The sequence below is a fragment of the Lacerta agilis genome, chromosome 4 (assembly GCF_009819535.1).
Source record: "Lacerta agilis isolate rLacAgi1 chromosome 4, rLacAgi1.pri, whole genome shotgun sequence".
Lineage (NCBI taxonomy): Eukaryota > Metazoa > Chordata > Lepidosauria > Squamata > Lacertidae > Lacerta > Lacerta agilis.
The window spans coordinates 22,634,613-22,771,352 of NC_046315.1; the positions used below are offsets into that span (position 1 = coordinate 22,634,613).

Here is a 136,740-nt window from a genome sequence, read left to right on the forward strand (position 1 = left end):
TGAGTGATCAAGCAGCCAATGCAATGATGTCACAGCAGCATGTGATCAATAGTTTCTGGCTGTGTGACATCATCGAAGGTAAATAAAGCACTCTTGTTGTCTTTCCTTCTAACAGGAAAGAAGAGGAGCATGTCCACAATACCAAGGTGGTTTCTTTGGCCACCAGCACAGTGTGGCCAAACAGGGACCATCCACGCTGTTTCTTTCATCTGCTCTTGGTGATTTCTCCATGCAATAAAATCTGATTCACTAAAATGGAAATCACTGAGGGCAAGTGAAATCCTCGCATCCCCTTCACTCTGAATGGAGGGCAGAAAGACTATGAGAAAGACAGTGAACATGGAAGATCCCAGCTGCCTAAGCAATAAGCAGGTGTTCCATTTTCCTCTTCCACGGCCTCTCAGCCTAGCCTACTTCACAAGATTGTTGTGGGGATTAACTGAAGAGGGGGAGAACTATGGATGCCACATTGATTTATGCAATAAATAAACAATAAAGTGAGGAATACTTTTTGAGAAGTGCTGCTGTAAATATTTGTAGAAAACGGCCCTCCCCTTCAATTCACAACTTACTCGTCTCTGAAAATCTGTATTTAGGTTTGTAAGACAACGGGAAACTTTTGCATTATATATTTGTCCCACTGAAAATTTCAATATGAAACCTGGTATTTTTGTGTTTGTTTGTTTGTTTGTTGTTTTAAAAAATAAACTGCCACTCCCCACCTTTAGAACAAAGCCCATCCATCTATATGACACAATATAATTATTGAAGAAACAAAATTTGACTTCATCACCACCAGAGAGCACCAGTGTTCTATTTCAACATCCAAATATTTTCAGCATATTTAAAACATCTAAACTATTCCTCCTATACTGTATCTTCTCCTGGGTGGAAGATATTTCAAAAGACTGGTGATAATGACATTCAGCCCAACAGCTGTGTGTGCTCTTTTTTTCAAGAGAAATGAATATAGAATGGGGGGGGGGGGACTTATTAAAAGCAAACTTCATCCGCCTCTGAATGCTTTCAACAGAGAATGATTTTATCAGTGCCTTCGTCATACTCTTCTAGGCTCCTGCTTAAAATATTTTGGTTTAGGCAAATCTATCTAGACAGGTGGATGTTGACATATCTTAATCTCTTTTTAGTCTATACTATTAATGTTAATTACCTTTTAAGTTTTTAATGACTGTTTCCAGCTTCCAAAGCCTTGTTTAGGGTCAGAGTTTTCCTTCTCCTAGATGGGCTGAATTCCCAGGTGGACAAGCCCCATCCACCCATCATCTCCCTCTACAGCCACCGTGCAGTAACCACCTTCTTGACCATGGGAGCCACTCACCGGGGGTTTAAGACCCATTGACTACTACCTTCACCTGGTTCAACCAGCCTGTTTGAAAGATACTCGGAGTCCAGTGTGATTTTCATGCTCTTTATTCAGCTCATAGTAGTGAGGAATGTAGTTCCCCCAAAACGTTTGCTTTATATACACTATTTACACAATGGGCCCCACGTGATTGGCTAATTCCGGGATACTCCTGTATGCCAATCAGAGTGCGGATTCACTTCCACCTGGAGCTGGATTGGGTGGCTCCTGCAGACCAATCAGACTCCTACAATCTCAATCCTATTGTTCTGGGACCAGTCAGACTGCTGCAATCTCAATCCTATTGTTCTGAGACCAGTCAGACTGCTGCAATCTCAATCCTATTGTTCTAGGACCAATCAGACTGCTGCAGTTTGGATCCTATTCAACTCAGTACATAACACTGTTGAAGCTGGTCAGGAGTAAACCTCACTGATCTGGTGAGGGAATGGCAGAAGGAGTTGAGGGTGGGGAGGGTTTGCATATGGCAGAGTTTAAAAGCTCACAGTGCAAACCCAACTTTGAAGCAAATCTCGCTGGGTTCAGTGACATTTACTGCCAGGTAAGCACTTTTAGGAACCTGTGGAAAGAGAGGAAACAGCTCTTACTTTGAAGTAAATCCCACTGAGTTTAATGGAGCTTGCTCCTGAGTAAGGATGGAACAGTACCCCCCAAAAAAAATACATAAATTGATTCCCTCCCATTAATTATTAGAAATTTTATCGATAAATACTACGGTAGCTATAATAAACTTATTAAGTGTTTGATGTGTCGTGGGATTTTTTTTTCATTGTTGTTTTCTGTTACAGCGTAACAGTGCTACCCTTTGGAATAATAAAACGATAGCAGTAATAAGGCTTAAATCCAAGGGTGGGTGCCCTGGATTTTAGCCATAAATTCCACGCTTCAGTAAATCTATAAATCATGGGCGTGATTCTTGCATTGCAGCTTAACAATTCTGTGAGGAGGCAAAACCTAGTTGTTATATGACTTCTTGCAGGATATCCCTTTCAGTTGTTGTTGTTGTTGTTGTTGTTGTTGTTGTTGTTCTATAAGAGACTACCGGTCTATCTAACTAATGGAGAATTGGCATGTTTAATGTAAGGAAGGTTTGGGGTGGGGATGTTCTCCAGATCTGAATGCAACCGCTAAATTACTTCTGACAGCCATCATAATGAAAGATGGTGGGAATGGGTTGATATAGGTAATGGTGGACTGCTGCATTAACTAATGGCCAGAAAATGTTCAAACTAGAAGGGATAGTGATCACTGCATATTTCCGTAAATGTCAGGGTAACCCACGGCTGTGAAGCAACTAATAGGTTACAACAGAGTTGAGCAGAAATTGGCATGCTCGTCCTTTCTTTCCATTTTAGATATTAAAAAGAGGGGCACATTTTCTTTCCTTCCGTTTTCATTTGTAAGAATACCACGCTATGCTAACCTTAAACAGTGTGCCATTAAACTCAAAAGGGCAGCACTAGGCCTCATCTTCACTATACTTTAAAAGCAATAATATACCGCTTTTAACAGCTATGCAAACTGTCGTTTGTTAAGGGGTCTAAGAGTTATTAGGAGACCCATTCCCAGAGTTCCCTGAGAAGAGGATTTGACAGTTACACCACACAGGGAACTGGAGCTCTGTGAGGGAAACAGGAGTCTCATATAAAAAACCCACTTGCTTTTTCTGTTCCCACACCAAGAGCAAAAATAAGTCTTTTTAGCACCATCCATGGCTGGTTTGTTGAACATCGGGAGTCTGGTTAAAGATGGTTGATACCTCCTCTTTAACTTGCTTGTGAAATACCTTGTCGCAAGGGACTGAAAAGAAAGACGCTTGCTTATTTACATCTGCTGTTGTGTCATTTGCCAAGACATTATGGGCTCCAGAAATCATGGCTGTGAACAAAACCACTGAAGCTGAAAGGCATTGTTGTTTTTAATTAGTAGCAGCCAATTACATCCAACACCTCTGTTGAAAATAAACATTCATTTGATCCTTCCTTTGCCAGCTACCTTTTTAAAACTGCATGATGGCCTTTGTTCAGAAAACAGTCTATATTTTTTTGATATCAAGTAATAGAGAAACAACACAGGCTCCCTCATTCGTAGTGATTATTTCAGAGTCCAACCAGGTTTGGATATTGCTCTAGTCAGTGTTCACAGCAGGCTTTGAACTGCTGAGGTAAATATTACTCCATGCTTCTGGCAATGAAATAGCCCCCTGCCTACAAGATTTTAGAATGTACATGGTCAACAGTGTCCTAGCAATATCCAACTGTTTCTCTGTGTGTGTGTGTGTGTGTGTGTGTGTGTGTGTGTGTGTTTGTGTGTGTGTGTGTGTGTGTGTGTGTGTGTGTGTGTGTTTTAAAAAGCTTTCCCACTTAACTAAGTTCCAAAACTTTTAATCTTTAAAACTTGGACTTGCCATGAAAATTCAGCCAAGGACAGAGGTGCCAGGTTGCTCCCAAAATTAAGGGGGCCTGCCCCCTTCCAATAAATCTTGAGGGGGCCAAAGACACCTCAGCCCTATAGAGTTGGTGCACCTGGCCAAGGAGCATTCTAATAAATCCAAAGGTTGAGCTGGATTTCACCACCATGTTTTTAGCAAATTATCCATGGAATTACACTATACCAGGAAGTTTCATTGCCGTTCACCATTTACACTGATGACAATTATGCATTCTTGTGGCATGTGCATTCTCACAATAGCTTATCCTTTTCACATCAAGGCATGCACACCGCTGCAAGATGTTAACCATTTCACACCAAATCCTGTATATCATCCTGCCCAGAGTGGCTGGGGATGGGCGGCAGAGCTCCTATAGTGGTGGTGGGAGATTTTATGGCAGAGCTTACTGCAGCTTCTTAAGCCCTGACAGCCCCCAAAATATATTCCAGAGGGTTTGGGGAGCCACCAGAGGAGATTGGTGGCATGGAGAATACAAGAGGGAGGTGAGGATGGGAAGTCGCATTGCATCCGATGATGTGATGTTGGATCTCACCCTAAATGAATATTATAGAGAGAAAAATTGCATGGATATTTTGGATAAAAGCATTAAGACAAGGTGAGAAGTCCTTAGGTGCCATAATGATTACTAGTACTGAAGCAACCAGACAATTCTACCATGACTTTTGATACAATCAGCTAAGGAGGACACTTACAACACAACATTTCCCTGTACTGAGATTCATCGTATTTTACTGATAGAATATTTTCTCTTCTAATGAGTGAATACGAACAGATGTGTTTATCTTTCCTGGTTAATTATGGCTTTGTTTGCTGTTTTAACCCCCGACTATTAGACTAATGGATTCAAATTACCACAGTGTTCAGGAACCCATTAGGATACTTTATTGGGGAACAGGATACTAATGGAATGTCATTTCAATATATTGGATCCTTTACTGAAATATCTTTCAGCACGAAACACTGGAAAAAACTCATATTTCAAAACATATTTCAAAACACAAACATGGCAATCTAATCGCCATCCCTGCATTCCAATTATCTATTTCATTAATTCACAGAAATATTACGATTTATGCAAACGTATAATCTCTGTACACCGTCTGCCACAGCAGGCTAACATTCAAACAGAAATTGAACTAAGACTGGGACCAATGCCCAGTCAATTTCCTAAGATAAAGTGGAGCAAAAACACTGCCGTCATCATAACATATGTTTATTACCCAAAACTGAGCAGCTTGAAAATCTGGGAGATGACAATTACAGCTGTGCAAACCCAGAATAAATCAATTAAGGGCCACTGTACATGGAATTATTTGCCACTGAGAGGCCAGTATTCAAAAAGGTCACAGACAAATTCATTAGAGAATGTCATATTATCGTTTGTTTCTTAGTGAAAATAATTAAAGCATTAATCCCTCAGATTCCCAGCCTGAACTCTTAGTTTTGGCTGAATGTGTGGAAGTTCAGAGTGGGACCAGCAGGTTCATTCTTCTTCCTTCTCCATGAATTTTGTGTAGAAGCAAATGTTATTTGGAAAAAAAGAAAATAAAAACCTACTTTTGGCAGCCAATGAGGCAACTGCTTCTGTATTGCATAGGTGGGGGGCACGCACACGCACACACACACACACACACACACAAAGACACCTATAATAATAATAATAATTTATTATTTATACACCAGATGGGCGGGGTATAAATTATTATTATTATTATTATTATTATTATTATTATTATTATTATTATAAATGTGTCTCCTTTGAAATGAAATAAAAAATGTCCTGACATATACAGCAACAGGGGGAGGATTAACTTCCAGACTTTTCTTTGGAATTGCCATCTTTTTTTAACTCTTTTTTTCCAATGGAGCATCCAGACACAGCATTGTCAGCCCATTGCATTGTACAGTAGTGTTTTATGTATTATCTACCTAGCAGTTCGAAAGCATGTCAAGTGCAAGTAGATAAATAGGTACCACTCTGGCGGGAAGGTAAATGGCGTTTCCATGCGCTGCTCTGGTTCACCAGAAGCAGCTTAGTCATGCTGGCCACATGACCTGGAAGCTGTCTGTGGACAAACGCTGGCTCCCTCGGCCTATAGAGCGAGATGAGCGCTGCAACCCCAGAGTCGTCTGTGACTGGACCTAATGGTCAGGAGTACCTTTACCTTTACCTAAGGCCAGTGGGAATGGAACATGTTTGGTGGGTATGAGATCCTGCCAGAGTCCGAGCCTTCCCCCCCCCCCCGGTGAAGGGTGCCTTGCTGGCTGGCTGCAGAGGGCGGGGCTAAACTGCTTCTCTCTCGGAGGCAGTGCCACTGCCTCCTGTCAGCTTTTCTCATTGTCTTTGTGGGTGCCCGAACCCCACTATTATATTATCAGGGGTGCCCAAGCACCCACAGCCCCCTGGAGTTTGCTCCTATGCAATCGTATGCCAATGAAGGAGGCATTGCCAAAATGGAAATAACCAATGCTGAACTATTCCATTTCACTACAAATACAGTATATGTATAGCGAAAAGACTCTGGATATAACATTGCATCCCCACTCCTTTTTATTTGAACACGCGTAACTGAAAACATTTGCAATGCTATGGCTCCTCTTTCTTATCTCGCCCCAACAGCGATAGCAGAATGAATCATTTGTTTATAATATTTGAGAATCATTGCACTGATTTCCTTTCCTGTCCTTTGGCTGATGCATTCTTAAATCGCAATACAAAATCGAAAATTCTTTCTAGTAGCACCTTAGAGACCAACTGAGTTTGTTCCTGGTATGAGCTTTCCTGTGCATGCACACTTCTTCAGATACGTATCTGAAGAAGTGTGCATGCACACGAAAGCTCATACCAGGAACAAACTCAGTTGGTCTCTAAGGTGCCAGTAGAAAGAATTTTCGATTTTGTTTTGACTATGGCAGACCAACACGGCTACCCACCTGTAACTTAAATCGCAATGTCACTCAAAAGAACCAATTAGAAGGCAACAATCCCACAAATTGCACTCCGCCACTGTAGCTTAGCTTGGGCAACCATAGATTGCTAGTGCTGTCAATAAGCATTCCTAAAGGGTTGTTTGGTTCCATATTGCCCATTGTAGCATGTCTTAAGGTGAATTGCTATCTTCAGAATAACCCCACAAAGCTAAGGCTAGTCCTTACATTTTCAGGGGGGCTGGATGGCACAAATCCTGAAATGAAAAGGACATTTTCAGAATTTTGAACCAGATGAGAGAAGCAGTACAATGAAGTATCCTGACAGAGGGCGTGTTGGCTGGCAGGGCTGGTGAACACGGGCACATTGTAACTTTTTTTTTAAACAAACAAACAGGTCCTATTTCTGTGTACTTACAGCAAACAATTCAGCATGTCCAAAATGGAATGAACTTGAATGAATGAATTTATTTTTACGGTCACGGACCAACTTACTAAATCAATAATACAAAAATAATACATTAAAATTTACACAACAAATACAATACACACATATATACGTATACAGCAGCATTTAAAATATATAGATTAGAATTGGGGCAGTAAAATATGGCCAAAAAATTGCCATTTAGGGTCCTGTTCATAGCGATAACACCGCTTGTTCTCTGGGCTTTGTGGCTGCTACACAGTATTTAGCTACTTTCAGGGTAATCTCAGGGTCCATATCTTCTACAAGGCATTTAAGGCATAGGAATTCATTTAAAGGATTTTGTATGACCGGGGAAATAAAAATCCGGCGTATGTCTTTGTAAAAGCGACAGCATAATAAAACATGAGAAACAGATTCTACCTCCAGCAGGCCACAGGGGCAGAGTCGTTCCGCATATGGTTTACCTGCAAATCTTCCCTGCAATAAGGCAGATTGTAATACATTAAATCTTGTAAGGGTAAATGCCCGTCTATATTTGGGTATTTGTAATTTTGTCAAATACTTTGCTGGAGAAAATCAGTTGTGCTAGTATTTTTGCAACAAACACCTGAGTGGCTGCCGGGATATATTGGCCTCCTCTCCCACAGAAAAATCTTATGGTAGCTTTAGTAGTTCTTTGGACATTTGCAATGATGTTTTTGACCTGATAAATCCATGTGGAATGAACTTCAGTTCATGCCCATCCATTTCCAAAATAAACTAGTTCATTTCATGTTCAACTCAAGTTCACCCAAATGATATTCGGCAACTGAGCATGTGAAAGAGTGGGTAATTTATGAGGAAGGGGATTGCAGGATTGGGTGGTCTGGGGCTGAGAGCTAAATTCTAAGTTAAAGAATAGCTGAGTCGGCAGGTATCTTGTAAGTGAGTGTAACCTAGACATCAGACTAAGCAGGCTATACCATCAGGTGCCACAGAAAGGCATTAGACATATCAAGAGACCCATCGCACCCTGGTCACCGTTTCTTTGAGCTTCTGCCATCAGGACGGAGATCCAGAACAATGAAGGCGAGAATGAGCCGTCTCAAGAACAGTTTCTTTCCTAGAGCAATTTTGGCCTTAAATGGAAACTCTGGACTCTGAAGTCATCTTATTTTATTTGTTATGTTGTTGTTGTTCAGTCGTTCAGTCGTGTCCGACTCTTCATGACCCCATGGACCACAGCACGCCAGGCACGCCTATCCTTCACTGCCTCTCGCAGTTTGGCCAAACTCATGTTAGTAGCTTCGAGAACACTGTCCAACCATCTCACCCTCTGTCGTCCCCTTCTCCTTGTGCCCTCCATCTTTCCCAACATCAGGGTCTTTTCTAGGGAGTCTTCTCTTCTCATGAGGTGGCCAAAGTACTGGAGCCTCAACTTCAGGATCTGTCCTTCTAGTGAGCACTCAGGGCTTATTTGTTATATTGTCCTGTATTGTCCTGTGTTTATTAGTATTTTTAAATTATGTGGTGTGCCTTATTTGACTTGATATAGCAACTGAGGAATTTCGTTGTTTCCCGCAAGGGGACAATGACAATAAAGATCTATTCTATTCTATTCTATATAGTTCCATTCTCCTCACTCAAATCCCAGGGGTCGGGGGGGGGGGTTCCTTGCTTTATTTTAACACACACACACACACACACACACACACACACAAAATCATCACACACAAAAATGTATTTTAACACAAAAAAATCGCATTGTTTTCTTCCCACTAATATTTCCCCACTCTAGTACATTGAAATCTCTATGCTGTCATTTTGAACAATGGAGGCCTTTATGTGCCTCTCTGTGTATTTAATATAATTTATCCCCCCCCAACCCCAGTTCTGTATCCTAACAATCTGTGGTTATTCTCTTGTTTTCCACTTTGCTATGTGAAACAGTTTATTTTACTCAGTCCCTCTCTGCTTGTTTTATATGGTTATAAACCATATAAACACACGTTCTATACAAACCAAGCATCTCTATTTTATCGTTTGTCTGCAAATAGGCTTCCATTATTTTACTTTATGCACACATAAGGATGCAGATTCCGCCCCCCCCCCACTTAATGTTCCACAGCACTTTTTTATATCTTTGCCATATTCATTTTACATCAGTTGCTATACTATATATGTCTCAGTTAATTTTCAAAAGAGCTCTGAAAGCTACAAAGGTAGTTAAAGAACAAATCCATTAACTGAGGCAGGATTATTGCATTAACCATGAAAGGGTAATATAAAATTGTTAATGTGAACAGGGTAGTATATATATCCTGAAATGGAACTGTTACAGGTGCCACAAAATGCCAATTGATATCAGGCGGACACATTCACTGTAATCTTTTGAGCACCCGCTAATAACTTAATTGTTTGGTCAAGCTGAACCAGGGGGCGTGGCGCCCGGCACGGTGAGGGGTGCACAGCGCATGTCCGGGGGCGGCCGTGATGGTACCCCCCTCCCCAATGGTTCTGGGTGTGGTGCACCCCCTCCCCTTCCTCCGCCAGTGCCTGTGGTAGTTGTTTTTACTGATAATTTCATTGTTTTGTTCTTTTTGTTAAACCACTTTGTGGTTTGTTTTGTTCATAATCAAGCAGTACATAAATGTTGTAAATAAATCAATGGCTCCAGTAGTGGCTGAATGGAGGAAATGTATGGAGACGAAGTAGCTGTTAATGTTAGCCATGTGATAATGGCGGTCAATACGACAAGGGTTTTCTCTGCCCAGGCCACACATGTCTCTGTCACTGAACTCACACCCTCCTGGATCACTTTTGCCTGGTTGTGATGTGTCCACACACTTAAGTGGCCATAGTATGATGGTGATCAACCTGGGACTGTCTTCCTCAAACCAGTCACACCCATGCCCAAAAGACCTGTCTCACTAGGGTGCTAACACAAAGAAGGTAGCTCCAGTGCTTCTTTGCAGCTCCTATGGAAGGACAGGAAAAGATCTCCTTGGGACTGGCTGGAAAGTAAGCCATCTCCTTCCTCCCATTTTTCCTCACCAAGTTTCTCATGCAGCTGCTGAAGTTATGGGCAACCCACAGGGAGCAAGGTGGTGGAGAGGTCAGAGAGCCTGGCTGCCCAGAGAATACTGAGATGGGAGATGTGGTAGAGTATCTGTGAAAACGGTCATTTAAGTGGCCAAGGAGAGGTGGAAGATCTTGTTCATTATGTATTCAGAAGTTGTTGGCTGGGCGGGGCAATGGCATTTCCCTGACTTCCTGTCACTGGCACCACTGCAGTTTACCAGGAGGAGGAAAGCGGAGTTAATTAACAGGGCCGATCTGTGAGGAAACAGAGCACACAGATCAAGGATTGTCTTCTCATACTTGTCTCCAACCTTCACAGGTGCCCTGTGCAAGAGAGAATATTGGTGATCAACCTGTGGAGCTCCTGCAGAAGTTCATCCTAGCCACCCTCTGGAGCCAGCCATCATCCAAATATATCACACCAAATTCTCAGATCAGTATGCTACATTTGATGCATGGCTGACTCTGAAAGCAGCAGCCCATGTCTCCTCCTCCCTTGGGTCACTTTCTCTGCCCGCTGCTGAAGTGCGGCTAATGAAATGGGGCAGGAGCAGGGAATGCGGTAACACATTGAGTGCTCTTAAAGGAAGCAGAAGAGACACACAGCTGCTATTTTCAATAGCAGACCTGCGTCCAATGTAACATCTAATCCTGGCTCAGAATGATTGCATTGCTCACTGTGACATTCCTGTTAACCAGCTCTGTATTCTTTTCTTTCTCTCCCTATTGACAAATCTTGGTTCACTTTCAAAAGAACTAACATTTCAGGTCAAGGAAGAAATGTCATTTAGCTCACGACCTTGCTCTGCTCTTGCTCCCTCTCCTACAATCATAAGGAAACTGATGTCAAACTGTGAAAAAGGCCTTTTCCTTAAATTGCATTTAGTTCTGCAGAATCCTGCTTCTGCTACTGGGGTCACCTACATTTTTGTCACTTAAAAACTGGGTTTTATTTTACTTTTGTCTCCTTGGACATCAGCATGCATAAGGTTGCGTGGATGCGTTTAGCTTTGCAAAGGGCTGTTCATTCCTTTTGTAAATTCTGGGCTGGCTGTTTTATATTATAATGGATTGTTTCCCAATGCAGTGCAAATTTGAGTCATAAATCTGTAAGTTGATGTGTATCAGCTTCCTTGTTCTTCTGGTGGGGGTGGGGAGGAAATGGAGTACATCTATGAGAGATATCTACTAGAAACTGTGCTACACAGTCAATCAACTAATGAAGTATTTTCCTGAGAAAGCTATTAAGTGAATGACTGCATGACTGGACACAATACTGTGTCAATCCTAGCATCAAAGACTGATGAGAGTTGAAGCTAGGAGGGAAAGAGTAGGTAATCTTCTGCACTGTATTTTTTGTTTTATAGTGAATGTATTTAAAGAAACCAGTTGCCGCATTTCACCGCATAATCGTTGCACCCCATTTTTGCAGCCCTAAAATTGGTTCCATACCTTTCACGGCATAATAGTTGCAGAGTATAATTTGACAGCAGGAGGATCCGCAGTAGCCTTGATTCAAACCTATTACACTTCTTTGGTGCGTGTACATCTTGGGACGTGGGTGGCACTGTGGTCTAAACCACTGAGCCTCTTGCGCTTGCCGATCGGAAGGTTGGTGGTTCAAATGTCCGTGACGGAGTGAGCTCCCGTTGCTGTGTCCCAGCTCCTGCCAACCTAGCAGTTCAAAAGCACACCAGTACAAGTAGATAAATAGGTACCATTGCGGTGGGAAGGTAAACGGCATTTCCATGCGTTCTGGTTTCTGTCACAGTGTTCTGTTGTGCCAGAAGCAGTTTAGTCATGCTGGCCCACATGACACAGAAAGCTGTTTGTGGACAAACGCTGGCTCCCTTGGCCTGAAAGCAAGATGAGCGCCGCAACCCCATAATCGCCTTTGACTGGATTTAACCCACAACTGCTAACCCATGACGCAGCTGACAGTCCTCCGAATCTTCCTTTGTTGATTTATAGTTTCCAATTCCTAACACTGGTGTGAACTCGAAAAGCTGCAAGGTTGGGATGATCCCTGCCTCCAGCAGAGCCAGCCACTTCCATTTGCACCCCAGAGCCGCCAGAGGCCTGCACAAACTTGAACTCCAGCATGCTATGGCTTGGCTTGCACCCACCGCCAAGGCCTGCCATCTCCTCTTGGGCCTTAAAAAAATCTATTGCTTTGAAAGAATGGCATGTTAAACATATGACCTTGCTATGATGAATAAATTTACATGGTGTATCCATCTTGAGGATGGGAATGAGAATTGAAACGCTTTAAAGATTGTCAGACAAGGAACAAAAGTCTACACAACTTGGTCCAGTTTTACCGGTATTTCTCATGCACTTAAAAAAATAATAATCTGTAATTCTAGGAGACTTATGGAATGGTATTTTTGTTTGAACTGGGGAAGTCTTGACAAAATTTTGAATATCTGCTTGACATGACATTGTACTATGGGGGACATTTCCCTTTTTTATTTCTTTTTCTTTTGGGGGTGGGTTATATCTGAAAATTGAGAGAGAGTGGGCCCAGCCCCACATGATGTACTGGCTCCGAGGCAGGAAAAAGGGGAACAGAGAGGAGAGCAAGGAGTCTATAGATAGATAGATGATAGATAGATAGATAGATAGATAGATAGATAGATAGATAGATAGATAGATAGATATAGATATTGATGTGCATTTTTCTTTTTGTAAATCTACCAAATAATAAAATAAAATTGGGATTAATGGGTTTTCTCAGGACGGTGGAGGGGGGTGTTCTTTGGAACTTAGGTTAAGTGGTGGTGGCACTCACCCTTCTTCTGATAAGAAATGTTTTGTGGGGAAGATGACAAAAATGGAGGGGGGTTAGTTGGGGAGGGGAGTGAGATCCATCTGAGGAATGTTGGGGGAGTATGGGCTGTTTGCCTGTGAGTGACTGAACACAACCACTGCTGGTATGTGGCTCCCAGAGGGTTGGCTAACAGGGAATGCAACCCTTGAACCTAGAGATTAGTCACCCTTGCGCTACCACCATGGTTGAAGCAAACAAATGGAAATAGGAAATGTCCTGAGCGAGGAAGGATGGAGGGGCATGGGTGTGTACTAGAACACTGGGGGGAAATCCCTATTTCCTAACCATGTTCTGCCTGCACTGACTCTGTGGCTATGATTAGCTTGTTGGCATCCATCTGCCTTGAGAGACAATGAAGTGCACCTTGGGGGTCAAACTCTGTTGTTTTTGCTGCATTAGCAGCACCGAAGTGACCTCTCCGGGGACAAAACCTGGGCAGTGTGTATGGAGGTCCTGGGCTGCCCAGATGACAACATCCCCTCCTGGTCTCACTGACAGTGGTCCAAAGGAAAGGAGAGCAATATGTTTGGCACCAGCCTGGCTTCAGGAATTCCTGAAAGGAGGCACACAAGGTGCCATCCAATTGTCTTAGGGACTCCACTCTGGATTTGTGTAGGGTTTCTTTTTTACTCCCTAGCTGTTTCTTCTCCTGAAGATGTCCCACAAGACAGCAGAGGTCTGGGATCAGATATTTCCTTCTCCTGGATGGGCTACCTTCCCATCTGCGCCCCACTTTCCTCTACAGCACTTGCAGAAACCGCCATTGAACTCACTGTTGGTCTCACCAGAGCCTCACTGAGGGTTTGTGACCCATTGGCTACCCTCGGCTGGTTTATCCAGCCAGCAAAAGCCGCTTCCCAGGGTGTGGCTGCTGTCGCATGCAGCCAGCTTCTAGGAGCCACAGATGAGAGCTGAGTGCAGGTGGGGACAAAGTTGGACAAGCTACCCCAGAAGAGAGTGAGAGATTTCACTTTCTTGGGTTCCATGATCACTGCAGATGGTGACAGCAGTCACGAAATTAGAAGACGCCTGCTTCTTGGGAGAAAAGCAATGACAAACCTAGACAGCATCTTAAAAAGCAAAGACATCACCTTGCCAACAAAGGTCCGTATAGTTAAAGCTATGGTTTTCCCAGTAGTAATGTACGGAAGTGAGAGCTGGACCATCAAGAAGGCTGATCGCCGAAGAATTGATGCTTTTGAATTATGGTGCTGGAGGAGACTCTTGAGAGTCCCATGGACTGCAAGAAGATCAAACCTATCCATTCTCAAGGAAATCGGCCCTGAGTGCTCACTAGAAGGACAGATCCTGAAGTTGAGGCTCCAGTACTTTGGCCACCTCATGAGAAGAGAAGACTCCCTGGAAAAGACCCTGATGTTGGGAAAGATGGAGGGCACAAGGAGAAGGGGACGACAAAGGATGAGATGGTTGGACAGTATTCTCGAAGCTACTAACATGAGTTTGGCCAAACTGCAGGAGGCGGTGAAGGATAGGCGTGCCTGGCGTGCTCTGGTCCATGGGGTCACGAAGAGTCGGACACGACTGAACGACTGAACAACAAAAACCCCAGAAGAATCCCAACATATCCGCCACCAGGAGTACTATCTCTACCCTTAGACTCAAATCATAGCTTCTTTTTTCAGGGGCTTTTTGGCTTAGCATTGAAAGAGAGCAGCAGAGTTATGACCTGGGTAATTCCCCCCTTAGAAGTGCTGGCTGCCTTCTGGGTTCTATCTAATTGCTAACGAGTCACCACAGGGAAACTAAGGTAATAAGACCCTGCTGCCAGTCACCTTGGCCAGTGGAGCAATATGAAGTTATAGCTGTGTGAAGATATAAGGGTTTTTTTCAGTGCATGCTATGAAGCTATTGAATATTGCAAGGAATGCCCTACAGAGAAGACGTGCTTATTCCACAGTGCCTCCCAAACTTTCGGAAAACATGCCCTCCTTGATTCCTTTGAAGACAATAGTAATTACCCGGCAAGTCAGAATATTGCTATGATTCTGTTAGATTTGCCAATTTGGGGCTAATAGCTTAGCAGGTTGCTGTCTGACAGGTGCTAACAAGAGTATGCAAATCCTTTCATTCCTCACTTGCTTAGCTATCATCAGAGTAAGAGGAAATTGAGCTTCTGAAATACCTATAAACTTTGATTGAACGAAATTATTTAAATACTGGGATTTTATAGGCTATTTTTAGCCTAGGACTTGTTGAATCTTCCAACCAACCTCCCTGTGTCTGTAGCAGCAGCGATCAAGGCACCAGTTTAGCCAAATCCATATGTAATGCAAGTGTCTAATGCAGATATGGTTCAAAGAGGCACTTTGCAGAGGGCAAACCCATCTGTGTCTCAAGCTGATCTTAACACAGCCACCCAGGTGCTCTGGTGTGGAATGCAAAACTTGCATTTTGAGTACAGTAGAGCTTCTCTAGTACTTCCTGGTTTATACAGAGCAACCCAAAGCAGCAGAGGAGCCAACTCCTAGGGCCAAGGAATGTTCAACACACATCCCCTAAAGTTGATGGACTTTGCCATTCAAATGGTGTGCGTGCACCGCATCATGCGATCAATAATGCAGGGCAGGGCTTACCTGGGCCCTGCAGTATTTTATTCAAGTTGGCACCCTGCAAAGCAGGATGGGTAGGGAAGCAATGGATGAGTGACTACTTCCCAAGCCCTGATGGCTTGCGCCGGCCATGATGGGAAAGGAGCGTTTACTTCTTTTTGTAACCAATGCTCCAGAATGTCATGGGTAAAATGCCTCTAAGGGAAATGGAGTGGATATTAAACTGGTTGGATCCAATGCTGCAGCTGCTCTGTCCCCAAAATGCCCCATTTGGGGCTTCACACTGGCTAGGTAAAAGGTAAAGGGACCCCTGACCATTAGGTCCAGTCGTGTCCGACTCTGGGGTTGCGGCGCTCATCTCGCTCTATAAGCCAAGGGAGCCGGCGTTTGTCTGCAGACAGCTTCCGGGTCATGTGGCCAGGATGACAAAGCCGCTTTCTGGTGAACCAGAGCAGCACACGGAAACGCCATTTACCTTCCCGCCGGATGTGCTTTCGAACTGCTAGGTGGGCAGAAGCTGGGACCGAACAATGGGAGCTCACCCCATCCCAGGGATTCGAACTGCCAACCTTCTGATCGGCAAGCCCTAGACTCTGTGATTTAACCCACAGCGCCACCTGGGTCCCTTTCTCACACTGGCTACCAATTGCCTAACCCCCACCAGAAGTAGAACTGCACCCACAGCCCCATCCACAGACATGGTGGGGGCTTCTACAATGGACATGGCTCCTCTGTCCCAACCTAAATCCCTCCACATGCTACAAGGGATGGAAGAAGCTGCACCTAGTTCATGGGTAGGCAAACTAAGGCCCGAGGGCCGGATCCGGCCCAATCACCTTCTCAATCCAGCCCATGGACAGTCCAGAAATCAGCATGTTTTTACATGAGTAGAATGTGCCCTTTTATTTAAAATGCATCTTTGGGTTGTTTGTGGGGCATAGGAATTCGTTCATTTCCCCCCCCCCAAAAAAAAATATAGTCCGGCCCCCCCACAAGGTCTGATGGACAGTGGACCGGCCCCCTGCTGAAAAAGTTTGTTGATCCCTGATCTAGCTACAGCTATACATTATTGCCAAGACCTAGTAGAATGCACAGTGATGATGGATTAGTGGTGGATTTATTCCGCTTTATTCTCCAATGCTTCCCCCAAGTTATCGCCGTCTGGAGGGGTATAGCACAAGAAAAGCAAGACAAAAGAAAAAAGAAAAGACCATTTGTGGGTAGAAAGTCGTGGGATTTCATCAGGAAGTTATAGGATGTGTGCTGATTGGAAATGAAGCAGTAGGACTGCCCCCAAAACCTTTGCAGGTACAAACAGTATTAAAAGTGGGGCTTGCTTATGACCACTCCAATAGCATCACAAGCACAAATTATCATGCATGCACAATAAAAAAGGATGTCTGAAGGGTCTCTATATTAAGAAAAGCAGTCTGCAAAAAGGGAGGAATGCAACTATTTCGCTAATATTGAATTCTGTGTTCATATTGGCTGGATATTTGAGGAGAGATGATAGGCAAAACCATTAGCGCCCATGAATCATAATCGAGTGAAATAGAAGCCCTGCAAGGGAGCACTCAAGAGAAACTTTAATATTGCCTGAAGCTATTGTGCCCAATCATGGATCATTTATATCATGGCAAAAAAAAAAAATCTGCATTTTTTGTATTCCTGTTCCTTTCTGCTGGTTTCCCCTGTGAAATACTAATTTATTTTGCAGATAACAGAATTTAGCTCACAGTTCTGCAGCTGAATAGCATATACAGTACAGTGATCTGAGATTCAGACAGTAGAGAAGGAAGTTGCATCTAAGCTTCATGAAAATACTAGTCAGGACAACTGGAGAGAAAGGAGTCAGGTTGTGACAGAAACAAAGCCGAGTGAAACTATTTGACCAACTGTAATGATTTTTAGAGAGCAAAAAGTTGCTGACTCACACCTCAGGGTGCTGAAGGAACCAGCAGTGAAAATATCCATTTAGCATTTGGAAATCTGTGCAAAACAGTACTGTATAAAAATCTCCAGTGAAGGTGAAATAAATGAACTTTTTCTTTTTTTCAACAAAAAAGAAGATGTGAGGATTTACAAATCAATGCCCACAACTCATTTCGAAAGTAATTTGATTTTTTTTAAAAGAAAAAAAATCTAATAGCATCTAGAAGAAAAACAGGTAATCACTAGAAACTCAGGGAAGTTTGAAATACAGTTAGGAGATCAGGGCAGAAAGCATTGACTACTCATTTACACATTGATCTTTCTCCAGGACTTATATCTTAAAAGTGTATTGATGACTAGCCCCTGGGCATGGTCTAAAAGCACATGCAACAAGCTGAACTGAAGCTTAAGTCTGGGACAATATTGTTGCATGCCACCCCAATCTCCAAGCGGCGCATGATTCCAGGGTTTGGTTTCCTCAAAATGAGGAACAGCGGAGACTGTGGTGTCTTTAGGATATATGGTTTATTTACACATATATACAACCTGAGCCTAAGATTGTTGTTTCTCCCATACACCCAGCCTTGGATTCAAGCAGAAATCAAGCATGCCGCTCACGCTCAGGCTGCTGCCTGCTTCTTGCTTCTGTTGTTGTTGTTGTTGTTCAGTCGTTCAGTCGTGTCCGACTCTTCGTGACCCCATGGACCAGAGCACGCCAGGCACGCCTATCCTTCACTGCCTCTCGCAGTTTGGCCAAACTCATGTTAGTAGCTTCGAGAACACTGTCCAACCATCTCATCCTCTGTCGTCCTCTTCTCCTTGTGCCCTCCATTTTTCCCAACATCAGGGTCTTTTCTAGGGAGTCTTCTCTTCTCATGAGGTGGCCAAAGTACTGGAGCCTCAACTTCAGGATCTGTCCTTCTAGTGAGCACTCAGGGCTGATTTCCTTCAGAATGGATAGGTTTGATCTTCTTGCAGTCCATGGGACTCTCAAGAGTCTCCTCCAGCACCATAATTCAAAAGCATCAATTCTACGGCGATCAGCCTTCTTTATGGTCCAGCTCTCACTTCCATACATTACTACTGGGAAAACCATAGCTTTAACTATACGGACCTTTGTCGGCAAGGTGATGTCTTTGCTTTTTAAGATGCTGTCTAGGTTTGTCATTGCTTTTCTCCCAAGAAGCAGGCGTCTTCTAATTTCGTGACTGCTGTCACCATCTGCAGTGATTGTGGAACCCAAAAAAGTGAAATCTCTCACTGCCTCCATTTCTTCCCCTTCTATTTGCCAGGAGGTGATGGGACCAGTGGCCATGATCTTAGTTTTTTTGATGTTGAGCTTCAGACCATATTTTGCGCTCTCCTCTTTCACCCTCATTAAAAGGTTCTTTAATTCCTCCTCACTTTCTGCCATCAAGGTAGTGTCATCAGCATATCTGAGGTTGTTGATATTTTTTCCGGCAATCTTAATTCCGGTTTGGGATTCATCCAGTCCAGCCTTTCACATGATGAATTCTGCATATAAATTAAATAAGCAGGGAGACAATATACAGCCTTGTCGTACTCCTTTCCCAATTTTGAACCAATCAGTTGTTCCATATCCAGTTCTAACTGTAGCTTCTTGTCCCACATAGAGATTTCTCAGGAGACAAATGAGGTGATCCGGCACTCCCATTTCTTTAAGAACTTGCCATAGCCCAGCCCAAACACACATTCTTGCTTCTAGCCCAGCCCAAACACACATTCTGTGGCTATTGTCCTTCTCATTACCAGCCAGGTGAGAGAGGAAGCACAGAGCCACTTCCTCTCTTACACTAAGGACCATAGCTGTCAACTTTTCCATTTTTTTAAGGGAAATTCCCTTATTCTGAATAGGATTCCTCGCAAGAAAAGGGAAAAGTTGACAGCTATGCTAAGGACCCATAATTAGGGGCCGTTAAACAGTGGGATGATCCATTAGGTTTTAACTCTTGCTGGATCCAAGAATTAGAAAGAACTCCAGCATCATTCAGCCTAACCCCCACCCAAACTCAATGGGATCTTCCATTAGATTTTAACCCTTGCTGGATCCAGGAATTAGAAAGTACTCAGGCACATGGACATAGCCAGAATTTTTGTTGGGGGATGGGAAAGAACCTCAGTTTGCTATGTATTTTTATTGAATTTTATTGATTTAGGGGAGGGCAGCTGCCTCCCCTGCCCCCCCCCCTGGCTACGACCATGCTCAGGCATCATTCAGCCTAACCCCCACCCAAACTTACAACACTATGATGTATACAGTAATAATCAGCAGTGCAGATTTATGCAACCTATTGACTTCAATTACATTCGTAATAGGAATAAGGGGAGAGTGCTGATTGAAACATTTCTAATACTTACTTTTGTCCATATCTAAATCATGCAAAGCTACATACAGAGATTCTGTTTAGAAACAGTGGGTTCAAACTCCCAGTACAGTGGTACCTTGGTTTTCAAAAACCTTGGTACTCAAACAACTTGGAACCCAAATCTTACTGGTTTCAAGGGTTATACAATTTATATCAACAGTAGACAATAAACAAAGAGCGGGTTATCCAAATATTTTCTGTTTACTCTTTACCTTGGATGATGGTCTCTCACAAAGGTCTATTGGAGATTTTTAAAATATCATGAACACTTTGAGTGCAATTTTCAGTTGCATTCTTCTGGAAATCCTGATATGGCAACAACAGAGTGAATCAACAGGGATGTACCCTCTTGTAGCCCTGCAGGTTTTGTATGTATTTCATATATGCAAAGTGTTTCTTATCATATATTTGTTATAATATATGTAATAAAGATAAAGGGTAAAAGGGCCCCTGACCGTTAGGTCCAGTCGCAAATGACTCTGGGGTTGTGGTGCTCATCTCGCTTTATTGGCCGAGGGAGCCGGCGTACAGCTTCCGGGTCATATGACCAGCATGACTAAGCCGCTTCTGGTGAACCAGAGCAGTGCACGGAAACACTGTTTACCTTCCTGCCAGAGCGGTACCTATTTATCTACTTGCACTTTGATGTGCTTTCGAACTGCTAGGTTGGCAGGAGCAGGGACTGAGCAACAGGAGCTCACCCTGTCATGGGGATTCAAACCGTCAACCTTCTGATCAGCAAGCCTTAGGCTCTGTGGTTTAGACCACAGCACAGCACCACCTGCATCCCATAAATATATGTCATAGGTGTATGCATTTTACAAATGTGAAACATTGCTTATTGCATATATGTATATATTAAACATACCCTATTGTGTGTCAATTGTTAATCATCCTCTGGTGGACCAGCTGAAATCAATGGATGAATTTTCAAGTTTTAAAACACCTGCTGAAAAGGTTTCTATTTCGTCAGGCTTAACAGCTGGTTTTAGTTATTCATTTCGTTCCATAATAGCTGATTAGTTCTGATTAAAACGCTTTTATGTGTGTGTGCTTTAATTCTACAATTGCTGTGAACCACTCTGATGCTGCTGCAGTATATAAATCTCTCCCTTTTTATAATAAAACAAACTTGCATCGCTTAATTTTAATGTGTCTGCTGCTATTAGGACTTAGTTGACTTATCACCGTGTATGTAATATCCATTGCACACACCCACAAACACACCCCTCCTGATTAAAAGCCCACCTTCCTTATCAACACAGGTTAAGTTTATTGAAACTTGGGTTTTACAGCTCTGCGACCAAAGAATAGGACCCTCCTTCCCCCCAAACTCGCCTTCGGCTTATGGAACTGGCGGCCTGGGAGCGAGCAGATGCGCGCACTGCTCCTCGGCGCCCCCACAGGCCGGCGGAGGCTGCGCGGGGTTCGCTCTCCTGAAATGCAGAGGCGCGCGCGCCGGGGCGCAGCTGGGAGGCGAGCAGCCGCCAGCTCGGTCTACTAGCAGCTGCGTGACGGACGCTGCGTGTCTGCCCGGTCGTCTTTGCCCTGCTCCGAAGTGGCGGGAAGGCGCCGCAGGTCGCAAGGCGGGCAGAAGAGACGCTGCCTGTGGTGTTTCTGTGTTGTTTTTTTGGCGCCGCTTCCGACGGGGAGACGGGATGAAAGAAGGAGACTCGTGTCCCCGCCGGGTCGCCCTCGTGCCAGCCTCCCAGAGAAGGAAGGAAGGGACTCTTCTGCCCGTCGTCGCCCTTGTAGGAAGGATTCAGGAGGAGCGGCAGGTAACAACACCCCCCACTTCTTGTGTCCCCCGAGGCACATTTCACTCTCCTTATAACAGGGCAGTCCCAAACATGGAATACCAGAGAGCAAGCCCCGCTGGGTTTAGAGGAGGCTTACTTCTGAGTAAACGTGTTTATAGGGTTGCACCGCACGCCTTCTCTCCTCTGCACCCTCCGTCTCTTTCAACCCCCCCCCCCCATATATCTCAGCAGCATACACAGCTATCCCTCCTTATTCAGCAATCCCACAGATGGTTTATTTTATATTACAGAGCCATAGCTACGGGGCTAGCTGTGTTTTATGCCCCATGTGAAGCTTCCAGAGGGGGCACCATTGAGGCTCCTAGCCTCTGTTTGCACAAATGTCAAACTGGTTCTTTGACCTGGGTGAAATAGTTTCGCCCCTGTTTATTCTATATATATATATCCCACCCTTCTTCTGGGGAGCTTATTATATTTTACTTTCCCCACCTTCCTATTTTATCCTTCATGTTGAGGTATATGGACTATTTCTAAACATTCAGATGATGCTTCTCAGGCATACTATATGCCGAGTTCTCCCCACTCCACTTCCCAGTATCCCTTGACCATTCACACTGATCACTGTAGAAGTATCGTTTTTTCCCATGGCTTATAATCTAAACATTCATCTTTCCTTTGGAAGCATCATGCCTTAAGTGTGCGGTATTTCTACACCATGTCCGTAATATGAGGAGACACAGAATCTGAATGCCTGATTCCATTGATTGAAATAATTTGACAGAAGAGCACCTTGAGTTTAGCAGATCACTTGGCGCAAGTATTGTGTGGCCCCCCATCCTCGCATTTGTTGCACCCAGCAACAAATCACGCACTCAAGCTGATTCCCACAACATGCATTCTGCCATTTGTTACATGCATGCAGCTTGTTTCCCTTCACTCATCAACTGAATATGGTTTGGGTGTTCTATAACATGCATTTTAGTGAATTTAGTAAATTTTCTTTGCTGTTGTTTTTTTTAAGTGTCCTACATTTTGCCCAGCAGAGTTAGGTAAAGTGAAATTTGTGCCCGTGGTATTTGAATCATGAATGTAATGGTTAGAAGTAATCACTGGACATTGCAGCCTTTTGAGTAATGACATGTGGGAACTCGCCCATACTGCCAGAGCAAGAGGAAATCAAATGTCATTGGGGGCAATAGCTAAAATCAGCACTGGTATGTCTGTTCTGAGGCAGTGGCAAAGAGCTCTTGCAGAATTTTTGAATTTAAGGAATGCTGTTTTTAAGCACTACTTTTATAAGTATTTGAACTTTTGTGTGTGTGTGTGTGTGTGTGTGTGTGCTTTCCATTGTCATATTCTCACAGCTCCAATATATTAGAATGTTGAGATTTATTGCTAGGCAAGCATGTCATAAAGATTTGATCCTTACAGGTAATCTGGATATATTTCAGTGGTGTTGCTTTGAGTGAACTACTTTGCATATCCTAATAAGCATCTCTTTCACCTTTTTTTTTAGGACTGAGTCATCAATCAAAAAATTTTTTGCCTGGTTCAAGTTGTGAACTGTTCACCCATCCACAATGCTCACAGATTACGATTCAATCCCAGCTCTAGCGTTTTCTTGGACAGACTAGGTAAATTCAGCTGCAAATATATTGCATTCAAAAGTGCTTTTCCAGCCTTGTCTCATATCCATCACTTCTTTCTAAATCATGTTTTTAGACTCACATTGCCTATGTTTTATGCATAGGGCTGAATATCTGGTCGCATACCATGAGCAAAGAGATTGTGGTGCGGGGATAGACTTGCCTTGGTAAAACTAGCCTAAAATTGTCAAGCCATGCCAGAAAATAATGTGGGGTCCTATTGACCTCACATCTCCACTCAAACAGTCATGAAGTTAGCATGTGTCCTAGCTTTAATTTATTTTTGCCACAAATTCTTATACTGAACACACTTCAAATAGTAATTTAAAGATTATCTACCATAGGTAGGTGGCACAAACTGGCATGGTTTCTATTCGCGGGTGATATTTAGCCAGAATATAACCTCAAGCCATTCAAAACAAAAACAGGAATTACCCAGAAATTCAACTTTTCTTAAATTTACTGTTGCATTTTTCAATGCTTCGTAACAATGTATAATCACCCCATTGTTACCTGAATTGCAGGGGAGCAATTATCCTCATATTTTTAGCAGTCTATAATGAGACATTTAATTGTATCAGAAAAAGCTGACTATTCTGCAGCACACAGATGCATATTAACACTCACTGAAAGACAGTTTTAATCGGCAACAACAAACTGGTACATTTTATTAATTTATCTTTCATATCCATTTTTTGTGAGCACTTCATGAAATCATCAAACTAAGGAAATATGGGTGTAAAATTAACTCTTCTGTTCAAATCAATGGGATTTACATTGTGCCTATTCAGAAGTTAGCCTTATTGAGTTCAGTGGTGCTTACTCCCAGGTAAGTAGGTATAGGACTGCAGCTTCCAATGCTCTTAATGGTGGTTTCAGTGAACGTTATCATAGAGAACAGTTGGATTTAGAACTATGCCCAGTGACAATAAAATCATTCCATGTGATTCAAATTTTTAATCCAGTAGAGGTCACTGTATCTCAAGAGGTAAAACATCCAGTTAATTTTTTTTTTTAAAGCAACCTCAGACTTTATATCTGTTGTACTTATATTAACCTAATATTTCACTTCTGCCACCTTTTATTTTAATCAGATTATTTAAACTGTGGGGGGGGGGTGTCTGCTTCAGAGCCACACCTCCCTGTCATTTCACTCTCTCTCTAGGTTAGGCTGCCAGTGCTGCTTCTGCTAAGGAAATCTGGATGCTAAGGGGCCAATTGCAGGTGGGCACAGCTTTCTATAATGTGCCAGAGGCCTTCACCCCAGCTGGTGTGTAGCGGGGACTATTTGTGAATCCCCAGCATAGTACATCACTTTGTAAAATGTAATAATATTTTTTTAAGTATATATGTTAAGTTTAACCACTTAATCCTGTCTCCCTGATTATTTACTGGGTTGTAAAAAAAAAATTAATTCATATATACCATATATGTTAAAGTGGATAAAGGATCAGTGGCAGTGAAAGCAAAGAAGTATCTCAGATTTTTGTATTTAATTGGGAATGTGCCAGTCCTCAATTTATGATCTAGAACTATTAGCAAGAAGCTTCATCTCATCCTGCTAGTCTTGTAGTTCTAGGCTTCAGCAAAAGAAGCACAAAAATATTATTGGGGGGGGGGGTTAGTAGGTAGAAGTGAGCAATGCTTGGTAGGGTTCCCACGCCAAGTTTATGTTGTTGTTTCCCACTTACACACACACACATTTAAACATAAGCAGTTTTCATCATCAAATGTGTAACATTAATGAAAAGCAAAATTTAGGGCTACTGTGGAGTGAGATGATGTGCTCCCGAGCTGTTCAGTGTGTGGATGAGTGTACAGTGTGCAGGATGGGGAGAGCATGGCTAGTGTCCACTGTATGCAGAGCATTAACAGTTCCAGCCTCTAGGCATGTTACTTCATGCACAGAGAGCCAGCCCGGTTGGAAGCAGCACTTGGATCTCTATTGTGCTGTGTGTGTTCTGGGCAATGCTATACTCTGGGCAAATTACTCGGAGTGATGCTGGTGAACCCCAAACCAGACAATTGATACTGCTGATCTCCAAGAGAGGCAGTCCATTTTAGCGCTTTGTATACAAAGCCACTGGAAGCCGTCACCAGGAATAATGGAGTGAAGTGTCACCAATATGCAGAAGACATGCAACTCGTGTATTTGTTCGATCTGAATCGGGAGATACAGCCCAGGTTCTAGACAGGTGTTTGCAGACAGTGAAGGACTGGATGTGCACCAGCAAACTGAAATCCTGAATCTTGAAAACAATTGTGAAAAGAAAGCAGTGTCATGTGTTCAAAGTTCTGACGTTCAGGAGGTGAGAAGATGGCTTGTTTTGCCTCCTAAAAGCTTCTTTTATTTATCAACAAATATTTGTATAGCTAATGTAGCATAGAATCTGAAGCTCCAACCCTAATACCACAGAGTGCAAGATATTTAACGACACACCCGTCTTCAAGTTTGCCTCTTTCTCTGTACCAAATCTTAATTTCTGCAAGTAGCTGAGAATGGCTGTCACACAGTGTCCCTCCTCCTTCCAAGTCTGCATAATGAAGCCATGTGCACAGACATTCTCAGAGAGGAATGTTATGCTTGACATAAGGCTGCTTCTAAAAATAATGGCATATCTGCACTGAGACTTTCTGTAACACTCTTCGGCACTGCCAATCCTGGGTGGGCATTTCCATATGGATTACATCATACGAAAGCTTGGGAATCTAGATAAATTTCAATATGTAAGCTCACTTGCCACATTTTTTGATATAATCCCATAGGCTCCACAAACAGCAGCCAATGACGTGGTGCAAGGGAATGCCTAGTATTATGATGTCATCACACAGGATTACTCATCCTGCATATTACCAGGGGAGAGGCAAGAAATGAACACGGGAGTCCCATTTTAGGTTGCAGCCATATGTTGTATATAATGCATAGTTCTTTCTGCCTTTGCGGATTCCCAGACTTTGAAACTCTCTTCTCCCAGGGATAGAAAAAAAAACGTGCATTTTTTTTTATCAAAGCAAGCAAGAGATAGGCAAGGGGTTCTTAGAGGTTACTGGTAGTTAACTGTTAGATTCCCTTCAGTGTAGTGCTAATGGATCTGCTCATGTTCTATCTGCATGTCCACATGAACTTGTACCTTACATGTATGTTTATGTAAGTACCACTTTGGGAGTCTTTAATCTGGGCACAGTTAATGCCACAGAGGCTCTTGTGTTATGCTGCTCCTAATTTAATATTGCCAATACAAGTCTTGTTAATATGGCGAAAAATAGCAAGAGCCACACACATTATTCTACTTGAATACTGAATTTACATCAAATTTTGGGCCATAAGTAAAATGGCTTTGTGGCTTAAAGGGCCATGACAAAAATGCAAAATAGCAGGATGATTAGTTATTACCCAAAATCCACATTGCCTGGACCTTAAGCTTAGTTACTGATGTAGAGATACAAATAGATGCAGAGGAGAGATTTGCCTTTTAGGGGCTGGGAGGGCACTAGGGAACCGAAAGGGCCGCAGTGGAGGCTTAAATGCATAAGAGGAACACACTCCAGTGCAAATAACCAGAGTTGGGATAACACAATGGTTGAAAAACAGTGAGACTGGGGAAATGAGAGATAGAGGTCAGAAAGAGATGGTAATAATAACTTACCTGAAGGAAGAGGGTGCAGAGATACGCTTATTCCTGAGTTTCAGCATGCAGGTACAAAGTCATGACTTCAGTCTTGATAAAAAAAAATATTATCTGGTGATTTGAGTCTTTCAAAGAGTCAGCCAGCTGCCTCTGTTTTCTGAAACTTTTGGTTCAGTTGTGGATGGGGTGGCCAATAAACGTGGCCTTTAGCCGGATCTGTCCCCCAGTGTTTCTGAACAGGGACATAGCTGTTTTCCTTTATCCACTGGAGGAATTCACCCTGCTTTCTATAAATCCTTCTAACAACGCTCCAAAAACAGAGTAAACTCTGGCTTATGCGTCTCACAAGGATCCTGAATAAACCCAAAGAAATCAGCAAACATGACTAAGAGAAGGAGATGGTAAAGATGGGGAAAGGATCTAGCTAAAGCTGAAGAAGTTCAGCTCCTGCAGCCATCCTTGGGGAAAAGAGAAGCATGGAGAAGCCTAGCAAGCATTATACCCATGAAACCAAAGAGGTTAGGGATTTGATGAATGCCCAGTTATAGGCAAGGGACTTCCTGTCAGGCATCTTCTCTAATGCAAAGGGTGATCTTGTTATAGACAGGGCTAGACAAAGGACACAGGTCTATCTGCTGGCATCAAAATACAGTTTTCCCACTACATGGTCATGAGAAGATTCCTGGGCCACTCGCAGCATCCTTCTCAAGTGACCAGCCACTCAGGAAACAGTGGAATGCAAAAGGGTGTTTAATGTAATTACCAGCTTACTGGAGGAAACAATTGGAGAAAAGTAATGGCCAAATAAGGGGACGCGGGTGGCCCTGTGGGTTAAACCACAGAGCCTAGGGCTTGCTGATCAGAAGGTTGGCGGTTCGAATCCCCGCGACGGGGTGAGCTTCTGTTGCTCGGTCCCAGCTCCTGCCCACCTAGCAGTTCAAAAGCACATCAAAGTGCAAGTAGATACATAGGTACCACTCCGGCGGGAAGGTAAACAGCATTTCTGTGCACTGCTCTGGTTCGGCAGAAGCGGCTTTGTCATGCTGGCCACATGACCCGGAAGCTGTACGCCCGCTCCCTCGGCCAGTAACACAAGATGAGCGCCGCAACCCCAGAGTCGGACACAACTGGACCTAATGGCCAGGGGTCCCTTTACCTAATGGTCAAATAAGAGTGTATACTTGCATTTGTTGTTGTTGTTCAGTCATTTACTTGTGTCCGACCAGAGCACGCCAGGCACTCCTGTCTTCCATTGCCTCCCGCAGCTTGGTCAGACTCATGTTGGTAGCTTCAAGAACACTGTCCAACCATCTTGTCTTCTGTCGCCCCCTTCTCCTTGTGCCCTCAATCTTTCCCAACATCAGGGTCTTTTCTAGGGAGTCTTCTCTGCTCATGAGGTCGCCAAAGTATTGGTGCCTCAGCTTCAGGATTTGTCCTTCCAGTAAGCACTCAGGGCTGATTTCCTTAAGAATGGATAGGTTTGATCTTCTTGCAGTACATTAGATACAGCAAAAAATGCATCTAGCCACCATATGCTTGATGACACACCTATTTTAACCTAGGATTTGACACCTGGACTTGCCCTGTTCTTCTGAATAATAATAATAATAATAATAATAATGTTTGCAACTATGTTGTTTGTGTGACTGCTCACTCCCATGCACTGCTTGCTGCTCTGAGATGTGATTCTCAACAATATAGCTTTGTTACTTTGCAATTGCACTGCACTCCACTCACTGCTCATAGCAAAGCCAGAATAGACACACAATTTCAGGGCACCTGCATTGTTCCAGCTGAACTGAGCTTCTCAGTAACAGTGGGATGAACAGAAGTCAAAGAAACCACTGTAAATTCCCCTGCAAATAATAATTTTAAGTTTTTCGCCCCTCGTGAAGCATTAGTACAGTACTAGCTGGTTTGTCATAGATTAAAATTAGCCCTGCCTGGGTTGCCAGTGAAAGACAGTGGAATGTGAGATGTGGCCAACCATGTAAACAAGTCCAGCCACGCCTCAAATATCTTCCACTCCAGATTCAAGTGGAGAAAATCATTCTATAAGGCAGAGAGAGTCTGGTCCTAGTTAGTTCAGCAAATTGTACTGCTTTAAAATCTTCTAAGGTAAGTATTTTACATATGCTTGGATGTATATATGTTATGAGCTGTAACTAAATTGTATGTGTCCTTTTCTTGTTACACTGCTTGCAGTTCTGTTAATCTTCCCTTTGGGCCTGTTGCCTTAACTTCAAGCACCAAACTTAACGTTTAATGTTTTGTATATTATTACTGATTATTAATAACTATCTAAACATTGGTAGAGCTTTAGCTTAGCAAAGCAAGTTTTCTTCATTGCATTCAATTGCATAATAGATTAGCAATGTTATTATTATTTTTTAAATAAATAAATGTTACTCTTTTCTTTTGGGGACAGTCTGATTTACACAGGTTGAATGGTCTCTGCACGCTCCAAGTAAACTCTGGCTTATTTTGCCTGGTAGTTGTCCTGTCTCCCCTGCCCACCTCCTCCCCATCTCCCAAACAAATGGCTGCAACCAGGGCCGTCTTAGGGAGATCGGCCGCTGTGGCGTGGCGATCCCTCCGGCGCCCCCGGCGTGCCGCCTCTCCGCCGCCTCCCATGCTTTCCGCCCCTTGGGAGGGGGGGTGGGCGAGCGGGGGATGAGGGGCGTGGCACTGGAGCGGCGCGGGGCTCTGTGCGCCCTTCCAGTGCTCCCGGGACGGGAGGCGAGGGCAGCCAGCTCGCAGCCCGCCTGGGAGCGGCATGGGCGGCAGCAGCTGCGCTGCCGGCGTGCGAGCGCCCGGCCGCCAGTCCACCCATGGGGGCAGGGGTGGGTTGGGAGGGGGGCGCCCGGTATGCCGGCGGGCTTGCGGGGGTGCCCCTGGGGGGGGCGGCGCCCTGGCGCGCCACGCCACTAGCCCCTATGGATGAGACGACCCTGGCTGCAACTACATGGATAATTTTCTAACTGAGAAAAATATTATTGTTTTTATTTAATAACGGAATTTCACTTGTTCTTGTCACATATAGATGTGAATATCAAATCTTGTGCTTCAGTTATATGCTTTTTGAATCCAGTGGTGTTATATACAAATATTTATCAGCAAGGTTCATTCTGTTGTATGTGATGCATCAGCCACAGTTGAGCTCCACTGACCTAAACTGTTTCCACAAATGACATACAAATTCTCCCAGGCATTTAAGCAAGGAGCCTTTTGTATTCATGCAGGATTTTTGTGCCTCTGGAGGTGGGGCTAAACATGCTTCTGCAGCCAGTCAGGATCTTGTTCTCCCTTAGTTCAGTAATTCCTGAATAGTATGGCCAAGATTCTGCTTCAGTTTACTTCTCTGCGTGTTAGCTTTTGTGCATTGAGCTATTTGCAGGAGATCAGGTGAGCACAGACCCTGGCTCTTTGTTAGGGTTAAGCTTATTACATTATGTCCAGCAGTTGGACAATGGAAAATCTCTCTCCATTTGCTTCCCCCAAATCTGTGTCAGAGGGTTCCCCAACCCTGTGGAGCAGATTTTGAGGATAGGCGGGCTGCAAGGGCCTGGAGAGGAGGAGGAGGAGGAGGAAGTTCCATTGCACAAGCAAAAGTTTTGTACCACTGTACAAGCTAAGTCCTAGAATTGTGCTCTCCAAAAAGAAAAAAAGAAAAAATCCTGACAAGTTAAAGTACTTAATTTTTACTTGGGGAGCAATTCTTTATTTTTTGGTAATGTTGGTCTTCCTGGCTTTTAAATAATTGAAATAGCCCTATCTTGCTTAAACAGAGAACAGCATGCTCCAGTAATATATTGTGGTTTGTAGCCTCTTATTTCAAAGTAGCCTGTGAGAGGCATTTAATAATCACATCCCACTCTTTTGTGGAATAGAACACTGATAAAGGTAGAAATGCATTTTCAATGTGGTGAAACGCCGTGAGACATTATTAATGCAGTGTCACTGCAAAACTGATATTTAGCAAAACTCCTCAACCCCCATTTGTTTAACTGGAATTTATTGTTGCTTAGTCGGTAACGGTGCAATCAGATAATGCCTATTCCTATGGATGCCTACTCAGAATTAAGTCCCACTGAGTTCAATGGGGCCTACTCGCAGATAAGCAAGTATAGGATTGCAAACTCAGATGCACTCATTGGCACGGAGTGCCTTCCATCAGCTTCAGCTGGTGGCCCAGCTGTGCCCCATTTGGCTAGGGATGGCGTAAGTACTGTTCATCTTTGCTCTGGTAACCTCTAGGTTGGATTACTGCAATGCGTTGTACATAGGGCTGCCTCTGAAGACAGTTTGGAAGCTTCAGCTGGTGAAGAATTCAGCAGCCAGATCGCTCACCAAACGAGATCTGGTGTGCATCTCCTGTTGTCTCTCTCCCCCCCCCCCCCTTTGCTAAAAGGAGCCACAGGTAGGGGAAGGCTTTGGATTGGGGCAGTGGCACAATGAAATCCTTTGCCATTTGCAAATTAGGCCCTTGCCCCACAAGAGCTTTTCTTAGCCACTGAGGCAAAAGCATGCCTCTGCCAGGATATAAGACCTTTATTCAAAGAAGGAGCATGTCCCAAGTGCTTGTGAATATCTCCACAGTTATTGCTGGGGGTAGGCCCTGAAATTGGGCATTCTGTAGGTGGAGCAGGGAAGGGACAGAGGACTTACTGGATCCATGGCCCCTTTGTTCCTTGAAGAAGAGGTCTCAGGATCAGACCTTCCCTCTATGGCAGCCTGAAGCTGGTATAACAGTTCCCCGCGTTATTGGAACGGAAGAGAGGAAAAAGAAAAAGAGCTGCACAACAACAAGGAAACCCCCTGCCACGGTAACCTCCTGCTCTGACTGCCAGGATCCAGCAGGGATTTGAAAGCGGCTATTTACCGCTTTGTACCCCTCCACATCCAGGTGGCGCTGTGGGTTAAACCACAGAGTCTAGGGCTTGCGATCAGAAGGCCGGCGGTTCAAATCCCTGCGACGGGGTGAGCTCCCGTTGCTCGGTCCTGGCTCCTGCCCACCTAGCAGTTTGAAAGCACATCAAAGTGCAAGTAGATAAATAGGGACCGCTCCGGCGGGAAGGTAAACGGCGTTTCCATGCACTGCTCTGGTTTGCCAGAAGCAGTTTTGTCATACTGGCCACATGACCCGGAAGCTGTCTGCGGACAAACGCCAGCTCCTTTGGCTTATAGAGCGAGATGAGCGCCGCAACGCCAGAGTCGGACACAACTGGACCTAATGGTCAGGGGTCCCTTTACCTTTACCCCTCCACATCCCACTTAGGATTGCACTCATACTCACTTTGTTGTTGAGCCTCATAAATATTGACTTGAAATTCAAATATGGTACGGAAGACTCGGCGCTTGTTTGCTGATGAGTTTCTCTCGGGGGGGGGGGGTGGAAATTCACACAAGGATTACATCCAGTCCATATTGATTGAGTTCTGTAGTGGTGAAAAGTTGTTTCTTCTTCTTCTGAGTGACACCACAAATAACATTGTGGTGGTGATGTTAACTGATTGCAACACTCCTTGCGCTAAATCCTTAGCTCGGGAGCCTTGGAAAGCCCTTTCATGTCTCGCGTGATCCCTGCGGTGAGCAGTCTGCAGCTGTTTTCGGCTTACGTATATCAATGCAAGGAGTTGTTCGTCTGCATTTAGGGCTTCTCAAGGCTCCTACTGTAGATGACAACAGGCTAGTTTGCATGACATGTGCCTGCCTGTCTGACAGCCCTGATGCATGGATGGGAGTGAGCAGACACATCTCCCCACCCACCCACCTACCGTGTTGTTCCCATCTTATGCACACTGGGACGGATTGCCCTGCTTCCATCTATACATACACAGAAAAAAACCATCCCTACAATCCATGCACTTTGTACGTGCATAGCTAGAAACTGGACTGATGCCACAAGTACAGATGGAGATAGTGGATCAGAGGGGTCAGAAGCAGCTGTGGGCACTTGATCCCCTCCAAAAGGTGGGCCGTTATGCAAAGTGGCTAGGACTCAAAAGCCTGGCTTTCTTTTAGATGACTGAAAAGAGTATTGCCTCAAAGAGTACTATCAAACAGCATGGTTGTGCGCAAATATTTCACATTAACTTGGCAGTATTCTGAAAGCAAGTATTCTTCCTCCTTTATTTTTGTGCTAGCAGCAGAGGCAGTGCAAACATACAGTGCTAACTTTTAACAGCAGGTAGTACAGAGTAGGAATCATCTTTATGTTGTAAAATTGGTTGGTGGTTGTTATTTGAATAGTTGGGCATAAGACTGAGAGCATGGGGAAAGCTGGGGTTTCTGAGTGGTGTTTCGTTTTTTTTTTTTGTAAACTGTTCAGAGGTTTTCTTGCAATCCAGTGGTATATACATTTTCTTAAAAAATACAAGGTGTGACCGGAAAATTCGGTGAATGGTCAAAGAAATCAGAGAGCGAGAAATATTTGAACATACATACCTTACAGGAAGAGCCGTAGCTAAATGATCTTGCCCCCCTGGCAGAACCATCCAGATTGCGCCCCCTAGCCATGGACAAATTAGCTCTTCTTTCCGCCTCTCCTCCAACCCCGCCCCCTCCACCCATTCAATTCATTTCTTATGAGGCAATAATTGTTACTTAATGTTTATGGACATATTTTTTGGCCAATTTTCTGCCCCTATCACCTGTGCCCCTGGTGGGGGCCCACCTCACCACCCCCCAACTATAGCCCTGCTTACAGGCCTTCAAAGAAGGCCCCCTCTGATACAACGCACCGTTGACAACGTTCCTAGAACTGTTGGACACTTCTGGAGGAGTCCTCTTTTCGTACTGCTTTCAGTTCCCTCATCACAGCAGCTTGGATGTGTGAAATGTTGGAAAATCTTTGCCCTTTCTGTGCAGATTTCAGTTTTGGAAAAAGAAAGAAATCTGGTGGGGCCAGATTGGGAGAATATGGAGGGTGGGACAACTCAGTAACTTCAGTAACAATCGCAAACGGAATATGCAATTCTTCCTCCATCATTCGGATGGACAAACGCCTATCCCATATCAATAATTCATGAACTCTGTTGGCATTTGCCACCGTTCTAGAAACTCATCGATGGTCTGCCAGACCGAGGGTCATATTCTATGGTTTGCCGCCCTTCACAGAAACGCTTAAACCACTCATACACTGTCTATCGAGTTACAGCTTCGTCTCTGTACACAATTGTGAGCATTTCGTGGGTTTCCGATGCCGATTGTCTGTTCAAATATTTCTCGCCGTCCGATTTCTGTGACCATTCACCGAACTTTCCAGTCACACCTTGTAAATAAAGTAAATGTGATGGAATCACTTTGCTGACCTGCTCATCTTTCCTTCTCTCCAGCATCCTATTTGTGTTTGGTTTTTTTTAAAGAAAAAATGCAAGGAATGAGGGTTCCTCTCCTTATTCAGTTCTGAAGTGCTGTCAAATGTACATTCAAATGGATTTTTCATTTAAGTGAGAGAAGAAAGAAGTGAGAGGAGCGTGGGCTGAGATAAGTCAGCACTAGATCTTGTTGGGTGGGTAGTGTCACTGCTTGGCACTGGACTTGGTTGCATCTGAGAGGAGTACTTCTTGTTGCTCTTTTCCTTTTAAAGAGAGAAAGTGAAGTTCTTTCCTAGCTTCCTGACTGCTGGGTCCTCTTATTAAAGGCTTTCCATGCCAGTTGTGATGGCCGAATGGCTACAGGTTAATGAATGAACAGTAATCTACAGGTTAATGAATGGAAAATGAAAGGGAGAATCTTCTTAATGAGAAAAGAAAAGAAGCTGGAAGTAGCGGTTTTCTTTATTAGCCACCAAATTGAATTACTTCTCCCCGCCCCCCGAAACTTTTGAACATTTGCTTTAAAAAGCCTATTTCCTTGCTCTCTGATGCTGCGATAGTGTATCAGGACACACTGTAAGTAGTGAAGTTCTACTGTTGTTAGTTCAAACTGGGTAGCAGCTGCTGTGGCTATTATTAACCAGCAATGTGCCTGGCTATTTTCTCAGTGTGTCATTAAATAAACACGTTGTCAAGTCTACTGACTTCGCAGACTCTAGAAATTTACTTTTAATCATTAGTTCTTCATTTTCCAAGTTTTAAACTACACAGATTTAGCTTCCTTGGGGAGTTTTAAGCAAAGGTTGGATGGCCATCTGCCACGCATGACCTAGTTGAGATTCCTGCATTGCAGGGGGTTGGACTTGATGACCCTTGGTGGGTCCCTTCCAGCTCTACAATTATATGAGTCTCATTCATTTTGAATATAATCCAAGAAAGCGCATGCTTTCAAAACATGTGGGTTAAGCAAAATTCATGCTGGAATATAAATGTCTAAAGATAGGAGTTCTACATGTCTCTAGACTGCCATTAATTTTCAGCCCAGTTTTTTTATAGCGGCATGGTTGTAAAATAAAGATTCAGCCATAGGAGTTGTTGAATCTTTGAGCTAACAATAGCTGTTGCAGCTCGATGTTACAAATCATGTTACATTGGTTTTGCAGATTCCTTACTCCAGTCCTGGGGTAGAGTGTCTCCATATTCTCCTACCATTCCTATTCACTTTAAACAGGACGTGCATGATAGCATCAATATATCCATAAATAAAACCAAACACTATAAATTACATATTTCTTAATGTATAAAGAATCACAGAAGGAATTCATCTGATTTATGGGTTGCATCCACCTAAGTTCTACTAAGAGTGGGGAAATTAGTATTAGTGGGTCCAAATCAGTCATAATTCATTAATTTCAATTGGTCTCTTAGTGAGCCAGATATGTCTCTCTCCCCACCCCACAGGTCAGCTTTTGACAGGGAACGAGGTCACCCACCTGTCAGTCATCTGACATCATGATATCAGGAGACTGAAAGTTGGGCGTTCCTTCCTTCATGTAAACATTGACCTGAGGGGTGGGAACGTGCTGACAAAGCAGCACCCAACAGGATTGACCACCACTCCGCAATCCAACAGCTAAAATCACCCAGCTGATGGGCAGGTATGTGTGGTTTGGCGTCCCAGCCCAAATTTGACCTCCTGGTGGGCCTGTATTGGCCCCTGGGTCAGAGGTTCCCACCCCTGCCTTCAGCTGTTAGCTTTTTGGGCAGGGCCAGCCCACCCATTACGCAGATTGATTCAGTAAGCAGCAGTGAGAGACTAGAGGACAGAGCTGTGTGCCCCATACAACCTGCTATGTACCCCTAAAAGCTATCCTGCTTCCCTCAGGTGTGGTGGAGAATGTTGTCCCATTGCCATTGCTGAAGTAAAGTCCAGCTGTCAGCCTGGTCAGCTTCTGTAAACCGTATAGGGCTGTGTCATCTTGTCCTTTGCCTCGGGTCACAAAATTTATTGGATCAGCCCCCCTCCCCCCGACTTTGAACAGTACAGAGTTGAGGATATGTGCAATTTAGACCTAGTCTCTTATTCAAACCATAGGCAATATCTCATAATCTAGAAAAAAGACCAAAGGCCGTCATTTCTAAAATTTACAGTCAACAGTTAAAGAAACTTGCATTTTACCTGGTTAAAGGAAACCTTAATCATATCATTCTAGATTATTCCATCAATTAACTTTGCGCATTTTTAAATGATGCATTCATTGTTATAGCAGACATCATCTTAGAAGAGGTATTTTCTCCTAAAAGGCAGAGTGCTTCTTTTAAAAGATGCTTGCCATCTGCAAATAATGTTGTGGGTTTTTCCTTCTTAATTGCTTTCCAGTTCATCAGGGGCAATTTTTAAAATCAATTAATGTAGCTAAGTAACTGGTTATGTATGCATTGCAGTCCAAAACATTTTAATGATTTTCTAATGATTATTTTTCTTCTCTAGCAGATGGTACGCGAACAGTATACTACAACAACACCAGGTACTAACCTACAGAGACCAGAAACGCAATATGTCTACAACGTTGGCATCTACGGTTGGAGGAAGCGTTGCCTTTATCTCTTCGTCCTCCTCCTAATCATCATCCTAGTTGTGGATCTTGCTCTGACCATTTGGATTCTTAAAGTGATGTGGTTTTCTCCAGTAAGAGTCCTTCATCATCTTTTTTTGCATGTGTAACTATTGTCTGAATAAACTGCACTTTTAACCTGATAATTTAATGGCAAACCAAATGATAAAGGTAAAGGGACCCCTGACCATCAGGTCCAGTCATATCTGACTCTGGGGTTGCGGCGCTCATCTCGTTCTATAGGCCGAGGGAGCCGGTGTTTGTCCGCAGACAGCTTCCGGGTCATATGGCCAGCATGACTAAGCCGCTTCTGGCGAACCAGAGCAGCGCACGGAAACGCTGTTTACCGGAGCGGTCCCTATTTATCTACTTGCACTTTGATGTGCTTTCGAAGTGCTAGGTGGGCAGGAGAAACCAAATTATGGACTTTTGATCCATAAAGGGTGCTGAGAAAAGAAGTATTGCAGATTTTCTTATTTCTTATTTCCACAGAAATGTTTGTTTCCTCCCCACAAAAAAAGAAATTAGGGGGTTGGACTTATTTTTCATGGCTTCAGAATTTCTGGAAAGTTTACATCTCTACTGAACACCACTATACAGAAGTGCCTATTGTGGTTCTTCCCACCCCCACCCCAATGCTGTCTTTTCACAATGTTGATCAGTCTTTCCCCTCTTTTCTCATCTGGTCATGGTTCCTCTTGTGCATTTTTATCCACTGTTTAAAGAAGATGGGCAATGGTACTCTGGCGAGAATGTTAAAATCACTTGAGTAAGAAATGCAGTGCATCTAAAAGCTTGGAGTCTTTTGTCATTACAGATTGGAATGGGATACCTGTATGTTCAAAGCGAAGGACTTCGGCTAGAACGGGAGTCAGAATTTTTATATCCTTTATATGCCAAGGAAGTTCACTCTAGAAAGGTAAGCAAGTCTGGAATATTCTGCTCGCACACACATTCGGTCTTCAATCCCACTAAGTTTAGTGAGGCTTTCTAAGCAAATACACTTAGATTTGGGCTGTAAGTCAGGTCATCAACAGGTCGTCTGAAAATTCGCAATGGGTACATGTCATAAATTATCATCTACAAGACTTGTTTAGGTTAAAGTCAGCAATGCATTGTGGGTCTAGAGGGAGCTGTTGTCAGTCTGGATTCATTTCTCAATACACCCAGTCACATCAGAAGGTGCCGAAACCAGAGACAAGGTCAAGAGTGACCCTGTCTTGGACCTTAGGGTGAAGGAAGTGATAGCTCATTGTTGTATTTAGCTTGTCTAAGAGGCTGTGTACATTTAAAGTGCACTCCCTCAAAGAATCTTGGGAATCTGTAGTTTGTAAGGGCGCTAGGAATGTTGTTCTGTGAGAAGTAAACTACACTTCCTATGATTCTTTGGGGGGGAGGTGTCAGAAGTGACGGACTGGGGAAATGGAAGAAAATAAAAAGAGGCAGGTATCATAGGAGCCAACTCCTAGGGGCTGTGGGAGCTTCGACCCCCACAATAAAATATTTGAGGAGGCTGGGCCCCCTGCAAAGTTGATGGGCATTCCCATTCAAATGGTGTGTGTGCACTGTGTCATGTGATTATGTGGGGTGGGGCTTACCCGGGCCCCCACAATATTTTATTCAAGTTGGCACCCCTGGTAGGTATATTCAGGAGTGGTTTGAATGCTTTTGAACGGGGCTGAAGCAAGCAGGGCCTGCTCAGTTACCCATGAGTAAAAAGTTACTCATTTACCAAGGCTGTCATAGGATACTTGAGAGCATTGAAGGCACTAACATGTTTAGCTTTTCCTGTGGTGAATATCTGAAAGTTTTCTAAATCTGCATCTCTTTCCCCTCACCCCTTACACTAGGACTCATCCCTGCTTTTGCAGTCCACTCATAACGTGACTCTAAATGCACGCAATCCTGATGGGAATGTCACAGGCAGATTAAGTGTGGGTAGGTTTAAGCTACGTTTCTTCAGTTTGCATTTTGAAGGTTTTGAATATGCACATTCATTGCGGCGATCTCGTGTCTATCCAGAGGCCAAACAAATGGTCTTGGATAGTCAACTCAAGTAGGACTGCTATCCAAAAGGAGCAAGGGGGGAGAGAGCCAAATGCAACTGAATTGCCACATCCAGATGTAAGGGGCCAGAGCATTAGGTTTCCCACAACCCTTTACAAAATGGGAGGGGGGATTCATGAAGGCAGCTCCAGAGCTGACATAAATTCTTCCCTGGTTGGGGTGTGTTGGCATCCAGCATCAGGCCTCTGTCTTCGCCCTTGGAAGGAGATCTGACGCTTCCTATCAGGGAACACAAAACTGCAGGACCTGCAAAGCAGTTCTTTTACCCCTTTACTGTACTGGAAAACAAAACCCGAGCTTTAATCTTTTGTCTCCTCCTTTACAGATCTTCCCCAAGCTGTTTAGCCCTAGAGAGGATACCAGTGTCCAATTTGCACAACAATTTATGTGATAAGCATGCTACACTGATATGGATTAGTTAGAAATTACACATGCAGTTTTATACACACTTAGCAGGAAGTAGGAAAAATAGAACACAGTGGGATTTTCTTCTGAGAAAAGATGCATAGGATTGTTCCATAAGATTTTTTTAAATAAATAAATAAATAAATTCCATAAATCATATGCAACCTGTAATTCTAAGGGACGATTCAGTTCTACACTATATCTGTTCTTCTCCACTTTTCACAGCAGAGTCACATGTGCACATTTTTTCATAGTTTGTCCCACCTAGCTCAACCCCAAAGTATTTTTCCTTTTTATTTGATTAGGAAAATTCTACTTTTTCTCCTAATGAAAGCTGGAAACTAGGACCATAAGCTACAGTGCAATCTTATACATCTCTATTCAGACATAAGTCGCACTGTGTTTAGGAATAGGATTGCAGTCCAAATGCCCTAAACTTTATAAACATATTGTTATAGATCTAGGGGTTTTCAATGTTTAGGTTTAATAAATGTTAGAATTTAATTAGAATTGGTACGTTAGAACCAGGAAATGTCGTGGACCCACTTATAAGCCTCTGTTATTAGCATATATGAAAACTAATTAAGTCAGGCAGATATCTTAAATTGTGACCCTTCCTTAATCTTGGGGAATCAACATGAATCAGGTGAACTCAGCCTAATTTCCTTTGGTGTAATGAGCTGTTAGCAAGTCAAAGGATGAAAGTGCAAATCCCATCTGCAAATGGGTGGGCTTCCTCCCTCCCTGATCACAGGATTTCATTTAAAAGACACTACCAGTGTTCTTGGGGTAGGAATGCTGTGGGCCCCTGCATTGTAGGCTTCAAGTTATATATGTGTGTAAATGAACCATATATCATAAAGACACCACAGTCTCTGCTGTGCCTTATTGTCCCACAAGAAACAGATCCTGGGTTAAAGTGCTCCTGGTACCCCTGGAATCTATAACACCTGCTCAGAGATAGGGGTGGTGTGTCACAATATATTCTATCATTGGCAGCTCATCAATGCAACTTACAGAAAAGCAAATGATAATGGTTCTCTTAAAAATACTAATAATGCTTGTGTGCTTCTTAGGTCCTGAAATGGTACAATTTGATGGTCAGGAATTTCAGATCAAATCCATGAATCTGGATGGAAAGCCTCTGTTTACAGTGGATGAAGATGAAGTTGCAATTGGTACAGACAGACTTCGAGTCACAGGTTTGCATGCAAGTGTAAGAAACAGCTCAAAAACATCCTTTAAGAAGACATTCTTCTAAAAGCAAAACAAACTCACTGCTGCAGAAAACAGTCATTCATTAATCATAGGTTTCACTTTCTATGGTATTTTGTTTACTGCTGGCCCCAATTTCAGAGACAAAATATCATCTTCAAAATTTCACCCACACTGTTAAATGGAAGTACTTATTTCAGTTTTATTAATTTGTTGGTAAAATGAAGATGACAGTTTCTTAATTGAATTTCAATAAGCTGACACTCAGGAAAATGATGCAAGTTGACTAACAATGTTGTTCTAACAAAATTGAGAAAGAGTATTGTGGCAGCTAACAAATAGCACAAGCTTTTCTGGATGAGAGTCCATAGTTTCAGGTATATATACAAAGGGAGGGGAGGCAGGAGGAACGGTAAGCACTGAGGTCAGAGGAAAATGAAATGCAAAAAATATGTAAACAGATACCATTTAGAGGTAGAATCTACATGAAATAAGCAAAATGCATTAGCATATATCCTTATAATATCAACACCACATCATCTTATGTTAACAAGCCACCCTCAGGCCACATCAGCTTCAACATAACATGACATCTGGGTAAGATCCTAACATCTCACAATCCTACAAATGAGTTTTTCATTGCTTGGAACCTTCCCTCAATGCAACACAGAATGGGATTTCCCCATCCTCCTCCTCACCTCTGCAGTCTCCCCCCCCCACTAAGAAACTCTACCTGGGGGTTGGAAGCCCTTAGAAATTGTTTGTGGGTTATGTTGTGGGGCTGCAAATAAAAGAGGGAGTCGCCCCCTTGCACTTTTAGCAGATGGGCCACAGCTTTGCATGCAAAAGGCCTCAAGTTCAGTCACTGGGGTCTGTCAGTAGGGCTGTGAAAATTTTGGTATAAGACAACTTGCTCTGTTGCTCATATGCTCAGAAGCTCCACATACAGTCAGAGCACCAGTAGGTAGAAGCTTCCAACACATGTTTAGGTACGTGAAGGAAAAGGACCCCTGGGTGGTTAAGTCCAGTCAAAAGTGACTATGGGGTGTGGCACTCATCCTGCTTCAGGCTGAGGGCGCCAGCGTTTGTCCATGGACAAACTGCTTCTGGCACATGGAGGACAATGACTGAAGCCAGAGTGCTATTTACCTGTATACCAAGTCTACATAGGACAAAGAAGCCCATGCATAGGATCATCACATTTTACAACCTGTAAACACTTTGAACAGAAACGCCTTATGACATGTGAAGCAAGTATTGGAGCTTTCCAAGACCATATGCAGCCTGAAAAAGCCTTCCCTTAAGGCTTGACTTTGTAAACACATTCCACGAAGGTCAGTGAACCTGATGTTTTGTGAGACCATTGTGAGGATCTCCTAGCATAGTTTGTTTTCCCCCTCGTAACGGGAAAGGGGAGCTGTCTCTTCCCTCTGACACCTAACAGCCACAACTGGTTTGTTTCCTCTCTTCCAGGGCCGGAAGGAGCTCTTTGTGAACATTCTATAGAAACACCACTCATTAAAGGTGTTAGAGGTCTTGACAACGCTAAAGAGCTGAGGTAAGGATTTGTCTCAAAAGCAAATAATCCTGCATGGCCATATACACAGTATGTCAAAATGACAAATAAAAAGAATTGATCTGTATGGGTGTATTAACTACAGCTTCATGTAACAGAGGGGGAATCTGATGTGATAGCTCTGTCCATGGAGTGGAATTAGTTTTACTCGAAAGCCACAAACATGACCATATTAAGCTGCTCTTCCAGAGTTAAAATCGGGGTGTTTTTTTCTGAAGCCAGTAACCCAAGTACCTAAAGGAGCAATTCTCCGAATATCAGCCATCTCTGGCCCTACATTCTTCTTGGAGTCACCTGTGGCTTCTCCCCAGTGGCATTGTCCCAACAAGGCCTTTTCAGTGGCTGTTTCCTATCCATGAGTGATGACAGACACTGGTTTAGAACTGAGGCAGCTGCTTTGGATTTAGGTGAGAAAGAGAAATAGTACTGGATGTCATCAGCATCCAAACCCAGAAACTCTGGACAACCTCTCCCGGTGGTTTCATGTAAATGTTCATTAGCATGGGAGACAGAACAGAACCCCGAGGGACCCTGCAGGCCAGTTGCCCAAGTGTCAAACAGGAGTTGTCCCCCACCTCCAGCACAACTTTCTGGGTTCATCCTTCCAGGAAGGAACAGACCCATTCTGTAAAACTGTGCCTCCAAGTCCTGTCTTAGCAAGGTGGCCCAGAAGGATACTATGGTTGATTGTATCAAAAGCCACGGAGATGTCCAGCAGAACCAACAGGGGGACACAATCCAAATCCTGGCCTAAGTCATCCACCAAGGCAAACCAAAGCCATCTTTGTTCCACAGCCAGGCCTGAAGACAGCTTGAAATGGATCTAGATAATCCATCTTCTCCAGAAAACCCCTGGAGCTGAGATGCCTGTTTAAAGGTACATAATGCACTTCTTCAGCAAAAACATGTTGTCTCAAAAAGTAGAAGCTGTAAAACAGTTTCCAAGCATGAAAAATAAGCTCATGTAAGAGCTGCCCAGTTTGAAGAGGCCTGAAATGCAAACCAACCTCTTAGACACCCACCCACAGGCTGGTCATGCTACCCAGAAACACAATGGAATGTGTGTCTCAGAGCTGCAGGCTGCCCACACAGTGTCCAGATCCAGATCTGAACTGGGCTGGGCTGTTACATAAATTCCCTATGACAAGAAGCAGCAGCATGAAGAAGCAAGTTTGCTTCTGTCCTTCTCAATTGCCATGTCTGCCCTGCAATTATTTTTGCTGGTGAGGAAATGCACCCAGTTACATTTCCCCACATGTTTAGGCAAATGGCTTTTGGTAGCTGCCAGAATCCCGACTGCTCACCACATCTGGAAAAGGATTTTTCTTACGTTTAAAGCAGCAGAGATTCTGGGGTTTCCCTCCCCCCCTTTCTCTTTCCAGGTGTAGCTTGGCTGACTTGCATGAGCCACCTCAAGCTGTTTGCCTTATAAACTAGGACCATAAAGTAGTAGCTGTGCTAATACTGTGCTGAAATGCTCTCAAAGAAATGAACGAGGTGAATGGGGGTACAGGTACAATTATGAAAATTTAGTGCGAAACAAAACAAATACACTGGTTATTATGAAAGAGACAAAAATTAGAGGAAAGGGTGTCAAAGGTTTTGACTAGATGAATCACAGAACAATTTTGCCTACAGGCACAGCTTTTGCCCTAAAAAACCAGAAGCAGAGTGCCAAACAAAATAAGTTTCTTCTCTGCTTTTCTTCCAGTACAGGGCTCAGTGTGACATATGTAACAAGTCTTCCAAACACTCTCCCATTGTGGTACTGACCAAACACATGCATTTTTAGTTTTGCTGCTTCTTTTGCTTTTGGGCTATGTTCCAATACTAGTGGTGCCTATATTTGGCTGGATTGTGAATACTTGTTTGCATTCAGAAGTGATGCACTTCCTATTGATTCCTGCATTGCAGAAACTTGGTCTACATGACCCTCGGTGTCCCCTTCCAGCTCCACAATTCTGAGATTCTAAGTTGATGTCAAACTGACTGCTGTCTTTTGCTGCCACCTTGTGGCACTGCTGGTTTTCAAGGCCCTTTTGTATCACAATTTGTTTCTTGGCTTCACTTGAGTTTAAGGTCTACAAAGTGAGAATTAATTTTGTGGCTTCTCTTTACAGAGAAGGCCGTTTTCATTCTCAAAGCTTATTCAATCTGTACAACGTATTTTACAGCAGAACCAACTATCCAATTCCTGACATGTCATCCACTGGCAACCAAAGCCAAATAGATGCACCTTGAGCACCAGTTTTGGCCCTTAGGCCTGAGGTTTGCTAGCCCAGATTTGAGGGAGTAGCTTCTTTAGCAGGAGCTGTCTGTAAGGGAACTCCCTGAAAGACATTTTGTGCCTCCATCTCTCTCAGCTTCTCCAGGGTTAGCTGCCTTGGCCTTAATGGAACAAGTTCATTTGCAGCAAGCCCACACTTTTGCTGCAATACTGCAAAACATCAGGGGAATCCCACCCACTCACTGGCTTTCCGCTTTTCTATCCTTGCATTGCTTCATGTCAAAGATAATGTATTGGATTTATGTGGCATGGGAAATAGGCTTTTGTCTGCAACTTCAATAAGCTGATTTGAACCTTTTAAAGATGGTTGTATTTCACTCCCCTAAGCTCTGTTCCTTATTGTCAACCCCTTTTTTACCTTGTGAACATACTCAGTAGTGGGGAGCAATCTGCTCACAGAGGAACAACTTTCTAAATATATCCAGGTAGCTAGCTACTCTACAGAGCTTGTGACCCACGTCGTTGAGTTATGCTACTCAAGTTTAGCTTCTTAAAAAAGGCATGTCACACACACACACACACAGCTACAGTCCTAGGACTATTCAGGCAGTAGAGACGATTTTGCTGCCACAACTACACCAGGAATCTGACCCAGGCCACCACCACATCATGGAACATTGTCTTGCTAGCTAATAGTAACTTCTAGGAAGAATCAGCTGCCAGGTTGGAATTCTAAACTCTCACTTGGAAGTCAATACCATTAAATCAGTATCACTTACACTAAAATAGCCGCCTTCAACACCTCTTTTTTACTTAAGCTATTGTGGTCTGTTGCTGGTTGTTTCATCTGCTGCATTCTGTTTGAAATGTTTTTTAAAAGTTTATATTTAAAATTGCTTTATGGTAATAGATTTTACAATATGGTGTTGACCTGTTTAGCATCATGATGTTGTTGTTGTTGTTGTATTATGGACAGGCTTATAAATTATAAATAAATGCAATAAATAAAACCACGATTAAGATGCTGAGATCTTCCTTCTGGTTTCTTTCAGGCTTGAATCGCCAACTCGGTCTCTCACCATGGATGCTCCACGAGGGATTAATATTAAAGCCGAAAGTGGGACTATTACGGCTCTTTCTCATCTGGATATCAAGTTGCAGAGCAGCGATAGCATGGTGAGATTTTAATTATTTCTTAATCCACCACCAACAAAGGATCCATTTACAATTGGTATTCAGAGCAATAGCATTGACATTTCAGTTAATTTGGGTTGTCTTCCTACCAGTTTCCTGCTGGTTTTAGTTTCAGCAAAATATGAGAACTATGCTGACCCTAAGTAGTTCGTGATTTTCACAAAGAGCCAACTAATCCCTTGCAGTGCCTGTTACTCCTATTTTATCTAAATGTATAGTCACGCTATCTTGATGGTGAAATTACCAATCAACACATTCAGTACTATCTAATGTTCCATTCAGCTGTTATCAAGTTCCCATTTTAAAATAGGAACATTTTCATTTGTTTCATTTCCCGACGATCATAGAGCATTTTGCACTGTTATCTTGCCTTCCATGAAAGAGCTTGGTGCTGTGGGAATAAAGTCCACTGACAAAAAGCCCTATTGAAATTTGTCTTTTGCATTGAGGTCTCAGCCATGTTTCACGTCTGGGCTTTGTTTGTTAAGGTGCCAGCAACCAGGGGCAGAGCGAGGGGGGTGACACTTGGACCAGCCCCACCCCACCCCGCCGGTGGGCCCCAGACAGGCCGCGGGGTGGAGTGGCCTCGCTCGGCCGGCCTGTGCGTGCTCTCCCTTCCTGCTGCTGGGCAGGTGGAGCAGCGGAGGGGAGGGGCGGGCCAGCAGCAAGGCGGCGTCACGCTGACGCCCCTCGCTGCTGGCCCGCCCGCCCCTCCCCTCAGCGCCCAGCAGCAGGGAGAGCGCGCCGGCCGGCTGAGCGAGCCGAGCCCCGCCATGCTGAGCAAGATTTTTGCCAGCGCCAAGCTGGGCTGGGCTCAGCCGGCCGGCGCGCATTTTCCCTTCTTGCTGCTGGGCAGATGGAGCAGCGGAGGGGAGGGGCGCGCTGCAGGGCAATGCCCCGCCCCTGGGGGTGCCTCCTGTTTGCTGCCCTGGGCACCCGAGAGGCACCATTCGCCCCTGCCAGTAACCACAAAAAATATTGATAGTTTCCCCAACTTGGGGAATTGTCAATCATAGATTGAAATGTTTTGTTTAAATTTTCAATGTGGCTGTAGTAGAAATTAGGGAAGCGCTGATGTACATTTACAGGTAATCACCACAATGAGTCAATGTTTAACTTACTGGGCCCAGAACATGTCAACAGTTCTGTGTAGGGCTGGTTCCATTGGGTTCTCAGTTCCACAAATCTTGCACCATAATAAATTAACCTTTAAGGTGCCACCACACTTTTTGTTTCTAAGTTACTACTACACAAACAAATCCATTTGTGTCTGTCTGTCTTCCATGCAGCTTATGCTTAATGCTGGACTGCGGCTGCCCAAATTGCCTCAAGGAACAAGCGGAGATTCTGAGATATCCTTTGGGCTCTATGAAGTCTGTGTTTGCACAGATGGAAAGTTGTACTTAGCAGTGGCTGATGTCGTTTCCACTTGCCTGTATTATAGTCATGCATGCGAGTTGAGCAGCTAACACCCCGCGCTGGGTCCTCCCAGCCTGCTATTTTCAGGTGGGATTCAGTCACATACAGGCAAATTCAGGTTTTGCAGTTAAAGTTGATCTGGTGCTCTTCCACACATACCCATTTCCCCAAAACTATCAGACTTCTTGTGACAAGGAAAGCACTGGGAAAATGCATTGGAGAGTGTGAGATAACGCTTGCCGTAGCTTCATATAATATCCCCGCAAACAAATCAGAATGAATGTCAATAAACAGGTTGTCTGGACTACTTTCTTTGGTTGTTTTTAGTCAGGTTTTGTAGTAGCGTCTAGAGACATACACAGCACAGAAATGCAACTTAACATTTACATTTAAAATTGAAATGCATCAAATAGTTATATTAAGCATAGAACTATGGGGAACATTCCTCCAACTTTCCAGAGCAGATGCGGGCAGTTCAGGTCACCATGGGAGAGAGGGACGAAGTCCCATTGGAATAGCATTCATTCTAGTGCAAATGTTTAGCTGAACACCACCCAAAATATATGGAAGCAGGTATACCAAAAGTGGGGGGGGGGCTCTACAGCAGAAATGGAGAACCCCATGCCCAGGAAACAAATACAGTGCCTCAGGCCTTTTGCTGGCCCCACTCCATGTTCTTGAGATCTTTTGCCTGGCTGAAATGTGTCCTTGAACTGTGAACATGCCTTTTGCTTGTCTGGATGGAGGGATGTATGCATGGCTGAAATGTAATCTACCATACAAAGGCCTGGATGGAGAGGGGTGGGTGGGTGCAGAGACCACTGTCACATGCATAGTGGAATGTAGCTTACTATCTAAAGGATGGGAGTCAGGCCCATTGCTGTGCCCCGTTTCACCTCTGACCCTATCCACCACGGGCATGCAACCCCTAGAAGACTGTCCACAAAGCAATATGGCTCTCAGATTGAAAAGGGTTCTCTACCCCCGCTGTAAATGAAGAAAGGGAAAGGCAGATGAGCTGGGCAGTTCTTCCCTGCACAATTCCCTTTCTCTGTTATTCCATATGGTATGGCCATCTGAGGTCCCCTGCTCTGCTTTGCTTCATGGACCACAAAGGAAGAGAAGGTTGGCCCTGAGTACTCTTTCTATCAGTTAGTCCCCAAAAGTAACTTCTACTCATCCTTGTGAGGCAGTGCTTTCCACAGCATATAAAATGAAAAACAGTCGCAAATAGGTTAACATTTATTCATCACAACACCCATAAAATGGGCTTCTTTCATAATTCAGATTTTGCATCAACCCTGGATTTGTGAACTTTACAGAGGTTAATAAACATGCATTTTTAATGTTGCTGGTTTTTTATATTAAAAAACACCAAGTAAATTTACTATGAACGTCCTATGCTGAAATTATTTGTATTTTTTTAAAAGGAGGAGGAGGAGGAGGAGGAAGCAGAAAAATATGGATATACTGGAATAATTAGTTTGAGATCATGATGGCATTAAAGTGAAATAGCCTCTGCATGAAAAAGTAAATCTGCAATGGTTCACCAAAAGCAATTGGGGTAGTAAATCAATGAATACACATTTTATCATCACAAAAACAGCAGCAGGGCTGGGAAAGAGTGAGTTCTCCACCTCTGCTAAAGGTCCTGGTGAAAGAAGTCTCATATAAATATACATAAATATTCAACACACCAATCTGAAGAATCTTCAAGTTTATTATGAAAATCATTTTATGGCACTTAACAACAGAAATAATCAGATGGCTTTGCAACCAGAAGGTTCAAAGCCTAGATTTTCTTGAGATATTTTCTACATTGAAAGCCCTTTTATTATTTACATTTACTTGAAGAGCTTTTGTCAACTACTTTGTCCTTCTGTATTGCAATAATTTTGGTTGTAATTTATCTAACCTCATCTTACCCCTATTTTATTTTACATTCTTTACATAAAATTATAGTTTCAGTGTACTAATCAAGTAAATAATTATGACAGGTAATAATGGAACAAAAATACTATCCACAGCAGCTTTATTTTACATGTTGTCATGATTTTCTTTACAAATATTGAATAATTTACATGGCATTATCAAAAGTATTACAATTTATAAAAGAAAATTATGAACTAAAAATCAGACATCTCATGTGCCACAGTGTGAGACAAAATCAAAAAGCATAACATTACAGCACCATTTAATATGTAATAAAAAATTATCCCACTGTATACCAAAATATTTTATGACATTATACTATTTCCAGGGATGGCTCATGAGAAAAATATATAAACAAAACAAAAAGCTGAAGTAAGACTACTTTAAAAAAAAAGTTTTGGTGTGCAGTTTCAGTTTCAGAAACCCTAAAGAAAATCAAGTATTTTACTAGGTAATACACATGCAATTCTCATTCAACAAAAGATGTAACAATGTCAAAAACACATAAAGTAGGTTATAAGAAAATAAGTCTTGTGTTTAAGTCATCAGACATTAAGGAATAAAATACTGTGCTGTGTCAAAGGTCCCTTAGCAACCTCTGATGTAATGTTTGATGTAAAACTGCAGCAAATCTATAAATCAGATCCTGCAGAGCATATTACTGCGAGTGAAATGAATGTCCATAGCAAACAAATGAATACAGAATGCTTCAAAGTGACTTTTCTCCAAACTTTTCAATTTCTTAAAAGAGAATAACATACCGTACTCAGTCTTATATTAGTACACTGAAAAATGACACCACCTCATACCATAAAACTGAATGGATGCAATCTGGGGATACATACATATATATCTCTGCACATACAAACAGATTTTTACCGACATAGTCCTAGGCTTTGGTTACATAAAGTGCAGTTCAGCCCTGTGAATTTTATCGTTGTACTGTGTACATAACTATATTTTACAGCTCAGTCTTCCTGCAAATCTTTAAATACATGTTCTACAGTTTTGCTAATAAGAAGCTGTTGTTTAAAACAAGATTATGTAACATTTAAATCCTGTGTACCTTGGGCTGAACAAGATGTTCACTACCAGATCCAGGGATGTCATCAAACTGTTGCAAAGCAGCAGTGGGAAAGCACAATTTACAATGGAAAAATGTCCAAGAGCAAGGAGCCAATTAATCATTCTGCCTATCACTTTCCCCTTGCAACATGCCCTCATGTTCCCCAGAGTCAGGTACCAGGTGCTCATTTGCTTTGTGATAGGAGAAAATAGGAGGTCACAAGAAAGAAGTGTTGGGCCAAGGAAGGATTAAAAACTACTCTCCCATCAAACACTTTTCTACTGTAAATCATGTCCTTCCCCAGCTGCTTTTGCAGCAAAGTATGTTCAGTGATAGTCCAGTTTCCCAAACCCAGGTTTGCCATGGAACATCTAATTTGGCCCTCATTGCCACAGAAATATATGCATTTTATTTATAAGCTGCTAGGAACAGCATAGCTTCCAAAGTACAGTAACTGCATGAGTAAGTCACATTTTATTCCATCATATTAGTATATAGCTTTTGCTAGCAAAAGTGAATTCAGATCTTATCGCATCTGTGGCTCTGATTTCCTCCCCCCACCCCCACTGCATAAGAGGATGACTCCCACCCCTGTCACACAAAGCTGTATGGTTGGCTGCATGGCACATCAAACAGTAGCATGCCACCAAAAAACGATAGCTTTTAGAAAACTGGCTGGAAACATGGCATGTCTATATGAAACCACCATGTCTTTAACCTCATACCTTTTGCTGTATAAAATTTTCAAGTTTTATTATAATACATGCTGTACACTCCATCACTCTCATAGCAACTTCAGAAGTGAACCTGTCATTTGGAATCTGTGGAAAAGGAAGGAGGTCTGGATAGCGGGTTTTTAAGCTATCAACTCCATATGCTTCCAGTGTGTGGACATCATTTGTAAGACCTTCAAGCTGTTGGCTATATTCCTCAATCTTTTGTGCCAGTGCAGTGGGTTTCACATCTTTATCAGACTTGCCCCTTACGGCATAATCAGCAGCAATCAAAGCAAGCTTGGTAGACAAGTAACATTTAAAGCAAACCCATTCGTTGGCATTTTTATGGAGGTCATTTCTTGCTGCTGAAAAGTTTGCTCTAGCTTGCCGTAACCACCTACGAGCCTCAACAGGATTTCCAACTGACTTGAATGTAGGTGGCATAAAAAACCGCTGGGAATATGAAGGACCTGTAGAAGATGGACATTTTTCTTTAGAATGTTGTCTTTCAGATTTGTGACTCGTTGCTTCCTGGTTCCATGAAGTATAAAATCTTTGAAATGAAAACTTGTCTGATTGAAATCGAGAAGCTGATGATGAAAATGTTCTTCTGGACGCCCTATCTGCATTTTGGTCAATAAAAGCCTGCTTTTCTAATCTGTTGATCTCATTTTGTAAATGCTTGAAAACTTCATTGGCAATATCAAGGTTCTCTGCATTTTTGTCTGGATGCCACTTAAGATACAGCCTTCTTATGATCTTTTTCCTTTCAGATTCTGGAAGCTTCCAAGCTTGTTCCATTACAGATGTAACTTCCCTCAAAATTTCTGATAAAGAATTTGCTTTAACCTTTTTGGGAGAATGATGTTTAGATGAAGAGGAGGAGGAGGATGATTTGTGACTCTCTCTTCCAGGAAAATGAGGAGGAATTGTTCTTGGTCCATGCGGTAGAAATTCTGTGGGACTTGTTGGAGTAGATGGTGCACTGCCCCTGCTCTGAGAACTTTCATCAGGCCTTGAGAATTTGTACAAATCAAGAGAGCTCACTATCTTGTACTCGCTGTATCCAATGTCAATCTGATAAATCTTGCCCAGAAAACTGGAATTTTCATCATCTTCCCTTTCTACTTCTTGCACAATAATAGCATATGTATAGGTTGGATGGTACGACCCATAGATATCACCACCTTCAGCATCAACAAGATAGCCAACGTATTCACCAGGATAGAAAACATTCATTGGATCCATAAGAAGAGTATAGTGGATTTCAGTTGGTATAGGAGTGCCAGGCATAGGTAGTTCAAGCTTTGATGGTTCTGAAGAGTCATACTTCACACCTAAACTGTCAAGTTTCTCACTAATTCTATAAATATCATTGCAACCCAACATAGCAATTAAATAGGATGTATCTGAAATCAGATTATCAGTTGCAGATTTCAGGGTCATTGCTAATGCTAGAAGGAAATTGATGTCTTTGCTATCTGAGTGCTGTATATAGAGCAATATTACTGCATTTCCATATCTCTTTAAAAAGGCGAATGTTTCACTTCTGCTGTGAGGAATAGGAGCAAAACCTTTAACTCTCAGTGTTGTTTGCAACTTCTCAAAACAAGAAACTTTCAAGCCTTCTCTCAAGGTTTTGCAAAGTTTTATGGCTTTTTCTTCATTAGCTAAGAATGCATTATCATTTTCGTGTTTCATAATTCTAATTAGTCCCGTGATGAACTGTTCAGAAGACAGCAGTAACTGGAGCCTGCCCTGGAGAGAACAAAGTGCTCCAAACTGACAAATTTTGGGTGACTCTTCATCCAACTGCTCCTCAAGGATACTGCTGAGGAGACGGGGTCGCAGCTTCTGAGGAAACAGCATTATCAGTTTGGTGTGAAAACCATGGTCTTTTCCTAAGTAACACTGGCTAAGATCAACAAGCATTTGAACACCAATGTTTCCTTGTATTCTACTTTTGTAATGTGGTGCATCATCAAAAACTAAGATGCTTGATTTTACCAATCTACCATCTTGGCTTGGAAGATAAAGAGCCAGATCTCGCACATTTTCAAGGTCATTTCTAACCTTAACAGAATCATTTTGAAGGCTTTTAAACAGGCCAGAAACAACTCGTTTAACAGTACGCATTTCATTAGGATCAAGCTGTTTTCCTTCAGAGTTCTTGAATATGCGACTCAGAACCTCAACATACTGCTTTGTTGAAATAACATCTTCAGTGCCTAAGTGTTTAAATAGTTGGTGGAAGGTGCCAAGTTCTAATGGAAGTTTGTACAAGTAAGGTTTGAAGTCAGATTCATACTCAAGATTTATTACAACTTCCTCAGGCTTCAACAGCTTCCAACCTTCTTCAACCATTACAAAAGCAACCCCCCGAAGCTGAAACCGGAATTCTCTTTTGTCTGTACTAAGAAATTCATAGATGCTCCTTAGGACTTTAACCCTTGTTTTTACCATATCTTCATCCAAAGTTGTTATATTACATATATTTCTGCAGTTATTTATAACTTTGTCTAGAGGTGGATCCAAGTTCACATTAAGCATAGTCAAAACCTGCTCAAGTTGTTCTTGTGGACCAAGACTGCTTCCTTCTTGTTCTTTTATACTTAAAGGCGTAGCTTTTTCTGGAAGGATAGGACATGAAGTCCAAAGGAGCTGCAAAACATCACTCTGTTTGAATTTTGGGTTTACTTGGGCTCCACTGAACTTTATAAGAGGGAGTGTTCCATTAACCTCTTGATACTGTGGATGGAATCTTACAATTTCTGCAGGAGCACGTTCTGGACACAAGAATGCTATTAAAGACAATTCTTTAAGGAAGTTTCCAGATAGCAAATCAGTCCTTTCTTGAAATATGTGATGAAGGAGGACATCCACTGTATTCTGCAGCGTATCCTTAGTCCAGTTTTCAGTGTTAGCTCTCATGCTGATCTCTTTAGCAAACTGCAGTAACTGCTGCTGGGAAATTACATATTTTAGTCCCATATTTCGGAGAAATGCTACCCATGATGCAAGGAATAGAGCACGGTTTTTTGGTTTTGTGAGCTGCTCGAGTTTCTTAAAGAAGTCTTGGGGTATAAACAGCTTTTCGGGAAGCATAACTTCAAAAACTCTTACGGTCCTATCATAAAAATGCTTTGCAGGTTTCAATCTATTGCTTGCGTCGTGAATGATCAAAAAGCTCTCTAGCTTCTCAAACAGCTGTTCCTTTATTTCTAATGATTCTTCAATGCTAGAGAGCCTGTTCTTTAAGTAAATCAGATGTTCTAGTTTTGCGTCGTAAGACAGACTTTCAATCTTTGGTAAAAGATGCTTCAAATAAACTTCAAGGTCATCTACTGGAACACATCCAAGTACAGTGTACAGGTCTTTTAAATGGATTTTCTCTTCCAGAAAGGCAGCTGAAGTTGACTGTGTCCATCTATCCACTTCAACCGAGGGGATAGTTCTTGTGAGTACGTAACACGCTCCACATTTTGAAATGCTGATGTATCGTCCACTGATAGATTTGTAGCACGGAAGGGACCTCAAAATTTTAATGTCGTCCTCAGATGTCAAATGACTTAGGTTGCAGTTGAAGTACATCAGGAGGGCCTCAAAATCATTCTCGGCTAATTTTTCAGTCTTAAACGTTGATGTCTGAACCATGTAATGTATGGCTTTTAAAATGCTTGAAGGGTTGTCTATATTTGCTGTGTGTCCTGACAAAAGGGGCACTAGAGCATTGTCCTTGGAGCAAATTTTGTTCAAAGCAAGTTGAATACAACCAGTTTTCATCAAAGCATGAAAAACTTTATCAGTCTGAGAATTTGGGAACAGAGCTATATGCATAAGACTGAGCGGAAGCAGGACATCGCAATCTGGTACAACAAGCTGATTAGAGGATACAGTAAATTTTGTACCTGGAAGCAATGCCCAGTCCTTCAAAGTATCAACAACAACATCAAATGTTGGTTTTGCATCTTCCTGGTCATCTTTCACATTTACAGATTCACCAATAAAATGCCACGTGTTCTTCAGCCATGATTCACTTGCAAAATTCTCCTTCCATCTCACACAACCTCTGGTTTTGTATTCTCTTGGCAACACAGAAGGCAACAAATCAGCAAAGCTGGTAATATCAAAGACTTTTGCTACATTGCATTTCAGTAAAATATTGCTGTACCGCAAGTAGAGAGTGTTCATAAACAGATCTTTACGAGACGGAATCAGTTCATGATAGGTAGTTAAGAATTTTGGACGCTTCGAATCAAAAATTTGCAGTACACTATCAAGTGTAATGAGCAGAGGTAATCCTTCAATGAGGATTTCATTTTCTTCTGTGTCTTTAAAACAGTAGTCAACAAGAAGTTTTAAACTGTGGAAAAGTTTTAAATTTGTCTGCTGAAATCGACAAGGCAGCTTTCCAATGTGGCAATTAGAATCCGGAGAGGAAAACGTCATCAAAAATGATCGGACATCAGCTGAAGTCACATAGCTCACTGGAATGTCTGCATCCACAAGACAGTGATAAAGATTTGCAGTTTCATCACAGCTATAGATCAAGTTGAAGCCAATTTCTAAGAGGAGATGTTTGAGTCTATACACATTTTCTGCTACTGTTTTGCGTGTTGTAATGTTGTACTCTACATTTTTGAGGTGTTGCAACTCATCTTGTAACAAATTGTCAAAGAATGGCCTAGCTTTGTTTGAGGTAGACATATTAACCCATGTAATGATAATTGCAGAATGCAAATCAGAGCCATCAACATTTGGAGCTCGTACAACAGGTAGGAGACGTTTTGATTCCTCATGAATGCAGCTGTAAACTGCTTTCACTAAGCAATACCAATCAGGCTGCAGGTCAAGTCTGTTAACGGGGAAGAAGGACAGAAACTTTTTCAAAGTGTCTTTCACTGTATGCATAGATGTGTTGTGTAGCACAGACACTGTTGGATCAGTACCTTGAAAGTAACGTTTTTTCAGCTGAATCAAAAGTTCTACATAGGCTGGTGCAATCAATGCTGTCATTAAACTATTATTCCAGTCACTTCGTACTCCAACTCCATTATCATCACGCCACAGATTTCGCCTGGCAGAATCCAGGGCAAAGTGTCCATTCACATGAAATGGTAACCCAGTTTCTAAGGACAGAGGTAAGAAACAAAATGCCCTATGAGGTTTTTTGTAGTTGTGAGTAATACATGCAGCAACTCCCCCTCGGGGGAAGAGAGTAATGTCCTCATTCTTATGAGCTGATACAACACTCTTGGATACCTTTTCAATGTTAGAAAAACCTGACCTGTTGCAAATTAACCAGGCTGTAAGGTTACCTTCAGAGTCTTCAGTATCCATAGTGTAAGTGATTTGTTGCACAGGTATCTTGCTAAGTTCTTTCTTCTTAGTGACACTGTCAATTACAGACGCATGGAATTGCTTTCGTTTCAGTCTATCGCCATCAGTTACTTTTCCTGTTACAGAATATAACACATTAAGTGCTCCTGTTGTTTTCTCTATTTCACAAATAGAAATTTTTTCCATGTGGTTCAAAAACATCAAGAGTTCTGCTCCATCTGTACGCAGCTTATCTAGAAGATTTTGCACCATTCTGTCTGAGCATGGCACTGGGGAGATTTCGGAAGTTTTTGCCATTTCTGTATTTCGAAGTGGAAATCTAAACATTGTGCAGTTTTCTAGTTTAAAGTGATCTCCTAAATAGAGATCCAAGACATCTGAGAACTGTGTTCTGAAATCAGCATCCAAGTCCCTAAACATTCGTCCTGGACTAATTGATGTTGCACCTGGTGCATATCTGGCATGAGGATCAAAGATACAAAGAATATCGTTACCAGAAATGAAAGAAGGACAGTCAGTTATGTGATACACGGAATTGAAGCCTATACCATACTGGCCAGTTTTACATGGATTGCCTTCTTTAGTGCCTTTTCCAAGATTCTGAATTCCTCTGATGTCATCTTCAGTAAAAGGCTGATTGTTGAAGACACACAGTGCAGGCCCTTGAAGTGGAGACCATTTTTCATCAAATATTCTATCAACTGGATGTTGTCTAGGATCAAACACAAAGCAAACTTCTGTAGCTTTTGCATCATCTGCATTCTGAAGGAGCTCTTTCAGCATTTCTTTTTCTGATGGATATGCATTAAGAATACTTTTAATTCTGCCTGTCAATTTTTCTTTCTGCCCAAATTCAGTCCCAAGGGTAGTAAAACAAATGTTTGATGCATACCTTTCTAAGGCTTTATGTCGCTTGGGTACTGCTCCCAGCTTTACTGCTACTTCTCTAGGGATGTCAGCATGACAGTACTTTACAGTTGTATCTTTCACTTTGATCCAAGGGCAGTCATTGTAACACAAAGAATTAGCATGTAGAAGGGAAAGGTGAGTATCCGGTAACAATATCTCGCCATACTTTTTTTCACAAAATTCTTGCTTCTTTTCTCTAATGAGGCCCCATATTCCTTCACTGATGATTCTCCTAGAAAGCTGAAAATTTTCTTCAGTCAGTGGTTTAGTTCCTCTTTCCTCATTGATTAACTCAAGAACCAGAGCAAAATCTTCTACTGTAAAAGCATGACACACACCTACACTTTCAAATAGCTCACGAAAGCTGTTTCTGTATTTATTAGCGAGTTGATGGAGATATGGTGCTGCCTCAAAGTTAAGATGAAAAGATACCTTTGTGGGGTCAACATAGCCATTTTCAACAAGAATGAAACTGCAGTTTTTCAGCTCTTCAATTATGATTGCTTTTGTTGCTCCATTTTGTAGCAGGGCATCATGGAGATATTTATAGCAAGCATTGGTGATATTTTCTTGGTACAAGGTAATTCCATCAAAGGATTTTGCAACTTCTTTCAGCTGGTTTATAACCATAGTAACAGTTGGTTTCTTAAGCAAGCCTAAAAAATCTTTGACTGCCAGAGAAATGTTCCCACAACCTTTAAAGGAATGGGAATTTTCATTAAGGATTGGTTTTAACAGACAAACTATATCTTGATAATCAGCAGTGAAAAGGTCCATCGCTGAAAACATTGTCTCAGGGCCAAAATCAGTACCCTTCCAGTGCAAAGAGAAGCCTGCTGGTTTTGTGAGAAATGGCAGAAACGGTATTGTTTGGAACTTTGCAGCAAATTCTTTAGCTCTAGGATCTCTGCATTTAATTTTTTCATCTATGAGACTTAACAGAATACTGCTTCTGAGACAAGCTGAAGCATGATCAGTCTTGTTGATTTCTGCTACAGATTCGGCACGTTCAACCAAGTCTTCCCAACAAATATCATCTTTAGCCATACCTAGTTGAACTAATTTGACCAAAATCACTGGATTAAGGTAATCTTGACTGGTGCCATAGGGAAATCGTCCATCTTCTTTATCGTACAACTTTGCAACTCGACCTTCAGGATGGATCAGTCTTGATGGTTCCACCAGAGGGTGCTCAGTCAAAGAACAGGGAATACATGGTGTAACACAGAGAATTTCTGAGAACTCACTAATCTTTTCACTCAGAACATAGTGCATTAAAGGATCACGAAGCTCTGCCTCAATCTCTTGGATATTTGGGAAAAAGACTTCAGAAAAGAATTGCCTCTCTGAAAAAGTATTATCTAGTAACACCTGTTTACACCCTGCTTCTTCAAAGCCTGCTTTGACCCAAGATGGAAGGTCTACAGCACAGAGATTTTTTGAGCCAGTTTTTTTAAGGTACTTTAGAAAAATGTTAAAAGCTGCAGGTCCTATGTCTGGACGTTTCAAGAGTGAATCATCTAAGAATCTCACATTCTTCATAGACACCCAAGATGAACCATCAGAGAACACTCTGATCCCTTCTTTGCCTTTTGTGTGAGCTATTTCTTCATAAAACCCCTGACATATGACTGAAAAATCATCATGCACTAAGTCAGGATCAGGCCATACTGCATAGTAATTGTAGTCATTTAGCTCCCCACAAACTGCCATGTTGCGTAGAACCACAAGAGCTTCTAAGTAAGCTTTTACTATAACATGTCGCATAAATACTGTGTTCCACCTTCCTTTTGTGTCAGTTTTCCATATCTCTTTTCTGTTTGATGTAACAGCAAAAGAGCCATTAATGTGAACAGGCAGACCTGTTTTGATTCGAAGAGGTAAATAGCAGAATACTTCTCCTAAGTTGCTACAATTGGGTTTCACAGTCCATTTGTGATCCTGTGCTTCAGATAGCATAACCCCAACTGATCCACATGGGACAAGTCCTAGCCTTCTTCCACTTTCCTGTAATGAGAATTTTAAGGCCTCCCCAGTATCCATGCAAGAACATATAAGCCATGTTGTAGAGTCTACTGTTTTTTGTGGCAGTTCATCAGCAGACCTTTTTGTCTGTCCAGATTTAGCCATTTCAAAGAAAGAAACTGTGTCATCTTCTGGGCCTCTAAAAACTGGAGAATGCAAGTCAGCAATCCGCCTGAACACATGATGAAATTCTTCCACTGTTATTTGTAATATGCATGATGACTTGGGTAATTCAGTAGGAAGCTTTTTTGTGCTACTGTTGCAAGTTTTCATGAGTTTAGCAGCTTCCTTGAGAACACTTGTAACAGGGCTAGTTATTGCTTTGGACAAACACAGATTTTTTTTAATAGTCACAGTCTCTTGAGCTACACCAGGGTTAGTTTCCTCGGACTTCAAATACTTCAAAACCATGGAGTTTACACACTGAGTAAAAATTATCAGTCTATGTCCACAAATGCTAAACTCATCCACAAGAGAATAGATGTCTGCAGTATTGTAGCAAGTACTGCTGACTTCACTCACTTTAGCCTCCTGTTGTGTTCTAAAAGAAAGCCTGAAAAGTGTTCCTTTGTAACTGTAAGGGGCCTCCACAGTCAACGGGAGCTGACAACCAAACACACCGATAAATGGCTTGAACTGATTAGGAAACTTTCTAAGTCTTTTCTGTTGCTTACTCCAATTAATCTTGATCCCAGGATTAGACTTGTCCCTTATATGTTTACTGAGATGATTGATGTTGGGATCAAACATAATCATAAACTCTCTGCTCATGATGATCGGAATATCTGTGATATGATAAACAGAATTAAACCCCAAGCCAAATTTTCCAACTTTGTCAACTTCTGCTCTTTTAAGAGACTCACCCAATCGAGTTATATTTAGAAAGTCAGAGTCAGAAAATTCAGAATTGTTGAAAGACCAGAGAGCTGGTCCATGACAAGCTGCCATTCCTGGATCCAAAAGATTTTCTCTTATGTCATTATTTCTCCTCATGTCAATCAAAAAATTGCACTCAGTTGCATTAGCATCATCTGCATTTTGAAGCAGCTCTTTGAAGATATCAGATACAGAAGGGTATTCTTCCAAAATGTTTTTAATTCTTACAGTGAGAGGTTCTCTTTGACCCGACTGCTCAAATCCCATATTTTCTGGATTTATCAGCCTGGTACTGAGACATGGCACATTCAACCATTCTGCAGTTTTCATGGGTATGTCTTCATGAACCAAAATTATTGGCTCAACAGCATCATCTAGCAAATCATTTAAGTCTTCAACCTTGATATCACAGTAGCAGCATTCATGGATTGGTTTCATTGTAAGCCTGTAAGGTTTTTTGCTACAATATACAGGAACAGGTGTATTTAAACTAGCTGGAATTTGACAGCTGTACAGCCACCTTATAATATTCAACATAATAGAAAGATTTTGCTTGCTCTCTTCTTCTGTAAGAGATTGTTCACTTTTGAGGTATATTTTCTGAATGACCATGGAAACGTGGTCTGGTGTCAGCTGCTCAATTGACCCACAGCATTTGAACAACTGGTGGAATTTAGCCATTGTTTTTGGCACATTATGTAGATACGGCTGGAGATCAAGATCATGTGCTGATTTTATCACTGCTTGAGAAAACGAACAAAAGGTTTTACCAGTCCAGACCCAGGGAAATTTCAAGGCTTTAAAGGATTCTTTTCCTTCATCTAAGTGATCATTCATGAAGCCATAAATCTCAAGCAAAATGTGCTGAAATTGATAATAATCTTCATCACTAAATTTTTTGGAACTGTGCCAGTCTACGACTACTTTGAAATGTTTTAACACTGATTTTATGTTAGGTTTGATTGAGATCCCCAGTGCTTTTTCAACATTTGGTCGGACATTTTCCACAAGAGGAACAGAGGAACCTACTAAGGTGGCCTGAGATAAGTCACACATTTCAGGTGGCGAGCACAAATTGCAATGATCACCTTTCCAAATTAAAGAACTTGGGTAATTTGGAGGTCTTTCCTTGCATGCTGGAATCCATTTGATTTTTTTCAGCATTGCTTTTGTTTCAGGTGTATGAAGTAATGGATGATTTTTGTTCAAAATCATTAACAAAGTTCTGGCTTTCCTTCTAAGTGCATCTTGATTTGTACTAGCACAGTCTTTCAAGCATTCAATTTTTTGAGCTACGCTCAAAATGTCTTTCTCTTCCAAGTTGCTTTCACTTTTTAGGCCTATTAATCTCAAAGAATGAAGAGTATCAGCAGATGTTTTAAAAACATTAGGGGGAAAGCAATGTTCCTCCTCCCCATAGAACATATTTTGTAGTACTTCTACTTCAGGATCAAAAAGTTCACTAGCTGACACCATTTTTCCTTCAGAAATCTGAATAAATTTTAGTGGTGTCAGCCAATCCAGCACTTCTGCATTTTCATTTTTTAGGAAAGTTAGATTTTCCAGTGTCCACAGCATAACTTTTGTTGCTTCATCGTTACAATAAAAGTCACTCTGAATATCTTTTAAAATAAACTTCATGCAATCTGTGCTCTTTAGCTGGTCTGCTTTTAGTATGTTTACTAAACGAATGGTAGCTTCGTCACTGCTGTCAACTAGTGAAACAGAGAGTTTTATATCAGGTGGAAGTTTGGCAGTGTGATGCAGTACCTTACAGCCTTTCAAAGCAGTAAAAGTAATTTCTTCATCAAGTGATTGTTTAATTCTCCTAAATATGATTAGCTCATTAATTATTAATTTCTCTTTTTCAGTAGTATCAGTTAAACTGGCAAGGAAGTTTCTAAGGGCATTTTTGTATGATACAGGGAATGATGCAACCTTATTGGTCAATTTCTGTATGGAAAGTTTTTCCACTATTTGCAAAACTACACTTGGCAATGGGGCATGTATATATTTTTTTAAAAGTGGATGTTGTATAGATGAGTCTAGTTTCTTAAGCACAATCCCACCAAGTTGTTCAATGATGTCGGGTAAAAATTCTGGAAGTTGAGTTTCAGATCCATCTTCTAGAATAATTGGTGATGGAGTCTTTAATCTAATAAGTTCCATGACTTCTTCATCCCCATCTAGTAATGTTTTTGGGATAAGTGGCATGTCATCAAACATTGACAAATCTTCAGAGAAATGTATATACAGGTTCTTCCATACCATTTTAAGCCACAAAACAGATGGGTGCTTTTTATCTTCAGAAAGTGGAAACCACTGTACCACGATGTCTTTACCAGGCCATAAAGAATTTGTAACTTCCTTGATGAGCCGTGCAAATCGTTCAGGGTTGAGAAGCTGCAGCTGAGTGCATGCTCTTCCTGAAATAAAAAATAAAAGGTATTAAACTGAGGAACATTTAGTAAGAACCGTTATTTTAGAGTTGTTCTCTAACAGATCTTCTGCTTGCTAGGAAACTGGCACACTTGGCCTTGCTGAAGGCTTACTATGATCCACAAAGGGCCATGGGATAGTGTGCGAAGTATTTAAACAACAAGCCACGCCCTCTTCTGATCAAAAAGGTTACTTGGCCTTTTGTGGCACACCTTTACTACAGCCAAGGAAAGAGGCAGCTGCTGGCATTTACCCTGACACCCTACCACCTAATTACATTATCTTAGGATGGCAGACAATAGGACAAGTAGTCTATCACTTCACCATTGTTTCCTTTCTTAGCACGCAGCATGTGTGGTATTGTTCTACATTAGTCCTAAACACTGGCACAGGTCACGCCTAACATTAAGCCAAACGATAGCTTAGCAGGAATAAGCAAGCATGGATTTATGAAGTAAGGAGTACGACTGCTGCACTCCTAAATCTGTACAGAGCAGTCATGTAACCCAGTGTGTTAAGCCAGCAAAAAGGGTGATGTTACTTGAACCATATTTTGAAGGCTTGTTTCCCATCTATCAGCTCAGGCTGGCTCAGCAGGAAGCCCCACTACTAGAGTTGGGATATGGTGTAAGTATACTGTCCTTTCAATGATCACTATAAGTAAAACTTTTATTTAGTATTCCACAACACTCTGCTGTTCTTGTGTATAGCAGCGGATCTGCTTCTATTTGTCTCTGAAATACTTCTCTAAGCATTCCCATCACCATTTACCAATATGACTTTGCTTTTTTGTACTGCCACCACATATGGTAGAAATCAAATTAATTCTGGAGAAATCCAGCATTTTCCCTCTCTTGATTTACTGGTCATTTTACTTTTCGATGAAGTCCAGTATCATTGAGTTGCCATTTTAAAATAGTTTTCTTTATAGATCACAGCAACTGAGAAATTGGAACCCTTTTGAAACAGAAATTGCCATAGCTCTCTTGGATGTTGCTATTTATATATTTATTTTATTTCAGCATACAATTGTTAACTGTTTTCTTAATTTTTTAACAATCATTCAATATATCTTTGAGGAACATCGTGATTTAGATTTTAGCACTGTTTCAAATTTATTCCAATCTATGCTGATTTTCTAATGAAAATTAAAAAGAAAAAAAAAGACATCAGTGCTGCTCTTTACTCTGTTAGGAAAACCTTACTTGTACACAGCCTGCACACAAAAGGTTGTCCTTAGTGGGGCAAAAAACAGCTTTAGTGGGGCACTTTTCATTGGGAAAATGCTACAAGGGAAAATGATTTTTTAAAACACTTCCCAACACAGTGGTGCCAATCCATATTAGATCCCCTGCTATTTGAAAACCTAAAAAGCTAATTCAATCACAGAACTCTATTATCAAGTATAGTATTGTACTCTGTTAACAAGCACCTAAAGTACAGACTGACGGTTGGTCCAGATCAGCACAAGAAACACACACAAAATGCAGACAATACTAGAAGAATCCAACATTTCTACCTCTTAAATCAAGACTGAAATTAATACTGTATTACAGGATGCAATTTGAAAAAGTCACTCAGTGTACACCAGAATAATACTACTTTTCCACCTAATGGATCAGTGGAATTTCTTTTCCTGTTTTTACAAAAAAATCACAGAATTATAATTGTTTTCATTTTCAATATCCACCATGCAACTACCATTCCAATCATGCAAAGACATATATGCAAACAACTCATCTTTCTAGAAAATCACTTGACTCATTTTATCACTACACACCTGCATGCTATTTTGCATTCCTTATGCAATCTAAAAGGAAGATCTGAAGAGAGGAAATGACTTTTCTACAGATTTGTTTCTTCTACATTTTAACTGTAGAAGTGAACCACCTTTTCAAAGTACTTTTCCACCAATTCCTTTTCTCCTAATCACTATTTTAGTGTCTTTGCATAGATGCATGGAAAAACAATGCAAGGAGAACAAAATGGAAATTGTAAAATATCTACATATTTACTATCTAGAACTCTACTTATGGGTGAGTTTTAAATGTAAAAATATTGGAAGTTGTCATAAGATAAAGTATGGCACGGGCAAACAGACTTCAGGCTTATGAGATCTGTTTTACTAGAACCCCAAAATCCACCAACCAGAGGAAGGTGCAAATTAGTCATGGAGGTGGAGCGGCATACTCAGAATTAAGGAACATGCTAAACCCAGGAATTGTACGCAGTACCAGAACTGAGCTCACAATCCTGTCACACACACAGTATGGCCAGTGACTCCCCTCAACACACAACCCCTTTAACAGGGAACCCTGGGATCGCTGCCACGGGGGGGGGGGGAGGAGGTCACCGCTTCATCCCCCCCTCCAATTTAGGGAAGATAGACTAAAGGATTCCACCCAAGGCCTAAAACCACCAAAGTTGTGACTTTTTGCTACGGGGAAGGCAAAACCTGCCAATGCAGGAAGAATTCCTTCCCGGTCCTTTAACAGCAACCATCGTAAGACCATATCAACGCCAACATACCTGTAATGAAGAAGTTAACCTGCAGTAAAGAGCATAAACAAAGGGAGGGTAGAACGGGTGAACCTCTGGAGCCGAGAGCTCCCAAATAGGCTCCACCCCCTTACATACACAAAGAGCGGACCAGAGTGAAGACCACTACTTCTTGGTCTGTTCTCTCTTTGCTCCGCCTCCACCCATCATGATTGGATCATTTTAACTGAGGTTTGGCAGGAACCTCGAAGGGCTGTGACGAGCGCAGGTGGACCAGGAGCGCTTTGCCAGGAGTCTTGGAGGATCAGAGGTGCTGGATGCGGGCACGCAAAGGGCACTCTCCGGTTAAGGGGAGATTGTCACTCTTCTGTTCTCCCCTGTGCTAAGAATTTATAATAAAGGTAACCCTACATTTTATTTTATAATTTTATTTCTTACACTACTGAGACCACCTGAGGGTTTGAATGGAATTCCCTGCTACAACTTGTTAGGATTACAACATGATTCAGCCATGATAAATTGGCACATCCCATGCCCTTTTAAAATGTGGTGTTTTTGGGGGGGGGGGGGTATTGGGTTGTTTTTATTTTGATTATATATTTTGCAGTTTTGTGCTTTTATATTTTGATTTTGTTCTGTGAATTGCCCTGAGCTCCAATTACAGGCGGCATATAAATTCTATTATTATTACTACTACTACTATTATTATTAATATTAATACCATGATTCCTCTTGAAGTGTTAAACTACCATAAACTTTCACTGTCGCATGTGTCACATTACGTTCATTCTGCAAGCATAAGAAATTGTTATTTTTACCATTGCTAAATTTTGGAGCTCTTTAAATCATAGAACTGTAGATATTAACTTAATGGAATACTGGTATATTGGTTCTGGAAGCTAATTCTTATGAGAAAAAAACTGTTAGACGAGTAACGTGAACAAAGAACCAACGAAAAGTCAGATTTTCTGCAACTTGGTTCAATTTCCTTTAGCATGAATTTCAAAAAAAAACCACAAAACCCATGGATACAGACCACCTACTTCTCACAGGGACTTATGGAAATATGTTTTTATTTATTATTTGTGCTGTATTTGTATTTGTTTGGCAAGATGTAGCACTCTTGAAGGCAGGAAGATGTTTGTTGTTTGTTCATTCTGAAAACAATAAAAATTGTTTAAAAAATAAATCAATATTTTAGTGCAGCAGCACCTACATTTTGGAACTCCCTGTGTACTGGGATCAGGCAGAAATCTTCGTTGAACTCTTTTCAGCACCCATTTAAAACATTTTTGTTCAGGCAAGCCTATCCAGACAAATAGAGCACTTTCATGTATTTCAATCTCTTTAGCTTACTGTAATTTTAAATTATCTTTTGAACATTTTAAATACATGTTTTATATTGTCTTTTAAAACAATTTTAAAAGTTTTATTCTTTTTGTAAATCAGGTGTGGTGTATAAATTTAATGAAATAATTCTCTAGAGAACTTGAAGGGCACAGGAAGCGTGATAGGAACTGATTTGCTTTTTATTTAGATGTCTTGTTTATTGGTGTCTTTCTCTTTTATGAATAAATTGGAATATAATTTTTAATTAAGATACATGTCCTATTGCATCAGCTCAACATATACAAACAATCTTTACAAAGTTTTATAAATATATGTGCAGTTCCTAATAGTGAAGGTAAAGGTAAAGGGACCCCTGACCATTAGGTCTAGTCGTGTCCAACTCTGGGGTTGCGGCACTCATCTCGCATTACTGGCCAAGGGAGCCAGCATACAGCTTCTGGGTCATGTGGCCAGCATGACTAAGCCGCTTCTGGCGAACTAGAGCAGCACACGGAAACGCCATTTACCTTCCCGCCGAAGCAGTACCTATTTATCTACTTGCACTTTTGACGTGCTTTCGAACTGCTAGGTGGGCAGTACACTTTACTAATTCGAATTTGCTCATAATGAAACTGTTGTGTATAAAACTAAGTATGTACCACATATTGTATAGCATTCACAAGTTTCTTCAGCTTCCTGAGAAATATTCTTCTTATAAGCTTACAAAAATTATTTTTCAAATATGTCTTTAAGCAGTATTAGTATAAGTAATTAAAATCTGAAAAACACAAGTGAACCAGGGTTGTAAACTATTACCATTCTGGAACATGAGTCAAGCAGAACAACCAGTAATCAAATGCACACAAATGCTAGACTTTTGTTCAGCAATTACTCAGACAACAGTCCTACCTGAAAATCCCCAGAGAAGCTGTTGGGCTAAAATATAATGAAATGCATTTTAAGGGGGAAATGAAGATGATAATAATGACACATGACAACTATGATGTGTGCCAGAGCAAACTGCAACTGCAGAGATTTGTCCATCTTTAATATAAGGAAATGGCTGCTTTGGTTGGATAAAAGGGATTCTTCAATACGCACATTAACCATTTTCTTTCAAATAACCAGAATGAATTTTTTTCTGTTATACTAAAGGAATGTCCTTCACTTGGAGAAAATAGAGTGACCTTTTGTATATACAGTGGTACTTCTGGTTACGAACTTAATTCATTCCGGAGGTCCGTTCTTAACCTGAAACTGTTCTTAACCTGAGGTACCACTTTAGCTAATGGGGCCTCATGCTGCTGCCGCACTGCGATTTCTGTTCTCACCCTGAGGTAAAGTTCTTAACCCGAGGTACTACTTCTGGGTTAGCAGAGTCTGTAACACGAAGTGTTTGTAACCCAGGGTACCACTGTAGCAACAACTGTCGAAATCTGTTGCAGTTCTACTTTTATTCAGCATGTTGCATTATTATTGTGTCAATGTATCTGTTTTTTCTTTTGGAAGTTTTTTGTGCAATGCTAGGCATAAATATAGTTCTTGTCAAAGTTTGCTAACTTTACTTGTACACAGAACACAAGAAAAATAAGGGTAGCACTCACTAGGATGTGGCTATTTTTCAATATTGTAATCTCAATATTGCATACTGAAGATCTGTACCATGAGTTGACATAAAGTGAGCCAGTACTCCCCTGCAAGTTTTAAATCCGAAGAATGATTCACACATGATTTTTTTTTGTCTATGTTGATCAACATGAACAACAGCACATATTAACTGTAGTACACAGTGGATACATTTTTCCAACAAGGATATTGCTTCTAAATTTTCATTTTTTTTCTAATTGAATAATAAACCTGACTCACATGGATACATAAAATGATTGTGGATCATTCAAAATTTCTTTTGAATTCTTTCATTCCTTTTGCCTTTACTTATGTCCATTCTTACGTGTTTTGTGTCCTGATTAGCTTACAGTGTATGCGTTTTAGTGGACTGTACTTGTGTCATGATAAGCCATATAAACATATTGTACCTCTGCTTTTGGCAGCATCTTTCAAAGCAGCCAGAACTTGTGGCTTCAGATCATCAGCAAGTAATCTTCCTTCAAGCCCTGGGAAGAGGGACCTAGTATGTCATTAGAAAGAGAGTGTTGATCATACATGTAACTTGTGTCATTTTTCAAAGGCACAAATACTGTAAATGTAGTAATATTATTCATTAAATTTTTAGTGAATAACTTCTTACCCTCTCCATGTTCCTGCTCCTCCCAAGCAAATTATTACGGTATACCTCAGCCAAGATTGTGCAGCAAGACAGCCCCCCTGTGGCCACACACCTCACAAAAAACACCATTGTGTCACACCTCTCCTAGGAGGAATAGCAACTCTTGGAGAGGGGAAGCAATTGATATTGAGACTGCAGCATGGGGGTGGGGTGGGGAGAGAAAATTAAAACTCTTCGCTCATATGCCATGGTCAATCCCTGGCTACCAGCCATAGACAAGTGGAATGCATTCATGCTTTTCTAGTATTGACTAGTGGGTTAGCAAGTACATTACAAGATGCTTACCAAGCATGCATGGGAATAGGGTCATAAAGATGTGCTGCATCCGTGTATGTGGCCAAATGCCAAACCACAGCCTCCATTCCCAGCTCACAAAAGGAAGACATGCACAGTTCTGTGACTCCATTGTACAGAACTGTATATGTTATATTCTGTGAACTATACAGAGTAACATTTAAATAAAAAACTTACACCATTATAAAATATGCTATAAAATGCATGTTATACCTTGGGAAACTTTCTGAAGTTATGTAAACTGCATCCTGATCTGATGTAGATGAAGAGAATGAAATAAAATTCCCATTTTGTAATGGTAAAAGCTCCAGTCCAATAAGCTCACTGTAGTTTCCATCACTAAGCACAAAATCTAAGACATGAAGCTTTTCATCAGCTAGTCCCTTGTGTCCAGACTGTCTTAATACTTGCCGCACTGTACCTGGAGTCACTTTTTTCACAGGTTTTGTACTAGAAACAATCAGGTCAACTGCATTAGCAATATTGTCTGGTACCTTAGCAACCTCTTTCCCTGAGTCCTGGAGGTAGTTTAGCACAGCTTGGGTGTATTCCAAACTCTCATCCATTTCTGAAAAATATACCTCCTCAACCTTTATCCAGTTATCAGTGATGGAGTAAATAACTTCATTCTCGAACAATTCATTCAAAAGAGGTTCTATAATTGGCTGCCAGTGAACTTTTGTTTTGTTTTTCTGTGGCCATAATCTATAAATTCTCTCAGCTGACAGTGGGAAATCTGAATTCTTTTCTGTTTCCATTCGTTTAATTGCTTCCAATACAAGTGTTGCATATGCTTTGGGGACCACATTGGCCACAAGCAGCTCATTCCACAGGGCTGCTGGATCTCGCCACTGATCAAGCTCTCGCCATTTGATACTTCTTCTGTTATCTGTAAGGCCAAAAAACCCACTCACGTGAACTGGAAGTCCTGTCTTACTTTCCTCGCCAGGAGGTAATGGAAGAAAACAAAATGCTCTTCCTGAAAACTGTGCTGCAGCTCCTTTTCCCTCTCCATCACTTGATAAAGACATTGCTATGCCAATAGTTGGAATATACTTCAAGTCATCAGCCAAAGAGTCCAATTCATTGCATATTCCTCGTCCTCCAACACTGTTACATACCAACCACGATGTCTTCTGTGCATCTTTAACACACTCATCTTCTAAAACTATGTTTATGTGGTATGTCACACATGTTATACTATTACTCGGAACACCTTTACAATATTGGTTTATTGCATTTCCCAGAATCTTGATAGAGTTGGGTCTTTCATGCTTCAGAGCTTTATTCTCACTGGCAGTGACTCTAAAAATTAGTCGCTCGGTCCCATCGGCTTCCCTAACGTGTAATGAGACATCTTGCACACTTTTAAGGAAGAGAAGTACTGTATCTGCATCCGCTCTGAAGGATTCAAATAATTCAAGAACCTTTTCCTTGTTGTACAGATTGCTACTTAACTGGGAAGGCTGCTGGCGAAGAGGGAAACGAAAAAATGTACCAGGGAAATGACCAGTATTGAAGGTTTCCTTAGTGCTTCCAAACACACCAACAAAAGGCTTAAACTGGTCTGTCAACTCATTAATTTCTTTGATGTCATCCTTTAGATTCCAACATTGACCTGATTCATGGGGTCCAAAAAGTGTTTGATGGGGGTCCAACATTCCAATTTGGTCACCACTAAATATGCTAGGAACATCTACAAAATAGAATCAAAATAATATGAACAGCTTGTTTACAAATCTACAACAACAACAAAAGCCTTAAAATCCCTTCAATTATTATCTATACAACAATCTAACACATACATTAAATTAAGTAGGAAAAGAATAAACCACTACTACAAACAGGAAAATTAAACACCACAGAACCCCCAGTCTTCCTCCAATGCTCAGGAGACAAAAATTCTACAAAGCGGATGTCAGGGAACTGTCCCCGGCACAGCGCAAGGTGGTGGAAGGGCTCTCGGGATGTTACAGAGAGCCCCGGCCCCTCTTGACCAGTAGCACCTCCTCTGCCAGTGGAGGAAGCAGCAAGGCTTCCAGTGGGGAGGGGCAAAGTGCTCAGGGGTTGGAGTGTTGAGGCTCTGAGGATGCGGGAGAGACCCAGCACTCACCTCGCCCAGGGGGCGAGGAAAGAGGCACGCAATTTCCGTCGCCCCAAAAACGTAGAGGGACAAAGAGAAAGGAAGGAAGGCGGGGTTTCCGCATAACGAAACTCTTTTGTTGGGGTCAGAACCGGAAGGGGCCATTCCCGGATTCTGCACTGTACATAGTATGCACAATAATACTTCTAAAGGAAAGGTCGGAGTTTCTGCCTGGTTACTCATGAGCAACTATCCAAGGACCTTACAGCACCCAATAAATGTTTTAAATGGAACTACTTTTGGTGGACTTTTCTTCCCTTTATACAAGCTCATACCTAGAATAAACAACTTTTAAACTTGGAGCAAACCTTAAGTGAATGTACAGATGGTGTTCACACACACACACACACACACACACACAGAATGCAACATTAATGCTGCAGCATAAAAAATGCATTATAACTACCTGTAATGTGATAAACTGAATTAAAACCAATTCCAAATCTTCCAACTTTAAGAGGATCATCTTTCTTTCTACTTCTTGCTATCTCCTGAATTCCATGCCAGTCTTCAGGGGTAAAAACTGCATTGTTGAATACATAAAGTGCAGGACCTAAAGGGGGTGGGGAAGACATGGTAAATGTAAAAATATAGGCTCATTTGGAAACAGCATAGATATTTAGACTTGTTGAGAATTAAATTACTTAGCATTATAAAGAATATTGAGTCAAACGGAAACTGACTTTGACCCCAACTGATTCTATAATTCTTACTAGTCTTACATATTTTAAAGATCCAAACACTTGTTTCTAACTCATTTTCATGATAAACCTAACTAGCAACAGCACAGATCGATTAAATGGTAGTTTAAGCCTAGAGTCAATTATCTTGAGCCACAAACTGATACAACTGGATTACTAACCAAATAGCTGTTTTTGAAAGCCAAATGTTAGATGTAAGTCTAGCTGCATTGTTTTAGAGTTAGCTATGCTCCTCAGTATATCACTCCACCACAAGAAAACAAATAATTCAGGAAGAAAATTAGAAAAGATAACTTACCCTGATATTGTGCCATGTCTTTAGACCACAGAGACTCTGTCCCATACTGAGTCTCATCATATAGAAACTTAACTTCTGTGGCACCAGCATCTTCTGCATTTTGAATCAATTCCTGAAAACAAAACAAATATGCTATGTAATAACATGCAATAATTAACAAATGGGATTAAATGACATCAGCAGATATCCTACTAGACTACTGTATTCACCTCTGCTTGTGATGGAGTGATTAGATGCAATATAGACTAAGATACAACATAGCGGAAGACGGTGGAGTTAATATCTCATTCAAGCTCCAAATGTTTCAATTACTTTTTGTTAAAGGCATTATTCCCATGCTGGTCAAGCATACTTAAGGGCAATATATAGTTAACACACACACACACACACACATATATATACATACATATATACAGTAAATTATCAGCACTTCAAATTCTGAGATTCTTATCCTATGTGGAACCTATATAGTGACACCTCCTTAAACTACCATATATATGCAAATATAAAATTTGTCAACGAAACTATAAGCACAGTTCAAATACAACAAAAAGCAATGGTTTTTCAATATGTACCCAAGCAAAAGCAAGCCTCAGGCTTCTAAGTATCCCACTCCTCTTACCCTGTTCTTCACTTACGAGGGGAAGACATTACAAGCTCCAGCTTCTATCAATAAATCATGGTCTAATATCTTGGTTGGCACACATACACAAAGCTAACCCAATGGTTTGGACAAACCATAGTTTCCCATGAGCACTGAAATGGGAAATCATGGTGTACTGTAAAATAACCAATGGAAGTTTCTAATTTCCTTCTGTCATTAAACCAGGAGGAAAAACAGAACCAATAATGTTATTCAGTACCCCAGTTCGATATTTAAAAATGTGCACTGTTTGTTAACATATCTATAGCAAGGTATTGCTTTTCTTACTTTAAAATGTTTTTCTTACTTTGATTTCCTTGAATTCCTTATTTTAAAATAGGTTGTTATGCTGTACCTTAAGAATCTGTCCTCCTTCTGGATATCTTCTTAAAATATCTTTAAGGAAATCAACAAGCGGTGGAGTTGTTTGTCCAAAACGACCTAGAAATGCAGATGAAGCAAAATGTCATGTACTTGTTTTAGGGAGAACAGATACATAATTGTTACTCTTCAGGACACTATTGCAATTCTTAGTTTCAGGTTCGTATTGCAGATTGGTAATTCATAGATTACAGGCCAGGAATGTAACACTATAAACTGATGAAAAGGATAAAATTGCTGAAAATATTTGAAAGAAAAATGTATGTCTTAAATCATTCTCACTATGAGATAAATTGACTCATACAGGAATGTACACTGCAATTTTTTTCTTTAGATAGAAATCTGTTTTTGTAATTTGAATGATTTGTTTTAAAAATGAATATATGCAGAGATGAATAATAGTAAAAAAGAGGAGAAATGAGAGATGCAAGGGTAAAGGGAAGATTTATTGTAATTTACTATACCTCCTCCTTTTAGGCCCTTTGACAAAAGATTTAGAAATACATGATTCTGAGAAGTCTGAAGGTCCCCAACCTCAACACAGTCTGATAACTGAAAGGGAAAGGTTTTTTTTAATGTTGTGCATTCTTGAATATGCAACATACCAAAAGTATATAAACTGCTTCAACCTGTGAAGACAACCAGTCAACAAATGACCACATGTGCTGCCATAAATATTTATCAGGATATATTTATCAGGCATGGGGAATTTCTGGCCTCTGGATCAAATTGGGCCCAGTAAGGGTCCTAATTTGGCCTATGGGGCTGTCTTCCCCCATAATACATAGAAAAAGAAAAGCTTTATCAGTGTAAATTGCTTCAATAAAATATATAATTGTATCTATTTATATGAAATATAGTTGCATATAATTTGAATCAGAGCAGATCCTCATTATGTAAACATCATCTACACCAGGGGTTAGCAAACTTTTTCAGCAGGGGGCCGGTCCACTGTTCCTCAGACCTTGTGGGGGGACAGACTATATTTTGGAAAAAAAATGAAAGAATTCCTATGCCCCACAAATAACCCAGAGATGCATTTTAAATAAAAGCACACATTCTACTCATGTAAAAACACCAGGCAGGCCCCACAAATAACCCAGAGGTGCATTTTAAATAAAAGGACACATTCTACTCATGTAAAAACACGCTGATTCCCTGACTGTCCACGGGCCGGATTTAGAAGGTGATTAGGCCGCATCTGGGCCCCGGGCCTTAGTTTGGGGACCCCTAATCTACACTTTTAAAAAAAAATCAAAGACATGCTTTCTTGAAATATGAAGTACCAGCTCCAAAGCATCAGTTCTAAAAATCTGGGCCCTCAACCAATACACCTTAAGATTTGAAGAACTCTCCCCCAGCCATCACAAGTTTTCTGTGATACCTGGCTATATCTAACACTATGCAAGCAGCATTATACTCACACAAGAAGACATCTTCATCTTCTCTCCCCATGCCCACCCCACCCAAGTCTGCTCCAGAAGATACCCCAACCTTCTGGAACAGATTTTGAGGGTGCACAGAAGTCTGCGTGGGAGATCAGTTCCATTAGGTAGCCTACACAGAATTCTACTGCACACATGAAGCAGCATCACTGGACACCACCCACTCATTTCCCTGCTCATTGTAAAGACCTATTTATTGCACTGGAAGAGCAGGAGACCAGACCCACCAGCACATCACAAACTACCCTAACAAATGACTTGCTGTCCAGGAGCACAGAGTATAAGCTTAAGAGCTCATGGTCTCTTAAGACTATGTGAGGAAGGTTCATAGCTCAATGGCAAAGCATCTGCTATGTATGCAAATGTTTCTAGGTTTAATTCTCAGCATGTCCAAGTAGGGCTGGGAATGTCCCCTATCTGAAATCCTGGGGCGTTGCTGCTAGTCAGTGTGGACAATACTGAGCAACAGTGGTCTGATTCAGTGCAAAACAGCTTTTCCTATGTTCCTAACTTTTTAGGAGATTTTATGTTGAAATCAGTATCAACCATAATTAAAACATACCCCTTACTAATACAACAATTTATAATTTAGCTAATCTGTCAATTAATGCTTTCCTGTATTTCTCAGAAGGAAAGTAACAATTTCAAGACTACTTCAAAAAGGGTATCTAGAAGATTTCCAGAAGACTGAGAAAGCTTACCTCTCTTCCCTTGTGGTAGAGACACTGCTCAGCTACAGGAAAACCAGTCTCTGGATAAATTAACTCTTTTATGGATGCCACAGACACTGAAGAAGGCACCTCAAACGTCCTGCAGCCCACATAGTCATGAAGAACAGTCACTGTGGCTGTCCTACACCAACAATAAAGGAGAGGGCATCTTATTTGAATGAATGGAGAAAGGAAACAGCAATACAAAGCCAAGCAGAGCTAGACATCCTTTCTTATTAGAAACTTCCTGTTCTGTTCATAGGTGTATTACCTATAAACTACTAAAATCATCCAAGGTAGCAGCCCTCATCACATGCTGTAGTAATTAAAGTACTCTATGCGCTGTGTGAATAAGTATCTCTTTCTACCTGTCATAAAATTATTTTCAATCAATTTCATGAATGACTCTAATATTATCAGAAAGGGGTTATAAATTCTGCTCCTTAAATTATGAATGTTCAGAAGCCTACAGCCACTGAACTCCGTAGCTGTTTACCAAAGCACCAAAAGTGTTTGTTTTTCTTTGCAGGAAAGATGCCCTAACCCTTGATCACTTTAGCAGCTGTTTTTGTACCTTCTTCAGTTTTATGAAAACCTTTTTGAAACAGAGCACAAAGGCTGTATTCTAACAGTGGTACATCATGGTTATATGTTACGGATTGCCTTCAACTAACTTTTGCTACGAGTAGAGTAGAAATTAATGGCCATGATTAACTTAGGTATATTAATTTCAATGGGACTAGTCTAAGTTAAAAGTCAGTTGATGAAAATCTATGTAACTATGATAGCTATCATCTTTCAGTTTCCTTCTTAAGAATTACTTGATCTGGCCCTTACACTACCACAATACACCAGGGGCAAAATCTGGTCTTTCAAATTTCAGCAGTGCCCTGTGCGAAGCCAAAATTTGGCGCCACCCTACTTCTCACCTTCTGTTCTGCTCTATTCACTACATTATAGCTGTGGTGCCCTGTGGTGCCCCTTATGCTCAGCACCCAGTGAGGGGGAACCTGTCCTGCTGCCCAACCAAGAATGGGATACTCAGCAAGAGTCCTGTGTCAGGCTAGAAGTTTAACACACTTATAGCAGCAGAAGCATTTCTTGGTCCACTGCCAATAACGTCAGCTGCACGAAGCAGACATGGAAAGTGAGGATTGTAAGGTGTGTGTGTGTGTGTGGATGCTTACACCTCTGCACGGGATAAACAAGGCAGAAAGGCAGGCAGGCAGGCACGCACACGATCGACCTTCAGTATCCAAAGCTCATGACACAACCAAACTGCAAGACTTGAAGGCACCACGCGGGACCCGTGTGTGTGTGGTGTGTGCTTCCCGCCCCCCCCCCCCCCTTGCACGACACGTGTAGCCCAATCCTAGGTCCCACTTCTTTCTAAAAAGAGGGTCAGGAGGAGCCTCGAGGGGGCGGAGAGAAGCCAGTCGACCCCCCGACCCATCCCTTTCTCCCTCGCCCCCAGGCGCACAGCCCACGCGCCGCCCGACCTCACTCACATGCCCCGCCGCCCGGCGTCCTCCTCCGCGCCAGCCAGGGCCGCTCCGGTCTCCGTGACAGGCAGCTCGAAGCGGCGCCGCTCGCGCCCGCCAGATTAGAAAAAGACCGTTAGCCGCGACGCCTGCCAGGCCTCTCTCTCAGCCCGCCTCCTCCTCCTGGCGACGCCGGTTCCGCACATGAGGATGGGGTGGGGACTTGCCCTGAGGAGGACGGGCAGCAACCGTCGGCGGAGGGAGGCGCGAGGCGATTCTCCGCCGCAGGGGAGGGACGAAGGGAGGAGGGAAAAGCTGGCGGGTGCTGCTGCAGCCGCAGCCGCTGAGGAGGGTCGAGTGGCAAGCCGGCGTGGAAGGAAGGAAGGGACGGGGAGGGCCGGCAAACGCAGGATGAGAGCCCCGTCCCCGCAGACTGATCCGCAGACGCTTCGTTAAAAACAATAGTAATCGTGGTGGCGATAAAATCTCCTCACGAAGCGCCCGCCCGCTCTCCCTGCGGCGCGGCGTGCGCAGAGGACCCACGCCCACTTCTGCCGCGCTCGTCCCCTGTGAACAAAGGCGGGAAATGCGCGCGCAGACGCTGCTAGGAACTCTGTACAGAATACAGGCCTTTGGTCCGTGTAGCCCCGTGTTGTCGACCCTGGCTGGCAGTAGCACTCCAGCGTTTGAGGCAGGGGGTCTCTCCCAACCCCACTAGGGAGATGCCGAGCGAGGATTGAGACAGAGACCTAAATGCAAAGGTGATGCTCTACCCTTCCAGAGCCCTCCTTACTGCATGCACCCCACTTCCTTCTCAGAAAGTGGCTTCTGCCTCTGCTCTGTCAGACAAATGCTCCTGTCGCCACAGGGAGCTCCTTAATTGCAGCAGGAACATTTTTCAAAAGCCTGCTTTTCATGAGGGTGTACATGGAAATTGCCCTGCTGGCAACTCTCCCCAGTACTACCACTGACAAAAGGACAGTATTTCTTTTTCAGTTAAGTATCTAGACATCTTTGCAGATATAATTTGTGGTGGGAGTAGTGTGCAAGTTTCAAAGAGACCTTGAACATGTTTGCTCAGAAGTAAATATGGGAACGGACCATAACTCAGGGGCAGAGCTGCTTTGAATGCAGAAGAGCCCAAGTTCAATCCTGGCCATCTCCAAATAGGGCTCAGAGAGACCCCAGTCTTAAATCCTGGAGAGCTGCTGCCTGTCAGTGTGGACAATACTAAGCTAGATGGCCCAGTCTTTTGACTTGGTATGAGAGCTCAAAGGCAGCTTCCTCTGTTCGTAAGTCCCAGTATCAACCTGCATCCCTAGCAAGTGCTGCCCTAGAAAGAGCACAATTCTGAAACAATTCAAACAAGGGGTGGCAATATCTTTGTACGTACTTTATGAGCCATTTTAAGTTAACTTTAGTGTGCTTTTTTGCACTCGTGCATATATCCCCATATAGAAACACATTATCATGAATTATGAACTGTCAATACCACTTCTGAAACTAGAAACATGTCAAAGGGTAGGGGCACTGATCCTTACTGGAGCAAATGGTACGTACAGTACATTAATTTTCACTCTTCAAAATTCACATCCTTGGTCAGGCCCTTGACTGCAGCATATCATGCCAAAGTTCACATCACATTAATTAATTCCCACCACTTGATTCCATACTTAAAACCACTCTTTCTGAGCAAGCATGCACAATTTTATTCCATTCATATAACTGCAAAAGAAATACATAATCCTTCTAATCATGCTTTCAAAAAATCTTAGGCATTCTTAATCCAAAATACAGGATCCTATTTTGAAAATACAATTAGGTCTTTCAAAAAGACATTTAAAATTTGAAATACTGATGCATCATTTCTATGTTTGCAAACTTAAAAACACTTTTACTAACATTCCCTTTTTGACCTAAGAAAGAGTAATTTCAATGGCCAATCTTTCTAGTGTATCCCCACCCCAAAAATAGATTGTAATGTTAAAAACAAGTTGTGGATGTTTTTACCTTGTCACAAATAATAGTTTAAGCCTATTTTTTAAAAAATCTAAGTGAAACCCCAAGGGAATTAAAGTAAGTAGAATGTGATTTCCTGAGCTGGAATTTGTCCAAGTCACTGAATGGAACAAAGAAAGTAATTCTTATGAATTGCCATGGGATTTAACATGAACACAAGTGACCAAGCATCTGAGTGTTGTCTTGAATAAAAGCAGTTGTAAAGCTCATGCTTTATCGAAAGCTTTATAAAATAGTTATCAGTCAGATCAATTACTGTATATTCTGGCGTATAAAACTACTTTTTAATCCAGGAAAATCTTCTCAAAAGTCGGGGGTCATCTTATACGCCGGGTGGAGAATCTGCGGTCGAGTATATCTCAAACTATATTTTAACTGGAAAAGTTGGGGGTCGTCTTATACGCCCAGTCATCTTATACGCCGGAAAATACGGTAATAGGCAGTCTTTATAAGAGTGTAAAATGGACTAAGAAAACTGCTGAATACAATGCAAGGGAATACATTCTGGGACTTTATGCTGATGAAACTGTTTTATGCACATCAGACCCAGTTAATGCTGAAATGCTACTGAGTATAGAACTGGAGACCCTATTTAATGTCTTTGGGCTTAAGGTAAATTTTCAGAAATCTTAAGGTAAATTTTCAGTAACATTCTTCCATACTCCTTATTCAAAATATCTTTTACTTACGGTCACCTAAGCAATACACATTGCTATACATAATTTAGTATCTGTAAAAATTGTAATAATTTTGGTATACAGACAGCAACCATTTTGTGTGAGGGTTCTATTCCTGACCACTGCACATGTCAGTGGAGCGCACATAAGCCCATTCCGCTTCCGTTCTGACCTCTTTTGGGTTCAAAAGGAGCCGTGCATTGGCAGTCACGTGTCAACAGGACACATGCAAAGTGGTTACTGCCTGTATACACTTCGACACAACTTTGTTAAAGTATTCAGAAACGTTTCTCCAAGTGCTTATTGGTTTTTTTATGTAATTGTTGCATGTCATATGCTCTAATGTAAACAAAGATAACTCAAAGCAACAATGTTACGCAGTTTAAAGATGCAAATGAATAAAAAATATGTTACAAAAATCAAACAAACTGCTGAATAGATCAATCAGCTCTACACTGCATTTTATATGTTTAATATCATGTTTGTAATGGACAGCATTCCACACTTGGATCCATGTTCAGCAAAGAACAGCAAATTTCTCCAACTACCAACCTACCCAATCAGAGGAAAATGAGTAAGTAACCACGGGTTCCTTTCTTAGCACACCCACTGATTTCCTGTGCCATACTACCGGTAAGAATGCCATTATTTCCTGTGCAAAGTCTTTGATTAAGGCAGGAACCATGTGCACAGTGACTTGTGAAGTCCCCTTTCTCCTCTCACCTAGATATTATCAGCTCTAATAAGGTTGAGATGGAATTGAGAGGATAGGTGGGGGAAAGGGAGTACTTGAACTGATGCGGGCTTCTGTTCCCGCCTTCCTATCTGGCAGATTTTAGAGCTGACAGCACAGCTCAGATTTTCTTTACACAATGCAGGAGTACCACACATGCCCTTCAAGTGGTGGATACAAAGAATTTTCTCCCTTTGCATTATTTTGCAGTGTTAACAGAGTAGGTCCAGAAGAGCCAGCCATAGATCCCTCTTACTGGCAACTATTTAAAGTCTCAGCAATTCGCAAAACTTGTAAACAGATCAATATTTTAGCTCAAAAGTAAGATACTTGATAGCCCATCATAGGAATTATTGCTTCTATTAAGACATTTTGGTGTACTGAGAAGAGCTTATAAAGAACAGAATATGAGAGTATGTGTGTTCTTGCTGTTGAGAAAATGCCAAGTACAAGAAGTACACATACCCAGGGCTGAAGTAATTTACATAAATGCAACAGGGATGAATGAAATAATTCTCTTCCCCCCCCCCAACTATTTTAAATGCAAAGGTAATTTATAGATATTCATTTAATGACCTGCTCCTTTAAGACTTAAAAGTGTGCTGGCCACTGTTGTGGAAATTAAACATCTTGAATCACTAACATGAATCATGACCCAGAACTATGGGAGTGGAGTCCTCTGCAATTTTGTGGGCTTTATCATAAAACCAAGAGCCCCATGACCTTTTGTTGGCGTTAGCAAATAACACTGATTCTTAATGACTAGGGGGTTTTGTACTTATTTGGATCAACCATGTACTGCAATAATCTGCAACTGTATCTTAAGTATTACTGGACATGTCTACAAATAAACATATTGGAAAGATCCAGGGGTTGAATAAATGTGAGCATTAGGAAATAAATTGGGGGTTACTAATGCAACGAAACATCTACTGCAGTAAGAGAGCTACAACTGCAGCTGCTTCTGCAGTGCTGGCAGGAAAATGCCAATGACTCAGCAACCACATTTAAATGTGAAACAATGTCCTGCTATTATGGAACTTTTTTGTACTACAATAAACAGTGCATACATTTCAGTCATTTATATCTAAACCAAGTCCTCTAATGGCTTTTTAATGCCACTATTTTTAAATTTCATACTCATAGCAACAGAAGACTTTCATGATGATTTAAGTTACTATTTGAATCACAAAGTACCTACAAGCTGGTCAATATGTGATAGAAGTGGCTACATGCATCCTCTAGATTCAGAGGCACCAAACGCCAATAGCAATTGGTAGCAGGAGAGGGGAAGGACCATAGCTCAGTAGAGAGCATCTGCTTGGCATGCTCAAAGTCCCAAATTCAAACTGGAAAGCCACTGGAAGTCAGTGGAGACAGTACTGAGCTGCATGGGGCAGTGGTTTAACACAGTATAAGGCAGTTTCCAGCCTTCCCATGCTCTTGCCTTTATGTTTGTGGGGCTGCTGTATTTGTTATTGACCTCATGTAAGCCACTCTGGGAGCCTTTTCAGCTGAAGAGCATAGTAAAAATGCTTTAAATAAATAATCACTCAGAACATTTGCTGTCAATGCAAGCAATCTTGGCAGTCCCTAGATTCATGCTCAACTCACATGGCATGTCAACCCTACCCGGCATATGTAGGTCAGCATGCACATTCATCATCAACAATAAAACAGCTATATAAACTTCTACTCCTCAAAACATTGTTTGAAAAATAGAATGGCCCTGGAGAAGACAGGATTTGGTTATCCACAATTTGGATCAGAAATCCAGAGGGGGGGGGAATTCATGGGGACCCTTTGGCCTCCAGATCACAGAATCATAGAATTGTAGAGCTGGAAAGGATCCCAAGGGTCATCTAGTCCAACCCCCTGCAATACAGGAATCCCAGCTAAAGCATTATATATGTCAGACTACACTCTCATCATTGCTGACCATTGGCCATGCTGGCTGGGGCTGACAGCATTTGGAGTCCAATAACATACACAGAGAGGACCACAGGTTCCTCATCTCTGCCCTAGATTCCAGGGGAGGCAGAAGAAATCTGGTGCCCTTCATTTCTAGTACTTTCACAGGACAATATAACCTTATTTATTTAAAACAAAATAGAAAATTCTTTCCAGTAGCACCTTAGAGACCAACTGAGTTTGTTCTTGGTATGAGCTTTCGTGTGCATGCACACTTCTTCAGATTTATTTATTTATTTAATCTGACTTGTAGTTGAAGCTTGTTTACCAGTGTAACTCTTACAAAGCAATTGTCATACCACAATAAAATGTCAAGTTGCAGAAAATAGCCTACACTTAAGCACACACAGCAACGAGCTACTAGAATACAAACAAAATTATGAAAAACATCCAAACAACTACTGCACTACCTCCCAAAACAATTTTAGGGGTTAACAGATTGACTTGCATTTTGTTCTGGGTAAATAATATATCTCAACAACAGTTTACATTAGAATGCTTAATTTATAAAACATCCCCATGGCTTTGTTTCTGAGATCAAGTGGCATCAAGGTCTTCCTAATGTGAAGTATTAATAGAAGACTTTTCCTTTGCATAGGAGGTTATCCACCTAAGCTGCTCTGACTGGGAACAACTCTCCAGGCTCTCAGACACAGGTTTCTCACATTACCTGCCAAGTCATTTAACTGGAGGTGCTGCCTGGGCATTGAACTTCGAAACTGCCTGCATGCAATATACTGGTATGTGCTCTACCACTGAGCTACAGTACCTACAGTTTGGGGGGTCTTTCAGCAGCTTTTGAAATTGGCTTTTTTGAAAGAGCCAATGTCATCAGCTTTGGGGCAATTCTTGTATGTGAAGCCACTGGATATTTTTATTTGACTTTATGCTTACTTAAAATTTGATGTACCGGTATGTTAATGAACTCTTAATTGTTGATCATTCTTTTGTTGTGATAGTATACTTTTTATTTCATTGCATTCTTATACTGTACCAGACTATTTTGTTGTTGTTTTTATTGTGAACTGCTTTTAGCACAGATGTATTTGTGGAAAATGTGATATATAAATAAATTGACACTGAAATCAAACCCGAGTGCAGAAATGACAGCTGAAGTCTCATTCAGAACTGAAACGCTTTTACATGTTTGACGTGGGATTAGTATAAGAATTCATGGTTTCCCTAGTCAGGTATTAATTCATTTTTTTAAAAATGTTGTCTTGGGGCTTGAGCCAATATCTTGTTTAATATCTCACAGTGGCTATTAATTCATTACTGCAGCTAGCATTTTCGCAGCTGCCAAAACTTACTACCCCTGTGCAGATTCTTCATGGACGGGTGTCATGGACATGCCTGTGATCTAATAGAACTATCAATAGATCTGTTGAATCATAAAAATGCAATGCTTCAATTCCAGGACTGAACCTCTGAAGATTTAGAAAACAGTATGTGGGCCTGAAGCAGGAGGAGGGCCTTCCATTGGCTGGGAGAAAAGATCTTTCCACAGATCCCAATTCCTCTCCCTTGCTCCAACATCTGTGTCCCATGAATTCCAACCTCTGTGGCCAGCTTCTATTTCAGTCCATGACCAAGGACTAAACCATGCTATGGGGGAGATCCTCAATTAGAACATTTGTTGTTTTTAAATGACAGGCAACCATGTCAGTTTGATCAGAGAAGCTGTGCTTGGGGGGGAGGGGTGTTTGACCCTTTCCCCCATGCACTATTTTCTGAATGAACACCCCCTCCTCCAGGAGGAGAAAAGTAGGTTAAGCACAACAATTATTTTCAAAGTGGCAGACTACTACACCTCTGTTTTATTAACAAAGAAAATGCTGGAAGATATGCCCACAGAAGTCCGGTGCAATGTGCAGTTTAGTCCCAAGAAGAACAAAACATCCAAGGTATACATATCCTTTCTCTGACCTTTTGACAGTAACAAAACATGCACATCGTTTTATGTAAATATTGCAATTTGTACGATTCATTCTGAATTCCAGATACACCCTGTTTTCTGGTTGTCAGTTTAGAAGGTGGGTGAACAGCACATGGATCTAAAGCTTTTATCATTGAAAGCCTTCCAAATGAAACCATAAAACTAGTTAAGTATTCCCCCACTAAATATTTAAATAAGATAAGACAAGCACTTTAACGTTATATCAATCTTTTATAAAACTAAGGAGCTAGCTAATGCTTTCCAAAGGTTGTGCTCACCCAAGGTCAGCTATTCCCCCCCGCTGCCCCCCACCCACATATTGATTTATCCATTTTCGTTACATGCATTAAATTCAGGAATAAAGTTTACTGTGGTAAGCAATGTGAAAGGGATGGAGATATTTATGATGCAAAAATAACAGCAGCAGGAATGGAGTAATTTCTGATGCATGTTATGTGAAAATGAAATGTGTCATCCCATCAGTGGTATGAAAACAATTGAATATTTCAAGTGAAACAAAAACCATGGATTAACATTCAGCTGTCTTCTCAAACTTGAGAATCCTTAAAGACCCTGAAGGGGGGGCATATTTATAATGTATTAAGCCAGGGGTCAGCAACCTTTTTTCAGCCATGGGCCGGTCCACCTGAGCCGGACTATCTTTGGGGGGGGGGGGAATGAACGAATAACAAAGAGATGCATTTTAAATAAAACCACACATTCTATTCATGTGAAAACACCAGGCAGGCCCCACAAATAATCCAGAGATGCATTTTAAATAAAAGGACACATTCTACTCATGTAAGAACACGCTGATTCCCGGACCGTCTGTGGGCTGGATTGAGAAGGCAATTGGGCCGCACCTGGCCCACGGGCCTTAGGTTGCCTACCCCTGTATTAAACTCTTGTGCAAGGGAAATTAAATCCTTGCTTGCAGTGGGGGGGGGGGGTTGGTGGTAGAATTGGGCCAATCACAGCAAAACAGATTAGAGACAGGGGCTTGTGAAATCAATGGTGTTTTAAACTGGATCAATGTCATCACATAAGTGGTGGCCTGGAAATGTTTGCAGGTTCTCTTATTGCCCTCTTTCTGATAGCCAACCTCAAGTTGAAATATTTGCATAGGCAACAGGTGGGCCTTTTTGATGAAGTTAAAAAAAGAACTGCTGTGCAGCAACACTGGCCAAGGAGCAGTGCTCACACTACACAAGCAATGCTGGTGTACACTTAATAAGCATTGGGAGAAATAATAGCACAACCCTGGAGTGAAGTCAAGGAGGGCCATATCTGTTCGGCTGCAACAAGTAGGCAGGGCCTAATTTGAACACCACAATCGGGACTGAAATGAATCTTGTAGAAATCGAAGCAGTTCTTCCAAAGTGGCCATTTGACTTGAAAACATTTGACAAGAAAGCACCCCCTTGTGAATAGTCAGTGTTCCAGAGTACACAGACTTTCAAAACAAACCAGTGGGGGCCAACTAAGAAACCCTAGGAGGTTTGAGTTTCCTGCAGTTCTGCTGTCTCCATACCAACAGTAACTTGATTTCTTACCTGCCCTTCATCACTGAGATCTATCCCAGCCTGCATCTGTATTGCTTTATCACTTGTGTGTTTGTCACCTTGGGCTTCTTTGGGATATCCTTTGGGCAGGATATAATAATAATAATAATAATAATAATAATAATAATAATAATAATAAATATCAATGTCCCAGAGCAGGTTATATAAATATAAAAATACCATATTAAAACCTGTTTAAACAATTTACTGTCAAGAGAATAAGATTAGAACTGCCTCATGATTAGACCTGTTGAAACCAATGAGAAATTATTAATGGATTCAACCCTGCATGCTTAGAACTAATAGCCCAGCTGTGAGTGCTTAGAACAGTTATACCAACTGTGCACCAATATAATGTAAAAAAATGTGACATTTACACTAATTTTGCAGGCTAACGTGCAATGTTTAGGATCGTGACATAGATTCATTGTCTTTTTAGAGAGGCATACATTCTGATCAATACTCAAGCAAGATATGGAAGCTAAAACCCACTGGATAGCTCAGTTGGTTTGAGCATGGTGCTGATAACACCAAGGTTGCAGGTTCGAGCCTCGTATGGGACAGCTGCATATTCCTGCATTGCAGGGGGTTGGGCTAGATGATCATCAGTGTTCCTTCCAATACTACAGTTCTATGATTCTATGATTTCACTGAGGATTGATTACTTGCAAGCTACACAAGAACCTTAAAAATTGTGGGAAATGTAGTCTGGAGAAGGTGCTTTTGAAGCTTATAAATTCTCACAAAACTACAGTTTCTAGGATTTGGGGAGGGGGGGCAGTGAGATGACCAGGAAGGGCCATAGCCCAGTGGTAGAGCATCTGCTTTGCATACAGAAGGCCCAGATTCTGTCCTAGGTGTCTCCAAGTAGGGCTTGGAGTATCTCCTATCTGAAACCCAGAGGAGCCACTTCCAGTCTTGGCCTGACTCAGGTAGCTTCCTATGTTCCTGTGTCTCTTAGCCCAATCTAGGGGAGCTTCCAGACCTGTTGTTTACTGAGCATTCATCCTGATATGTCAATACAGAGGTTGGATGAAACTGACAGCTAATGGTACACTTTCCATTGCCATTTTTGTCACATCAGAATTTTTGCAGCTAGAAAAGTGATGGTATGGAAAGAGTGGGATACACTGGAAAGAGTGGGATAACAATCAAATAGCCAAGAAGCAGCCTGTTTGGAAGCACTTATTCAGGGCCGCACAATATATCAATATATTGTCCGAAACCAGTTTGAAGTCCATATCATGATCTTGATTCATAATTTTTGACCTGGCAATCATGATGTGTGTGCATGTGCTATGCAAAAATCACAATGTGCAAAAAACTGTGAAGCCAGCCAATGTTTCTCTCGATTCCGGCAGCCCCTGTTATCTCTGCTGGCTCATCTCATCCCTGCCTCATGCAGCGGGCAGCAAATCACAAGAGCAGGCACCAGCAAAAATCACAGTGCAGGAAAAACCGTGATACCAGCCAATGCCTCTACATAGCTCAATTCCTTATTTCAGACATCGTGATATATCAGTATATTGCAATATTTAGATGATGATATATCGCAATGTTGAAAATCAGATATTGCCCAGCCCTACTCATATTGCAGCTGTACCTTGAGAGCAGAGGGTTCATACATTACTCACTCACCCATACTCCCAAACCACGGATTTGCCCTGGTTTACAATCCTGGGTTGCAGGGCAAGTGCAAAACCATAGTTTGGTGTTTGGGGTGTAATGGGAAATCATAATTTCTCACAAACAAGGAAGTAACTTACTAAGCAAAGTGCAAAAGGTCGGGAAGAGGGATAAAAGGGGAAAGTGCAAGTGCAGAAGCACAGGCCTAGGGTTTGTCTCCATGGTACCAAACCATAGTTTGACGTTACGTACAAACCAATCCTCTGTGTGTGTGTGTGTGTGTTCACATCTGCCCCATTTTCTTCCCATGAAAAACAAGGAGGAAGATCCGGTAATGCTCACAAGTCTACTTTTTTTTGGGAAGTTTTACATTAGTTATTTACCTGAGGCTGTCATTGTTCTTCATGCTTTCTGTGGCCATGATATCTTCCCACTAGGAATACAAAGCAGACATAGATGCAGCTGTTTCCTTTTTTCCTTGTGACTGTACATCAGTCTCTCATCTCAAAAAAGAGAGAGCTCTGACTGATCATCTGGAACATTTCACTAATTTCTTAAGCCTTTCGACCCCAAATCGCACTGTAGTTTCCCCTTGTTGCTCCTTCTTCAGCTTCCTTCAAATCTTTCTCTGTGAGTAACTCTTCAGAGGGCTTGGCTTTCTTGCAGACATCTATGGATTAAGCAGAGTGGTGCTGTGCTAGCAGCATTATATGGATTTGTTCCGCAGCTTGAAGGAACGTCACATCATTCTCTCTCTTACAGTAGGTGAACTTTATCTCTTGCTGAAAATAAGTGAGAGTGTGGAAGCTGTTACTTTCTTATTATCTGAGATCCAAATGTTTGCACTCGGGTATGCCCTGTTTCCTCCTCTGGATTTGCTAATGGCCATGTCTTAATATTAGATCTGTGCTCCTGGTGGATAAAAAAGAAAATGAGTATGTCAGAAGATTGGCATGAAATGCAGATTGAAACTACCTCTGAAGGGTATGGAAATGTCATTTCCTCTGAAGACATCACTGCAGTTTCTGGCTATTATGAGTCATGCTTCTAATTATAAATTCCTCCGCTCAGTGTTGTGCTTGTAAGCACAGGGAGAGCAAGGAAAAAAAGTTAAGGGCTTTTCTTTACCTTTTACGGTGCAATCACAGGAAAAATGCAAGTATCCACTTTCTGTAGAAGGCATTGTGTATTAGTTAAAAGCTAGAGATCTACTTTCTTCTTGTCCCAGGTGATATACTATTTAACCCTTGCTACCATTCTGTTGTGTGGGGGAAAGATCATTTGAGCATATTAAAGAAGGAATATTTTTTACTTACAGGGAGAAAAATGGCTTGCGGGTATATGCTCTGATCTGATCACAGAAGAATGTAAAAAATGGGGTCTTCTGAAGATGTATACTAGGATTGGTGCTTTGTAACTTATTCACTCAGGAGTGAGCACCAGGAAGGCCAAGTTGCTTACTCTATCTATTCAGGGTAGTAAAAACAAAAAGGGATTGTGAAGAGCTCAAATGGGAACTTTAAAGGGGGCTAAGTGAGCTTCTTATAAATGTTTAGTTACAGAAGCAGGGATGCCTTTAGTCTCACCTGTTCATATGTTGTTCAGTCCAATTGATTTAAGTGGAAATTAGATTAACGTCAGCATGTTTAGGAATATAGCTTTACATAGGGAAAGTGCAGTATGTTCAAAACCATTCCATTGAACTATAAAGATTTCAAATTACAAGCATTAAAGGTAAAGGGACCCCTGACCATTAGGTCCAGTCGTGTCCGACTCTAGGGTTGCGGTGCTCATCTCGCTTTATTGGCCAAGGGAGCCGGCGTACAGCTTCCGGGTCATGTGGCCAGCATGACAAAGCCGCTTCTGGCGAACCAGAGCAGCACACGGAAACGCCGTTTACCTTCCCGCTGGAGCAGTACCTATTTATCTACTTGCACTTTGACGTGCTTTCGAACTGCTAGGTTGGCAGGAGCTGGGACCGAGCAACGGGAGCTCACCCTGTTGCGGGGATTCGAACCGCCGACCTTCTGATCAGCAAGCCCTAGGCTCAGTGGTTTAACCTACAGTGCCACCCACATCCCTTTTCTTTTTTTACAAGCATTAGCCAAACATTAATTCAGGACATTTTTCTTAAGCTAATTTTTGGACAACCATGCCTGATAAAATAAATTTGTGTGTAATTCTCCTCAATATGCCACATGCACACATACATTTCATTATTCATTCTATGTTTATTTTTGTTTCCATGCACACACAGAAACCTTTGCACGGAATAACTCAGTGCCAGAGAAATGCAGGGTTGACTCAAACTCAGCAGTAGCAATTTGATTAGAGTCAGCAAGAATTAGATTCAGCAGAAGAGGATTAGATAACAGGTGTGAGAAATGACATGAAGCAAGTGTGATATTTACTAAGCTGCAGTGTAATCATGCTATATACTATTCAGCCCACTGTTGAGTGATCTCTCTTCCACAATCAAAGCATCTCAGTTCCATTATTCAGTGCCATTAGTTGTAAGTAGTTCAATACACTCAATGCAGCCTGTTCACCCGGAGTTGGTATAGATTTAAGGTTAGACCACCAGGCTTGGACACTTCCTTCCCTCTTACCCTTATTTATTTTATTTATTAAATTTATATCCCACCCTTCCTGCCAAATGAGCCCTTGTGTACAGTATTGTACTGCTTCCTTACCGTACCCTTCTGAAGCAAACCACACTTCCCCTAGTTTCTGATCCTGGTTTTTAGTGCTAAACATTGTTTGCTGGTTCAGATGAAAGAGCAAATTATGATCGGCTTTAAACTGAGGAGGATTGTTCCATATGAAGGGGCTGGGAGGAGAAGAGGGAGCATGTAAACCCAATAATCTAATCAGGTCCATAGTGGCTGGGGCAACCCAGTCAAATGGGCAGCATATCACTAATAAATTATCATGATGTAAGCCAAGGTTGAGGCTGGAAGATATGTAGCTCCCTCAAGGATTGCAGGGATAAAAAAGTATGCTCCCAGTGGTCTTATCAGAAAGGGAGTTTATCACATGAGAATGAAATGGGCAGTGAGAAAGGAGACCACGTGTGCTACCTCAGTTCCTTGGAGGAACGGTGGAATTAAAAACATATATGCTGGATTAAAAGAGGGGACGTTATAACAAATTGATTGGGCTGACAGTTCTAACATGCATTTCCCCAGCCTGAGAAGACCAGGCCTACTTAAGGGACTTGTTGCCTGGAGACAATTTTGCCCAAAGCTTTGATATATACACACTACCTTCAAAAGACTCTTGGGATAAAGAAAAACCCCACTGGATTGGTCTGAAAAAGGGGAAATGGTGCTGCCGAAACGTTACTGCTCTTTATTTAAAGATAATTGCCTTGACTGCTATTATTCTAAGCAGAAATCACTCATTTTCAGAAACTTTGGATGAAACTACATTGCTCATTAAAACATGTGCCAGCACCCCGGGTCAGACCAAAGAAACTTCAGACACATGGAGCTGCCAACCGTAATGAGTATTCCATTCATTCATGGGCTGGGGAATCGCATCTCACTGTCTCTCCCTCATAATGATCTGGCTGCCAGCCAATCAGCCCCACTGAAACCCTATTCTTGCATCCAAGACAGCTGACCCAATAATGAGAAGCCAAAAAAAGAAAAGAAGTGAGAAAAGAGTTTATAATGAAATGAAATAAAGGATATGAAACATATTTGTTTACCACAATTTTTCTCCAGATGAATCTGTTTAAAACAAATAAAAATGATCAAGGAAGAATTGTTCGGATGAAGGGAGGAACCAATAAAAAAAGAGGTTTTGCCACAGAATCAAATTGCCTTCCCATCCATAGAAGACAAAAATATGGAATCTATTCTTTGTGTTTTAGTTCAGTATTAAGGGTATTAAGGCTTGAATCCAAGTAAGCTTCTGAGCATCCTCTGAACTGAATTCCACTTATAGGGCAGCAGAAAATGAAGGTAACTTTCACTGGATTCCCCACTCAGTCCCTTTTACCCCCTGATAATCTGCTGTGAATTACTGTGAGGACATTCTGGATCAGCATGACAAATGGGACTAGGAACTTAGGGGGCAGGAAGAATTGGCAAAAATTGCCTTTCCTCCTGATGGCGGGATCCTGTTCGTAAGCACTCACTCTGTTGGTGAGTTCCTCCCTCCTACAAAAGCACAATGAGCTTGATAGCATACATCCAAATATACATTTGCATTTATGCACACCTCCATTGTTTTGCTTCAGCATGGTAGAATAAAAGGGAACTCTGAGAAGGTATTGCAGCCAAGTCCTCAGAACATGAAGCAGCTGGCTTTCATTTCTGCTAAAACAAAGTAGCAGGCGGAGTTGGTGGTTCATGAGTGTAAAGGCACATTTTCACTATTAAAGCTATTTTTTTAAAGGCTTTACTGGTAATGGTGTCATCAAGGCAGGGCTTTGGAGCAGAAGTCCAGAGCCTCACTCAGCAGAATGAACAGGGCAGCCCTCAAGCATAGCAGTGCTGACCTGCCACATTTCAAAGTATGTAAAGGAAAAGTAATGCATATTATCGTCTGAGGAGGGGATCACCTAAAAGGCTATTAAGTCCAGAGTGTAAAATTACCTAAATATACCATTATACCATGAAGGAGAAATGAGACAATAGCCAGGATGGTTGACCACATGAGTCATCCATCTAGACCAGTTGTAGAAAGATGCACCCATCATTAGTGAGGCTCGCTTTTTCTTAACTGTCAGAAGCTAGAAACAGGAAGATTCATTACATTTATATTGTAATTATCTGTAGTGGGTCATATGCGAAATTGCATGTGTGCACCTACACTATTTCCACTTTGGGGGGGCTTGATCAGTTGCCAGATGAAATATATTGCAAGATGAGGCCCTAAAATATTCAAACTGCCATGAAGAAACAGAGTCACACCGCAGTTCAAGATGCCCGGTTGCACATTGCAAATATTTTATAAGCATTACCAAAGGCTTGTAATCAAAAAACTAAGTAGAACTCAGGAAAGTATTCATTATTAATAAACCACAGGTCTTTTCAGCCAAACGGGGCCCAGAAAATTCCCAGCTGTATACCATTTGCTGACATAAGAAGAATGGCATGCAAGCCCACTCCCCCCAAAAACACGACCACATGTAGCTACATGGTGTACATATTTAGCCAGGAAATTTAGCTGAGTGACTCGCCTTTTGATGTATAAATTCCAAATGGCATCTGAAACTTGTACTATGCTGAAAATGTGTCTCTAGCAATATTGGAGATTAGGGCCACAACTTTGCTGCATGCCACAGGCACATTTTTAAAAGAGACACGACCACCCCTCAAAGATTCAAATGTTCAATTGCTTGTCTTGTGTGATTAAACACTATTCCAAGAATGTCAGGTCGCATGTGCTGAAAGCCGATATTAATGACAGCAACTGAATATTTGTGGGATTTTTAAAGAAAAGTCTTAAAAGGAACTCTGTGTGTACTATTGGGCCATATTTTTGAAGGTTTTCTTTTCCCCAAAAAATATTTTTAGTTCTGTATTGTGCGCTGTTGATGCTTGAGCAGAGCTGAAATTTCTCAGAAGACATTTTTAATAATAAATTGTCTTTGATTTTTCTCTCCATTACCCTAAAAAGGCCACTTCGCAGAATTTTATTTACCGTAAATATACAACAACATTTTTTTCATGGGCAGTGACTGATTGTGATGGCCTGGGAGTCAGACTCTGATGCTGAACCTGAGGGATCCCAGCCTGCACAGGATTCCCCGCCTCCAGAACCAGCTGAGCCGGGGCCAGGGCTTGAGCCTGAAGGATCCCCACCTGTGCTGGATCCCCAGGTGCAGGCATCAGCAGAGTCTGCTCTGGCTCCTGATGGGAGGGAGGACCCATTGCCTGCAGGTGCGCCACTCCCAGCCTCTTCAGAGGAAGCTGAGGCAGCCCCTGGGTCCAGTAACCCACCAGCCTCTCCTGAGCTACAGAGGCTCAGGGCAGAGAGGCGAAGGGAGTTAAGTGCCTACAGGAGGAGTGCTCGCCTCCAGGCCCAGAGGAGAGGCGAGTCTCCGGAGGATCGTGGCCGCCCTAAGCATAGGGCCAGATAAAAGCCAGCCAGACCCAGCCCAAGTTGCGTGAGCAACTTAGTTGCAAGCGTGTGCTCAACCTGCAACCTTGTGCCTGAACCTGCCTTGGACCTTGACCTGCTCCCTGCCTCGCTCCCCACCGGACTGACCTCCTTTGGACCCCTAGACCCAGGACTGGACTTGGACCTCGCTTCACGGACAAACCCTTGGGGCCAGCACACTGATATTTCATACAGAGAATACTGCAAAACTATGCTAGGTTCCATCCATTGAGATCCTCAAGTTAAATCTAGTGATAATATTTGATTAAGTGTGGATCCTTTCTTCTTTTTCCGAAAGTATTTTCTTGCACTACAGAATTTTAACCCTAGGAATTTCAGTATTCCAAATCAATCCTCAATATGCTATTGAATCTAGTTCAGCTTTGACATTGTCAAGAGATAGAAAAATTAACAGAATCCAAAACACAACTACAATTTTCAGTAAGATCCTCATTTTTACTGCAGCTATCCACCCCATTCAGGAAAGCTGCACATCTTCAGACAAAGTGTTCCAGGGACTAGTTCCAACCTTTTAATCAACAATTTAGAATAATTTGTAAAAAGGGATCATAACCACTGAAAGATCTATAGATAGCTTTGTATAACAGAATAAAATAAAATAAAATTCCTTCCAGTAGCACCTTAGAGACCAACTAAGTTTGTTCTTGGTATGAGCTTTCGTGTGCATGCACACTTCTTCAGATACACTGAAACAGAAGTCACCAGACCCTTAAATATAGTGAGGGAGTGGGGAGGGGTATTACTCAGAAGGGTGGTGGGAACGGGTGATCAGCTGATAGGTGTGGAAAACCTGTGGAAGACTGTTAACGACTGCAATTTTTACAGGGTCTTACAGGGAAAGGCAAGGGGTGAGATGGCTAAAGATAGCTTTGTCGTGTATAATGAGATAAGAATCCAATGTCTTTGTTCAGACCAGGTTTCTCCATGGTTTTAAGTTTGGTGATTAGTTGCAATTCAGCCACTTCTCTTTCCAGTCTATTTCTGAAATTCCTTTGTATTAGACCTTTTAAATGTGGAAATAATAATAAAAGCAAACATCTGGACACACTTTACCCTTCGGGCCAAGGGGTGTGTACATGTAACTGTTATGGGTGTTGAATTAAAACAGTAGGCAGACATGGGGCAAATGTAGAGTTGGGGGGATAGTCTAGACAGTGCTTTAATTAGAAAAGGTAAAAAAGGTAAAGGACCCCTGGACAATTAAGTCCAGTCGAATTCAAATATGGAGTGCAGAACTGGGGCATTTGTCCCCAGACAGCTTTTCCAGGTCATGTGGCCAGCATGACTAAACCGCATCTGGCACATGAAACACTGTGACGAGTGCCAGAGCACCCGGAAATGCCGTTTACCTTCCCGCCACAGTGATACCTATTTATCTACTTGCACTGGTATGCTTTCGAACTGCTGGGTTGGCAGGAGCTGGGACAAAGCAACAGGAGCTCACCCCATCACATGGATTCAAACTACCAAACTTAGAATCGGCAAGAGGTTTGGTGGTTTAGGCCACAGCACCACACACGTACCATTAGTTTGTGCTAGAAAGCAATGTCTTGTACACTTATATTTTTTCATGGGTTAGGAATGGGGAAATATACAGCACAGCAGTATTTTGGATATACAAAGCATTTTCTTGCATTTTATGGTTTGGACACAGCAGAGATGCAGGATTCAACTAGATTATACTTCCTAGCACTAAGTACTGTTTGTAATTACATCTACAATTTCTTTGTTGCATTTACTTGTAGATTTAGATGACCGATCAACACAGCTAATAACCTGGTGCAGCTAACATCCCTCATATCCTTATTCTGTTTAAGCTTCGGCCAAGGGTGAGATACCCAGTGTTTTTTACAACATCCAGAATTTATGCATTCATGAACACAGGTTACAACAGGGGTCCCCAACATTTTCAGGCTTGGGGGTATATTTTTTAGAAATCTAAGATACTGTTGTGGGCACTAACCACTTTCCAGAGGAAAAACTGCTCAGACATCCCCCCACCCCCCAAAAACAGGCAGACCCTACACACCCCAAAACATACAAAACAAGACAACTCCCTCAACCTCCCACCAAAAAAAAAAAAAAAACCTCTAACCAAAGAAAAATAAAAAAATAAACCAACCAACCAACCATTTGCTTTTTTTAAAAAAAAACCCAGTTTGGGGATCCTAGTCCAAGTAGTGTTGTATACAAAATCAGATTGGTTCAGCACCAGCAGCAATACCAATAGCATCGTATTTTAAAATGTTGCCTCAAGATACTGTGATCTTGGACGTTGTGGTGTGTACACACTGATGTAAGCAAGAAATGGGCGTGTCTACCACTCTGGAATATCCTCATCTCATCCTAAGACTATGCAAATAATGAACCCATGGTCCCCCTTAAGCCTAGTCATTTAAGACAAACTGGATACAATCTGGCCCTGCTTCCTACACTGGCTCCAGATCCTAGAAATACCAGACCCAGCAACAGACAACATTATGTGGGCCTGTTGTGTCTTGTGCCCCACTGGGGGCCTCCTCCTCATTCTCATAGATGCACTAGCCAGCTGCTCCCTCCTAAGGTTACCAGTTCATAGCTCTTTTGCTCACCTTTCAGTGAACTCAGAACCATCAGTTCCAATGAGCTGCTACTACTCATCCATGGGCAACTCAAGCTTACCTTTCCAACTTAATTAGGACGTTGAAACAAGTTTGTCTGTTTTTGGGTTTTTTATTGGACGCACTAGATGTTTTGGGATGGTGAAAGCTGCATCCGACAAAATAATTAGAAAAGGGCTAACTTGTCATTATTAACTACTAGGGAAATCACCCAATAGCTTTCGGAACACATGAAGGAATATATTTGTTTTCTTGTGTGTATTTGCGGTTCATTTTGAGCCACTCTATGCATCCATACCTGAATGTGCAGGCATACGTTTAACATGAAAAGATAAAGTTTGAAACATTGAACAAGTTCATTCATTTTGTCTGCAGTTCAATGTGGAAGAATCTGGATTTTGGTGGCAGCAACTAAAATGATATACAGGCTATGGCTGGCTATAAAGAAGAGATACCAGCTTCCTGGGTTGCTTCCACAGAAGAGCCATGCAGCATTACTTGAGCCATTGCTTTTCTGTAATTAGCTAGAAGTGGAAATAAACTAATGGTCCCAGGACTCAGCTACATTAGTCAACAACAGTGTTTTAAATAAAATATTATTATTATTATTATTATTATTATTATTATTATTATTATTTTATACCCCACCCATCTGGCTGGGTTTCCCCAGCCACTCTGGGCGGCTTCCAACAGAATGTTAAAATACAATAATCTATTAAACATTAAAAGCCTCCCTAAACAGGGCTGCTTTCAGGTGTCTTCTCAAAGTCTGGTAGTTGTTTTTCTCTTTGACATCCGGTGGGAGGGTGTTCCACAGGGCAGGTGCCACTGCCTGGTTCCCTATAACGTGGCTTCTTGCAGAGAGGGAACCACCAGAAGGCCCTCTGCACTGGACCTGTGTCCGGGCAGAACGATGGGGGTGGAGATGCTCCTTCAGGTATACTGGACCAAGGCCGTTTATGTGTTATAAACGTGCAACACCAGATGGCACTGTAGAGCAGAAAACTTTTCTATGTGATTTTACATTGGGATTTTTTCGTTAAAATAATTTAATTTATGACTTATTTATAGCGGTTTTCTCCTGTGTGTAGATCCACCCACAAACAACCATTAATATCATGCTATATTATTCAGTCATTCCTACAGCCAGCTTCCTTCTATAATGTTTACTCATAAAGTATATTGCATTCAGCAAAGGTCCTTTCTAATATTAACTTTAAAATTCCTGTTTTTGGGTTCTGCACATATTAGTGCTTTCTGTTAATCATGGCTGGGAGATTACTCATGAATACCATTAAATTCCGCCCCTTCTCTGTAAAATGGCTTCATTGTCAGTTTCTGTTCTCATTGGTGGAGGTGGAGGGTAAGACTGTAATTATTGGTTTCTTTGCAGTTTTTCCATTGCATTTTTATACTGAAGTAGTTTTATTTCACTATTTTAAAAGGAAAATTGGAACAAACCTGATGAAATAAGCTGTTAAAGCTTTCACTACAGCTAATAATCTGGAGGAACAGAAACCGACAATGGATAGAACAGAAACTGACAATGGATAGGGGGCAGTTAACAGTCTGGCCATTCTCCAGTAAGCCAACAGTAAGCAATAAAAAACTCTTTTAACAGAAACTGAAAAACCAAGAAAATTTTAATTAAAAGCAACAGGGTCCCAAAATACTTTTTCCGCTCATATCATAGAGGCTGCAGCTTTCATTTCAAGAAAGAAAAAATCACCACAAGCCAATTATTTAAAGTATGGAAGAGCACCATTAGATTTATTCTCCACAAAACATTAGTGACAGTTTCCGAGAAAAGGGACCACAGAAGCAATCCAGGCAATATAAATGCTGCATGGTAATATGAGTTTTATTAAGAAACCTGTAATGACAACAGTTTATATGCTTACTTATATTGTATTCTAGTTTTTTGTCATAAAATCCATACCTCCGTGTATGGCCTTTAACCCTTAAGCCTTTTTTTGTTTAAAAAAAAAAAGTCTTCCTCGGCTGCTATTTGCTCTGGGAGGAAAATTCTTATAGGCATCTTATATTTTCATGAGGAATCTCCCCCCTCTTCCTACACTGTGGACCGGATCAAAATCAGGAGCCCCCCAGCTGCTATATGATTTTTAACATATTATGATAGAACTCTGGTTTTCTGGACTTGAAAGGACTAATGCTTGCCTTCTTGCTTTAAAGCAAAAGGAACTGAACTCCATTCACTTCCCTTTGGGACTGTCTGTTGGGCAGCAGCATTATTAGAGCATTAAAAATAAACTCCTGGGAACAATTTGAAGACAAATCTCCAGCAGAGAAAGACCATTCAACAAATTAGGGTGCATATCTCCTTTTGTTCCTAAGCAACTGAATAAATAACTGATTGATAATTGTTTGTGTGTCCATTAAATTCTGTAAACTTGTTATCTAAAAAAGGTCTGCTTTAAAAGTGTTAAGAATTTGACCCTTATTTCTATATTTGGGCTATCATTTTTCTCTCTAAAATCTCTGTGTCTGTGTGTGTGTGTGTGTGTGTGTGTGTGTACAGAGAGTGTGTATGTGCAGCTAAGCCAGTAACCTAAATATGCAATCACAAAGAGGGCAGTTCTGCATCTATTAATTTGACTCTTAAACAGATTGGCAGTAATCCAGAGCCCTTGGCAGGCAGGCATTTTACATTCTCTTGACAGAGAAACACTCCAAGTGGCTTTGGGTGTCACATGCTAGATGTACCAAGTGTTTGCTTTTCTCATAGGAGAGAGTGAGGAAAACAAATTCAGAACTTTGCACCTAGGGTTGAATTGAAATCACTCCTCAATATACAGGTGCAAAAAGAGGGTCCTTTAATCATCATTTAAAAAAAAATGCACCATCCAGCTCAGTATTGTTGACACTGGCTGGCAGCATCTCTCCAGGTTTTCAGAAAGGGGACATTCCCAACCCTACCAGGAGGTGTCTAATATTAACTACCCAATATACATGTTTTCAATGCAATTTTCCCTACTATATGCATTTTTGCAAAGCAACATTCCTCAATACAATGCATTTTTACATGTAATTTCCACTAATCTATGCACACTTTACCCTAGTATAGGGATTTTTGTACACATTCCTTGCCTGAAGAACTACATTGCAAAATTCAGAATTTCAATGGTATTGTTTCAGAAAGTGTGAAATAGCTACATTCATCTTAAAATTTACATATAAAATTACAAATTTACATTTAAATTTTACGTATACAAAGTTTAGGTACTAAGAGTAATGAGCAGGGTTTCAGAGAGTGCGAGATGAGGGGATGTTCCCCTTGTTGAATGGTTCCTGGGTCATTCAGTGTCCCAGCCCAGTGAAACACACAGATAGACATTATTTCCAGATACTCTTCCACTCATTAAAAATAAAATGTCTTCTTTGCCATGCCTTGCACAACTCTCTGGCACTGCATGCCTAGTCTGAGCTTCCTTTCCGCTAAACACTGGAATGGGTTCCAGAAGCGCTGCCACATTAGTCTGCCACAGCAAACACAAAGAAGGGTCCCATGAAATTTGAAAGATGTAACAGATTTGCTGTGGCATAGTCCCCAATTAATGTCCTGACCTATTACAATATCACACGGGACAATTTTCACTTATAATCTGCAGTGGGAGCTAAATAGCTCAGGGCAAAACCACAGCAAAGACCTCAGCACATCCAAAGGAGGGAATAGAGGAAGAATGAGTAGCGGGACAGGAACAGTAGATAACTCTGGTTTTTGAAAACGTACTCTGTAAAAGCAGGTCTACAAGAATCTTATATATCAAGCGGGGGAGGGGGGGAGAGAAAGAGAAGCACGGTTAAGGTTTTTGATATAGACATATATTGCAAATAACCACTGAAAGCTCAAATTAGGAAATGGAGAAGCTGACCAGGACCATGTTTTATTTAGCAGGGTGGTGGGAACAGGACTTTCCTGTGCACTTCTCAGCCAACAGGCCTGGTATGGGGTGTTTATGCAGAAACCTAGAATGAGGAAACTGCAGTCCATGGGTAGAAAATTCTTCTCTCCAGTGCACTGTGCGGAGGATCATCTGGCTCTTCAGGTCATGTAGTTCTGGTGTCCATTGAGACTGGTAGGACAGAAGATCGAGAGACCAACAGTAGAGGGAGGCAGAACCAGTGGGAGGTAGAGCCACCAAACTCTAGTTCTGTCCCCATCCTCCTCCCTTCTGAATTCGGCAAGGGCAACAGAGACTAAGGAAGAGGATGTTGACAGCTGTGAGAATGCAGGCAGGTGGAGGCTAGCTGAGGGCAGACTAAAGATGGTGGGGCAGTGCCCCAATGGATGCAGCTCCTATCATTCCTGAGCACTGGTCACGCTAGACGGGGTTAATGGGAATTGGGGCCTAATGACGTCTGGAGGGCTAGAGGTTTCCAATTTAAAACATACCTGTCATACTTCTACAGAAGTTGCATCCTCCCCTACCCCGCAAGGGACTTTTCAGCCATTTTTCAGAGAAGCGAAAAGAACCACACTATTCACCCAAGCTTTTTACTGTTTCTGGTTCCGTCTTATGTTGGAGATCTGTAGGTTTTATGCCCTTAAACCGTGCTGCTGCTACTTATATTATTGTTACACCTGCTGTTGCCAGGTACCCATAATTCCTTGATCTAGTAAGTGTTAGAATTAATCAAGGCCTGGAGTATTAAACTGGTGACAGACACTGAACCCCTGGATTCAGGAAGTGTTAAAACAGAAGCCAGGATAGTTTTCTGATGAGGTAATTGCATGGGGTGAAAAGCCATTAAGGAAACAAAGGAAAGGTGATCACCCATTAAGAAAGCTGGGAGAGAGGGGGGGTTGGGCTGGGTGTTCATCAGTATGCAGATGATACCCAGCTCTACTTCTCCCATCATTCAGCCCGGACACTGAGATCCAGCACCAAGGGCCTTCTTGCGGTTCCCTCACTGCGAGAAGCAAAACTACAGGGAACCAGGCGGAGGGCCTTCTCGGTAGTGGCGCCCGCCCTGTGGAACTCCCTCCCTTCAGATGTCAAAGAGACAGACAACTACCAGACACGAAACAAAATAGGAAATTCTTTCCAGTAGCACCTTAGAGACCAGACTACCAGACATTTAGAGGATAACTGAAGGCAGCCCTGTTTAGGGAAGCTTTTAATGTGTGATATTTTAATGTATTTGATTTTTGTTGGAAGCCGCCCAGAGTGGATGGGGAAATCCAGCCAGATGGGCCGGGTACAAATAATAAATATTTATTATTATTATTATTATTATTATTATTATTATTATTATTATTATTATATCAGAACCAGTGAAGGCGGTGAAGGTTCTGTGTGAATGCCTGAAGGCTGTTGGAGGATGGATAGTGGCTAACAGACTGAGGTTGAATCCTGACAAGACAGAAGTACTGTTTTGGGGGGACAAGGGGCGGGCAGGTGTGGGGGACTCCCTGGTCCTGAATGTGGCTACTGTGCCCCTGAAGGACCAGGTGTGCAGCCTGGGAGTCATTTTGGACTCACAGCTGTCCATGGAGGCGCAGGTCAATTCTGTGTCCAGGGCAGCTGCCAACCAGCCCCATCTTGTACGCAGGCTGAGTCCCTACCTGCCTGCAGACTGTCTTGCCAGAGTGGGGCATGCTCTAGTTATCTCCCGCTTGGACTGTTACAATATTCTCTACATGGGACTACCTTTGCAGGTGACCCAGAAACTGCAACTAATCCAGAATGCGGCAGCTAGACTGAGAACAATTCAAAGTGTTGGTGCTGACTTTTAAAGCCCTGAACGGCCTCAGCCCAGTATACCTGAAGAAGCGTCTCCACTCCCATTATTCAGCCCAGACACTGAGGTCCAGCGCCGAGGGCCTTCTGGCAGTTTCCTCACTGCAAGAAGTGAGGTTGCAGGGAACCAGGCAGAGGGTCTTCTTGGTAGTGGCGCCCGCCCTGTGAAACACCCTCCCGTCAGATGTCAAGGAAATCAACAACTACAGTTTCTGACTTTTAGAAGACATCTGAAGGCAGCTTTGTTTGGGGAAGTTTTCAATGTTTGAAGTTTTATTCTGATTATTCTGATTTTAATGTTCTGTTGAAAGCCGCCCAGAGTGGTTGGGGAAACCCAGCCAGATGGGCGGGGTAGAAATAATAAATGGTGGTGGTGGTGGTGGTGATGATGATGCTAAGGAGAAGGGGTTCTATGCCCAATGGCAAATGGGTGGGGTTCCACATTGAGTTTCTAGATAGAGGACAAAAGCCTGAGTCTGGAGTTGAAAGGTGGCTGTGAAACCTTGGGGGAAATTGGTTGTGGGCTGGAAAATGCAGAGAGAGCACTATGTTTGGTTTTTGTTTGAATCCAAGGTTGTGGCTATGGAAGAAAAAAGCCCCTCTTAGGGTGTTAATGCTGCGAGCCCCTCCATCATAGGCTCAGGTTGTATATCCATGGAATCTCACACCACTCAGAGATTGGGGTGGCAAGCAACATATCGTTTGAAGGTATTTAAGTTTTTAATCTGTACAACACTCTGTAAATCCTAGGATCAAAAAGCAGGATAATAAGTCAAATATTTATCCTCACAGAAATGCTGTGAGGTGGGTTAGTGACAGGCCTAAGTTCAGCCAGCAAATTTTATGGCTGGGGAGATTTGAACTAGGAACTCCCTGACCGAAGGCCAACCTTGTTGCCAGTATTCACCATAGTGTTTTCCAGATGTTGAGCCAACACTTCCATCATCCCTCACCAATGGCTATGTTGACTGGGTTGATGGGAGCAGAAGTCCAGCAATACCCAGAGGGCACCACAGGAGCGACCCCTGCACTATAATGGCATACTGGATATCTCACATCAGGGATGGGCTATTACCTTTCCTCAGAGGCTGCCTGGGATGAGGCTTAAGTTAGGCAACTGCTAGAAGCAGAATCTACACGCATCAGAAAGCTTGAAAAATGTGCGTTGCCAGTAGGTGAACACTTCCCTGTATAGGGAAGATTTTAATGTGTGGTGTGTTGCTGTGGTTTTATATTTGTTGGAAGCTGCCCAGAGTGGCTGGGACAAGCCAGTCAGATGGGCTACTAATGAATGAATGAATTAATTTTGCCAGCCTCATCATCATACTAGAATCACAGGTTTTCCCTGTGATTATTGTTCGCTCAATATCATTGTAGAAGCATGCATTATATAATAGTGCCCAATATCCTTATGATAAATAAATAAAATAGCTGAAGACTGATGTTCTGCTGAGTTCCCTAGAGCTATAACCGGAGGCCTGTGCAAGTCAGCAATAAACACCTGGTGTCAGTGAAGTTAACTCTTTATTCAAAGAAAAGAAAACAGTGCAGGCCTAATGATCACAGCAACTCTTCCTAGTAGGTCTTGCCCCAATGAACCAGTTGTGAGGACCGAAGGTCCCTGCCTTCCCACTGCTCTCTAAGGCTTCTCCCCAGGTCCTTCTTCAGCAGCCTAAGGCTCCTTTGTCTTCTCTCTTTGCTCCGCCCTCTTCATTCCTCTCCGTGTTATGGGATACCAGGGGGGGGAGGGGAGCTGAGTGCAGCAAGAGGGGGAGATTCCTTGGCTTTTTCAGCAGCCCAGCGGCAGAGGGTATGCCCATGCTGCCTGGGGCAGGTGTGCGGATGACTCCCACAGGGGAGGCGGGGGTGCCTTTCTGGGCGCCACAGTCAAGGGGAGGAGAGGGGCAGGGAAGCTGCCGCCCACTCTCCTCCTGCTCTCCACCACCGGGTCGGGCCTGCCCTGGTGGCAGAGCTGCTGCGGCTGGGCGCAAGGCACGCCACGGCCGAGTTGGATGGGTGGCAGAATTGCCACCCATTGTCCTGCTCTCCTCCCCTGGGTCAGGCCTGACCCAGGGACGGAGCTGCAGCCAGGCACAAGAGCCCAGTCAAGGCTTAGCACCGTCTCACTTGCAGCCAAGCTCTGATGAAGGAGCCTGCTGTGGGGGCACCTGTTTGCGCCCCCTCACAAAATTTTGCCCGAGGCCACAGACACCCCCACACTGTGCCTCTGCAGCAGCCTGCCTCTATTCTGCCTCTTGACCCCTCTCTGCTGTGCCCCTGATTCTGAACTGCTCTCTGCCCAGCCTCTTCCTGCTCACTAAACTCTGTTACCTCTTCCGCTTCCACCACCTTCTGCTCTCTCTTCTCGCTCTGACCGCTCATCGTCATCCCACCGCCCTGGCTCTGAGCCTTCCTCCTCTGGGGGTTCCCCAGCTGGTGTCTCCCACCACTCCTCCGCATCCAGCCAGTCTATGATATGTAGCATGTTAAGGGAAATTGTTTGGGGCTATGAATGCATTGGAATAGGGCCACCTTCCATCATCCTCTGAGACATTCCCCAGGAATCTGCATAAAGACCTATTAGGAACAGCCTCATCCTACTCTGTCTCAAATTAATAACAATTTTCAGTGGGGTTTGGGTAGGGTTCCTAGTACTTAGTAAGTCTTTAAAAATAAAAATCTTATAGAGGAAAGAAAGACAGGAAAGATAGGATACCGTCCTTTGTTTCCTTCCTTACTAAGTGACTAAGGATACAGCTGGGCCAACGGGAATCCATTTGACATACTATGGGGAAGGAATGGTCAGCTGCAATTAGAATACTCATTACGGAACAATTGTCTCCATATGCAGCAGAAAGCCTATCCTTTTTTCACCTGTTACTACGAATACATAATTTCATGCCTGTAGACAAAAGAAAATCCATAGCTGAAAGGCAGCTGCCAAAACACAAGGCATACTGCAAGGTTTCCATACGAGGAAAGGTTAATCTCCAAAATACAATTGCTAGCTTTTTCAAAACAATTTTAAAAATTGAAACAAAAAACTCAGGAACTCTAGTCACATCAGTCATGCTTGACATCTGTTTTGAAAAGATTTATGAAGAAAATCTGCCAAGATGGGGCGGAAAGGTAAAAACATTCACAATGTCACTGCTAAGAAAAATGACTTGTTATTAAAACCAGAGAGAGGAGAAGAGGGAGAAATGTTCATTGTTACAGTCAGTTGTGTAAGGAATATATCAAGACTCTAGGAAGGTACCCACTGTTATTTCAAACAAAGGCTGCATGATGAACCATCAGCCTCGTGAGCTGCTGCCCATGGCCCCAATCCACGAAACACTACTGCTACGTGTCCCCTATAAGCCCCACTAAAGTTAACAGAGGTTGCCTTGTAGTATTGCCGGATGGGCTGTGTCTGCCTCATATTTTCACAAAAATCTATTTACAAGTCTATGACAACCTTAACATTTTCCTGATTCGGAGTTCAATAAAGACAAAAGCAAGTCAATAAATCCCTATATTCCACCCACCCTTGAACACCCTGCACCTTACAAGTCACGAAAAGAAAGAGAGCTAGAAACCTTCCTGGATTTACAGGCAAAACAGTGGATTCCTTGCTTGAAGTAATATGGAATTCCCTTTGCATTAAGGACAATGCAAGCAGCCTGGTGGTGCATCCTATAAAATCTCACCCAAGCAACTGCAGTGACTGAGCAGTTTTCTACCAAGTCAGTACTTACATCAGCAGTGGAACAGGCAGCATCAGCGCTAGCCGGCTACAATGTTTTACTGTTTCTCTATAAACGCCTTCCACATACCGACCAGAGGATTATATCATTTCTTCCACGGATGGTTTGCGTTTGACTGCAACTGCAACTTGAGAGGAAAGGATGCTGTTTGTGAAATCAGCTGTTTTCCCAGAGCCATGCACGAAGGCGGCGGCTGCTGCTTTAGCCTATGATCTAAAGTAGATCAATGCAGCAAAGGCTCTGGCTCTCCCTTCCTGCCTTCCTCTCTCCCCACCTCCTGGTGTTGTTTTTTTTTAAAGGGCTATAGTATCACTAATCTTGCACCTCTGTACAGATCACAGTCAACCAGAGCATCTGTTACTTTAAAGTTGCAAGGGCAAGATGTCACCAGAACGATAAAGGTTTAAATTTAGTCACTAGATTTAGTCACTAGATTATTATACAGTAAATGAAAGTCGTCTTCTCCTTTCTGTATTTAAAAAATGACATATGGAAATTATTTTGCACCAACTGTGCTTTTTGTTTGTGCTTTCTTTCTCTTTTTTCGGCATAATCGTTTTTATATACATTAACAACAGTTTAGCTTTGTTCCAGCTTTACAGTATTGCTTTGGAATACTGTAATATTTTGGAATACTGTAATACTGTAATATTGGAATACAGAGGAGTCAGGAACTTCCTTCTGCCTGAGGGGCACATTCCTTCATGGGCAACCTTCTGAAGGAAGGCACGGAGCAGGGCAGGTGAGGGGTGTGGCCTGGGGAAACAGCTTAGCTTGTGAATAGTCTCAAGGGCTGTACTCAGAGGCTTGAGAAGCAGTTTTTGATCCCCAGGCTGAAGGTTCGCCAGCCCCACTCTAGAATCATAGAATCATGGAAGGGACCCCGAGGGTCATCTAGTCCAACACAATGCAGTGTAGGAATCTCAGCTGAAGCATCCATGACAGATGGCCATCCAGCCTCTGCTTAAAAACCTCCAAGGAAGGAGGAGAAGGTATATAGCAAAACAAGGGTTTTGTCACTGAAACATGCTGGTCAGTAATCACACAGTTCAAAGATAGAGTTAGCAAAATCACTTGGTTGAATGTCAGGCCTAATGAACAGAGCAATTCATTCCTCCATGAAAATCAGTTGCCACGACTGAAAGTTCCCGCCTCTAAGCCCGTCTAAGTTCCTTTCTCTCCAGGGATTTTTGCAAGCAATCAGAGACTGTGCGTGTGTGCAGCCAAACTCTCCTCCACTCCTTTATGTGTTTTCAGATTCTGGGAGACCAACAGAGAGATGAGCTTGTCACAGCCAGTGGGGAAGATATTAATGACTGATTCATCTCTGCCTCTTGGCTTATTGCAAATCTTGTAACCATAGGAAACAAAATAGGAAATTCTTTCCAGTAGCACCTTAGAGACCAACTGAGTTGGTCTCTAGGGTGCTACTGGAAAGAATTTCCTATTTTGTTTCCTATTTTGTTTCGACTATGGCAGACCAACACGGCTACCCACCTGTAACTTGTAACCATAGTTTCCCAGTTTGGAAGGCATGGAAAACTATGGCTAATAGAAATCTTCTTAGGGTTAATTGTGGCACACCAAGAGCATGGAAGGGGGTGCAGGTGTGGGCACAAGGCTCATATCTCAGCAAATTAGGTCACGATATGATGATCCAAACATAGCCTGTGTGAGGCTGCCCTTGAAGGCAGTCTGGAAACTTTAGCCAATCTAGAATTCTCATTTGCTGTCCAAGGCCCTCACAGGAAGCATATTTTGATTATTGTGTGACAACTCCACTGCCTTCAAGAAGCTGCTGCTGCCATTCAATATAGACCAGGTATATCCAACAGGTAGATCCCTGTCAACAACATCGCCCTGAACCCTTAAAATAGGGCTTTCCACCTCCTTAAAAAAACTCAACAACTTTGACCTGGACCCCCAAAAGGGGGTAGATCACTGCCAGTTTTTAAGCCTGTGAGTAGATCACAGTCTCTTGGGAGTTGGCCACCCCTGATATAGACAGTACAGTACTGAGATATATTGAATCAGACCATTGGCTCATGTAAGGAAGCTTCCTACATTGACAATGCATAGTTACCAGTACAGCTGTCAAAAATCAAATAGTAAAAGTCTTACTGCTTAGATAGTGTGTGAACATTCTATTGCAAGCCATCCAGAGACTGTGTGGCATGTAAATTTCATAATTTCCCCACTCAAATCTGCTGTCAGTAATAATTAACACAAGCAGATGGCCCAGTCTACATCTTGGGATCTATCACGGCACAGCCATGCTGGCTGGGGCTGGTGGCAGCTGTTGTCCAACAATATCTGGGCAGCATCAGCCTAGGAAAAGATATCCTAGGAGGGTCTACTGCTGGAGCACAATAAATGCCTAGATGGACCTCAATCCAGATAAGACTAAGGCACTTCCTTACACTTCCTCTGAAGTAGCAGGTTTGTTGCTTGGGGGTACTCCTGGATTCTTTGCTGTCGCTTGAGGCTCAGGTGGCCTCAGTGGCCCGAAGTGCCTTCCATCAGCTTTGGCTGGTGGCCCAGCTATGCCCCTATCTGGATAGGATTAGCCTAAGTACTGTTGTCTATGCTCTGATAACCTAAAGGTTAGATTACTGCAATGTGTTGTATGTAGAGCTGCCTCTGAAGACGGTTTTGAAATTCAGCTAGTGCAGAATTCAGTGGCCAGGTTGCTCACCAAAGCAAGATGGTTTGAGCATATTACACTGATCCTGGTCGAACTGCACTGGCTACCAATTAGTTTCCAGACCCAATTAAAAGTGCTGGTTTTGACCTATAAAGCCTTAAAAGGCTCAGGACTGCAATACCTCAAGGGCCGCCTCTTTCCATATGAACCTACCCAGACCCTGAGATCATCTTCTGAGGCCCTTCTTTGAGTGCCTCCTCCTCGAGAGGTCTGGAGGGTGGCAACACGAGAACGGGCCTTCTCTGCAGTGGCTCCCCATTTGTGGAATGCTCTCCCCAGGGAAGTTCGCCTGAGGCCTTCATTATACACCCTTAGGCGCCAGGCAAAAACGTTCCTTTTTAACCAGGCCTTTGGTTAATTTGATTAACAACCTATGCCCTTTTAAAATGTGGGTTCTTTGGGAGGGTTTATTGGGTTGTTGTTTTTATTTTGATTATGTATTTTGTGGTTTTATATTTTGATGTTATTCTGTGAATCGCCCTGAGACCTCCAGGTATAGGGCGGTAAATTAATAATAATAATAATAATAATAATAATAATAATAATAATAATAATAATATGGGAAGGGAATTGCATAACCAATTCAAAATGTCCAGTCCTGCCCGCAACTGTTTGCTACAGTGTATTGTTGGGAATGATATCAATTCTACCATACGTGCCAGCTCCTAGGGGCCAAGGCTGTTTAGGGGCCCTCCAAAGGTTTGTTTTTTTTAATGGGCCTGGTCCCACCCAATGTTCAAAGGGCATTCAGCAGTGTACCCTGGCTCTTCACAATGTCAGGAAGTTGCATTGGGTCCCCTCAATCAATCTCAATCAAAAATCTGAATTCTATACTAACACTGCAATCCTAAAGAGAGAAGGGAAGGAGGAAGGAAGAACCAAAGGTGGATGAATCACCACAACCAGGCTTATGCCAACAGGGTGAAAATAAGGGTGAGGAGGTGCTCAGTCCTTTCATATCCCTCCCCCTGTTTTTTTTTAGTTAGCAATTTCTCTCCCATTGGAAAGAATGGGTCAGAAATTCACTCCAAGCATAAATTCCTTCCATGTTTGGTGGGCTGTAGAAGGACTGGGAAGGCTATGGGTCCTTCAAACCCATTGCCTTGAGCTGACCTTTCTGCTCCACTGCACATCCAGCTTTCTGCCCCACCAACATGAGAGGTCTCTGCTGCAGAAGTTTCCATGGCAGTGGGGAGGAAGCAGGTCTTCCTCTCGGAGGTCAAACCTATCTCTCCACTCTCAAGGAGGGAGGTCTCGGGTTTCCTGTGGCCCCTGCATTACCCTCTCAGGGACCATAAGGTTACAGGATAAGAATGATAGCAACAGTGGTGCATGCACACTCAGTATTAAACTGCAAAGGTATAATTTGAAATATATACACGATTTTGTCCCAACTGTAGAAAAGCACTCACGGTTATTTTAGAGATTTAAATTGTGTATTTACTTCAGTTCTCCTGCCTAGCTACTTAGAAAAGGGAAATGTTTTGCAGTCTTTAGCAGGGAAAGGTGGCCCCTCAACAATAATGTATTTGTATCTTTATGGTTGGACAGTGTTCTCGAAGCTACTAACATGAGTTTGGCCAAACTGCGAGAGGCAGTAATGGATAGGCGTGCCTGGCGTGCTCTGGTCCATGGGGTCACGAAGAGTCGGACACGACTGAACGACTGAACAACAACAATCTTTATTCCAAAATCTGCAACACAGTGGGGGGGAAACCAACTCAAAGCATTATTTTTCTCTTCCAAATTCTACTAATGTCCTTGCAGTGCTAACCCTACACAGCTGATGTCAGAACGAAATCTCCAAATGCTGCTGCCTGGCTTTTGTCCACTAGAGGTCTGTGTAGGATTGCAGAAAATTAAGCTGAGTTTGCTGGGATGGAGTCTAATAAACAGCCTTACAATACCATTAGTGTTTTAGATGAAAACAGTCAAGTATTTACATAAAACTGATAAACGAAACAGCCTTTTCGGTGCGCAGATATTATGCTGTCAAAAGCTAAGTTGTGTAATGATGGCTATTCATCTTCATTCACTGAATGAAGTCATTTGAACCCACAGGAACAAACAAAAAATGTACTAATTTTTCCCTTTTTAAAAAAGAAGTCCACAGAAGCTGCCTTGCAGAGTTATCACAGGCAAATCGACATGTGAGATTTTTATGCAGTGACTGCCAGTGTTTAAAAGTTAAGTCATACATTTGATAGCATTTTGGCTTGTCCCCAAATGCCTCTGAGCCAGGGTGCGATGTTTGCAACAATTCAAATAGGTGAAGAGAAATAAGTACCAACATTAAAGAACATACGCGTAGCCCAAATAGAGGATAAAAGAGGGTATAGATTTGCATAAAATTTCCATCTTCGTATGTATAGCTACAAATTTAGAATTCACAACTGAAATTTATATAGAAAGACCAGACTATGACTAGGGGACCTGTGTGTCTGCTTACACTACTATCAAGGTGCTAATGGTTGTTCTCTCCTTTTCTTCTTCCTTATGTTTAAAGGAACTGTAATCCAGACTTGGACCAGACAACCCTTCAAAAAGAGGAATGTCCTCTGTAAAGTAGAGCAGGTGACCAACCTAGATGGTTAATTTCATGCAGCTTTATGCAACTGATGCTTCTGACATTTGTAATTGTTTTTACTGAAATGTTGTGTTTTTAGTTTGTATACTGCCTTGTGTAGTTTGGCCCTAACTATGAATATCTTCTGGAAAAGATAAGACTTTTATTTTTGCTGTAATTTAGCATTTTTTGGATGAGGATCTGTGCATTTTTTCTCTGAAGCAAGTTCAATAGGAGATGTGGCTGGCGCTGTGGTCTAAACGACAGAGCCTAGGGCCTGCCGATCAGAAGGTCGGTTCGAATCCCCATAACAGAGTGAGCTCCTGTTGCTCAGTCCCTGCTCCTGCCCACCTAGCAGTTTGAAAGCACGTCAAAGTGCAAGTAGATAAATAGGGGCCGCTACGGTGGGAAGGTAAATGGTGGTTCTGTGCACTGCTCTGGTTCGCCAGAAGCAGCTTAGTCATCCTAGCCACATGACCTGGAAGAAGACAAGAAGAAGAGTTTGGATTTGATATCCCGCTTTATCACTACCTGAAGGAGTCTCAAAGCGGCTAACATTCTCGTTTCCCTTCCTCCCCCACAACAAACACTCTGTGAGGTGAGTGGGGCTGAGAGACTTCAAAGAAGTGTTACTAGTCCAAGGTCACCCAGCAGCTGCATGTGGAGCAGCGGAGACGTGAACCCAGTTCACCAGATTACGAGTCTACCACTCTTAACCACTACACCACACTGGCTGCGGACAAACGCCGGCTCCCTCAGCCTATAGAGTGAGATGAGCGCCGCAACCCCAGAGTCGTCCGCAAACAGTCAGGGGTACCTTTACCTTTACCTTTAAGTTCAATAGTGTAAAATACGGCCCACACCCTAGTTTGGTATTGTTTAAAGTAGTATTCTACCACTTCCCTGCATTGGGAAGTTTTTAATGTTTGATGCTTTGTTATGTTTTTATATGTGTTGTAAGCTGTGTTGGAGTGGCTGGGGCAACCCAGCCAGATGGGTGGGATATAAATAATAAAAATATTTATTATTATTACTTTAAACAGCCAAAGCTTGCCCCAAAGAATCAGAGGAAATAAAGTTTGTTAATGGTGCTGAAAGTTGTTAGGAGACCATTATTCTCCTCACAGAGTTAGGATTCTCAGAGTAGTTGAATAGTCAATCCCTCTTCCCCAGGATGGCTGAAGCTAAAACATTTCGTCACACAAATAAAATAAAAAAGCATCTTCATCTCAAAGGCTGGTGGCAGCTAAGAATCAAAAGCTAATAGGAAAAATACTAAAGTACTATGCTGAAGTAGACATACACATATTTCAAGGATCAGAAGGCATGTAAATTTAAGCCAGAGTTAGATTAATAATATAGTCATCACAATAGTATAGATCATAGATGCAGAACCTCTTTCAGCTCAAGGTCATATTCCTTCATGAGCATCCTGCAGGGCCAGGGATCACATGCTGGTGGTTGGACAGGCAAGAGAGAAAAGTGGGTGGAGCAACAATGTGATTCTCATTATTGCATAAATTATATACTGTACTCTGTGAATGTGCCTGCCAGCCATGCAAACAAATGCAGTACTACCTTCCTCAATGGATCAGCAAGGTATAAACAACAGGAGACCTCTCCACAAAAAGTCCTGCGTGATCCATAGTCAGCAGCAGAGTGGAAGAAATATATTTTAAAAGACCAAGAATCAAAACGAAAACAAAGCATGTCAATTACAGGCTTGTAGCCATCACTATGGAACAATTAGTTGTTGAGCAGGAAGGCAGAACTCAGGAGGAGACCATATGGCTCAGAATGGAGAGCGCAATCTGTTGTTTCAGCTATAAATGTATTTGAATGCTAGCACATTGCTGCGTTTGAAAGCTTGGCCACTGTAATATAATATTTTTGGGTAACGCTGATCCCCAGGAAACCCTTTGTGTAAAATTAGCCATCTGATATTCATAAAAGCACAGAATGGAGAAATTTTTAAAAATGATAATTAAAAACCAATTATTTTTAAAACTGGTAATAAAAATAGTGCAAGCACAAACGGCTGAGCTGCTAAGAGGGAGCAAATGGCAACACTTTTATGGTGTGTAAAGAAGATTAAAATTAATTTGCTACTGAATCTAGAAATAGCCATTGATTTAAATTACAGGCAATCACATATAACCTACAATTTAGAAATATGTTTCAATAACCACAATAATAAATTAATAATGATGCAAAGAATCAAAACTTAAGTCCTGTGTGAGTGCATTTCTTGCACTGTAATAAAGGCAATTCCTTGCATTGTATTACAATTTGCATTCCATAGAATTCAAATTGGAGTACAGTACAATACAAGAAATAAAGGAAGCAGTGAAAATACATTTAAAAATCAATATGAATATTTAATATGAACATTATGCAGACCACCTGAATAAAGTTTGCAGACCACTAGTGATTCCATAGTTTGGGAATCCCAGAACTAGATCCCTCTTCATAAGTCACAAGCACTTTCCCCCAGCTTATACTGGTGATCAGTGATGTGAATCATGGGCAGGATAGCTCAGCATGTGTTAAGGCCAGTTCAGATGGTAAGTTTTAAGAAAAATATGGCTGTGTGTATGTGTGCCTGGACTCACCATTATTCCCATGGCAAATATACCATGTAGATTAGCTCTCTATGGACTCAGCTACATTAGCATAAACAGTGATTTGAATGCATTATAAACAAGAAACACCAGGTGGCACCAGAGAGCAGGGAAATTTTATACACAATTTTCCATAGGGTTTTCTTCTAATTTCCGACTTATTTATAGTGGTTTTTTTCCCTGTGTGTAGATCCACCCAAAGTTTTGCTGGTAAGAACTAGGAAAGGAGCTGTATCGCAAAGGAGACATCCGATTGACTAGCAGGGAAAGGAGGAAACCAGACAAACTCAGCTGGAATGGGATTGGCAAGGGACTTTAAGTTCTAGTATACTTATGTTTTCCAGATCACCCCTACTTATATTCTTGTTGAACACATAGGTATTACAATATTCAGAGGTGCTCATCTTTCATTACCAGATGCCAGGAGCAACCTACTGAGGATGACTCTTTCCTGTAGGTTTCCAAGGAGCATTGGGCTCAGTGGCCTGTTTGAAATAGAGTGCTGGCTTAAATGGACCTTTGGTTGGACAAATTCAACAATGCAATCCTTACAATGCCATGTACAGAGCAACTGCTGTGCCATACTGGGCAATGGTAGTTGTTACTAGTACAATTACCATATTTACTCGAATGTAATGCACACCTTTTTTGGCCAAATTACGTTGCAAAAATTAGGGTGCACATTAGATTTGATAGCACATTTATATTCACCAGCAAAAAAAATTTTGTTTCAAGGCTTTGAAAATGCAGGTGCACATTAGATTCAATGGCACATTAGATTCATGTAAATACAGTATATCAACAAGCATGGCTGAACCGGGCAACTTCCTTGTTGATTCAGTACTTAGGGTTACTGTTCAGAGGAAAATACATATGAGCCTTTACTCTAAATCCCACCCTTTCTCTTTCTTCTGGAGAAGAACATGACTGTTTTAAGTTGGAGTAACCTCAATGGCAACAACACCCTCTCTGGCCTAAAAGTGAATATTGAAGAGGTTGAGCGAACAAGCAACAGCATATGCTCAGTGGGGTGGGCTCTTTGAATTTTATTACCTTGGCAGAGATCCAAATTTCCATTGACTGCAATGCGGTAACCTTACCCATTCCAAGGCATAGCAGAGAGCCTGTCCCATAAATGGCTTAAGAACATTTTCAAACACATTTCAGACTTCCTCTTCAACGTTTTGAAAGATAAGGGAGTAATGTCACTCGAAATCTCACACTGAGCCTTCAGCTATGTTTAGAATAGTACTGCAGCAAAGCTTAGAAGATTGTATTATTGCTGCTATTGTGAGTGGTTACTTTACTTATCTTGTATAACTTTGAACTTTGGCGGGGAGGAATTAAGAGTGCTCAGCTCTTGCCTCAGGCTAAATTAACTCCGAACTGCCTTTACTCCATTTCACAGCCTTTTGTCCAGAGTAGTCTACATTTTTAAAGATCTCTACCCAACGATATATTTGCAGTGAGTTGAATCCTATAGACCAGGCACGTCCAACAGGTAGATCGTGATCTACCGGTAGATCACTGGACATCTGTGGTAGATCACTGGCTCCCCTGAAGAAGCTCAACAACTTTGGCTCCCAATTATTTTGCCCTGCACCACCCAAAAACAGGGATTTCCTTCTCCCTAAAAAAAAGCTCAACAACTTTGACCTGAACCCCCCCAAAAGGGGCAGATCACTGCCAGTTTTTAACTCTGTAAGTAGATCACAGTCTCTTAGGAGTTGGCCACCCCTGCTATAGACCCTCAGTTGGTGCCGCTGTAGTAAATGATTGTGTACTGAGGGTTATATCCAATGTAGCACTAGGTTAAAATCAGTGTACTTGTTGTGCTGGTGCAAGGAAAAACACAAGTCTGTTACAGAAGATTGTTGTGCAATGGATTGCACGACAAAAACCAACAGTTTCACAACAAAGCTTCTGCTAGCAGCAGTGGAGCAAGCCGATCAGGTGCCTGGGGTGGCACACATGCCCTGCGCCCAGGGGCGGGGCCAGCTGGGGCAGGACACTTTGCAGGGCCTCCGAGGAGTCTGCCTGCCTCCTCCCACTCAGCCACCCTACAGCTGAGAGGGAGGCGGCAGGCGGACCATTTGGGGCAGCATGGAGCCTGCAGGCGCCCAAGCCACCGCGTCACTCCCAGGAGAGACACGTGGCTCGGGTGTGCTGCAGGCCTCACGGAGAGTGCCGCCTGGCATTTTGTCACCCCCCTCAGTGGTGATACCTGGGGCGGACCGCACCACCTTCCTCCACCCGTCTGCTAGTGCAACAATTGCATTCAATTCCTCTGTTGCACAACCTTTAAACACTGGCATCCACTAGCACAAGGGCTTTTGCTCTGGCAGACATAGAAAGTTGGATACAGACCATTATCAGTTAGTCTTTAAGGTGGCATAAGATCCTTCAAAGTGACTAGCATGAGTTTGGCCAAACTGCGGGAGGCAGTGAAGGATAGGCGTGCCTGGCGTGCTCTGGTCCATGGGGTCACGAAGAGTCGGACACGACTGAACAACCAAACAACAACAACAAGAGCCTTCTTTACTTATAATACTATGTGTTATTCATATACTACTTTAGAACAAGCAGTTCCTCCAATAAATGCATTATTATTATTATATGAGGAAACATCCGAAGTAGGTGATTTATTAATAGCTAGAAGTCTGTTTCAGTTTTAACCAATGAAATATATGCAATGACAAACCTAGTCTTAATTTCAATGTAATTTGAGGTGGGGCAAATTTTTGACACTAAATCTTTCATGTTATGAACCTTTTTTTGGCAAGGCAAGTTAATGCTGAAAGAAAAAGAGAATGTACACTGATCTATTTCATTTGGTAATTTCCCAACATCTGGACACCTGTTTTTAATTTACAAAATTGGATTAGGTTCAGATCATCCTAAAGGCAAACACAAACACACACACACACACACACAGTATCCAGCTATAATAAATTTACTAGATAATATATGCACAACTTCAGATATTTTCTATAAACAATAGGTAAAAAGTAGGTCACCACTAATAATATTAACAAGCTTGACCTGTTGCTGTTCTAAAATGTGAAATGAAATTTATTCTATCATTGTTTTCAATGGCACTGAGGTTGCACACACACTTCACATTTAAAGCACATTTAAAGGAGATTTGCTCCTCAAAGTATCCTGCAAACTGAAGTTTCTTAATGTGCTAAGAACTGTCCTTCTGTGATGAGTCAACTATAGCTCCCAGGATGGAGGGGGATTTTTCATCTTTATAAATAGTATCAAGTTGTAGGACTTATGTTGAGAAGGACTCAATTTATATCAGGGGTCTGGAATATCTGGAATATATGAAGAATAGTTTCTCTGATTAAATGCAAAGTGAATTTCCCTTGTGATTAAATACATGGTGTTAATAACTTAAAGGTAAAAGGGACCCCTTTAAAAAAAAACAAAAAAAAACCTTTAAGCCATGGGCATACCAAGCAAAAAATAAGAAACAAAAAATAATAATAATTAAATGGTTATCGGCAGCCTAAAAGGAAAAAAAAGAGCTCTCCTAAAAAAGCTCAACTACCGGTCTTTCTCCCCCTCCCAAAATCTAAATAACAATTAAGCTCTGCCGACCGGCAGCCGGCCACTGCGTGTGTGTGTGTGTGTGTGTGTTGCGCCGGCTGATCGTTGCAAAGGAGCTTTGGAAACAGTTCCCTTGCACGGTGAGTTGCGATGGCTGAGGATCCTACGAAACTGAGTTTTTCAGCCATTTGGGGGCTTTCTGTTGGGGGGGGGAGTTTTTCTGTTTTTTGAAGCTGTTTTTGTTTGCTGTTTACATAATATGGTCAGTAATCTAAAAATGAACTGAACCCCTAAAAAACAGGGCATTTCTCCTCATCCCCAGAAAAGGTCAACAACTTTGAGCTGAACCCCAAAAAACGGGGGTAGATCACTGCTGAAAGTAGATCACAGTCTCTTGGGAGTTGGCCACCCCTGGTATAAGACATGTAACTAGAATATTTTTTAAAAAAAAAAATCAAGCAAATAATTGTAATAACTACCGTAATAAAGCACTGCTATAATTATATATAATTTCCCTAAAATTTTGGTTTCATTCGCCTTTCCGTGCTGAAATGTCACAACCTGGACGACCATGGCTTGCCCCCCCCCTAGTTTTGATCCTGGGTACACCCCTGCTTTAAGCAAAATAACTCTTGCCAAATTCTGGACATCTAGAAGAGCTCAATAGCTATGAATGTGCTTAGAAGATAGGCACTGGAGAGCAATATACTTCCTAGTTTTAGTAGCATTGTCCCTAGGTTTGCCAGACCTCCAGGGCTCACCTGGAGTCTCCAGGTTTGCCTGCCCCTCTCCAGGTGCCCAGTGAAGGGATTGTCTCTCCAGGAGGGCAAGATGATGTTTAAAAACAACAACACAAGATTGTGCATGCAGCTTGCAAGCTTCAGCCTAGTAGGAGCTGGCTGCAAATTATTGCATAGACTTTCAAAAGGACTTTCCTCACCTCCCTTCTCATCTCTCCCAATTAACCTCCATCTCTGCAAATTATTGCACAGACACTCCATGGCGTCGGCCCACCTTCCTCTTCTTCTCCTGGGCTCAGTGGTGGGAGGGAGCTCAGAGGAGTAAAAAGTACTGGGTTGGGGTCAAGAGGTTGGGTTTATGACATGGCACAAAGTGTAGGGCTGCAGAAGCAAGTGATATGTGTGAAAAACAGCAGTAGGAGCTGAGCCCTGCTGCCTCTGCACCCCTATCGCAACTCTGGCCTTTGGTTTGTCTTGTGCAAGTCCAAGGAAGCAAGAACAAAAAATGGCCAAGGGAGTCTCGAACATTGAGAGACAGGAGGGGAGACTGGAGAGTCTGGATTGGAAGAGGCATTTATTATATATTTTCATTTGAAATGGGGTGGAGACTAGATGGATAATTTGGGTGAGCAGAATAAAACAAAATTCTAGTTTGGGAAGTTCCTAATTCCATTCCAAAATTTTCACCCTTCCACCTCCACGGCAGCTCTCTCACACCTGCCCCCCCCCCCAAGAAATGGTCCAGTTGGGAACCTTAGGAAATAACTTAGTATGTAGAAAAGAAAGTGGTGAAAGTGGGGCAGGAAGTGTGCTTAAAAAATGAGTTTTATAAGCTAAAATCTGGATTGAGGACGGAGTTATATCAATTCACTAAAGGGGCTTCTGCTAGCCCAGTGCTGGGGATTGAACCTGTGACCTATTGCCAATTACGTGTCAGCAGAACTCTTCAATCTAACAAGGAAAGAAAACAGTATTAGTGCTAGTGGTTCCTAATCCATAGTCTCAATTTTTTCATAGATGATGAGAGGGATACGATTGTCATATGAGGTGAAAAGAGGGAGGGGTGTGCCACTTACAAGCTACAGAAACAAAGGAGGTAAGCCACAGAAGGTTCAGATGACATTGACAATGACATGATGTTAGCCACACACACCCCTGACCATCACCAGGGGCCACCCCTAAATCTCAGGTTTGGGGCCTGAAATCTCAGGGTGTGGGATGCTCCTGCTCCAAATGAGAGCCAGTGTGGTATAGTGGTTAAGAGCGGTAGACTCGTAATCTGGGGAACCGGGTTCGTGTCTCCACTCCTCCATATGCAGCTGCTGGGTGACCTTGGGCTAGTCACACTTCTTTGAAGTCTCTCAGCCCCACTCACCTCACAGAGTGTTTGTTGCGGGGGAGGAAGGGAAAGGAGAATGTTAGCCGCTTTGAGACTCCTTTGGGTAGTGAAAAGCGGGATATCAAATCCAAACTCTTCTTCTTCTTCTTCCTGACCTGGACCCCGATTGTCCCAAATACGTTTACTTTTGTTTTGTTCCTGCAAAGACATCCAAACTCATAGCTTTGTCAAAAAAAGTAACACACACATACAGAAACACAAGTTCTCATGGGTAATTTATAAATGTTGGGACCTCACGGTCTACAAGTTAGTATTGTAGCCATAATACGTGAAGATACTGTCAATGAACCAGAGCTCACAACCCTGGGAAAGTGTGGAAAAGTCAGACAGCGGATTATGCACAATAACTTTTGAGGCATTGTTTGTTTGTTTGTTTGTTTGTTTGTTTGTTTAATTTATTTATTTATTGACCCACCTGCTCCAAATATCATTTTCAATGGAGTTATTTCTGGAACTCTTGTTTCTTGTTCACATATTCAGTCAGTGTTCTTGTTTTGTCTCTCCTAAAGTTGAGCTTGACGAACTCAAGCGGAAAAGTGCATCTTTCTATACATCTGATCCCAAAACTGTTGTGTATGTTCTTATGCGTCTCTCATCTAAGAAGAGCCCTGCTAGATGAACCAGTGGGCTGGCACAGTCCACAAGGCAGCTTCACATGTTCTTAATCTCTGCTTTTCATGAACATCACATTCAAATACATTGGGTTTTTTAAACGTTCCTCTCATGTACACAGTTATAATTATTTCACAATACAACATGTTTGATCTTCCCATGTCACTTGAAGTGCTGACTTCTTGGCATTTTGATTTAAGAAGCTTCATAAATAAATTAGACTGGATTTTCCCCATGCCGTGCCAACTCTTGAAGCCCTTCCAAGGCAGTGACATGGAGACTCAATCCTGGAGTTATACCTCCGTGAGCATTATTGGTTCAACTACAAGGATTAAAAATGCAGAATTCCAATACAAAACAAGTTGCTACAAATTAATAGCGTGGTAAGGGAAAACACTGCTTTCAAACAAGTAAAACTTTTTCATCCTGAGGGCCACATTCCTGTCATGGACTGACTAGCTAATGCTATTCTAGGTTACATCAACAGAAGTATAGCATCCAGATCAAGGGAAGTAATAGTACTGCTCTATTCTCCCTTGGTCAGGCCACAGTTGGAATACTGTGTCCAATTCTGGACACCACAATTTAAGAAGGATGTTGACAAGCTGGAACATGTGCAGAGGAGGGCAACCAAGATGATCAAGGGTCTGGAAACCAAGTCTTATGAGGCTTGGAGGAGCTGGGTCTGTTTAGCCTGGAGAAGAGGAGAGTGAGAGATGATAGTCATCTTCAAATATCTCAAGGGCTGTCACATGGAAGATGGAGCAAGCTTGTTTTCTACTGCTCTGGAGGGTAGGACTCGGATCAATGGCTTCAAGTTACAAGAAAGGAGATTCCAACTAAATATCAGGAAGAACTTTCTGACAGTAAGAGATGTTTGAAAGTAGAATGGATTCCCCCAGGAGGTTGTGGGCTCTCCTTCATTGGAGGTTTTTGGGCAGAGGTTAGGTGGCCATCTGCCATGGATGCTTTAGTTGAGATTCCTGCATTGCAAGGGGTTGGACTGAATGACCCTTGAGGTCCCTTCCCACGCTATGATTCTATGAGTGGACACAGAGGAATGGTGGGAGGCACCAGCTGGAGAAGCCCCCCAAAGGAAGACAGAGAGGAGACTTAGGCAGCCATGGGAATGTGAGGACCTTCAGTCACCACAACTGCCTCATAAACGCAAGACATACTGAGAAGAGTTGCTGTGCTCATTGGGTCTGGCTCCCCTGGGCAGACCTTCTAATAAAGAATTAACTTCACTTTCTCGGTGTGATTTATTGCTGGCTTGCTCCTGACAGTTCCCTTCTGGCAGACTCATGTTATTGGCGGGTGAGGCCAGAGGCAAAATTGAGCAAAACAACCAATGTAAATGTTACCTTTGTACAGTAGGCCATTTTCTACACTCACTCACACACTCCTTACAATCCTCTATCCAGACAAGGTGTCATTATCAGTGTTCAAGGACACATTCCAGATAGGCTTATAGCCTGGAAAGAATTTCAAGGGCCAGGGAGTGAGAGATGGAGGGCCACTGTTGGCCCCCAGAGCCTGAGGTTTCCCACTCCTACTTTAGAGGGCAACACAGAAGCACTAGTTTGATGGAATCTGTGGCAAGAAGTGATTAAGTAGTGGTAAACTAGAAAATTCTTCCACAAAATAAGTGATTTTAAGCGTCAAGTTACCAAGAGCAAAGAGAAATATTGACGTGAAATGTTCTTTGATAAAACAAATGGTATTATGGTGGGCTCACATGACTCCCCCTCCCCCAATTCTCCTCATGTAAGATCCACGCAGAACTGGAATGGAAGGCAATGCATCCTCAGATCATGTGCCAGCATGAATCTGGCACACCTGATTGTTTAAATGTTCCTGAAGTTGTTTTGGCCTGAAATCTACACAACCGTTGGACATTTTCCATAGTTAAGCTCCCCATGGAATTCATGCCAAGTTGACTAGGGGGAGGGGAAATAACCCTGGAGAGAAAGTTTTGTGACTCTGCCATTACATAGTATAATGGCAACACTGGTAACTATTAGTCAGTTCTCCTTTCAACTAGGGCTTAAATTATGACCAGCTTATAAATTGTTTAAGTATATAGCTTGTCCCATCCTAAAGGCTTTGGGAAGGCAATAAAGGAGAGCGGGAGAACCATAAAATCCCTTAAAGTAGAGAAATGAAGTTTAAGTAGAAAGCCTCATTATGGAGCTCCCTTCTGGTTGCTGTTAGATAACCGTCAACCCGGGCAGGTGGGGTCTCAGCCTGTGTACAAGATGGAGCTGGTAGACAGCTGCCCTGGACACAGAATTAACCTGTGCCTCCATGGACAGCTGTGAGTCCAAAATGACTCCCAGGCTGCGCACCTGGTCCTTCAGGGGCACAGTTACCCCATTCAGGACCAGGGAGTCCTCTACACCTGCCCGCCTCCTGTCCCCCAAGAACAGTACTTCTGTCTTGTCAGCCACCATCCATCCTCCAACCGCCTCCAGACACTCACACAGGACCTTCACCGCCTTCACTGGTTCTGATTTAAACAAGAGGTAGAGCTGGGTATCATTCGCATACTGATGAACACCGAGCCCAAACCCCCTGACGATCTCTCCCAGCGGCTGCATGTAGATGTTAAAAAGTATGGGGGAGAGGACAGAACCCTGAGGCACCCCACAAGTGAGGGCCCAGGGGCCTGAACACTCATCCCCCCCACCGCTTTCTGAACACGGCCCAGTAGGAAGGAGCGGAACCACTGTATAACAGTGCTCCCAGCTCCCAACCCCTCTAGATGGTCCAGAAGGATGTTATGGTTGATGGTGTCAAAAGCTGCTGAGAGATCCAGCAGAACTAGGAAACACCTCTCACCTTTGTCCCTAGCCCGCCGGATATCATCCACCAGTGCGACCAAGGCAGTTTCAGTCCCATGATGAGGCCTGAATCCTGACTGGAAGGGATCCAAATGGTCTGCTTCTTCCAGGCGTGCCTGGATTTGTTCAGCAACCACTCGCTCAATCACCTTGCCCAAGAATGGAAGATTTGAGACTGGGCGATAGTTGGCCATATTGGCCGCATCTAAAGATGTTTTTTTAAGAAGCGGTTTAATAACTGCCTCTTTCAGAGGGGCTGGGAAGGCTCCCTCACAGAGAGAAGCATTCACCACCCCGCGAAGCCCATCACCCAGCTAGCTTTTATAAGCCGGGATGGGCAAGGATCAAGGAGACAGGTGGTTGGTTTCACTCATCCAAGCAGCCTGTCCACATCCTCGGAGGTAACAGATTGGAATTGTTCCCACGCAACTTGACTAGACAGGACTCTAGTACTCTCCCGTCCCGGCCCTGCTCCCACGGTGGAGTCTACCTCTTCCCAAATCTGAGCGACTTTATCTGCAAAAAAAAACCTTAGCAAAATCATTGCAGGAGATCATGTGGCCCGTACTGGGCCCCGATGGAGAAGGTGGTTCCGCTAGATTGTGAACCACCTGAAAAAGTCTCCTGCTGCTCTTTTCTGCAGATGCAATAGAGGCGGTGAAGTAAGTCTTCTTCGCCGTCACTATCGCCACTTGGTAGGTTCGACACTGAGCTCTAACCCGTGTCTGGTCAGCTTCAGAGTGAGTTATCCGCTACCAGCGCTCTAGCCGTCTCAGCGATTGTTTCATTGCCCTCAGATCGGTGGAAAACCACGGGGCTGTCCGGGCTCCATGCAATCAGAGAGGGCGCTTCAGAGCCAAACAGTCAATAGCCCTGGTTAACTCCACATTCCAGCGGGCCACCAGGGAATCAGCTGAAAGGCCATCAACATGGGATGAAGCATCCCCTACTACTCTCTGGAATCCATTTGGATCCATTAAGTGGTGGGGCACACCATCCGAATCGGTCCCACCTCCCTGCAGAGGGGGAGGGTCACGGAGAAGTCCAGTTGCACCAGGAAGTGATCTGACCATGGCACTTAAGTTTCAATTTTACTTAGTGTCAGATCACCAACATCCATAGAGGTGAACACCTGGTCCAAGGCATGACCGTGACTATGAGTTGGTCCAGACTTATTCAAGGACAGCCCCATGGAAGCCATGCTTTCCATGAAGTCCCGAGCGGCCCCTTGTAAGGTTGTGTTGGTATGGATGTTAAAATCCCCTAGCACAACCAAACTAGGTGTCTCCAGGAGCACATCCGCCACGACCTGAAGCAGCTCAGGCAGGGAATCCTTGGTGCAGCGAGGTTGGTACACCAAAAGGAATCCTGTACTGCCCCTGTTGCCCAACTTCCAGAACATGCACTCAGAGAACTGGGTCTTCCCAACAGGGCGCCTGGTGCAAACTAATGACTTCCTAAAAATCACTGCAACCCCCCCCCTCCCCGCCCACAAGGCCTGAGTTGCTGTGAGTAAGAGAAACCTGGTGGACAAGCAGCGGCAAGGACAGGCCCATCTGCTTCATCCAACCAAGTCTCTGTTACACATGCCAGGTCAAGTCCTCCATCCACAATCAGGTCGTGGATGGCAGTGGTCTTATTCATCATTGACCTGGCATTGCACAGCAACACCAGTAGTTTCTTGCAATCCATTTTCATTTTTACCACCAGGAACAATGTGGTGTTGGCCACCTCACTGCTCACTCCCTAACTCCACATTACTTATGAACAAATTTAATAGCATAGTGGACCCCATTACTTGCATGTAAGAAATAGTTGGCAATATGAAGGGGAAGACAACTTATGTCCATGTTAGTTTATTGGTTTACTTTTAGGCATGTTTAACTTATGACTAATCAAGCATATGGTGGTGGTCTACTCAGTGTAGACCCACTGAAATTAATGGACATGACTTCATTCTATTAATTCCAGTGGGTCTACACTGAGTAGACTAGCACTGGATACAATCCGTATTTCTTCACAGTTTGCCCCATGTGGAATTTATTATTAAAATGTAAAGCTCTGGGAAAATTCAAAAAAAGTAACCTAATCTAAATTCTTCTTTGGTGATCACTTGTAACTGAGTAAGAGTGTCTTCCATAAACATGGTTTTAACAATGAGTCCGTAAGTGACTGTGGAGGCAAGTTCTGGATCCACACGTCCTTCCACAATGGGGATATTGGTTTCCAGGCAGGTAGTTGATCATGGTGTGGATTTGCCAAGTGTGCCTTCCTCTTAACACATTTCTCCCTCGCAACATGAGTTCGAGTGTCTTCAAAGCCCATGACACCTTTGGTAAAGGCTGTTCTCCAACTGGAGCGCTCGCAGGCCAGCGTTTCCCAGTTGTCAGTGTTTATACTACATTTTTTAGATTTGCATTGAGACAGTCTTTAAACCTCTTTTGTTGACCACCAGCATTACGAAATCCATTTTTAAGTTCGGAATAGAGTAGTTGCTTTGGAAGACGATCATCAGGCATCCGCACAACATGACCAGTCCAACAAAGTTGGTGTTGAAGAATCATTGCTTTAACACTGGTGATCTTTGCTTCTTCCAGTTCACTGATATTCTTCCCAAGTGATGTGTAAAATTACTAGATGCTTGTGAAACATGGACCACTTATAAACGCCATCTCTAACTCCTCGAAAGATTACCAAACTTACTATATGCTTGTGAAACAAGGACCACTTATAAACACCATCTCCAACTCCTAATCTAAACATCCCCGTGGCATACCAATGCCCCCAAGTAAATGTGCTTCTTCTCATTACTCTTTGCCACATAACTGTAAATAGCCACTTGGCTCATCACTTGTGGTGACTGAGAATTTGCTTCTAGTTATGGAAGCTTTTATAATTGGTTGGAAAGGAGTTTCTTATTATTATTACTTTACTTTCAGGATGTTGATGTACCACAAATGGCAGGTAACACAGATATGTGTGGTCCGTTGGGCTAGTACCGGTAAATTTTATGTGCGCTTGGTAACTTACGGTATGTAGATTAATTGGTGAGGTTGCATTATTAGTTAGGAAATTTGCAATCCTACGTATACTGGAAGACACTGATAGATCACAGAGATCTTCGCATTTGTTTGTTTTAACAATACATGTCAAATTCTAGTCATCCCTTATTATTACAGCTGGATGAAATGGTAGATTAAAGGTCCTGATATAACACAGCAAACAAATATCAAGCTCTGTAATGCAGTGCACAGATTGTGGAACTCCCTCCCTTGGGACGCCTAACCAGCCCCTTCCTTTCTTGCCTTTCAGCAAGTTGTAATAACCTTTTTGTTTCATCTGCCCTTTAGTCTGGGGTGGTGGTTGTTTCTTGATCCCTGCTTCTAAAGTATTTTAGTGGCTTTAATTCTAATTTTCTATTTTTAAAGTACAGTACTGCTTTTTTTGCTTAATGTTTTGTGTATTATTGTCTGCTTTTAGGGAGCTTATAGTGAGAGTCAGTTAACTTTTATATCACATGTTCCACAAATACACCGTAATCAAGCAGTTCACACCAAAAACAAAGAAGATTCCCAAGAGTGTAAGAAAAAACGGGGGGAAACATCAGCCGAACTCTATGAGTGACTTCTACAATAAGCCGTTCATTAGAATAAACACCTCTACAATTTCTCTAAAACTCAACTATTGCTTTCAATATGTTCACTCCAGTTGTAGCAGTTCATCCTTAATGACTGCTAGATGCTATAATTTTCTACAGTTGACTGCCTAAACATCCCTTCAGAGAGGAGGATGAATATCAATGAACTCCAAGCTGCAAGCAGTATCAGCAACCAATATTTTCTTTCGGTCAGTTAAAACACTTCAGATAGATAGTTAACAAAATCCTTGGCTGCCATTCAAACACGTAGAAAAGGTTCTGCCTCTGGACCTCTGTCATGGAATCTTAAATATCTTCCCACAAGGTATCAAAGAACAGCATCATTAACTTTAATTATAAGTCATCTTTAATTAAAGTAAATAACATGTATATTTTAATTCTTAGTTTCTATGAAAGGTTGTGGTTAAGAAAATAACTTGACAGAGTGGAGACAGGGGGTCTGAGATGTGTACTGCCATGATCTATCCTGCAAACGGCAAATGCAGATACTGCCATCAGAGAATCCCAGCTTGCTTGCTTTGGTTGAAGGGAAGAAGCAGAAAAAACAGCCTCCTTTCCTGTGGAGACATTTCTGTAAACATAGATGGCAGGACAGAGGCCAAAATATTCCATCCTGTCCCTGTCACCAAATTGTGCCTTCCTGTGTACTCAGCTCTCAGCTATGTAAGCTGCCTTTCATGCCGCCTCCACTTTTACTGTTAGCTTATTTGTTCTTGGAGGTGTTGGATCACAGCCCCGTTTCTGCCAAGGCAATGTCAAAAGGCCATTGTAGTGAATCCCAATTGCTTACTTACAGACACAGCATCCTACTTGGGAAACTTTTTCAATGCAAGGGCCACATTCCCTCCTGGGCAAACTTCCGAGGGCCACATGCCAGTGATGGGCAGGGCTCAAAGCAAAAGTGGACAGAACAGCAAATGTAAAGTCTCCCTTTTGTAATGTTGTCTAGTTTCTACTCAACACAACTCTCTCTGTCCTTGATCTGGACAAGGAAGAAGCATTATCAGGGTTCAAGGACATATTCCAGCTAAACTGGGGTCTCCAGCTGTTGTTGTACTACAACTCCCATCATCTCCAGCTAGCAGGACCAGTGGTCAGGGATGATGGGAAATGTAGTCCAAAAACAACTGAAGACTGAAGTTTGGGAAACACTGAGCTAGACTAGAATACTTGAGGTGCAAAGCAGGGTCAGTGAGAGGAGGTGTAGTTTGGAAGAGTCCTGAGGATCAGTCAGAGGCCTAGAGGCATTTGGCCCCCAAGCCTGAGGCTCCCCACCCCTAATGTAGACTTAGCAGTACCAAGCATATTGGCCATTCCAGCTCTCTAGGGGACTAAGCTGATGAGATGGGAACTTCTTCACTTTTTAAAAAGAGAGCAGTAAACCTTCAGCAAAAATTAGGACACACATCAGACAAAATAGATAACAAGATAAATTTAATGTGTACAGCATGTACCTCTTTGTAGTCATTTAGACCAAAGCCAGAAGAGTACCAGGTGTCTGGGGGGAAAGAAAAGAGATAGTAAGTGCCAGCACAAGCATGGCTGCTTATTGTCTGCTTACTTGTTTTGGCATTTTTACAGGTTATGTGAACATTCCCATGAACACTACAGGGTTGAATCTTCTACCACAACATAAAAGAGAAATTATATAGCACATTGCTGCATCCAGTCAAGCTCAATAAATGAAAAATAGTCAATTCTATCACGATAAAGCATATTTGTGTAAGTAAAGGCATTTATTTGTTAAGGAATGTTATTATAAGCATAAAGAACATAAGAACATCAGAAGAGCCCTGCTTGATCAGATCAAAAGCCCACAGAGTCCAGCATCCTGCTTGGCAGATTGCCCAACAAAGTGCCTATGGGAAGCCTGTAAGCAGGACATGAGGACAACAGCCTTCTGCTCATGAGTTTTGTTCCCTACCATGAACTGTTGAAAGGTGAACAGTGAAACTTGTCTATAAGAAGAAAGACATTAGAAAAGCATTCCAAGTTCCTTTCCATTTTCTTCACTGGCATATTCTACCTTTGAACAAAAAGAATAATGTAACTCTGTAGCAACTACTGATGCTCTGAAATGGTGACAAGAGCAGAGTCTTGCACTAAAAATTCAGCAGTCTGCTGCTACTCAATAAGTCATCTTCAAAAACTTAAGCCTAGCTCATTCTCTGTTATATTAATAGACACTGTTGATCTAATGCCAGTAGCCTGAGGAAGTCAGTTTATGAACTCAGTTGCACCAAAATCTCCAGAAAGAATGTTACATTATTGAAGTTTTGCATGCTAGTACAAAGCCTCTTTAAACACCATCAGATATGAAGTTGTAAGAGAGTTTCCTTGTGTTTTCCCATCTTAGCTTCATTTTAGATGTAATTGAGGATGAGCATGAGCATAACAAAATTATATTATTACTACTGCATGCTGTAAACCAGAGGTGTGGAACCTGTGGCCTTCTAGATATTGCTGAAATAAAACTCCCATCACTAACCATTGGCCAACAACATCTGCAGGGCCATATGCTCTTTCTCCCTTCTCCAGACATACCAAGGCAAGCCAGTAGAAGGCCAAATGCAATGCCCAGAAGACAATCCCTAAAACATTTGGGACAGTCACCTAATGGCAGTTACCTAAATATTTGATGCTGGAAGAGGGGAATCTGCAAAAATCAGAAAAATCAGAAATGCATTTACTTACCGGGATATTCATATTTTTAAAGTTTGACAGTGTCTAACCTTGTCTACAGGTATAATGGTTGGGCATAGGCTTGCTCATCTGTAATCAAAGAAGCAGAGACAGAATGCCACACATAGAACCTTCAGCATTACAGCCCTTGGGTGGGAGGGAAGGTTAAGTGATCAGAGCCACTTGACAATGGAACGGATTGCCTTGAGAGGGAGATGGCTGTGCTGAAGGCATCTAACCAGAGGATGGATAGCCATCTGTCAGGGCTACTGCAATCGCAGCCTGCATTTTTGATCCTCCATTGAATAGGCAGTTGCATTAGATGACCTCCTTTGAGGTATTGAGCTTGTTATGGATAAGTTGTCCTCCCACTGAAACATCAGATTTTCACTTGGGCTTTTTTCAGAGATTCATCTCCGTTTATGAATATACAGGTAGCAGTGGTGGCCAACAATGCCTTTTACCAACTTCATCAGCTACACTCATTCACGAAGACGTCAAACCTGGCCACAGCAAAGTTTTTGTTTTAGTTCCTTTCAGGTTGTTTCACTATGCTAAATCTGAACTATATGTTGGGCTTCCCATGAAGGAAATCTGGGAATATAAGAACATAAGAAGAGCCTGGTGGATCAGGCCCATGGCCCATCTAGTCCAGCATCCTGTTCTCACACTCACAGTGGCCAACCAGATGCTTATGGGAAGCCCTCTAGCAGTACAACAGTGTTCTTCCCTCCTGTATCTGAAGAAGTGTGCATGCACACGAAAGCTCATACCAGGAACAAACTCAGTTGGTCTCTAAGGTGCTACTAGAAAGAATTTTCGATTTTGTTTTTTCTTCCCTCCTGTGGTTTCTATCAACTAGTATTCAGAAGAATAGTGTCCCCAACAATTATGTAGAACATAGAACATAGCCATCAGGGGTAGCTTATCCCAACTTTCATCTCCTCTGCTTTTTCCAGGCATGGCTCACAATTTGAAACTCCATGTCCAAGCATCCTTGCTTTTGCTCCTGGGCTTTCCCCATGAAAACCTGCTCTTAAAGCTCAATCAGAGCAAACATCAACCCACGGAAAACCTGCTCTGATTCAGCTTTAAAGAACAGGCTTTCATAGAGAAAGCTTGGGGAAACCAAACCTCAACGCTCAGACATGGAGTGTAATAGCATGAACCTCTGCCTAGGAAGAGTGGGGCAAAAAGTAGAGACGTGAAGGCCCGGGAAAATCCGGGGGGGGGCGGTTTTTTCCGTTTTTTTTCCTGAAGCCTTTTTTTGTTTTTTTCTGAAAAAATTGAAAAATTGAAAAAATAAAAAATAGATTATGGAATGTTTTATTTTAACATGATGAATACAATATTTTAAGATAAGGGGTTCAAATATTTTATAAATCATTTCTAAAAAATATGTATGGTACAGCGGTACCTTGCAAGACAAATGCCTTGCTAAATGAAAAACTCGCTAGACGAAAGGCATTTGGTAATGAAAGGGTGACTCGCAAGATGAATTTTCCTATGGCCGTGACTCGCAAAACGAAAACGTTTTGCGAAATTTTTTTATAAGACCGTGCTTCCTCCGACCGTACTTCCTAAGATGAAATTTCCGCTATACGGCAACACTCGCGGAACGAAATAATTTCGCCTTGCGAGGCACCACTGTATCAGATTATTCTAATTTCTGTGAGGACAAGCAAGTCCTAGGTTACAAACTGAACTCTCCAATGCAAGAACAAGATACATTTCTTTCTTTAGGAGGTGCTGTTGTCACCAGAAAAGAAAAAGGTTTCAGTTTTGTTTTGTTTTTTGCATGCGTGTGGTATGCATTGGTTCTATTCCTCTTCACTAGGCCTCAAAGCACTGGAAGAAAACATAGAGCAACAAAAAAGGCCTGAAAGTATATACAGTGGTGCCTCGCAAGACGAAATTAATTCGTTCTGCGAGTGCTGTCGTATAGCGAAAATTTTGTCTTGCGAAGCACCAACGGGGGAAGAGCAGTTTGACGGATTTTTTTTTAAAAAAAAAAATCGGCAATTTTTTCGTCTTGCGAGGCAAGCCCATAGGAAAATTCGTCTTGCGAGGCAGCCTTCCGCTAGCGAATGCCTTTCGTCTAGCGAGTTTTTCGTCTAGTGAGGCATTCGTCTAGCGGGGCACCACTGTACTTAATTACAGCTCAGAAAATGATTCTGATTAAATTTCATGCCCATTCATTGAAACTTAGTCCCACTTCCTTCTTCAGTTCTTTTTTATGAGAATGCTTTTTAAAAATACTGTGGAGAGGAAATATGAATAATTGTTACTTCTGGATTTTTAAAAATTATTTTATGGAGTTTTTTTCCTTCCACATAAACTAGTAAACAGTTCAGGAGATTGTTGCTCCATTTGTTACAAATACAAATAAATATTATTTTAAAAGTAAATTATGTTTGTAATAATAAAATACACTATATTTTTAATATGCTAGTTCTGATAATTTTATGCCCATTAAAATTGTCCATAGTTATATTTTATGTTTCTAAAGTAACAGAATGACTTTCAATCTGGAAAGGAAAAAAGAAGTGCTAATGTAGCATCTTTTTCAATTTTTCCGAAAATTTCCGTTTTTTTCTGGAAAACCCCCGGAAAAAAAACTGGGTTTTTCCCAAAGCTTCAAAATTTCCAGAAATTCTACACCTCTAGAAAAAAGTAAATGTAGAAAAGCCCGTAGAAGCCATTGATAGCTCTATCATCTATGAATTTATCTAATCCTCTTTTAAAGCTTATCCAACTTGATGGCCATCAATGCCTCTTGTGGAAGGGGATTCCATAGGTTATCTGCTCTTCTGTTGTTTGTTCTTTACTTTTAATGGTTACACTGATTTTTCTATGATTTTCTAAATTCTCTGCTTTGCAGAGAAGAGTAGAAAGGCCATAAGCTCAGTAGTAGAGCATCTGCTTTGCATTCTGATGGTCCTAGGCTTCAATCCCCAGCATTTCCAGGAAGGACTGAGAATGTACCCAGTATTAAACCCAGGAGAGCTGCATTCCAGGCAGTGTAGACAACACTGACCTAGACAGACCAATGGTCTGAATTGGTATACAGTAAGGCACTTTGCTGTGATCCTATGCTATTATAAAAATGAATAAATAACACAGCAGCCATATGATCAGAATAATCCAATTGAAGGTTAATGGTATATGGTACAAGTCCCACAACATCTGCAGAATGCCAGTTAAGCTTCTACCATGACAGATATGCTGGTGAACATCCTAGATGTGCCAGTGGAACACCCTACCAGTGCAGTTGTTCCACTGGCAAAGACAAACCAGCAGAATGGGGCACTGTTTGGGACTTTTCCACATGCTGTATTTCCCCCTTCCCAACTGGATGAGTACTGAATATGGCAGCTGATCCACCAGCATATCTTCTTTCACTGCGCCTCTGCTCCCGGGGGCTGGCATAATTGGAGTATAAGATTACTCAGTAAGACCACCTCAGTAATCTTACTGATGTGCCTAAAGAAAAACAAAAAGGTTGTGTTACAGTATCAAAGGACCATAAATGGCTTTGATAGTTAGATAAAGGTAAAGGTACCCCTGACCATTAGGTCCAGTCGTGTCCGACTCTGGGGTTGCGGTACTCATCTCACGTTACTGGCCGAGGGAGCTGGCGTACAGCTTCCGGGTCATGACAAAGCCACTTCTGGCAAACCAGAACAGCGCACGGAAACACCATTTACCTTCCTGCCGGAGCAGTACCTATTTATCTACTTGCACTTTTGACGTGCTTTCGAACTGCTAGGTGGGCAGGAGCTGGGACCGAGCAACAGGAGCTTACCCCATCGTGGGGATTTGAACCGCCGACCTTCTGATCAACAAGCCCTAGGCTCTGTGGTTTAACCCACAGTGCCACCAGCATCCCTTTGATAGGAGAGGACAATGTGCTACTATCACTTTACTGTCTTTTGCAGGAGAATTGTGCAAAGGCTAAAATGCACCCAGCATATGATTTGAATGACTGGGTAGAAAGATCCTGGGAAAGATTCCGATCGCCTGCAATTTTGTTTCAGCCTCTGTTACAAGCTGCATGTAGATCTACAGGAAACCATGTAATCTCAGATTTCTCTCTGTGTATTACAGCTTTCTCTATGTGTTACAAATAGCCATGACCCATTTTGGAAAGTATTCATAGATGTTTGGACAAAAAATATAGCTGTAAAGTAACCTTTTATTATTTAATAACCTTTAAGCCAAGTGGACAGAAACAGGATAACAAGGAACTGGGCTGGCTAGACTGCCAGGCTCCGGATGTATACTTTTTAAACCATTCTGTAAGCGTGCAGTATTATTATGAATACTAACAATTTTCAAATTGTAATTTTCACCTTCCCTCTTCACATTTTAGATTAAAATACTTGAAATGTTCTGATCTTTGATTTTTACTTAATTCCAAGATTATTACCTCTTGCAAATTGTAATTTTCTCAAGAGGAAGATGGAATCACTTACATCAGATTTATTATTATACTTCATGTAGTCAATCCCAGGTTTCTCATAGCTGTACTGTGTGGAATTATTATAAGGTACAAGCACATTTAGACTAAAACAGATAGGAGCAATTCAAGTGCAAAGTGCATAAAAACAAAAAAACTGTGACAAAAACATACCACGTTGAAGTCTATTATTTCAGTGGGAGAGATCTAAGAAGATTCTTAGCACATCTGCTAAAGTCGTTGCATCTTAACAGTGCTTATCTCTGGCAGGATCATGCCCCAGTTTTAAAAAAGAAAATAAATGAGATACTGATTACATTTTAGTTCAAGCTATTTAAAAATAAGCCTGTTTACAATCTAAGTTTAATAGAGACCATATTAATTCTAAAATATATAGTGTTTCCATTGATACACACATGGAAAAAATAAAGCATATAAAATTTTTATGAGCCTCTATCAAGAGTTATATTAAAGCCACTCCTCTGTATAAAGAATTCATAGCGGGGGGTGGGGGAGACTTTTGAGGTCATATAAAAGTTCACACAACACAGGAGTCAAGGCTAGGCCACCAGGAGGCTGGAAACAATCAAAGTCGTTTATGGTCTTTTGACTCCAGATCTCAGTCAGGCTGCACTAGAAGGAGAAATGGGAAGCAGGAGGAGGACCACTCAATTGGCTCTGCTGGGCAACCAGCTCCATTGGGCTCATTTCTCCCTCAGCTGACACCTAGATGCAGCCATTCCAACCAGTTGGCCATGAGAATGGGATACAGGGTAAGTGCTGGAAGTTGCCCAGAGTGGCTGGGGAAACCCAGCCAGATGTGTGTGTGGGTGGTGGTGGTAGTACCCTGTTTCTCCTAAAATAAGACATAGCCATAAAATAAGCCATAGCAGGATTTCTATGCATTTGCGAAATATAAGCCGTTCCCCAAAAATAAGCCACACCCCGAAAATAAGCCATAGTGACGTGGTACCTCCCATTAAAACAGCCTGGAGAGGCGTGGCTATGCAGCGTACCGATGCGACGCGGTTAAAATAAGACATCCCCTGAAAATAAGCCATACTGTGTTTTGTTGAGCGAAAAAAAATATAAGACGGTGTCTTATTTTAGGAGAAACACGGTAGTAGCAACAACAACAGCAGCAGCAGCAGCAACAGCAGCAGTATTATTTCTGCTGAAAGACCAGCTCCATTTTACTCTTGCTCTTCCTTTCCATTCAAGCTGGTTGTTATAAGAACTTTGAACTTTAAGAATTAGTGCCCAGGTTTTCCCATTGCTTCTTCACCCACATGGCAGCTTGTCCACATCATGCTGGTGTTTTATTTGTTGTTGTTGTTGTTCAGTCGTTCAGTCGTGTCCGACTCTTCGTGACCCCATGGACCAGAGCACGCCAGGCACGCCTATCCTTCACTGCGTCTCGCAGTTTGGCCAAACTCATGCCAGTCGCTTCGAGAACACTGTCCAACCATCTCATCCTCTGTCGTCCCCTTCTCCTTGTGCCCTCCATCTTTCCCAACATCAGGGTCTTTTCCAGGGAGTCTTCTCTTCTCATGAGGAGGCCAAAGTACTGGAGCCTCAACTGTTTTATTAGCATATCCCAAATCTCAAGAACAAACACTTATCCACAGCCAATTAAAAAAAAATCCCAGAACAGATTCACACTGGCAAAAGCCTTCATCTATAACCAAGCCTCTGGCCTTTAACTATATGTGGCCTTTTAGAAGTGGGTGTTTTTAATGTATTTCTCTTTCTTCTTGATGTTAATGTATTTATGTGGGGTTTGTGGTCTGTTTGGTTGGTTGTAAGTCGCTTTGGATTAAGATAAAGTGACTGAAAAACGAAATAAATAAAATAAAGCTGTGAAATGCAACATTATCAAGGGGGTGAAATTACTGTCCTTACTAGGCTCATAACCACACCTACTTATACATATGGCTTTTGCTTACAATTATTGCGGAGCCCATGGCTGCTCCCTAGAGCTAATTTGTAGTGGCATACTGCTGAACTTAGAGGTTACATATTGACGTAATGACTCATAGCCATTGGTAGACAAATCCTTCATGAATGTGTCTAGTTCCCTTTTAAAGCCATCTAAGCCAGTGGCCATCATCACATTTTGTGGCAGCAAATTCCATAAAGTCATTACATGTTGAGTAATGTCCCGAATCTATTGCCAGTCACTTTCAATGAGTTGTTCCAAGATATAGTATTGTTGCATGCACCCCAATCTCTGAGCTGTGAGAGATTCCAGGGTTGCCGACACTAACTCAGGATTTGATTTCCTTGGAATAAAGGTCACTGGAGACTGGGGCATCTTTAGGATATATGGCTTTATTTACACACATATATAATGTGAGCATAAGATGGAAGGGCTGACCAAATTAATTAATTAATTAATTGATCTTTCTTGCTCCCCATTGTTGTTGTTGCTGTTGTTGTTTGGGGGGGGGGAGGAGCAGAGAGATCAAGTTTAGCCTCTGTCTCTTTCCAACTTCCAGCTCCAGACCAAGACTAGCTCCTGGCCTTTTGTTCTCCTATTTGCAAGATGACACGAACTGCAGTCCAGTGAAGAGGGTCCCACATTCAAATCCCCTAGTCAACAGGACCATAGATTTGTACCGGGACCTGTACCTTGCTAATGACAATGGTTTGTTTAGCTGGATCAGCCTTCTCCAACTTGGTTCCTTCTGGGTGTTTTGGTCTATGACTCCCATTCACCACAGCTAGCCCAGCTGTACTGGCTTGGTTGATGGGAGTTGTAGTCCAACACATCTGGAGGGGATTAGGTTGTGAAAGGTTAATCTAGACTCTCACATGTCCACTGTGTGAGTAGAGGTGCACTGCTCATATAATTTATTTCCCCCAGTAATGAAAAATGGGTACAGGTGTGTGGTGGTGGTGGTGGTTGAGAAGGTGGAGCTTTGAGTAATTTTGGTGACGACATGTGCTTCCTGTCCCTGTGCTTACTCATATGCATATTAGTATTTTCACATCAATGCACCACTCCTGATGCAAAGGAAGACTTTGCAGCTCTACAAGCCAGAAGAGGTGTGAAATTTCTACTCCTGACAACAGAGGAAAGAAATCAGCATCCAGCAAGACCAGAAGAAAGAACAGATTAACTGATACAGAAGTACTTACCGGGTAACAGTGTTGCACAAGGTACCAGTAGCCATGATGAGCGGAGCAATGCAACTGTCTCCAAAGGCTCCCCTCTTACTGTCATAGTTCATCCAGTTCACATTAATGCTGTGAGAGTATGCAGATTTACTTATCAGGAAGTCCCATTTAAATCAGCGGAACTAACTTCTGAGTAAACGTGCACAGACTTGGACTATGTCTCTCCCCCCCCCCCCAATTCAGAACACTGGTGTCCGAATGAATTCAAGTTGCTTAAAAATTTGTAGACTTATTAGGACATATTTCTCTAAAGCCTCTTTGGTACTGGAATTGAGTGTGGGAATCTGTTCTTTCTTTTGGTGGTTTCAATGGCAATTTATTGGCAGCTGTTACAAATCATCCTACAACTTTATCATTTAAGCCCGTGTGGGAAATTTTGATTTTGGTCAGTC

General features: G+C 42.2%; 2 protein-coding genes across 6 annotated transcripts; one reads left to right on the forward strand and one right to left on the reverse strand.

Annotated features, from left to right (window-relative positions):
• Nucleotides 1–23,253: 23,253 nt before the first annotated feature.
• On the forward strand, nt 23,254–51,868 carry SGCG (sarcoglycan gamma). Of its 5 annotated transcripts, none has more exons than XM_033146321.1 (8): nt 23,254–23,367; nt 36,822–37,016; nt 37,760–37,861; nt 38,793–38,880; nt 40,491–40,616; nt 42,103–42,187; nt 45,485–45,608; nt 46,916–47,352. In XM_033146321.1, the coding sequence occupies exons 2-8, from the start codon at nt 36,822–36,824 to the stop codon at nt 47,093–47,095; spliced, it is 900 nt and encodes a 299-aa protein (XP_033002212.1). In that variant the 5' UTR covers nt 23,254–23,367; the 3' UTR covers nt 47,096–47,352. The 5 variants fall into 5 exon arrangements, with proteins under 5 accessions (XP_033002212.1, XP_033002213.1, XP_033002214.1 ...); XM_033146322.1 differs by having other exon boundaries at nt 23,278–23,367; nt 36,819–37,016; XM_033146323.1 differs by lacking the exons at nt 23,254–23,367; nt 46,916–47,352 and adding exons at nt 28,996–29,126; nt 51,533–51,868 and having other exon boundaries at nt 36,819–37,016.
• Nucleotides 48,746–105,514, reverse strand: SACS (sacsin molecular chaperone). Its single transcript, XM_033146324.1, has 10 exons — nt 105,321–105,514; nt 87,467–87,995; nt 75,070–75,220; nt 73,388–73,475; nt 72,898–72,983; nt 71,900–72,011; nt 71,307–71,453; nt 68,971–70,453; nt 68,213–68,304; nt 48,746–62,335 (listed from the first exon to the last, which is right to left on the reverse strand). The coding sequence occupies exons 2-10, from the start codon at nt 87,502–87,504 to the stop codon at nt 50,763–50,765; spliced, it is 13,770 nt and encodes a 4,589-aa protein (XP_033002215.1). The 5' UTR covers nt 87,505–87,995; nt 105,321–105,514; the 3' UTR covers nt 48,746–50,762.
• Nucleotides 105,515–136,740: the final 31,226 nt, after the last annotated feature.

What these genes read in the sequence shown, in the direction of transcription:
- SGCG (XM_033146321.1), top strand. Translation starts at nt 36,822, where the DNA reads ATGGTACGCGAACAGTATACTACAACAACACCAGGTACTAACCTACAG. An exon ending in AAGTGATGTGGTTTTCTCCA is followed by an intron (nt 37,017 to 37,759) that starts GTAAGAGTCCTT and finishes TTGTCATTACAG; the next exon opens with ATTGGAATGGGATACCTGTA. An exon ending in TGCAGAGCAGCGATAGCATG is followed by an intron (nt 45,609 to 46,915) that starts GTGAGATTTTAA and finishes TCTTCCATGCAG; the next exon opens with CTTATGCTTAATGCTGGACT.
- SACS (XM_033146324.1), bottom strand. Translation starts at nt 87,504, where the DNA reads ATGGCCACAGAAAGCATGAAGAACAATGACAGCCTCAG. An exon ending in AGACATGGCACAATATCAGG is followed by an intron (nt 71,454 to 71,899) that starts GTAAGTTATCTT and finishes CACCCCCTTTAG; the next exon opens with GTCCTGCACTTTATGTATTC. An exon ending in TTCAGTTTATCACATTACAG is followed by an intron (nt 70,454 to 71,306) that starts GTAGTTATAATG and finishes TCTATTTTGTAG; the next exon opens with ATGTTCCTAGCATATTTAGT.